Source organism: Capricornis sumatraensis, chromosome 5, assembly GCF_032405125.1.
Source record: "Capricornis sumatraensis isolate serow.1 chromosome 5, serow.2, whole genome shotgun sequence".
Classification (NCBI taxonomy): Eukaryota; Metazoa; Chordata; class Mammalia; order Artiodactyla; family Bovidae; genus Capricornis; species Capricornis sumatraensis.
The window spans coordinates 17,454,146-17,598,324 of record NC_091073.1 but is presented as its reverse complement, the minus strand read 5'-3'; the positions used below and the strand labels follow the sequence as shown (position 1 = coordinate 17,598,324).

Sequence of the window (144,179 nt, the reverse complement as noted above, 5' to 3'; positions counted from 1 at the left end):
CCTCTTAATGGAAATGAGCAACTGTCTCTTAATGAGATTTTTCAGTTCCGACTGAAGTGCAAATAAACATTAAAAGCCACTCAAAACCAACAGAAATGTCAGTAGCCTTGAAAACATGTTGAATCTATTAAATGATGTGAAAATGATGTGAGCTGTCTTAGTGATATATCCAGCAAGGAAATAATAAAGTTTATCAACAAATTATGAGACATCATTTTCATGTTTATTGCCTTCGTTCAATATAATGACAGTAACACAGAAGTGGTTGTCAAATAATGCAATATAGCTAGGAATTATTTATTAGCATATTATTTTCCATAAATGTAAAAGGATACTTTAATATATAAAACAAATAGCCTATTAAATGGCAAAGTCTTGAGGGTTTTTTTTTAAATCAATTCCGTTAAAACTATACCTTTTAATATGTTTCTAGTCCCCAAAATGTACTTTGATATTTGGTAGAATTGCCCTTAACTCAGTCTTTTTTTAAATAATTCACTTTTAAGAATAACAAAATATGTTTGAAATTATAAATTTGTGACCTAAAAATGAATTAAAAATTTGAATACAAAAATGAAAATTTTATACCATGTTCTTAGGCAATTCTTCCTACCTATTTGATTCCCAGTTTTCTCATCTACCTGTATGAAATAATAATGAATTCTAGTTGCTTAAGGAAGACACTTCTAATTCTAGAGTCTTTGAGTCTATTCTTGTAACAAGCAAAAACACTTTTTGTTGCTTCTTTAATTGCATTTATATGAGATGATGGATGTTCAGTCAACTTATCACAGTAATTATTTCATGATGTATATAGATAAAATCATTATGTTGTACACCTTAAACATATACAGTACTGTATGTCAATTATATATCAATAAAACTGGAAGGGAAAGAACTCTCACAAAGTGAATGAATTAATAATAAAGTTTAAAAGATACATTAATAGTGATGAACTTTATTTTTAATTTTTATCTTATATGGGAAATCCCATGGACCGAGGAACGTGATAGGCTGCAGTCCATGGGGTCGCGAAGAGTCGGACACGACTGAGTAACTTCACTTTCACTTTTCACTTTCATGCATTGGAGAAGGCAATGGCAACCCACTGCAGTGTTCTTGCCTGGAGAATCCCAGGGCCGGGGGAGCCTGGTGGGCTACCATCCATGGGGTCGCACAGAGTCGGACACAACTGGCGCGACTTAGTAGCAGCAGCAGCAACAGCATGTTTATGCTAATCCCAAACTCCTAATATCCCTGTCCCTTTCCCCTGTGGTAACAATAAGTTTGTTTTCTAAATCTGTGAGTCTGTTTCTGTTTTATAAATAAGTTCATTTGTATCATTTTTAAAATTCCACATATAAGTGATTTACTTCACTTAATATGATTATCTCTCGGTCCATGAGTGAATGAACTTTTTGAATCTACATTTTCTAATAATTCTTTACTGAACAGCCTGCCTCCAGTTTCTCTTCAGTTCAAAGTAGGCTTCTCATAATCCTACTGTCAAGCTCAGAATCTTTTCCTACCTTCAAGTGCCTAAGAATCGGATATCTATAATTTTCTATAATCCAACCTATATAACCAATCTTACAATTTATATATTCTGTTACTGAACTGTTTAGTATATTGTCTTCTAAATAAGCAACAAACATTTTCCTTTTGATCACTGTAAATGCCCTTCTTTTCTTCTCTGCCTTTTTTCAAAATGCTACTCAATCTTCTAGACCAACTCATACCCCTCTCCATGGACTGAGCATCCCCGTCCAAAGTGCCTTCTCTCCCAACTTCCTCCCCTAAGCTCTCTCACATGGGCAGGACCATTTCAGTATTTATGATTTAATTCCTAAGGTTGCCTGTTAAATGTTATAGAGAGGTATAAAATCCAGGCACCCAATTAGATTGTGTTTTCCCTGCAATCCAGGACCATGTATAACACACACCTGTATAAAAACCATGATGTGAAGCCTGTCTCCTGTGTTGTAGATATCAAAAATATTTCTTGATTAATATATTTCTGATGTGTTGGGAAGACAGAGGAAATCAATGAAACAATTCCTGATTGAGCAGATTATTCTACTGATCTAGAACCAAAGCCACCCAGCTTGATATCAAGGGCCCTCAGCGTTTCTTCTCAACCTGGGAAGGATCCATGTTTATTTCCAGATGGATCATGGCTGTAATGCATACATGCAAACTAACTTAAACGTTTTATTTCAGGCTTAAAACTAGGTCTGTGTCCCCAGGGAGCTTAGAGTCCTATTATAGAGTTACAGAGACACAAACACATGGGATCATGACCAAAGATTTTACTAACAGTTCAAGTCAATAAGAGAGGAGACACCGTAATTCCCAACATACATAGCCAGGAATATTCATTAACATTAGTTACTATAGAAATGTAAAGAAGGAAAGATGATTTCAGGCTAAAGTGACTAGGTGGAAAGAGGACACTCTTAGGGGGAACAAGTGGGAAGAAGGGGCTTTCCTGATGGCTCAGACGGCAAAGAATCTGCCTGCAATGCAGGAGACCCAGGTTCAATCCCTGGGTCAGGAAGATCCCCTGAAGGAGGAAATGGCAACCCACTCCAGTCTTCTTGCCTGGAGAATTCCATGGACAGAGAAGCCTGGCGGGCTACAGTCCATGGGGTTGCAAAGAGTCGGATATGACTGAATGACTAACGTACAGTGAGAAGAAGACCATGAAAACAGAAAATCCAGGGAGAAGAAAGGCAGTGCACTGATATATTGGTGCTCAAGGGAATATAGTTTGAATGTCTAGATGTCGTACCTGGGCCATCAAAGAGCCATTTACTAGGACAGGAAAAGGATCAAACCCGTTCTGTTGACGGAAATCTTAAGATCATACATCTCACTGTCAGTTTATTTACAAGATAACAATGCAGTTATACATGGAATCTAGAAAAATGGTATTGATGAACCTATTTGCAGGGCTGGAATAGAGATGCAGATCTAGAGAATGGATTTGGGGACACAGCGTGGAAGGAAAGGGAGGGAGGAATGGAGACAGTGACACTGCCGTGTACACACTACCTTGTGTAAAGCAGACAGCTACTGGGAATCTACGGCACTGTACAGGGAGCTCAGCTCTGTGCTCTGTGATGACCTAGAGGGTCCGGATGGGGTGGGAGGGAGCGAGGCTCAAGAGCAAGGGATATGTGTATACTTACAGCTGATTCAGCTATAACTGATGTATACAATTATAGCTGTATAGTTATTATACCCAGAGAAGGCAATGGCACCCCACTCCAGTACTCTTGCCTGGAAAACCCCATGGATGGAGGAGCCTGGAAGGCTGCAGTCCATGGGGTCGCTGAGGGTCAGACACGACTGAGCGACTTCCCTTTCACTTTTCACTTTCATGCATTGGAGAAGGAAATGGCAACCCACTCCAGTGTTCTTGCCTGGAGAATCCCAGGGACGGGGAGCCTGGTGGGCTGCTGACTGTGGGGTCGCACAGAGTCGGACACGACTGAAGTGACTTAGCAGCAGCAGCAGCAGTAGCAGCAGCAGTTATTATACCACAGAAACCAACATTACATTGTAAAACAATTATCCTCCAATTAAAAAGAAAAAAGATAACAGTAAGACGAAGTACAGGGCAGTAATCAGCATGATATTCTCAAATGAGAAATTAATATTTGAATAGCTGAAGAGCGAGCCTGTAGTATGTTGACCAATGAGTGAAAATAGAGGGTTCTTATGCAAGCGTCATAGTGCTCAGGCATGAAGATTCTGGAGCCAAGCTGCCTACACTTCCATGCCAGCTTTGCCACTTAATAGCCACAGGAAGTTACATAACTTTTCTCTGCTTTGGTTTTCTGATCTTTGAAATGGGGATAATGCTATAGCATCTTTCTTATAGGAATGCTATGAAAATTAAAATTAGCTAATATATGTAAAACATTCATAACAGTTCTTGGCACATAATAAAATTTACATAGATATTAGCTATTTTATCTATAATGGTTTTTAAGTAATAGATACTGAATCCTTCTATTAAGTTCTGATACAAATGAGTTGATAAAAATAGAAATAGCGTTCTTCGGATATGAGGTCATACAGTATGAGCATGCAGTATCACTGACAGTAACAAATTTGCCCCAATAAACCCTATTGCCTGATTATGACGCTGGGATGAGATTTTGGCGGTCAAAGTATGGTCTGTTGACCTGAAATTGCTGAGTGAGGCTAAAATCTCGGGTTCAGGTAGAGATCAAACCCAGACCTTGACCTCTTTAGGAACGCTGCCCAACAAAAGCCTGGGTGGATGGTGTTGCCATGTGCTAGCTAATGAGATCCATTAGCTTTTGTGGGTCCCTCCCAGACTATGGAGAAGAGACGGGGCTCACTGCGCGTATAAAAAAGCACACAGCACTGTGCCTGAAGCACACTCTCAATAATTGTTCGTCGAATGGATGAAAAGAGACTTAAACCATAAAAACAACAATTAGGCTTCAGTTGTTCCCCAGGCAGCCTCTTTCCCCTTCTAAATATCATATTTCATCTTGTGAAACCAGAATTCCCAATGATAACAAAAGCAAGCACAAAACACATTTTTTTAAAAGGTTTTGAAAACAGTTCTCTGGCCTATTGGAAAGTAGAAAATATTTTCTTATATTTTTCTTGGAAAGTCTGACAATAATAGTTTTTTTGCGACTGAAAATATATCCTGCATTCTGTATAGAGTCAGCTATGAGTCTTATTTTTACCTGGTCCAGATAGTTACAAACAGGATTATACTAATTTGGGAGAAATTATTTTAGGGATAAAACTTTTACCCTAGGAATAAAACTAGGGACTAAACTTGAAGAAACAATTTCTTAACCAAAGATAATCTACTGGTTACAATATTGACATGGTCTTTCAAACTGTTATTCCCATTGGCTGAAAATATTTATTTCATGTATTAGAGGGAAAACTGGTTTCATATACTTCTCTCTCTGAGTCCTTTTAAATTGAACACTGAAAAATGAAGTTGCTTAGCTGTGTCTGATTCTTTGAGACCTGTGGACTGTAGCTCACCAGGCTCCTCTGTCCATGGGATTCTCCAGGCAAGAGTACTGGAGTGGGTTGCCATTTCCTTCTCCAGGGGATCTTCCGAACGCAGGGATCAAATCCAGGTCTCCTGTGTTGCCAGCAGATTCTTTACCATCTGAGCCACCAGGAAGCCCTAAAAAAACAATCTTTTGTATTTTGCACTCATGATATGACTGATCAACGATATCAAGAATCCAAATTCCTTTATCATGGTGAATATTTAACTCCCTGAGAAGGTATATTTGTCTATGGCTGTGTGTGTGTGTGTGTGTGTGTACTCAGTCATGTCCAACTCTTTGCAACCCAATGGACTGTAGCCTGCCCCACTCCTCTGTCCATGGAATTTTCCAGGCAATAATATTGGAGTGGGTTCCCATGGCCCACTTCAGTGGATCTTCCCAATACAAGGATTGAGCCTGCTTCTCTGGCATTTCCTGCACTGGCAGGCAGATTCTTTACCATTGCACCACCTGGGAAGCTTTAAATTGAGCAATAAGTAGGCAAATAAGAAAACTCTATAGAATTTATTATGCAGCAGATATTTTTCTAAGGATTTTACATTAACCAACCCATTTTCCCTCACAACAACTCATCATTAACTCCTTTGCATAAATGCAGTCCTTTTATCCTCACAGCATCTGTGGTATTATTATCCAACTCCTTTTATAGATAGAAAACTGGGCCACAAAGCAGTCCAGTAAGTTGCCCCTATCATGGAACAGAGCTGGAGTTTGATTCAAGGCACTCTATACTCCTGAGCCTTCACTCTGGAGAAAACATTCCTTCTTTGAGAAAGAATAGATTACCATTGCTCATCTACAAGGAAGAGGGACACTGCCACTGGCCTCACCACACAGAGCCTAAGTGACCAGCTGTGGGCCACTGGATTTCTTCAAGCAATATTATCAGAAGTTCCTACCTACTTGCAGAGACATTAGAAGCTTGAGATATTAAGCCAACTCAGACTTTCAACTGAATGACACTTAATCATTCTCTAGACATTGAGGCAATCCACTTATTTATTCAACAAGCAATCAACAAGTATTTGTTAAGCACCACATTCTGCCATGAAGGTCAGGAAGCAACAGTTAGAACTGGACATGGAACAACAGATTGGTTCCAAATAGGAAAAGGAGTATGTCAAGGCTGTATATGGTCACCCTGCTTATTTAACTTATATGCAGAGTACATCAGGAGAAACACTGGGCTGGATGAAGCATACGCTGGAATCAAGGTTGCTGGGAGAAATATCAATAACCTTAGATATGCAGATGACACCACCCTTATGGCAGAAAGTGAAGAAGAACTAAAGAGCCTCTTGATGAAAGTGAAAGAGGAGAGTGAAAAAGTTGGCTTAAAGCTCAACATTCAGAAAACAAAGATCATGGCATCTGGTCACATCGCTTCATGGCAAATAGATGGGGAAACAGTGGAAACAGGGACAGACTTTATTTTTGGGGCTCCAAAATCACTGCAGCCATGAAAGTAAAAAACACTTGCTCCTTGGAAGAAAAGTTATGACCAACCTACACAGCATATTAAAAAGCAGGGATGTTACTTTGCCAACAAAGGCGTGTCTAGTCAAGGCCATGGTTTTTCCAGTGGTCATGTACGGATGTGAGAGTTGGACTATAAAGAAAGCTGAGTGCCGAAGAATTGATGCTTTTGAACTGTGGTGTTGGAGAAGACTCTTGAGAGTCCCTTGGACTGCAAAGACATCCAACCAGTCTATCCTAAAGGAAATCAGTCCTGAATATTCATTGGAAGGACTGATGCTGAAGCTGAAACTCCAATACTTTGGCCACCTGATGTGAAGAACTGATTCATTTGTAAAGACCCTGATGCTGGGAAAGATTGAAGGCAGGAGGAGAAGGGGACAACAGAGGATGAGATGGCTGGATGGCATTACTGACTCAATGGGCATGAGTTTGAGTAAACTCTGGGAGTTTGTGATGGACAGGGAGGCCTGGCATGCTGCAGGTCCATGGGGTCACAAAGAGTCAGACACAACTGAGCGACTGAACTGAGCTGAACGGAACATGATATCATGCGCTGGGAATACTGTAATATATCACAATAATCCCTATGCTCAAGGACATTATAGTCTATTTGTGAACATAGAAATTAGGCTTGTAAAGATTGATGTGTTTTAATATTTTTATTGTCCATACTATCCTGAGAGTTAGATTCAAGATTTCCAGGGCAGGACAAACTATTTATACATATTTATAGTAAAAACTGGGCTTCCCTAGTGGCTCAGTGGCAAAGAATCTGCCTGCCATTGCAGGAGATACAGGCTGAAGATCCCTTGGAGATGGAAATGACAACCCACTCCAGTATTGTTGCCTGGGAAATCCCCATGGACCAAGGGGCCTGGTGGGCTACAGACCATGGGTTGCAAAGAGTCAGACACAACTTATCAACTAAAAACAGTAACAACTGTATCAGCTCCCCTGGCCACAACCTTTCTCCCCTCTAAGGTGATTCAGTGAGAGCCAGATGTCACTTCATACTAATTGGGATCTGTGCTATAGATGAAGAACCCAAGGAATCTTGAGAGTTTATGAAGAAGAGGAACAGCTGTTCCCCCCGATCCTCCCTTTGTGAGACAGTGAGAAAAAATTTTTCTCCCTAATGTACACAAACTCTCCTTCAGGGAAGAATAGGAAGGATCCTGGGTTCTTACCCTTTGGAAGGTAAATAAATACCTCTGGGGGAGATATGACAAGTTTTGTCCCAGCAAAGCCCACTAACAATTTCTGGGAAATAAAAATAGGATCTGAATAATAAAGTCTGACCTTTTTTTTTTTTTTTTCCCTTTCCTTTGTGCTTCATCCAGTTTTACTTACTCACGTGGGGCTGGGTGCAGAGGTCTCCCACCTGAGACTGTACACAGCTCCGCATTCCCGGTGGCAGCAGCAGGCTGTGTGCACAGACTGTGCACTCGGCACTGCTATCTGGAGCCACAGCCAACCTGCCAGAACCCCATACCCTCCCCTCTGCTGTGAACCCGATAAAGTAGCCCCACTCCTGACCTGTCCCGGAGAGCATGTGCTCTAGAGTCAGAGCTTGCCCATCTCCATTCTTCGGTCAAACAACAAAGCTTTCCTTTGCTTCTGAATAGAATTCAGTCCCATTCTATTGACTCTAATGATACCAGGCAGTAGGTCCCATTGTTGGGGAAGTTTCCCTGGAGTGGGCTCAGTGTAAGCATCTTATTCCAGAACAGCTCCTGGAATGTCTCCTGACCCAGCTTTGATCAGATGCCTTTTTCACAATCAACTTCTGTAAATATGGAGTTGAAATATTCTAAGCATCCAAGGCTCAATCAAGTGCCTATTTATGGGGTAGAGGAAGAGGGGTGTGGTGATAATTATTCCATTTTAAGTCATATAGAGGCTTCCCTAGTGGCTCAGACAGTAAAGAATCTGCCTATTATGAAGGAGACCCAGGTTCTAACTCTGGGTTGGGAAGATGCCTTGGAGAAGGGAATGGTTACCCACTCCAGTATTCTTGCCTGGAGAATTCTATGGACAGAGGACCCTGGCAGGTTATAGTCCATGGGGTCAGAAAGAGTTGGACATAGTTGAGCAGCTAACACTTTCACTTTTAAAGCCACATAGACTGGGGAAGATAACACAAAATGGGTAGAGATGTTCCCCCAAAGGAAAGGATGGTAGAAACAAAAGGCATATGTCCACCATAGCAGGAAAGGATGGGTCAGAGCACTGGTGGCAAAGCTTTTACTAGCTAGGAGGACAAATACGTCCTCTATTACAAGAGGAAACCATGTGAGTCATAGACAGATCATGTTTTGGTTGTTAAAGTGGGCCAGGTAGCAAAAATTTTAGGCTTTGTGCATTACATGTGGTCTCTTTCATATATTTTTCTTGGCTTTTTAAACAAATATTTAGACATGAAAAAATTGTTCTTAACACTTTGAACGGGCTGTAGTTTTCTGATTTCCATGCGGGCATGGAAAACATGGAGAGTAACATTCATCTATGGTAGTGAGCTCATTCAATAAGTAAAATAAAAATAAAGAGGCAATGAAAGCTTGGAGTATTTATGAGCAAATGATTGAAATCTAGCCCTCTAGATGCTGAAGTCACAAGTAACTCATTATTTATAGATAAATTCGATGAACACCTATCTGTCTTAGGAAACCTTCAGAAGAAGTGATTTGAAAAAAGTACCAGTTTGTTTGAATGTAATGAAGTAAAGAAATGTCCAGTTAGCCAGTGTGTAGGGCTGAGTTCCTGAAGACATAAGAAGAGTTTGGAAAAGAAGTGCTATTGTCAAAGGAGGTGAGTTCTATAAAGGTGAGCACATAAATTGAGGGTGTTGCCTCAAAGGATGACAAAGAACAATACAGATCTGAAGAACTGCTATTTTAATTTTGATTATTCCATGAGACTGAGCCTCACAGAATTCAGACTTGGAGACAGGGGAAGGAGATACAACATTGGGGAGATCCCATTTCTACTCTTCTTGAACCACAGAGATGGTGATGGCTAGAGTGGCCTAGTTGCCCTTACCTACCCAAGAGAAGAGGGTTGTGGGTATTTTGGCAGGTAAGACTCCCCATATATGGGTGCTTTGCATCAGGTCATTGCTGCATCTCTCTATACAGAGGTAAAAAGGGAGCTGCTGAAATTGGATATATGCTCCATCATTGTTGAGGACTGTGAAAGATGCAAAGGAAGCTTTAAAATTATAGCAGCCTGTACGTTCACAACAAAAAGTAGAAAGCACTCTGAAGTAGCATTTAACCAAGCACCAGACAGCATCAATCTAAATCAGAAGCAAGGATAAGAAAATGGATGTCCAAATGTAGATAATTATCATACAAAATCATTGAATAAAGAAAATATCCTTTTTCAACAACACAAGAGACCACTTTACACATGGACATCACCAAATGGTCAATACAGAAATAAAATAGATTACATTCTTTATAGCCAAAGAGAGAAGTTGTACACAGTCAGCAAAAACAAGACTTGGAGCTGACTGTAGCTCAGGTCATCAGCTTCTCATAGAAAAATTCAGGCTTGAACTAAAGAAAGCAGGTAAAACAACTAGGCCAGCCAGGTAAAATTTAAATCAAATCCCCTATTAATATGCAGTGGAGGTAATGAATAGATTCAAGGGATTCAGTTCAGTTCAGTTCAGTTCAGTCACTTAGTCTTGTCCAACTTTTTGTGACCCCATGAAATGCAGCATACCTGCCTCCCTGTCCATTACCAACTCCCAGAGTTCACTCAAATTCATGTCCATCGAGTCGGTGATGCCATCCAGCCATCTCATCCTCTGTTGTCCCCTTCTCCTCCTGCCCCCAATCCCTCCCAGCATCAGAGTCTTTTCCAATGAGTCAACTCTTCGCATGAGGTGGCCAAAGTATTAGAGTTTCAGCTTTAGCACCATTCCTTCCAAAGAACACCCAGGACTGATCTCCTTTAGAATGGACTGGTTGGATCTCCTTGCAGTCCAAGGGACTCTCAAGAGTCTTCTTCAACACCACAGTTCAAAAGCATCAGTTCTTTGATGCTCAGCCTTCTTCACAGTCCAACTCTCACATCCATACATGACCACAGGAAAAACCATAGCCTTGACTAGATGGACCTTTGTTGGCAAAATAATGTCTCTGCTTTTGAATATGCTATCTAGGTTGGTCATAACTTTCCTTCCAAGGAGTAAGCGTCTTTTAATTCCATGGCTGCAGTCACCATCTGCAGTGAGTTTGGAGCCCAAAAAAATTAAGTCTGACTCTGTTTTCACTGTTTCCCCAACTAATTCCCATGAAGTGATGGGACCGGATGCCATGATCTTTGTTTTCTGAATGTTGAGCTTTAAGCCAACTTTTTCACTCTCCTCTTTCACTTTCATCAAGAGGCTTTTTAGCTCTTCTTCACTTTCTACCATAAGGGTGGTGTCATCTACATATGTGAGGTTATTGATATTTCTCCCAGAAATCTTGATTCCAGCTTGTGCTTCTTCCAGCTCAGCGTTTCTCATGATGTACTCTGCATATAAGTTAAATAAGCAGGGTGACAGTATACAGCCTTGAAGTACTCCTTTCCCTAATTGGAACCAGTCTGTTGTTCCATGTCCAGTTCTAACTGTTGCTTCCTGACCTGCATATAGGTTTCTCAAGAGGCAGGTCAGGTGGTCTGGTATTCCCATCTCTTTCAGAATTTTCCACAGTTTATTGTGACACATTAGAACTTGTAAACAGCGTGCCTGAAGAACTATGGATGGGGGTCCATACTCTTATACAGGAGACAGTGAACAAAACCATCCCAAAGAAAAAGAAAAGCAAGAAGGCAAAGTGGTTATTTGAGGAGGGCTTACAAATAGCTAAAGAAAGAACAGAAGCAAAAAGCAAGGGAGAAAGGGAAAAGTATACCCAACTAAATGCAGATATCCAAAAAACAGCACAGAGAGCTAAGGCCTTCTTCAATGAACAGAACTAAAAGAAAAGAACAGCAGGGGAAAGACTAGTGATCTCTTCAGGAAACTTGGAGATATCAAGGGAACATTGTGCCCGAAGATGGGCTCGATAAAGGGCAGAAACAGTAGAGATCTAGTAGATGCTGAAGAGATCGAGATGGAAAGAATACATGGAAGAACTGTCCAAAAAAGATTTTAACGAACTGGATTTCAACAACGGTGTGGTCAGCCACCCAGAGCCAGACATTCTGGAGAGCACGGTCAAGGAAGCACCGCTGTTAATAAAGCTAGTGTATGCGACAGAATTCCAGTAGAACTATTCAAAACACTCAAGGATGATCCCGCCAAGGTGTTGCATTCAAAATGTCAGCCAATCTGGAAGACCCAGCAGTGGCCACAGGACTGGAAAACGTCAATCCTCATCTCAGTTCCCAAGAGGGGTAGTACTAAAGAATGTGATAACCATCAGAAAATCGCACTCATCTGCCATGCTCGTAAGGTCATGCTTAAAATCTGGCATGCTAGGCTTCAGCATTATGGGAACCAAGAACTTCCAGATGTCCAGGCTGGGTTTAGAAAAGGAATAGAAGCCAGAAATCAAACTGCCAACCTTCACTGGATCATAGAGAAAGCTAAGGAATTCCAGAAAAACATCTATTTCTATTTCATCGACTATGTCAAAGCCTTTGACTGTGTGGATCATAATAAATTATGGAAAGCTCTTAAAGAGATACAAACACCATACCATCTTACCTGTCTCTTGAGAAACCTGTATTGTCAAGAAGCAACAATTAGAACCCTGTATGGAACAACTGACTGGTTCAAGATTGAGAAAGGAGTATGACAGGGCTGTCTGGTGTCACTGTGTTTGCTTAATCTATACGCTGAGCAAATCATGAGAAATGCCATGGATGGATGAGTTACAAGCTGGAATCAAGACAGGCAGGAGAAACATCAACAGCCTCAGATATGGAGATGGTACCATTCTAATAGCAGAAAGCAAAGAGTAACTACTCTTGATGAGGGTGAAGGAGGAGAGTGAAAAGGCTGGCTCAAAACTCAAATTTTTAAAAACTAAGATCACTGTATCTGGCCCTATTACTTCATGGCAAATAGAAAGGGAAAGGGCGGAAGTAGTGACAGATTTCCTGTCCTTCGGCTCTAAAATCTTTGAGGATGGTGACTGCAGCCATGAAATCAGAAGATGGTTGTTTTTTGGCAGGAAAGCTATGACAAACCTAAACAGGAGAGGTTGAAAAGAAGACACATTACTCTGCCAACAAAGGTCCGTACAGTCAAGGCTGTGGTCTTCCCTGTGGTCACAACAGGTTGTGAGAGCTGGATTGTAAAGAAGGCGGAGCACAAAGAATTGATGCCTATGAACTGTGGTGGTGGAGAAGACTCCCGAAAATTACTTGGACAGTAAGGAGTTCAAACCAGTCAATCTTAAGGGAAATCAATCCTGAATACTTGTCAGAAGGACTGATGCTGAAGCTGAAACTCCAGTATTTTGGTCATCTGATGCAAACAGCTGACATTGGAAAAGTCCCTGATGCTGGGAAATATTGAGGGAGGAGAAGAGGGTATCAGAGGATGAGATGGCTGCGAAAGTGATGGACATGAACTTGGGCAAACTTTGGGAGATGGTGACGGACAGGGAGGCCTGGCATGCTGAAGTCCATGGGGTCAGAAAGAGTTGGACACAACCGGGTGACTGAACAAGAACAACAATGTAGATAAAGGTTATAAAAGGTGCTGCCTAGAAGGAAATGGAGCCTTTGAAGAAATTTAGGATCCAGCCAGGAGAAAAAGGTACAAGCAGACAGCAGAAAAGAAGAAAAGTGTAAGTAAAAGTCTGAGGACCAGAATATACATGGAGTACAGGCAGGTGTATGTGTGTGTGAGTATCTTGTTTATAAACCCATATGTGTTGGAGTTGATAGACGGAGAGAAAGGCCATAAAACAAAGGTGATAAATTGTATGGTGAGGTAAAATGAAATAAAGATGGGTCTACATTATCAAAGATCTTGAAAAGTATAAGACATGATCTGAAAAATAATAGGGAGCCATAATCAATTTGACCAAGGAACTGAATGATCAAAGTAGCATTTTATAAAAATTAGTGCTGCCTTTGCATACAGGATAATCTGGAGAGGAGACAGGCAGTTTTACAGCTATGTAAAAGTGCTTTTGAAAGTCAAAACATTTTTAGATCTTTGTAGAGCTAAATTGAAGAACTCCCAACAAAACATTTTCTTTCTTTCCTCTCAAAGGAATGCTGACATGGCAAGAAAAATAGTTTTACCACATGCTTGTACTTTCTTTTTATAAAGAGTATTAAAGAATTGCTATACTCTTTTAATCTGAGGAGCTCAGCCTACAGAAACTTTAACTTCTATCTAGAAATTTTATTGTGGGAAGCTTTCCTCTCAACATGCATACTAGATATCTTTTCTTGATGCCTTAATAATTCATCTCCAGTTTGGTGATTTTTATCTTAACATGGAGAAATTGATGAGGGCTCCCTGCCTAAGAATTCAAATAACTAAAAGTTGAAAACTAAAATCTTTAAGATTAGAGGAACTATGGTTATTTAATGAAGACTAGAGAATAGCTTAAAACTTTCCCCTCAGTGGACATAGTTTTATCTTATTACATAGCTTTTAATCTCTTACTAATGATAATGTAAGAATAAACAAATTTGTTCTGAAATATGGTTTCAAGGGGAGCCCAGAAAGAATTTTTTATACAGTGGAGCAGATATTAAGGAATGTCACAGACTTTCCTAGAAGAGTTTTGCTAAGGTTGTGGAGGTCCAATTTGAGTTTAGGCAAGATCCAAACATGTTAAAGGCAGAGTTGACAGAGGTCTAGGGAAATTAGGATCAAAGAAATATTAAAATAAAATACCTTTTGACTTTTACATTTAAAAGACAAACAAATTTCAGGGAATGAATGGCAGTCTAACAAGGTGGACATTACAAAAACATGTTCTGCAGGGTTAATCCAGGTGTAATAAACCAGTTAAGGAGTATGGAACCTCAATAAAGAAAGAAGCAATTATGAAATTTTGAGCATAGGATGTTTTCTTTCACTCAAATTTGTTTTCTAACTCAGTTCCCACCCATATTAAAAATTTTATTAGAAATATATTTTTATTCCTAAATAAATTAGAAATATATTTTTAAAAGATAATTGTTAAAAAAAAATACTACAAGTGCTTTGACTTTAACTTTTGTTAAGCACTGGGCTCCATGCTGCACTGCTCTCCTGCTGCTGCTGCTCAGTCGCTTCAGTCGTGTCTGGCTCTGTGCAACCCCATAGATGGGGGCCCACTGTCTCTGGGATTTTCCAGGCAAGAACACTGGAGTGGGTTGCCATTTCCTTCTCCAACGCATGAAAGTGAAGTTGCTCAGTCGTGCCCGACCCTTAGAGACCCCATGGACTGCAGCCTACCATGCAATCCGTCCATGGGATTTTCCAGGCAAGAGTACTGGAGTGGGGTCTCCTCTATTAGAATGGTGAAGGTCCTCCCCAACTCTATGAGTTTCCAGGATTAGCTATAAGAAAAGACAACAATCTGGGTGGTATAAGCAATAAAAATTGATTGTCTCACAGATCTGAAGGCTGGAAGTTCAAAATCAAGGTGTCAGAAAAGTTGGTTCTTTCTGAGGAATGTGAGGGGAAGTCTGTTCCATGCCTTGGTCCTAGCTTCTTGTAGTTTCTTGGCTTATAGATGGCATGATCGCCATATCTTCAGATTACCTTCCTTCTGTCTCCATGTTCACATTTCTGCTTTGTATAAGGATACAGTCATATTGGATTAGAACCCACCCTAATTACTTTATATTAGACTGAGCAACTGAACTGAACTGAACTGAACCTGATCATCAACAAAGACCTTATTTCCAAGTAAGGGGGCATTCACAGATGCTAGGGTTAGAACATCAACATCTTTTATGGGCTCACTATTCAATCCGTAACACCCACCAGCACTGACCTCACCATTCACCCTAATGCAACTTTGGCACCAAGAGAGTGCCAATGCTTCTGAGATGGAGCAAATCTAAGTGTAGGAGAAGTGTAAGGTGGAACAGAAAACAGAGGAGTTGCTGGCAACAAACTCAAATTTTTTAAAGCATTAGGTGGATTAAAACCATTCGGTGTCTATCTAGGGAGTATCAAAGCTTACCAGTTTGAAAAGTCTGTAGCCAATTTTACCTAAAATCTACCAGCCATAAAAGACATGGAACGCTAATCTGGTACTTTTCTCAAAATGTTCCTATTTTCCTAACAGGGCCTAGATGTGACTTTTTACATCCTGTTTTTAAATCATGATATGAAGAAATAGGTCTTGAGTCACCATAACAGTTTGTTCACCTTAGAAAAGAGGGTGATTGCGTTAAAAGAAAAGCTTCCTAAAGTTTTACTTTTCTCCCTCATCCCCAAAAGAGAAAGAAAATCACTATGTTCATCAAAACGTGCTACTGGGAAGATACTGTAATGAAGCCTAAGTTTCAGGAGACAATGAATGACAAGGAAAACATCTGACTTCCTGGAAAGTTTCCTATAACCTCATACATTTACATAAAAAAATCTCCAGAACTTAACCACTTTTCTTTTTCTTTTCCTTGAGTTCTTTCCTTTTCTTTTGCTAGAAAAGAAAGCACTGGGAGTTGACACTCACATTGTAAACAGCAGAGCCAAGGTTTCTGTAAAGCAAGACTGCAGTTTCTCACAGCTAAAAGGGGCAGAGGCCAGCAGCAGAATCTAGCTCTTCTAATCCTCTGTGTTACCTCCCTGCATAGTGCCATAAGCCATAGAGGGCAAAACCATTTGCCCTTACAAAGTAATTCTCTGACTATAGCGCCTGCGTGAGTGCTAAGTTGCTTCTGTCATGTACGACTCTGTGTGACCCCTTGGACTGTAGCCCACAAGGCTCCTCTGTCCATGGGATTCTCTAGGCAAGAATACTGGAGTAGGTTGCCATGCCGTCCCGCAGGGGATCTTCCTGACTCAGGGATCAAACCCACGTCTCTTATGCCTCTAGAATTGGCAGGTGGGTTCTTTACCACTAGCACCACCTGGGAAGCCCCCTAACTATAGTAAGCCCTCCTTGTCTGTACCAGTTAGGAATACTTTCAATTGCAAATAACAACAAAAGAGACTAACCAAATCTTAAGCAGATGGGGTTTGGAGGCAGGAGTGGGTTTTGTTTTTCCATAATCCACACCCTGAAATTGAGTCCAGGACCTGAGTGTTGATTCAATCTTGTCAAGAGGAACTGGGCTCTTTCTGCTCTTCCTCTCTACGATTCTCAGCAAGTCTTATTTTTATCACATCACGGTTTCAAAATGACACTCACAGCACTAGGCATTTGTCTTTTAGGTTAAAAGAAGCAATTACAGGGTCCAGCAAGCTACCTTTCACCTCTGTTGTTTTTATTAGGGAGTAAAGGCTTTCCCATAAGCCTCCAACTTTTCCCTTTTCAGTCAGGTCTCAGTCACCTTAGTTATAAACAAGGGGGGGAAATACAGAATATGGCAAAGGGACACAAGACCATCATGATTTGCTTAGATTCGGGCTAAAAATATCCTGACACTGAAGCCAATCGTGGTCCTATAAGCAAGAAGGAACAGAGAAAATGCCTCTGGGTCTGTCAGAACAAACAAGGGCATTTGGTAAGACTCTGGGGAATCTTTAAATGATAATCCATCATTGGAAACTGAAAGAACAAAAAAAAAAAAATGAGAAAAACAATTAGCTACACGACTAAGTCAAAAAAAAAAAGGACTGTTTCTCACTTTCAGTTCAGTTCAGTTCAGTTGCTCAGTCGCGTCCGACTCTTTGTGACCCCATGAATCGCAGCACGCCAGGCCTCCCTGTCCATTACCAACTCCCGGAGTTCGCTCAGACTCACGTCCGTCGAGTCAGTGATGCCATCCAGCCATCTCATCCTCTGTCGTTTAAATACCAGTGAATAAAACAGAGGTCCTTGTGATAACAACAAAAGTTGACTAAATTAATAATCCACATTCAATAGCATTGACAGGGACACAAATAAGTATTTGCTGATCCTTAGTGGACATTTGCAGTTTCCCTGGTAGCTCAGACAGTAAAGACTCTGCCTGCAATGCAGGAGACCGGGGTTTGACCCCTGGGTCAGGAAGATCCCCTGGAGTAGGAAACAACAACCCACTCCAGCATTCTTGCCTGGAGAATCCCATGGAAAGAGGAGCCTGGCGGACTGTAGTCCATGGGGTTGTAAAGAGTCAGGCACAGCTGAGTGACTTTCACTTCACTTCACTTCAATGGACATTTGCCATTTTAGACATTGGACATATTTAAATGCTAAATGGAATCATTTCAACAACTGGCCTTATGAACAATTATACAATATCAAAAATGGAACTTTGAAAACTCTAATGTGCTTGCAAATCACATGGGAATATTATTAAAATATAAATTCTAATTCAGTAGGCCTGGAAGGGGCCAGAGACTGAATTTCTAACAATTCCCACATGATGCTAATGGTTCTGGCCCATGGGCCATACTTCGGTAAGGATCTAGAAAACAACGCATATCTTTTAAATTATTTCAGCATGATATGAATTTTACTTTTGGTGGCTGTTGTTGTGCAGTCGCTCAATTGTGTCAGTTGAGATTTTTGCAAATAACCATTCTTGCTTTGGGTGAGAAAGTTTTTGCAAGGAAAACATTTTCTGGAATGTTGTTAAAAACCTTTTTGAATAATTACACACATCACTTTTGCTTCTTGCACATTGCTTCAGTCTCAAACAAGTACAAGTCTCAAATGCTTTTTCCTCTTATCATTGAGAAAAAACATTTTCTTTGACCACATGGCATGCAGAATCTTAGTTCCTGAGCCAGGGAGTGAATTCACGCCCCCTGGCAGGCTAGAGTCCCTGGGGTTGCAAAGAGTCAAACACAACAACAACATAGCACACACACAAAGAGCTAATGCCCATGAAGAAACACAGAACCTTGAATGTACCTAAATGAATTTGACTTCTTGGTCATGATCACACATTAAAAGAACCTTCACAAAATGTGCAACAACTTCTCCCTAATTTCATATGTTATCTGGAAGGTCTGCTGAAGTAATAGACCCAGAAGCATCAAATAATTGGCCGACATCTGAAGGGCTTTTGGCTAAAATCTTAAAGTCAGACTCATCAAAATGCTCACAAGACAGAGAGGGTATCTGAGTCCATTTCTAAGGCTTCTCTATCCTAAAAGGTTATATAGAAGAACTATACAAAAAAGATCTTCACGACCCAGATAATCATGATAGTGTGATCACTCACCTAGAGCCAGACATCCTGGAGTGTGAAGTCAAGTGGGCCTTCCGAAGTATCACTATGAACAAAGCTAGTGGAGGTGATGGAATTCCAGTTGAGCTATTTCAAATCCTAAAAGATGATGCTGTGAAAGTGCTACACTCAATATGTCAGCAAATTTGGAAAACTTGGCAGTGGCCACAGGACTGGAAAAGGTCTGTTTTCATTCAAATCCCAAAGAAAGGCAATGCCAAAGAATGCTCAAACTACCACACAATTGCACTCATCTCACATGCTAGCAAAGTAATACTCAAAATTCTCCAAGCCAGGCATCAGCAATACATGAACCATGAACTTCCAGATGTTCAAGCTGGTTTTAGAAAAGGCAGAGGAACCAGAGATCAAATTGCCAACATCCGTTGGATCATCGAAAAAGCAAGAGACTTCCAAAAAATATCTACTTCTACTTTATTGACTATGCCAAAGCCTTTGACTGTGTGTACCACAAGAAACTATGGAAAATTCTGAAAGAGATAGGAATACCAGACCACCTGAACTGCCTCTTGAGAAATCTGTATGCAGGTTAAGAAGCAACAGTTAGAACTGGACATGGAACAACAGACTGGTTCCAAATAGGAAAAGGAGTACGTCAAGGCTGTATATTGTCACTCTGATTATTCAGCTTATATGCAGAGTACATCATGTAAAATGCCATGTTGGATGAAGCACAAGCTGGACTCAAGACTGCCAGGAGAAATATCAATAATCTCAGATATGCAGATGACACCACCCTTATGGCAGAAAGCGAAGAAGAATTAAAGAGCCTCTTGATGAAAGTGAAAGAGGAAAGTGAAAAAGTTGGCTTAAAACTCAACATTCAGAAAACTAAGATCATGTCATCTGGTCCCATCACTTCATGGCAAATAGATGGGGAAACAATGGAAACAGTGACAGACTTTATTTTCAGTTCAGTTCAGTTCAGTCATTCAGCTGTGTCCGACTCTTTATGACCCCATCAATGGCAGCATGCCAGGCCTCCCTGTCCATCACCATCTCCCGGAGTTCACTCAAACTCATGTCATGGAGTTGGTGATGCCATCCAGCCATCTCATCCTCTGTAGTCCCCTTCTCCTCCTGCCCATAATCCCTCCCAGCATCAGGGTCTTTTCAAATGAGTCAACTCATCACATCAGCTGGCCAAAATATTGGAGTTTCAGCTTTAACATCAGTCCTTCCAAATAACACCCAGGACTGATCTCCTTTAGAATGGACTGGTTGGATCTCCTTGCAGTCCAAGGGACTCTCAAGAGTCTTCTCCAACACCACAGTTCAAAAGCATCAATTCGTCAGCACTCAGCTTTCTTCACAGTCCAACTCTCACATCCATACATGACCACTGGAAAGACGGACCTTTGTTGGCAAAGTAACGTCTCTGCTTTTCAATATGCTTTCTAGGTTGGTCATAACTTTCCTTCCAAGGAGTAAGTGTCTTTTAATTTCATGGCTGCAGTCACCATCTGCAGTGATTTTGGAGCCCCCCAAAATAAAGTCTGACACTGTTTCCACTGTTTCCCCATCTATTTCCCATGAAGTGATGGGACCAGATGCCATGATCTTAGTTTTCTGAATGTTGAGCTTTAAGCCAACTTTTTCCACTCTCCATTTTCACTTTCAACAAGAGGCTTTTTAGTTCTTCTTCACTTTCTGCCTTAAGGATGGTGTCATCTGCATATGTGAGGTTATTGATATTTCTCCCTGCAATCTTGATTCCAGCTTGTGCTTCTTCCAGCCCAGCATTTCTCATGATGTACTGTGCATACAAGTTAAATAAGCAGGGTGACAATATACATCCTTGACTCACTCCTTTTCCTACTTGGAACCAGTCTGTTGTTCATGTCCCGTTCTAACTGTTGCTTCCTGACCTGCATACAGGTTTCTCAAGAGGTAGGTCACGTGGTCTGGTATTCCCATCTCTTTCAGAATTTTCCACAGTTTATCGTGATCCACACAGTCAAAGGCTTTGGCATAGTCAATAAAGCAGAAATAGATGTTTTTCTGGAACCCTCTTGCTTTTTCCATGATCCAGTGGATGTTGGCAATTTGATCTCTGGTTCCTCTGCCTTTTCTAAAACCAGCTTGAACATCTGGAAGTTCATGGTTCACATATTGCTGAAGCCTGGCTTGGAGAATTTTGAGCATTACTTTACTAGCATGTGAGACGAGTGCAATTGTGCGGTAGTTTGAGCATTCTTTGGCATTGCCTTTCTTTGGAATTGGAATGAAAACAGACCTTTTCCACTCCTGCGGCCACTGCCGAGTTTTCCAAATTTGCTGGCATATTGAGTGCACCATTTTCACAGCATCATCTTTTAGGATTTGAAATAGCTCAACTGGAATTCCATCACCGCCACTAGCTTTGTTTGTAGTGATGCTTTCTAAGGCCCACTTGACTTCACATTCCAGGATGTGTGGCTCTAGGTGAGTGATCACATCATCGTGATTATCTGGGTCATGAAGATCTTTTTTGTACAGTTCTTCTGTGTATTCTTGCCACCTCTTCTTAATATCTTCTGCTTCTGTTAGGTCCATACCATTTCTGTCCTTTATTGATCCCATCTTTGCATGAAATGTTCCCTTGGTATCTCTAATTTTCCTGAAGAGATCTCTAGTCTTTCCCATTTTGTTATTTTCCTCTATTTCTTTGCATTGATCACTGAGGAAGGCTTTCTTATCTCTCCTTGCAATTCTTTGGAACTCTGCATTCAGACGCTTATATCTTTCCTTTTCTCCTTTGCTTTTCGCTTCTCTTCTTTTCACAGCTATTTCTAAGGCCTCCCCGAGACAGCCATTTTGCTTTTTTGCATTTCTTTTCCATGGAAAGCATCTTGATCCCTGTCTCCTGTACAATGTCACAAACCTCCATCCATAGTTCATCAGGCACTCTGTCAGATCTAGTCCCTTAAATCTATTTCTCACTTCCACTGTATAATCATAAGGAATTTGATTTAGGTCATACATGAATGGTCTAGTGGTTTTCCCTACTTTCTTCAATTTAAGTCTGAATTTGGCAGTAAGGAGTTCATGATCTGAGTCACAGTCATCTCCCGGTCTTGTTTTTGCTGACTGTATAGAGCTTCTCCATCTTTGGCTGCAGAGAATATAATCAATCTGATTTTGATGTTAACCATCTGGAGATGTCCATATGTAGACTTTATTTTGGGGGGCTCCAAAACCACTGTATATGGTAACCTCAGCCATAGAATTAAAAGATGCTTGCTCTTTAGAAGCAAAGTTATGACCAACCCAGACTGCATATTAAAAAGCAGAGATATTACTTTACCAACAAAGGTCCATCTAGTCAAAGCTATAGTTTTTCCAGTAGTCATGTATGGATGTGAGAGTTGGACTATAAAGACAGCTGAGCAAGTGAAGAATTGATGCTTTTGAATTATGATGCTGGAGAAGATTCTTGAGAGGCCCTTGGACTGCAAAGAGACCCAACCAGTCCATCCTAAAGGAAATCAGTCCTGAATATTCACTGGAAGGACTGATGCTTAAGCTGAAACTCCAATACTTTGGCCAGCTGATGCGAAGAACGAACTCATTGGAAAAGACCCTGATGCTGGGCAAGACTGAAGGCAGGAGGAGAAGGGGATGACAGAGGATGAGATGGTTGGATGGCATCACCAACTTGATAGACATAAGTTTGAATAAACTCTGGGAGTTGGTGATGGACATGGAGGCCTGGCATGCTACAGTCCATGGGGTCACAGAGTCGGACATGACTGAGCAACTGAACTGAACTGAATCCTAAAAGGCATTTGGGTTCATAATAAAAATGCTTTGGGAACTTCTTGCCAGTCCAGTGGGTAAGCGAGGAAGAACTTCTCTGGCAAATCTTTAAAACATATTATGAGTGTATCAACAGTCATTTCCTTAGAACAGTACCCCCTTTAAGTGATTTAAGCAAAACAGGTTTTGTTTTGTTTTGAAGTGAAGTGAAGTTGCTCAGTCATGTCCGACTCTTTGCGACCTCATGGACTGTAGCCTACCAGGCTCCTCCATCCATGGGATTTTCCAGGCAAGAATACTGGAGTGGGGTTCCATTTCTTTCTCCAGGAGTTCTTCCTGACCCAACGATTGAACCCGGGTCTCCCGCATTGTAGGCAGATGCTTTACCATCTGAGCCACCAGGGAAGCTCTCTTGTTTTGTTTTAATAGAGCATTAAAAAGCTTATAAATTAATTAAGAGAGAAACAGTCTCAGTTTGAGCATCCAAGAGAAATTTCCAAAGCTTCACCTCACAATCGAGCCAGCTGGAAGCCTTAGGCAGGGCCAGGATAGGAAGTCTGATCCTGGCTCCTATCTACACACTCAATCCCTGCTACAGTTGCATCATAAATACTTTTATTGCCATCTCCTTCAGTTCTGAATTCAAGTGCTTCATGACTGCGTCTTTTAGACACAACCTGAATCATCCCCAGAACTCTAGCTGCATCAGAATCTGCAAAGTGTTAGTTTTACCTTTCCAGCCTCTGAAGTTTAGGAAGGAAGTTGAAAAGATTACTGAATAGTTAAAACCATACTATCAATCATAATAAGCAAAACAAACTGGGCAAATTTCAAACTCAAATCAACTTATAAATCCTAACTTCCTGAAATGTCATCCAAAGGATACCATAAATCACTCATCAGCCTGGGACCTATTCCCCTACACATGCTTATTTTTTCACCATCAATTTTCATCCCTGGACCAGACCAAACTCCTAAGTCTCCTCACATCCACAAGGCCTCGAGCATGCATGCTAAGTCACTTCAGTCATGTCCAACTCTGTGCTACACCATGGACTGCGGCCCACCAGACTCCTCTGTCCGTGGGATTCTCCAGGCAAGAATACTGGAGTGGATTGCCATGCCCTCCTCCAGGGAATCTTCCCAACCCAGGGATCAAACCTGCGTCTCCTGAGTTTCCTGCATTACTGGTGAATTCTTTATCACTGGGGCACTGCAGAAGCCCCCCATAAAGCGTCATCTATCCCCAACTTGACTGCTGCTTGATCTGACTTCTGGTTGAGAGCAGGCCAGAATGGCTGACTGGCTCGCGCCATTGCAAAGGTTATTAAAACCTTGAAGACTCATCATTTAACCCTGGTTATCTCAGCCTCGCTGCAAATCCTCAAGAGAAAAAGCCAGACTCTGATATGACCTCCATCACTCCTATCACGGCAGAAACCCCAACAGCTATCTGGTGGGAAGACGGGAAAGTTAACACTCTGGCAAACCAGAGATGAGAAATAGGAGGCAGGCTGTTCACCCTTCTCTTCTCCTTTTCTGAGATGCTGTGAATTCATGATGGAGATCACTCTCTGGAGGTGTTCTGCATACCTGAGCAACCATTTGAATATTCTCTAACTAAATCTCCCTGACATTATTTTTTAATTTATTTTTAGCCTTCCTTTTTGTCTCACTCTTCCTTCTCTGGCATTGCATTCCAAAGGAAAGCAAAAGCTCATAAGATTAACCTCAGACCCTTTCTCAGGAACCCAAGCTAAGATAACACCTCAGTATATATCAGTTCCTCAGTGTAGAAAGACATTTTCTTTCTGCCAACAACGTTCAACTTTTCAAAACCTGGCTCAAAATATTCTCCTTTAAGGAAACCCATGTTTCACTAATCATTTTGCTACTTCTTACCCAACCTCATTTATTCTTAATTTTTTCCTAAATATTTTCTGATTATATACATTTGTGTGTTTCTTCACTTCTTTTGTGCACGCCATCACCGGCAAAGCCCACTGCGGTCCCAGGAAAAAAATAAGATGGCATCTAGGTGCTAAAATAAGGTCTAACCTTCTCTCTTGCGCTTCATCTAGTTTCACGTGCAGAGGTCTCAAACTTGGCGCTTTGGACCCAGAGATCCTGGTGAGAAGCGGCCTTTGGGACGTCTCAGCACCTGCGTGGCTGAGGCACAGACCGCTGAGCAAGACACTGATAGTCAAGGTGGCGGCGGCGGGCCTGCGCAGAGAAGCGCTCCAGCCACTGTCATGCGGAGTCTGAGCCGCACACCTGTGCCGGCTGCGGGAGCACTCCGTCCCCTCCCCCGCCGGCAGGATCCCAGTAAACAGCCCCGCCCACTGCGGTCTGTCCAGGGGGGCGTGTGTCCTAGAGGCAAGCTGCCACCTCTCCGTTCCTTGATCAGAGTACAGCTTTCATCTGTTCCTCATACAAACTGGGTCTTGTTCTTTTGGCCCCAGTGACACAGAGCAGGAGGACTTCTGCTGGAGACTGACTTGGGAGGATCCATAACAATATTAGGTCTGATTCTCTCCCTTCCTCAAGCTGTTAAAAGCCTGGACTGTCACTTTTTAAAAATACATTTTCTCAGGGCTTCCCTGGTGGCGGGAGACCCGGGTTCAATCCCTGGGTTGGGAAGATACCCTGGAAAAGGAAATGGCAACCCAGCCACACTTAATACATTGGCTTTGCAACAAACTGTGCCCAGTGTAAGCGTGGTGGAGGAGAGGTGTCTGGCCACCCTCTGACCCTTCCCTGCCTGCATCAGCATTTCTTCCAGGCCCACTTTGTCTCCCTGAGGCAGCCCCAGGCTTTCTAGGCCCAATCTACTGCCCCTCCCTCCTGGGTCTGAGAATTATAAAGAAAAAAGACTTCGTCTTACCCTCAAGATATCTACATTTCGAATGGGGCCAGGTTGATAGCAAAAACAATCAGTGTTCAGTGGTGGAAACTCCTTATCTGTTTGATTGATTTGTTTTGTTTGTTTGAACAAAGGCTGTTTGTTTCATAGCAGAAACTAAGAACCAGGAATCTTGCAAACTGACTGCTGGGCCTTAGAAACAAAAACTACAGCTCACTGTTAATAAAAATACTGAAGTCTTTAATAAAAGTAAAAAGTTTTAAAAGATTAGCACACAGAAATAAGATTGTGTGTGTGTGCTAAGTCGCTTCAGTCACGTTTGACTCTGCGACCCTATGGACTGCAGCCTGCCAGGCTCCTCTGTCCATGGGATTCTCCAGGCAAGAATACTGGAGTGGGTTGCCATGCCCTCCTTCAGGGGATCTTCCCAACCTAGGAACCAAACCAGAATCTCTTATGTCTCCTGCATTAGCAGGGTGGTTCTTTACCCCTACCACCACCTGGGAAGCCCAGGAAATAAGATTACTTGTATGTAAAAGATGCTGAGAAAGAAGTTTGGATTTAGTTTATATTTTTCTCTTCACTATTTCTCCAGCTCGTATAAAATATGAAAAAGCTTTTCTAGTGGCTAGAAAAATTTGTCCCAAAATTTGGCTCACCATCAAAGATGATACCATTGATACACATGGTTCTTAAGATCAGCCCTGCAAAAAAGTCAAATAACTCATTGTTAATTTTCAGGATTTATTTTCTTCACTTTTTATAATATTAGTTTATTTAGTATAAGTATTTTTTATTGTGTTTTCCCTTGCTATTAATTCAAATTAGAATGATAATGTATGTTTAATGTTTAATTTTTGAAATCTAGTTCATGTTATATGTTCATACATTTTATAGGGGAAATCTACCAAATATTTAGTTTCAATGATTCTTGAAAATTTTGCTGAATTCTGAACATTGTTTTTGAATACACAAGATATTCATACCAGGATATCAATACATTATGACATAAATATGAAAATACCAGTGTGTCATTCTATTCCGATAGTGTCACTAAGATATTCTGTGGTTCCTGTTAATAATGGCACTTAAGTACCAGCTCTAGTCAACTGTGCAAGTGAACGTTTAGTGATTTTTTTCCTGATATTCACCTTCCCAATGCCTCGCTCTCTGAATAACTCATTATTTCTTCTTCCCAGGGATGTCTTCTGACCCTGCGACTGCAGAAAGGGGGAAACAGCCACTTCTTGAGCCTCAGCTGTGTTCCTAGCAGTGTGTTCCATGCTTTACATAATCATCTCACTTAACCATCGTGATGACCCCGTGTGGTCCTTGTCCCAACCCCCATTTTTTAGCTGAGGAAATGGGTGCTGAGCAGGGTTGCCAGCACATGAACTGTAACACTGCTGGAGTCTTCTGGCTCCTCTGTGCCTAGCAAGCCCAGTGTCCTCTTCCTTCTGCTTCACCACATCAGGACTTTGGATTTCCTCACCGTGTACTAACTCTGCAGAAATTGCTTTCTTGCACCCCTGTACAAGATACTTCATTTTTAAGAAATTGAAGTATCTTTCTCATAATAAATAGTATTTTATCTTCACCTAAGTTGGAGGTGGGAAATAGATGACCTTTATGACCCTCTCGTGCCCTGAGAGGGTCTATGAAATATAAAGGCAAATGCCTAAAATAGCAAAAGGAATGTGGTGAAACAATCCAGAAAACATCCTCAGAAGAACTTCATGAGGAAAACAGAAGACATCGTGAACATACTGTGTTTCTCTTAAAGCAAAAATACAAATTGAGCATCTTACTTGCTCTTTGACATTGAAACACATAGACATTTTCTGAGTATTTATTCTCTTTAGGTGACTAGGAATAATGATATCTTTCATTTGTGAAGCAGTGACTGTTTGCTAAGCACTTCACATTTGTCAGCAGTTTATTGAATACTGTGAACTCAGCAGGGTTCAAACTTCATAGGGTTTTATTTTTCTTCAGTCACTGCTTTAAAACATGCTCCATTGAATCCCCCCTTCCCAAGACTTAATGGCATCTCCAGCAGAGGCCACATTCCTGATCTTTTCAGCTTCTAAAAGACATACCCCAGCACTTTCCACTTCCATTTTCATCCAATTTAAATGTCCATCTCCTCTCTAGATCCTGGGACAACGCTGAAGATTGAATGTGGGCAAGTAGAGGGGGCATCTCTTCCTGATGCCCACCCCCCTGTTCCTCAACGCCGCCCCCCCCCCCCCCGCTCCCCTCATCTTCTGAGTCCTTTGCTGTGTTGCAGGCTGGGAGGCAGCATTCTCAAAGGGAGCAGAAACTTTTTTGTTTTTAATACTTACTGGGTGCCATTGTGAGTTCTGTCCTCCCCCGGGGCAGCCAACCAAATGCTGCACCCCTTGAGGGACACCTGATGACTCTTAGGAAGACCCTCTGGCAGGCTCATCACTGAGAGGTCACCTCTCATGGGAAAACCAGCTCCAGGAGACCTTTTCCAATCTCCCTCAACTCCTATATAATCCACCCTACAAACTTTTACTGCTGGGGTCTCTTCTCCTAGTCACGCTTCGCGGTGTGGTTCCATCACAGTAACTCACGCTTTCCATGGTATCCACTCCTGCCAGATAATGAAAATGCGCCCTATGCCCCTCCTGCCCATTTTCTTTAGCCCGCATTTTCCCCATAAACCTCTTTCCCCTTGCTCAAATAGGCACAAAGTGCAGTTTAGCAAATCCATTCATTGCGTAAGTAGGTATCCAACTGAAAAATGAGATTCCAGGCTCAACTTCTTGTGGGCAACCCCCTCCCCAGTCTCTACAAATCATTCTATCGAGGCACCCCCATTGGCTTATTTTAGAAGGACCACCCTCCAAGGAAGGAAGGAAAAGACATGGAACTCTTTCTAAAGCTGAAGATTAACAATTCAATAGTTCTCTCAGGATTAGTGAGTTGAGAGTGATAATGAGGGCAGCAGAATGAATTTGCCTTAAATAATCCCAATCATCTCTTTGTCCTCTATCATCTATTTGTCCCCAACTTTGGAGCCAAGTTGCCAGTTAGAGATAATAAGTCCCTCTTAGTATCTTATCATACATACAGCGTTATGTGTGAACTCCACACACTTCTGAAAGGTAGCTATTGTTATGCCTCAGGAGAGTGAAGCCCAACAAGTAATCAGTGTTGTAAAGGCAAGGAAATTTCCATCACCTCCCACCGTGCCTGGCACACGTGTCTGCGCTCCGTTGCTTCAGTGGCATCTGACTCTTTGTGACCCTATGGACTGATGCCCGCCAGGTTCCTCTGTCCAGGGGCTTCTCCAGGCAAGAAGTGGGTAGCCATGCCCTCCTCCAGGGCATCTTCCCCACCCCAAGGACTGAGCCTGCATCTTCTGCACTGCCAGCAGATTCTTTACTACTGAGCCACCACCACTGGGGAAGCCCATTTGGCACAAAATAGGGCTCAGTGAATACTTACTGAATAAATAATGTGAAAAGCAAGGTCACACTTAGGAAGTAGAGTAATAGCATTTAAAGTCAGTTCTTTATGACCATCAATACCTCCCGAAATAAAGTGTCATCCTCCCACCAACCCTGATTATAACCACAACTCAGTGTCATAACAGCTCCTTCAGTCTGACTCAGATGTATCTTTCAGTGAATTACCTCATTTCTCTCCCCATATTGGAATCTAGCCCCAGGAGGGTTCCGTGCACATACATGTGAAACCAATTAGCAGGTCCTAAGCACAGAATGAACTTATCCTGCCTGGGCTTGGCTTTCTATATTTTGCAGTTGCATATGGTTGGTGAAATCACTCCATGGCAGGATCTTTAACTCTCACACAGATCATTCTCTCCTGAGCTTTTCTATTTTAAGTTGCTTAATAAGCAATGAGGATCTGTGTGACATTCATCATCTCTTAATTGCTGTAGGTTCTCAACTTTAGTGCTAGAAATGCTGATGAGTTACTTACTAGGATCTTCAGACTCAAAAAGTATAGTATGAGTGAATGAGTGGATGGGTGGGAGGGGGGGGGGTGGATGCATGGATTGGGTAAATGCCAAAATTTCAGGTAGTTGACGCCATGCAGTTTTATCTTGGTCAATCAGAATTCCATAGACCAAAAAGCAGATGAATTTTTGAAACTTAGAGAACTCTGCAAGCAGATTTTAAACAAGAAGCCATACCCTATACAAATATAGGGAATATATTAAAAACTCACTTTAAAATATTTATCTTAAAATGGACACTTGCCTCTTACAGACACTTCACAGAGGAAAAATTTTTAAATATTTGACTATAGAGCTGAACCAAATGGAGACACTGAGGATTTAGGAAGACTCTGGGGAAGAGTACCTCTGAGAGAAGATAAATGTTTTTTCAACACTTTGCCTGCACTGGTTGAATTTCAAGTAACCTTTGTGTTCCTTGCCAGAACTGCAGCAGAGAGCTAGTGTGGGAGTGCAGTCTGTACCTTTTATGAAATGGAAAAGACTGGTGGTTTTTCTCCTCTGATGTTGCCTCTAAAGTCCACAGCCTGAGGCTAAGAGAAGCAAAACAAATGAAAGAACAAGGAATATATTTGCATTTGGCTTTGAATAGCATGACTACAGTGGCCCAGAGATAAGTACTGGTCTCTGCTGCTGCTGCTGCTAAGTCTCTAGTAATTATTTCAAAACTACCCAAGGGGTTGAGAAGTGCAGGAAAACAGTCTGTAGCCTAGGTCTGGAAGGCTTGAGGAGCAGGGAGGGGGTGGTGGCCACCCAGCACCACACAGGGTCCCCTTCTGGGGCGGGAGAGAGGCCTTGGTGTCTATTCTTGGCGCTGAGCTAACTCTCTCATAAGTGTCTGGCAACCACCCAGAAAGAACAGTGTGTTCCTGCTGAGTGTATACAGGGCTTCACAAACATGTTTGTGTGTGCAGCCCAGTAGGCACAGCCTGGCTTAGTCACTCCTTGTCAACCACTGCCTCTCTGGACTGTCAAGAGGAAGGCTTCGGCTCAGACCTGCTGTGCAAGTCCTGATGTTTCTGACATGCCCAAATATTCAGTGCAGAGATTAATTTTTAGGGAAACTAAATGTGCCTTGTAGCCCATGGTCCAATAAATATTCTGTTGCCGGGAGCAAATATAGACTGACTTTCAGCTAACCTCCCATTAAGGTCACAAAGGCCTCCTTTACATATGTGCACCTGTTTTTCCAGGGTTAGATCTTCTGGCTTGGCATGGTTACTCACCCTGTGGGAGCTAAGATAAGGCCAATTAAGCGCCAGCCCTGGGCACTGCCAGCTTGAAGGGACTGACTCACTCCTTGCTCCTCAGATGGCCTTTTCAGGGGAGTGAAATCTGAGCAGAAGGAGAAATGAGTCAGCCTGACTTAACAGACACTTGAGGGGGTGTTTGAGGTTTCCAGTAAAAAGAAAAGGGGTGATCAGAATGGCTTTGAGCTCCTGGGCCGTGTGGGCAGGTAACCCAGGTCCATATGTTTCGGACTCTAACAGCAAACAGCAGCCTAAATATTGTGGAATATCTTAGGGACGAAGTATTGCAGATTTTAAGACTTCATCATTATAGGCCTCTCTTTGTAGATAAGACAGGTCCATAAAAAAGGGCCATGATAGAACTTTCTGGAATCAAACTGTTAGAATTTGTCCATTTTTGAATATATTCAGCACTTTCTGTAACCACTCCTAACACACCTTTCCTCGAATGATCTTGCACTGTAGTTTACTGAACACACAGGCACAGTCTTACCATACTCTCCTCTCCGGTCCCCCTGCCCCCATCAATAACTTTCTCCTAAGTGTGATAACTCTGTTGAACTTCTCTATCCTGCTGTTTCACTAACCCCTCAAACTCAACTTGTCCAAAAGTATTCTTGTTATAAGAAACAGTAGAATATTATGGTTTAGAAGCAAAACAAAACACCTGGGTACTGGTATGGGACCGACCAAGCCTGAATCCTGCCTGTACCTCTTAATTAGCTATGTTATCTTGGGTAATTGCATAACATCTCTGTGCTACAGTTTCATTGTCTAAAACAAATATAACGGTACTTTCATCACAGGACTGTAGGACTGTAGTGAGAATTAAATGAGTTCAGTATCAGTTCAGTCGCTCGGTTGTGTCTGATGCTTTGCGAGCCCGTGGACTGCAGCATGCCAGACTTCTCTGTCCATCACCTCCTGGAGTTTGCACAAACTCATGTCCGTTGGGTCAGTGATGCCATCCAACCATCCTCTGTCGTCCCCTTCTCCTCCTGCCCTCAATCTTTCCCAGCATCAGGGTCTTTTCAAATGAGTCAGTTCTTCGTATCAGGTGGCCAAAGTTTCAGCTTCAGTATCAGTCTTTTCAATGAATATTCAGAACTAATTTCCTGTAGGATGGACTGGTTGGATCTCCTTGCTGTCCAAGGGACTCTCAAGAGTCTTCTCCAACACCACAGCTCAAAAGCATCAATTCTTCAGTACACAGCTTTCTTTATAGTCCAACTCTCACATCTATACATGACTATTGGAAAAACCATAGCTTTGACTAGATGGACATTTGTTGGCAAAGTAATGTCTCTGCTTTTTAATATGCTGTCTAGGTTGGTCATAACTTTTCTTCCAAGGAGCAAGTGTCTTTTAATTTCATGACTGCAGTCACCATCTGCAGGGATTTTGGAGCCCAAAATCATTGTGTTTAAATGAGTCAAATACAAGTAAAATGATTAGCACCATTGTATTTGCAATAATAGATGTGCCATAAGTAACAGTCAAGAGAAAAATGAGGTAACACATTTAATGGTGAATCCTATATTTAAATGGTCAAGCTATTAATAACAAAAAATAAAAAAGTGAAATTACAGAACCCAAAGTTGAGCAGCAGTTTTGACAGTTAGTAACCAGGTAAACTGGGTTAAGTCACATAATCTTTCTGATCTCCAATTTCTCACAAAAAATAGGGATGGTATTAGTAGCTGACAAGTGTTGGCTGCTGCCTATGTGTCAGGCATTACTGAAGCACTTTAGAAGCATTATAAATAACTGAACAAAGATTTCATAATCATTTCAGGATAATCACTGATAATAGAGGATATAATATTCTTCCATTCATTCATTTGATAGTTGTGTAACTCCTACTGAATGCTACCAGTTGAGACTCAAAAGGAACAAATCGCAAAATATTTGAACAGGCAGCCCACCAAAGAAGATAAACAAACACCCAGTAGGCACAAGAGAAGCTGTTTAACATGATTAGCTCTCAGAGAAATGCAAATTAAAAACTACAAATACATATCTGTGCACACCCATTGAAACAGCTAAAATTCAAAAGGCTGACACCACTAAATGTTGCTAAGAATATGCAGCAAATAGAACTCACATGCATTGCTGATGGGAGTGAAAAAATGTCCATAACTTTGGCAAATCGTTTGGCACTTTCTTATAAAGTTAAACATATGCCCACTAACTGACCTTTCGATTCCACTCCTAGATATTTACCCAAGGGAAATGGAAACATGTCTACAAAAAGACTTCAGCAAGAATGTTTACAGCAAGTTTGTCCATTGTGTTGGCCAAGGTTCCCCAGAGACACAGAACCACTAGGCTGTGTATATGTATTCAGAGAGAGAAAGATTTATCTGTTTGAAAGAATTGGCTTATGTGATTGTAGGAATTCTCATCTGAAATCTCAGGGCAAGCTGGAGCCCTATATAAGAGTTAATGTTTAATTCTGAATCTGAAGGCAGTCTGGAAGCAGAAATCCTTCCTCTGAGGACCTCAGTCTTTTTCTTACAAGGTCTTTACCTGACTGTATGAGGCCCACCAGTATTATGGAGGATAATCTGCCTTCATAATATGGAGTATAATGAGTATGAGTACACTCTAAGCCTGTTGATCACTTCTAAAAAAATACCTTCACAGTTGCATCTAGATTGCTGTTTGACCAAACATCTGGGCATCATAGTCTAACCAAGTTGACACATGAAATTAACCATCATCCATTATTACCTCAGACTGGAAATAACCCAAATCTCTGTCAACAGGAGAATGGATAAACATATTGTGGAGTGTGTGTGTGTGTGTGTGTGTGTGTGTCTTAAGTCGCTTCAGTTGTGTCCAACTCTGTGCGACCCCATAGACTGTAGCCCGCCAGGCTCCTCTGTCCATGGGATTCTCCAGGCAAGAACACTGGAGTGGGTTGCCATGCCCTGCTCCAGGGGATCTTCCCGACCCAGGGATTGAACCTGGGTCTCCTCTGTCTCCTGCACTGGCAGGCGGGTTCTTTACCTCTAGTACCACCTGGGAAGCCCAAACATATTGTGGTATTTTCATACAATGGAATTACTACTCAGCAATAAAGAGGTACCAACTACTGATATGTGGGAAAATCTGGATGAATCTCCAAAATACTATGTTGAGAGAAAGAAGTTAGACATCAAGGAGTACATACCATATAATTCTATTTCTATGAAATTCAAGAACAGGTAAATCTAACATCTGGTAATAGAAATAACATGATGTTGCCTATGGGATGTGAGGATTTCTTAGAAAGAGGCAGAAAGGAACATTCTGAGGTAATATGTGTTCTTTATCTTTATTAGAGTATTGATTACACAGCTATATATATGTTTGTAAAAATTCATCTAATTATATAAAGGTTGTGCATATTGACATATGTAAATTTTACCTTAATCTTTTGAAAAACAGAAGTTCTTTCCTTTAAGAAGGTTATAGCGTAGTTGGGGAGACAGTAGGTAGACTGATGATACAGATATGATGAGTGAGGTCCTTAACCTCCCTCATATGTATAATTAACCTAATTAGCTTATTAAGATTTTTTAGAGTTGGTGGGGAGTGGGCACTAGTATTTCTTAAAATGACCCCATGAGGTCTGGGACTTTGACTATTATTATTTACTTCTGAATCCCCAGCACCTGCTACAGGGACCAGCTCAACAAACACTTGAAAAAAATCCTATACTTACACACACACACACACATACACACACACACACAGAAAGCAAACAAAAAATGAAAACAAAAAATCTGTGCCAGTAATTATCACCTTCTTTCTATCTCTTCCAGCTTTTTATTTACATAATATATGACTGTGAGTCTGTGAGAATCTTGAAAATAGAACACAGAGATGACAAAAGTTTAATCTTGCCTATCAACTGTGAGCACTGGCGGTGGCGGTCTACACACCGTGTTGAGGAGGGTTCAGTGGCTGAGTCTGTGTTCAACAGGAGTGAGTATCTCAAGTGGTTAGAACTGCCCACTGCAGATAGCGAAAGGGACATGCCACCCTTTTGCCATCTCAAGAGAGCTCAAATTTAAGCACCAGGTAGAGTGAAAAAGTTGGTTTAAAACTCAACATTCAGAAAACCAGTAAAAACTTTGGTTTTTCCAGTAGTCATCCATGGCTGTGAGAGTTGGACTATAAGGAAAGCTGAGCACCGAAGAATTGATGCTTTTGAACTGTGGTGTTGGAGAAGACTCTTGAGAATCCCTTGGACTGCAAGGAGATCCAACCAGTCCATTCTGAAGGAGATCAGTCCTGGGATTTCTTTGGAAGGAATGATGCTAAAGCTGAAACTCCAGTACTTTGGCCACCTGATGCAAAGAACTGACTCATTTGAAAAGACCCTGATGATGGGAAAGATTGAAGGTGGGAGGAGAAGGAGACAACAGAGGATGAGATGGTTGGATGGCATCACCAACTCAATGGACATGAGTTTGAGTAAACTCCAGGAGCTGGTGTTGGACAGGGAAGCCTGGTGCACTGCAGTCCACGGGGTCACAAAAGAGTCGGACATGACTGAGCAACTGAACTGAACTGAATAGCTAAGTAAGAAAGGTAAACTACACATATAGAGGCAGAACATGTTCAATGAATTAGTCAGCCCTGTCCCAAAGCAGAAAAGAAAATGTAAGGACTATTGAAGACCACCTCAAATATCAACACATTGTGAGAGGACCTATAGATTTATTTGGATGTGTCCTATGTTTAGAAACAGCAGATTTCCTCCTGTGTACTGCAACACATACTGATGACATATTCTTGACTAGATGTATCCATGCATTCTACTCACCTGTTTGCCAGACATGTGTCTGTGTCTAAACGTTTCTAACATGCGTGGGGTCTACAAGTCACTTTGTTGTTGTTGTTTACTTGCTAAGTCGTGTCTGACTCTTTGGATCCCATGGACTGTAGCCTGCCAGGCTCCTCTACCTGTGGGATTTCCCAGGCAAGAATACTGGAGTGGGTTGCCATATCCTTCTCCACGGGATCTTCCTGACCCAGGGATCGAACATGGGCATCCTGCATTGGCACGTGGATTCTTTACCACTAAGCCACCAGGGAAGTCCCACAAGTCACTTATAAACTTACAGAGTTCAGCTGGAAAAGACAAGCAGGATAGGACTGTAATAACAACAATCACCACTTCATAAATGTTAACTATGTGCCTGGCATTGTATTAAACATGCTCATTTCTATTTACTTTCCCATCAGCTCTACAATGAGGCAATTACTGCCCCTAGTTGCAAAGAGAGAAACTGTCTCAAAGGGATTGAGTGGCAGAGAGGAACTCTAATCCAGTGTGGCTGAGTTGCTTTGTTCATCCATGTGGCCAGCTAGCTGCTAGATGATCTTGGGAAGCAAGCAACTCTTCTTGCTCTCTCTGAAAAGAAATACCTCGACTTCACTGAAGAGTTGTCTGATGGTGCAGCAATATGTGGGTTTCCTGGGTGGTGCGAGTGGTAAAGAACTTGCCTGCAAATGCAGGAGATGTAAGAGATGTGGGTTTGATCTCCTGCCAATGCAGGAGACATAAGAGATTGGCAGAACTTGCATGCCAATGCAGGGGACAAAGAGGTTGGGAAGATCCCCTGGAGGAGGGCATGGAAACCCACTCCAGTATTCTTGCCTGGAGAATCCCATGGACAGAGTCTGGCGGGCTATGGTCCATAGGGTTGCAAAGAGTCAGACACGACTGAAGCAACTTAGCAAGCACACACACAGCAGTGTGTGGGATGCTAAGAACCAAGACAGGGTGACCAGGCCCCTTCTCTGGCACTGCCAAGGCAGACAGACCTGAATCATGCAGGTCTCATCTTGGAAACTTTTCTCATTACCTCTTTGGTAGTTTTTGCTTCAAGCTTGACCCTTATCTCTAACCTGTAATCTATTGCTAAGAAGAAAACAAATTCCTCCATAACTGTGGCTTTCAGACTCGGAACAAGGAATCGAAGAATTAGACAGGGAGAAAGAAGCATAAAATGTCCCAGTTTATGCATGACTTATGTGTCACCTTCATGCATCCCGAAGCAAAGTTGCAGGAGATACTGGTCTCATCAATGACTGACAGTCACTAGGAATTCACCAGCATTGCCTCTGCATAGCCCACACTGAAATCCTGGCCAAGCAGAGGCAACAAGGACACTAAAAAATGAAGATGAGAGACAAGAAGGGAAGGGAAGAGGAGAGAGAGAGGGCAAGAGGGAAGCAGGATAGAAAACAGGAATCAGATGAGTGCAATTACTAATGAAATTGTCCATTTCCATGCCGCACGGAGGGAAACTCAACTGCCCCACTGCAGTTTTATTTTTCCTCCGGATTACGTAAAGCAGGATAGACCTCTTCCTTATTCCCAGATCAAGGGGCAGAGCAGGTTTCTTTGAAACCGTAACCAGGAGATTAATGAAACTTGCTGTGGATCTTTCTGTCTTCTTTGAGCTTTCCAGTTTGGTTTTTTTCAGAGATGCGTCTTTTTTTTTTTAACTTTTTAAATGGAAGTATAGTGGATTTACAACGTTATGTTAGTTTCTGGTGTACAACAAAGTGATTCAGTTTTCAGATTTTTTTTTTCCATTACAGTTTATCACAAGATATTGAATGTAGTTTCCTGTGCTATACAGTAGGACTTTGTCATTTATATGTTCTATGTGTGTCTGCTAATTCCAGACTCCTGCTTTATCCCTCCCCCTCCTTCCACTTTGGTAATAAGCTTGTTTTCTACAACTGTAAGTCTATTTCTATTTCGTAAATATGTTCATTTGTAACATTTTTTTTTAAGATTCCACATATAAGTGGCATCATATAATATTCGTCTTTTTCTGTCTGACTGACTTCACTTAGTAGTGGTAATTTCTAGGTCCATCCATTGTTGCTGACAATGGCATTGTTTCATTCTCTTTACGGCTGAGCACTCTCCCACTGGGTATGTATACCACATCTTCTTTATCCATTCATCTGCTGACGAACATATAGGCTGCTTCCATGTCCTGGCTATTGTATACAGTGCTGCTGTGAACACTGGGGCTGCATGTATCCTTTTGAAATAAGAGTTTTCTCTGGATATATGTTTAGGAGTGGGATTGCTAGATCATATGATAACTCTATCTTTCCTTGTTTAAGGAACATGCATACTGTTCTCCGTAGTGGCTGCACCAGTTTACATTCCAACCAACAGTATAGGAAGGTTCCCTTCTCTACACACCCTCTCCAGCATTTATTATTTGTAGACTGCTGGGAGCCAGCGTGGGGAATCCCGCCCGTGGCAAAGGGCATGAGGAAAGGGGCCTGACAAAACACAAAGGCGAGATCAGGCCTTGAGGAAAACCCCCTGGGCTTTCTCAAGCATCTACCCCCAAAACCAGAGTCTGCCTGCCTTACTGCGTTATGCTTTCTACCTATTCTTCTGACATTATAGGGGGGGGCTATCCCTGATCACCTTTCTCTGGAAAAAGTTAACTTAGAGCTCCAGTTAACAGTCTCCTGCATATAAAAGGAGTGTTTCAGCTCAAACCCCTCTGATGGCTCTCTAACTTGCCTTACCCGAACTTTTACGACTACGCATGTGATTGTTTACAACCCCCAACTGTGAGAGGCACGGGAAGCCTAAAACATAAAGCCTTTCAAAGAGTTAAAAGAGTTATTAGAGTAGTGCTGATGTAAGATTTCACCTTTGAGCCAATGCTTGTTGCTAAGTTCCCATATCTCTTATCCACTGTGCACCTGGGAGTACATTTGTTAACATAGTTAGAATGTAAGAAAAAACAAATGTAGCCTTGAAACTGACCAATCAGATCTTTGAGCTAATTGGTTCTTTCTCTGTTGTAACTTACTGCACCTTTGCTTCCGTGAAAATGTAACTTTGTTTGATACTTTCTGAGGCTGAAATAGATTAGAAATATAGAGAAAAAACACTTCAAGGGAAAATAAGTTTTCTGGTTGAGCAGCGTTTATCAAAAGAGGGTCTTAAAATGTTCACAGGCCTCCAAGGCCAGAAGATAATGTACACAACATCATTTGTGGGAAAGGTATAAAAGTCCTTTTGAAAATAAAGTTATGGGGCCTCGCTCACTGAAGCAGCTTGGTCTCCCCGTGTCAATCATTCTCTCTCTCCCTCTCCCTCTCTTTTTCAGGCTGATCCCTTGGAGCATAGAGGCTCCCTGCATTCACTTATCTGCCCGGGTTTCTAAGACCTGAACGGGAAGACGTTCTGCGTCTTCACTCCCTCGGGAGACCGGAAGGATACCTGTGGCCTCCGTGAAAAGGGCAAACTTCTTGTCTCAAAGTTTTATTGGCTTTTTATGTAAACCAAGGAATATCAGCCTCTTTCTCTCCTCTATTTTCTTATCTACAGCATTCTTTCCTAATTTCTCTTTTCTAATTAAATAGTTCTTTCTTAGGACACCGACTCCGTCTCCCCATCGAATTCCCTGGATCCACCAGGGTTGGACACTGGCAGTAAACTTTTTGATGATAGCCATTCTGACTGGTGTGAAGTGATACCTCATTATAGTTTTTATTTGCATTTAATAATTAGTGATGTTGAGCATCTTTTTATGTGCCTGTTGGTCATCTGTATATCTTCCTTGGAGAAATGTCTGTTTAGGTCTTTTGCCCATTTTTTGATTAGGAGTTTTGAAAAAATAAAAATATGTACATATATATATATATATATATAGAGAGAGAGAGAGAGAGAGAGAGAGCTGTTTACACTATCTGTATATTTTGGAAACTAAGCCCTTGTAGGTTGCATCATTTGTAAATATTTTCTCCCAGTTCATAGGTTGTCTTTTTGTTTTATTTATGTTTTCCTTTCCTGTGCAAAAGCTTATAAGTTTGATTAGGTCCCATTTGCTTATTTTTGCTTGTATTTCTTTTGCTTTGTGAGACTGATCTAAGAAAACATTGCTGCAATTATGTCAGGAAAACATTGCTGCAAAATTTGTTTTGCCTAACGTTCTCTTCTAGGATTTTTATGATGTCATATCTCATCTGTAAGTCTTCAAGTCATCTTGAGTTTATTTTTAGAATTGAGACCTGATGGTAGTTCCAAAGCCCTGGTTCACAGTAGGGAGAACACTCTCCCACACAGCCTCTTTCAGGTCAAACTGCCAAGAGCAGAGAACCATTAATGAAGTCGGCTTGGAACAGTTTGCTTCAGAGACTTGGTACCACAAGAAAAAAACTGTTGCAGTTTCGGAAAAAAAAAAAAAAAAAAGCCTATGGTCCACCACACATGTCTTAGAAGCTCTACATGTTCTCAGGTATATTCTACATAATGCCTCCCACCCAGTAGACTCATGCATCATCTGAGCATTGATTGATCTGGTGTTCAACTGAACACCAGACACTTAAGATGCTTTACATGTATCATTTCATTTAGTTCCCAAATCAGGTAGTTAATCACTAGTTAATCAAATAAAGAAATTGACTCATGGGTTAAGAAACTAGCCCAAGTTCACACAGATATTAAGTAGCACAGTCAAGATTAAAACTCAACTACTGGATTCCAAAATTCAGATTTTTCCTCCCATGTCACCCTGTTTTGCTAATGCATGGGAACAAAGCTTTGCAGTTTCTTTGTATGTATCTTTATCGTAGAAGCAGCCAAAGTTACTTAGAAACAATTCAGTGCTACCTGAGCTCTCCCTGATGGATCACCTTAAGAAGAGGCCTTTTGTTGTTCCTTTGACTTCAGCAGTACTGGGAGTGCTGGGGTTCCTGAAGGGCTGTAATTATGTCAGTGCTTTTGTAAACAATTTATCAGTTGAACACTGCTGTGGCAAGAATTATAAGCAGTGCTCAAACTCCAAATTTTGTGTCTCTTCCTTTATCCTCTTTAGCACTGGAAGAAAGGTTTCCCTTTTTAAAAAAGGTTTCCCAATTTAAAAAATTATTTAGCTTTTTGATATTTAAAAAAATGCAAGGCTATCATTCCTTTCTGCTCCAGTAAAGTATTCCATTTGATTGGAGTGTTTTACATGGGAAGAAAAGAGTCTATTAATCTCATGCTTTTTTTTTTTTTTTTTCACATCTAAATCTTCAGAATTGTAAATTTTTTTGGCATGGAAGAAGAGTTGAAGGTAATGGTAAAGGCAGTTATATTTATTAAGCATCATGAAGATGCTCTGAAAATCATAAAATATATGTTATGTAGTTGTATCATAATTATTATTACTATTAAAGCTATAGGGGTGGAAAAGAATAATTATGATAATAGTAATATTCCATTGATTTCCCACTGTGCTTCCACATGGTTAAAGATATCTCATAACTTGATCCCACCCAGCCCTGCCAACCTCATTCCCCACTCTCTACAACAAATGTCTATCTTTCACTTGCACCAGGCTTGTCTAATTGATAATAAATGCTCACTGTATGTTACAGTTCTACCCCTTCACTGAGGCTACTCACCTTAAGCTCCACCCCTTCCACTGCCCTATTCATACTCAGCTTATTACCCAACCCTCCCTTTCTTCAGGTCACAGCTCAAGACCACTGGCCTGACCACTGGTCCCCAGTGACCCCTCTCTTCCCTCAACACTGACAGCACTTATCATCTGGACCACCACCTGAGATCTCACTAACTTATCATGGTCTTATGCATGGTTTATGCATTTGCCAAAATCCCCACAAGAAATGAACTCACACTCAAGGGGGACTGAAGAGAATTTCATCAAGGAGAATAGTAGCTTAGGAGAAGGGCTCATCATAGGAACTGTGGCCTGGAGGAAGGAATTCATCCACCATCAAGAGAAGGCCCAGCAGGGAAGGAGCCAGGAGTGTGCCCTTCTCCATCTCCTCCTGGTCTTCAGTCTCCTGACGGTTTTCCCATTGAGTGAAACCACCAAGAAGACGGGGAGAGGAGACTGGCCGATGCAGCCCGTGAAAGTCACCCTGCTGGACCCTGAACAGGCCAAAGAGAGAATCTGTGTTCAGAAAGGCAGCTGAGTTTATTTGCCTTGCTTCCTAAATTAAAGTGATTATAATCTCCATTAATTTCCACCTCTTCTCAGTCAGAGACTTCCAGGTTCCCTGAAATCTGATATGGGGCAGTGAGTAAACATCTTCCCTTGTGACTCTGGGCAATGACTGGGCACTTGGAGCTTAAGAAGGCCTCTGGTGCCTAACTTCTACTTCAAAGCCACCCAAAACACTACATGATGGCAGTTCTGCTTTGTCAAATCTTCTGCGCTTGATTAAGCACTAAGAGCGAAGCCACTTGTGTCTTTAAGAAGCACAAGGTAGCATCATTATTTTATTTCCTTGGCTGGATTAGCATATATTTGCATAGCTGTTATACAATATCATTGAGGCATACCTCTATCTGAGAAAACCTATTACTAAATAAGAAATTTCAGCACACCTAATCAACTTAGTGCCTCTAAAATTAAAAAAGAAAGAAAGAAAGAAAAAGAAAAAAAAAATAATCAACTGCTTCTTGGAGGTTGTATATTTCACACACTGCTTCTCATTGGTGACAAGTGTAACCAAACATAAAGTGAAGTCGCTCAGTCGTGTTTGACTCTCTGTGACCCCCTGGACTATATATATAGCCCACCAGGCTTCTCCATCCATGGGATTCTCCAGGTAGGAATACTGGAGTGGGGTTGCCATGTCCTTCTCCAGGGGATCTTCCCGACCCAGGAATTGAACCTGGGTTTCCCGCATTGCGGGCAGACGCTTTACCCTCTGAGCCACCAGGGAGGCCCAAATATAGGAGGAAGGCAGTTTGCCACTGAAACACAGGTTTTGAAAATCATTTCTAATCACCCATTTTATGGCAGGTTAACAGAAAAACAGCTCCATTAGATAGCATCTAACTTTAAAAAACCCACTGTATACCTTTTATTCTTACTATTTGGTAAAAACACAAATAAACCAAAAAAAAAACAACTTTGAGCTACTGAAAGTGAACCTGGTAGGAATTTGGTATCAACACTCCCTTCTTCTGTCCATGTTTTGCGCCATACATGTATTAGTACGGAATAAACCCTTGAAAGTGAAAGAATAATTAAATTAAATCCTCCAACCCTTCCTGTGCATTCACTCTGATGTGCAGTAACCCTCACTGCTGGGAACCTGAATTGCCAATCTATATTCCTCCTGTTACCAAGATAACTTCCTCCTCTTCCCTCAGTGAAGATGGAAACAGCTGACTGACACTCTTCATCCACATGGTAAAGTGATTCCACAGCCTTCAGGAAATGGTAAAAAGGAGTCATTGCATCCTTGATAAACCCACTTTAAAAAAGGGCAAAATTTCACAAATTAATCATTTTGCCTGTTTGCTAATCCTCCACATCGGTGTCATTTCCATCTCTGGCCCCCAACTCAAAAAACCCCAAGAAGGTCAGGGACCTGGTTTGTCTGCTCGTCCGTCGATTCCCAGCTGCCAGCAAAGTGCCTGGTACATAGAATGAAGCTCAACAAGTAGTTCCAAAAGTGAACAGAAATCTAGCACAGGTCACCTTCGGCTGCAGCTTCACTCGATGAAAATGTTACTCAGTGGTAGGTAGCTCTCCCTAAATAACAATGAATATGACAGTGACAAGGACAACAATAATATTAAAGTCCTTACTGAATGTCATACCCTGCTCTGTGTTCTTTAATGGATTAAAGATGTAACCCTCTGATAGGTTAGACACACCATTCCCATATGTGGCACCTTGGCATAGTGACTGTTTTAAACTGAAGGAGTTCAAGGAAATGGCAAAAATAGGCAGATCACGCTGACCATCCCTGCCCCTTCCTCCCTGAAATAGGTCATAAAACCCTCCTTCAGGAGGTGTTCTCCCTAGATCTGGAGGAAAGGAGCACCCTTATCTTCTAAGCAGAGGGACAAAAGACTCGTAACGATGCACTACTGCTCAGCCAAAAAAGGGGAATGAAACTGGGTCGTTGGCAGAGACATGGATGGACCTAGAGACTGCCATACAGAGGGAAGCAAGTCAGAAAGACACAACCAGATATCGTACATTAATGTGTATAGAAAATTGGAACAGATGATCTTATTTGTAAAGCAAAAAGAGACACACAGATATAGAGACCAAATACATGGATACCAAGGGGGAAAAGCGGTGGTGGGAGAAATTGGGAGATTGGGATTAACACATATATACTATTGATGGTATGTATGAAATAGGTAACTACGGAGAACCATAGCTCAGAGAGCTCTGCTTAATGCACTGTGGTGACCTGAATGGGGAGCAAGTCCAAAAGGGAGGGGACATGTGTATACGTACAGCTGATTCGCTTTGCTGTACAGCAGAAACTAACACAACATAGTAAAGCAAAAATTAATTAAAAAAGAAGAATCCTAATGAACAGCGAGGATTCCCAGGCTTCCCCTAGTTTACCACACTGACCTCATATTCCTTAATCTATCATATGTCTACACAACTACCCACTTATCATCAAGCCTAGCATGAAAACCCTCAAGGTTGTTTCTTCAGGGTCTTCATTTCCTCATAAAGGCTTCCATGTCACGTGAAACATATTAAGTAAACGTATGTGCTTTCCTCCTGTTAATCTGTCTTTGTCAGTTTAATTTTCAGACCCAGTCAGGGGCCCTAAGAGGGTCAAGTGAAACTTTTCCTTCCCTGCACTTCAAAGTGATCATATAAAAGTTTTATGAGGCAGGTACCACTACCATTTGCATCTTTACAAATGAGGAAACTGAGGCATGGAGCAAGCATGTCATTTCCCCCAGATAACAGGTCAAATTAGGTTGAGAGTCAGGATGAACACTTAGACAGAAGGCACCAGAGCCAAAACTTCTAACACTTCACTATAGTGGCTCTCTTCATACCCCAAAGGAAGACAATGAATTCCTTCCATCTACTAGATCTGGTGTCTGCATTTCAAAAAAATAGATCATTGGATTTTTCTAAAAAGTTTTGAAAGTGTGTAGTTCAAAACAATCAGCTGAGTAACAAAAATGTAAGGCTCAGCTGTTTTTTTTTTTTTTCCAACATTGATAAGCCACAGCAAACGGTTTGTTACTTTTTTCATCCTTACAGTCAGCTTTTGACTGCCGTATTTTTTATTGGAAACCACTGGGTTCGGGATGGAAGGACAAAGTGATAGTGTAACGCCAGGTGAGTTAAAAACAGAACCTGTGTGTCTAGCTTCTAAGAAGGGAGAAAACAGAAAGGGTGGTCTTTCCCTCATCTCAAAGATTTTTCACGTGCGACTATTGACTATCTATCTTCTTCCTCACCGAGTGACTACTTACAGCAAGTTAACAAAGCTATCCTGAGGATATAATTTCCTCTGTTGCTCCTGCTCATGGCTGCTTGAATGAGAACGAAAGGAAATTAGAAACCCAAGAGGACAGAGGGTGACAGACAGAAGACTATGATTCAGCACAATTTCTTTATTATCATTAGAACACTTTTTTTGTTCTCAAAGCAATCACCTGTTTTTTATTTGTGTTTACCCTTTACTTCCTTTTGACAATATTATTTATTTACAGGCATATCTTCTCATTCTCCCTTATTTTTTCTCAATGTGGAAGAAACGTGAATCATGTCGAGTTCTTTAGTCTAACCACTGAGAAGCCAGTTAGGAAAACATCTCATCAACAGAAAACTCACAACGATGAAAGGAAAGGGAAGAGCTTTATTTAAGTCCTCTAAATGAAGGTTCAAAGATGAGGAGAAACGACTTTAAATCTACAAATAAACCATCCAAAACGAGTTGTTCTGTATCATACACTAGGTTAACACAGAACGCCTAAGCACAGCGGGCAGCCTGAGAAACGTTATTTCCCCATGCAAGGAACATCCTCTCTCCTTTCGTCCTCAGCCTCAGCATTACCACTGAAGTCAGGATCGCAAATATTTCTCCAGAATACTCCTGAAGCTAGCGGGGGGTGGGTAGGTGGGGGGCAACAGCTCCACCTGGCATGGAGCTCCACCTGGCTCCACTTGCTGCAAGTAAACTGTTTTTTTTAAAGATCATGTTTTATATGACTAGTTCACACATATACAGTATTCTATTCCATAATACAGATCTCATTTCCGTACAAAATATTCCTCCCAAAATATCTGAGTGGAACTGATACTTTAGAAAGGTTATTGCATCTACATTATTTTTCCTACACAGCACCAGGAGAATGCAAATCCCAAGATGCGAAGCACAGTCTAGATGGCAGGCGAGTGGAATATTTGACTTCATTTCTACTCAAAACTCAAGCCTGTAAACTTCAACAAGATGGAGAAACATACACATGTACATATACCCCAGTCCTGGGAAAAAATCCTGCTCACAACTGGCAAATAGATTTATCTGTGCTTAATTACTTCTGATGTAAGCTGTAAAACGTAACGCTGAAAGTCTCTGAGCATATCTAAAAGTGACTACTAGCAAGAACAAATACGTGAGGTGAAAAGCGGCCTCATAAACCATGAATTCCAAAGGTTAACCATCTACATTTCTCTTTCTGCAAACCGTTAACAAACCTGATTAACACACTAGCCTTTCCAAGTTTCTCAAACTGCTACTATTTTCAAAGTGTCTCTACGTGCTTTCTGCACCCAGCCATCACCAGCAAAATTCTCATCTTCTAGCTAAAATGCTTTGAAATATCAGTCTCTTACATGAAAAGACTGAAGTAACCAAACTAAGTCCTTTCATACATTTCCGTGCACACATTTTCTAAAACTTCTTTGTGACATACATGGGAGCCATCGAGTGTGCAATATTTTCCCCAGGGAACCTGGGACAGTACAATGCAGCAAATGATACGAAAATAAAAATATCTAGACGTGCCAGGAAACTGAAAGTGAGTCCTTTTTCATGCACACTCCCAGCAGCCTGAGATCCCCTCCACTTCACACTATCCCGTCACTCTCTATCATCAGGCTTCAAAGAAAACCACACTTCATATCAGAAGCATGACTTTGAAAGGCAAGCACTGAGAATGAATCTGCCTCTGTGCTCCTGCCCCTGACACCTGCCCCTGCAGTTTCCAGCTTAAATGTCTGGATCCTCTGCTAAAGTATGACGTCCTGGGGGGCTGGAGTCCTTGCTTCGGATCCAGCTTTGCATCTCCGGTCTTGGGCTCAGTGAGAGTGCATTAATATGAATATTTCGACTTTCAAGTGGATAAGTCTTTGTTTTTCACTTCTAATTTGCTTCCAAGATCCCCTTGTTTTGACTATGTTCACGTTTTCTTCACTGAAAGTAAGTTGAGGAGCTCGGTATGGGGAAAGGGGTTGGCAAAACTAGCAACAGTAATTTCTGCTAAGCGGGAGAGGGTGGAGGACACAAAGATTAAGAGGCCTATCACAGAGCCTTGCATGTTGGCAACTGAAGGGTAATGTAAACTTATTACTAATAAGGGAGAGAAAATGAGATTGGTTGTAAGAAAACCTGGGTCCCCTCTCAAATGAGATAATATATGAAAATTTTTACAAAATTATAGCAGGTACCAAGTAAGTGCACTATACACAGTATTATTGTTACATCAGTACCTTCTGAATATGCTTTTATTTTTGAGAATACCTTCACTTTACTTCTTGTTTATTTCCCCTCACCATGATACCCTAGGATTAATGACACAGTGTTTGCAAAGTGTTTTTACATCCCTGAGGTGTTATAATCAACGCAAGTACCATTTTATTTACGCAAACTGTGTCTCCCCAGCGAGTCCACTTAAAGATCTAGGATTGGGAACTTCTGCCTCATAAGGCTTAATAAATGACTCCCTCCGGCTCTAAAAGCAAGTACTTTTTCAATGACAATGGGAGGGAAAGCAAAGGAATTACTCTGTGACATCTGCTGTGTAACGTTCTTCGAATGGCGCATCTTGATAAATGCATGAGAGTCCTTGGAGAGTTACTGCACACGGTGAAGAGAGAGTGGTAAAAATCCCAGTGTCTCTGAAAAAGAAGGCAAGACATGTTAAAGTCAGAAAAGCCTTCCCGTTTACATCAATAGAAATCAACAGTGATGTGTTTAGTCCCTACTTTACACCTAATGGCAGCTTTCCACAGTCTCTGATGGTGAGGCAAAATTAAACATGAATAATAATGCTAAGACAGCTTAAGCAACCTTTCAAAGCTAAGGCAGCTAATAAGTAGCAGAATAACATTGCATCTAAGCCATTGGCCTTTAAGCCGAGTGAGCTCTGCACTCTGCCCAACACCTCTCCCATGTTGGGGACAGCTGTGGTGGCTAAAACCAAGAAAAGAAGGCTAGTGAAATAGCTGGTTCACAAAGGCAGCAAAGTCCATGTGTGGCATGAGGACTCAGCTTTGCAAAGCTTTCTGCATGAGTCATCACAGAGTTTTTTTTTTTTTTTTTTTAAATCTAACGTTATGCATATTTTTGCCACAGTTTTATCCATCTGTCTCTTTATTGATGGCTGCGCTGGGTCTTCTTTGTGGCGTGTGGGCTTTCTCTAGTTGTGGTTCAATCGCTTTGGCTTGAGGGCTCTGGAGCTGGGCTCAGTAGTTGTGGGGCACAGGCTTAGTGGTCCTGCAGCATGTAGGATCCCAGGGATCCATCCCAGACCAGGGATGGAACCCACGTCTCTCGCATTGGCAAATGGACTTTTAACTACTGGACTATCAGGGAAGTCCCACAGTTTTTAATACTGTTACCTGCTTACTAAAGACTTTAGGATATTTAGAAGTGAATGAAAATAATCTATACAAAGCAATTTATTAAAGTCACTTTTATAAGCTATACAAAACAGTTTAATCTGCTGGTAAAAATGCTATATGAGCAATACCAAATGTTGTTGTTGTTGTTATTAAATTCATCTAAATTGATGGGGAAGAAAGCAAAACTGTCAACTTTATATAATTATTCAACTTGCCCCTTGGTGGAGAAATTCCCAAGATGCTCCCAAGTGTTACATACCTATTTATTTATCTATTCTCACACCTGCATTTTATAACCCTTTGTCTCATATTGGAGTGGCATTCTCAAATTCTTAAAGCAGTCTCAAAACCCATTTTTTTAAAATTAGAATTTCCTGTACTTCCATTGTGTTCTGGAAGTCCTGGGGAGTGAAAACCCAGAGGAAGTGAACGGATGCTTTACCTCCAAGTCATCATCAGGGATAGCTCTTTTCCACTTCACGTTCCACTTGATGTGTTCATAGGCGTTAACAACAACTTCAATTGCTTTGGGATATGAATGGCAGGCCTGTATCACCTACAGAGACACCATAGAGTTTTATTTGTTCAGTGCACATATATGATTCATCCATTCCACTCTCAGAGACATCAAGACTTCATGGACCTATAAGCCTCCTTTTAGCCCTGAAATGCTCTGACAAAGTCTCAAGCTTTTAAGTATTCGGACACACTGCCAGCTCCAGTGGTAGATGGGAGGATTAAAATAACATAAGACTAATTTCCTTCATCATTCTGGAGAAAGTAAAAAAGAGGTTTCTAACAAAGAAGATGGAAGTCTGATGAAATGCATGCCCTGCCCGTAACTGAAGCAATTTTGAGAGAGGCTGATCTTAAAATACACTTCCAGCGGTCTGGGAAACGCTTCTAGTTCTATAGAAAGTTCTATTAGCAAAAAGCTGGATATTCATAAACCAAGAACTTAAGCCTACTGGTGACTATGAGGTAACGCAAACTGTAGAGCAGCGTGAATGTTGATCAAAGGCATCTTCCCAGCACAACGCCTAAAGAGGACCTGTGTCATACACCAAACTACACTCACTGCTATTTTCACCTTAATCAGCAATAAAAGAAAGACTGCATGAAGATTCGCTCTTTCATGAGCATGCTCTGTTCAACAGTTCCTTGGGCAACCACCTCCACCACCACCAACAAAACAGAAAGCTGAGTCCAGGGAGCCAGCATCTCCATCAGGAGACAGAAGATTTAGCTTTAGGTTTTAGACTAAACGGAATATTTAACTAACTTCTGATGGCTCCATGAAATCTGGACACATCTGACCAATCAATCACGCAGCCTTTATTAAGTGACAATGGAGGGATATAGGAGACATATCCCAAAAGTAAAATATACTGGTTTCTGGTGAGAGGCTTACTGTAAGAATGAGAAGCAAAAACACATAAATGGAACAAGTGAAGATCAGTGAAGATGTATGGTTGGTTCACATATGTGTTAAGTTTGAAAAACAGGGATTATAGAAATTCCAAGAAGCAGAGCTATGTGATTGGGGCTAACCGGGAAAGATTTCTTGGAGGAGATGAGTGCAACTGTAGACCCTAAATGGTAGAAAGGGGTGTGTATGTGTGTGTATGCAGTCATGCCCACCTGCATGCCTTCAGAGTCCTGTCTACATGTGTAGCGTCAGCAAACATAACAGTTGTCTTGAAACAGACTCACTTCACAGGGTATAAAGAAAACACCACTTTATTATTTCCGCTTGTCCTGCTCACACTAACTTACTGCCTAGAACCCTTCTCCATTTCTGACATGACACCTTGGGTGGGACTCACACCTGTTTCTACTTAACTTTTTCTAGACAGGAGAAAAATGTCATTTCAGTAATAAAAATGTTGATTTTACTTTAATAACTGAAATTCTAAATTTTATTCAGAAGTTTCTCCTCTCCCATAGCCTAGGCTCATTTCAAGCTGCAGTTGGAAAGAAGGTACCTGTGGATGTGGGATGATAGGAAATACATACTTGATCTTTGTTCTGGTTCCTAACACACAGAGCTCCTTAAATGGAGCTCCTTTACATCATTCAATTATCTTAATGAAGTAACTCTCAATGGGGCTCCTAGAGAGAATTTAAGAATTCTTAAATTTTTAAAGAGATGGGAATACCAGACCACCTGACCTGCCTCCTGAGAAATCTGTATGCAGGTCAGGAAGCAACAGTTAGAACTGGACATGGAACAACAGACTGGGTCCAAATCGGGAAAGGAGTGCATCAAGGCTGTATATTGTCACCCTGCTTATTTAACTTATATGCAGAGTACATCACAAGAAACGCTGGGCTGGAGGAAGCACAGGCTGGAATCAACATTGCTGGGAGAAATATCAATATTCTCAGATATGCAGATGACACCACCCTTATGGCAGAAAGTGAAGAGGAACTAAAAAGCCTCTTGATGAAAGTGAAAGAGAAGAGTGAAAAAGTTGGCTTAAAGCTCAACATTCAGAAAACTAAGATCATGGCATCTGGTCCCATCACTTCATGGGGAAACAATGGAAACAACAATAGGCTTTATTTTGGGGGGCTCCAAAATTACCGCAGATGGTGACTGCAGTCATGAAATTAAAAGACACTTACTTTTTGGAAGAAAAGTTATGACCAACCTGGAGAGCATATTAAAAAGCATAGACGTTACTTTGCCAACAAAGGTCCGTCTAGTCAAGGCTATGATTTTTCCAGAAGTCATGTATGGATGTGAGAGTTGGAATATAAAGAAAGCTGAGTGCGGAAGAATTGATGCTTTTGAACTGTGGTGCTGGAGAAGACTCTTGAGAGTCCCTTGGACTGCAAGGAGATCCAACCAGTCCATCCTAAAGGAAATCAGTCCTGAATAGTCATTGGAAGGACTGATGCTGAAGCTGAAACTCCAATACTTTGACCACCTGATGCAAAGAACTGACTCATTTGAAAAGACCCTATGATGGAAAAGATTGAAGGTGGGAGGAGAAGGGGACAACAGAGGATGAGATAGTTGGATGGCATCACCAACTCAATGGACATGAGTTTGAGTAAATGCTGGGAGTTGGTGATGCACAGGGAGGTTATCATACTGCAGTCCATGGGGTCACCAAGAGTAGGACATGACTGAGCGACTGAACTGAACTGAACTGAGAGAGCTTTGAGATGTAGACTGGTTACTGGAAAGACCAATCCTTGATTACAGGCTTGGAACTTTTAAGCACCTTGCTTTCTACCACCAGGGAAAGACAGAGGGGCTGGAGACTGAGTTCAACCACCAGTGGCCAATGATTTCATCAGTCATGCCTAATGAAACTTCCTAAAAGATAGTGTTTCGGGCAGCTTCTAGGTGGGTGAGCACATCAACGTACTTGGAGGGCGATGTGCTCCAAAAGGGCATGAAAGCTCTGTGTACCTCCCCATGCCTTGCCTGATGTATCATCTCTAATCGTCTATTCCTGAGTTTTACCCTTTATGATAAACCAGTATGCCTACCATTAGAAAGTGGGCATGGCTCTGCACTTAATTAACTTTTTGAAGGAAAATTTCTTCCTAATTTCCTGGTCCTTCTGAACCTCCAGCTATTGTTATTGGGCAAAAGTCACAAAACTGGTTTTTCCCACCTTTACAAGTCCTTCTTAGGTGGTATGGCATTGCATTTTTCAGTGTGAGGTGGTAAGTACCCAATATCTTGGGACTTCAAAAAAAAACTAAGATGGAAGGATGATCATTTTAATACCAAGATCAGCCCTGATTTATCTGGAAGGAATGATGCTAAAGCTGAAACTCCAGTACTTTGGCCACCTCATGCAAAGAGTTGACTCATTGGAAAAGACTCTGATGCTGGGAGGGATTGGGGGCAGGAGGAGAAGGGGACAACAGAGGATGAGATGGCTGGATGGCATCACTGACTCGATGGACGTGAGTCTGAGTGAACTCTGGGAGTTGGTGATGGACATGGAGGCCTGGTGTGCTGCGACTCACAAAGAGTCGGACACGACTGAGCGACTGAACTGAACTGAACTAAACTGTGTGTGTGTGTGTGTGTGTGTGTACCAAAGTCACCTGACTAAAGGGCCCATTTCAGGAAGATAAAGTTAAGAGCAGGTAAGATAGAACCAGCTGACAGTATAACTAGAAGGTCAGCTTGAAGAGCATGGGACTGACCTAACAGGCATTAGGAAGCTACATATTTACATCTAGCTATGTCATCTAGAAACTTACATATTCTTAGAAAAGGAAATGGCAACCCCCTCCAGTATTCTTGCCTGGAGAATCCCATGGACAAAGGAGCCAGGCAGGCTATAGTCTTTGGGGTTGCAAAAGGGCCACACACGACTTAGTGGCTAAAACAAGCAACAACTTAAAACATACTCTTAATAAGAAAGGGTTATACTCAATCAATTCATCCCATGGGGAAGCCTTTATTGAGCACTGGGTTAAGCACTGTGACAGTAATTCTGAGTTCATATCCTGCTTTTGTCATCAAGGAGCTTACAGCCTAGTTGAAGAGAAAAAGACATTGATATTTCAAAGAGTTCAAGAGCAATGCATGTCAGTAAATAATAAAAGACTAACTTATTAATTAAAAGATCATCAGTGTCTCTTGAGCACCATGACCACAAAGGGAAAAACAAGGCTATCAAGGATGGGAGTGCACCAAATGGCTTGTCAGCCAGCTTCCCTGTTAGTCATGAGAAGGAAGGGTAACTGAGGCTGCGAGAAAGAATAAGTAGGGTTTAATGAATAATCAGATACAGAGAGTATAGAATGCAGCTTTGAAGCCTGAGACCAAGCACAAATAGGGCACCACCCATGGAAATGAGAAAACGGGAAGGGCATTCTCATCTTAGGATGGTCAGACAATGAACAGAAGGCATTTCCTATGTTATGTCCTAAGGTTGGTTTACAATGTGCATGAATAGATACCCTAATGAGAAGGTCAAGATGGAGGGGGAGATTGTGAATCACCAAACAATGTGCTGGTCAGGCTCTGCTGCTGCTGCTAAGTCACTTCAGTCTTGTCCGACTCTGTGCGACCCCATAGACAGCAGCCCACCAGGCTCCCCTGTCCCTGGGATTCTCCAGGCAAGAACACTGGAGTGGGGTGCCATTTCCTTCTCCAATGCATGCAAGTGAAAAGTGAAAGTGAAGTCACTCAGTCGTATCCAACTCTTAGCGACCCCATGGACTGTAGCCCACCAGGGTCTTCCACCCATGGGGTTTTCCAGGCAAGAGTTCTGGAGTGGGGTGCCATTGCATTCTCCCAGTTACACTCTAAATGAATATAAGCAGAAAAGGTAGAGGACTGTGGTCTGAAGCTTGATGAATCCTAATAGGCAGGAGAGAGGATGTAGGAAAAAAAATTACAGCTACCATTTTTGAGAACTTACATGTGCCATGGCCTGTGTTAAACATATGCTGAACTTTCCAACAACCCTGTGAGGTTAGTCTTATAATTATCTCTGCATGACAGACTTAAAATCAAAGGCAGAAAGAATATAAATTCAAGAGTATTTAGCTAGTAAATGACAGAGATAGGATTCAAACTTAGGTCTGTGTGACTCCAGAAGTCAACACTAAGTTCAATGAAAGTGGTGAGAGTGGCCATCCATGTCTTGTTCCTAACCTCAGAGGAAATGCTTTCAGCTTTTCACCATTGAATATGATGTTAGCTGTGGGTCTGTCATATGTGGCCTTTATTATATTGTGGCATATTCCCTCTAGGCCTTCTTTCTGGAGCGCTTTTCTCATAAATTAATATTGAAATTTTATCAAAAGCTTTTTCTGCTTCACATGGTATGGTCTTAGGGAGCATGGCCTCACCTGAGGACTATGTCAGTCCCAACAAATAGACTAACCAGAAGGGGTCTACCAAGTAGAGGTTTAAGTCAATTATGTGCCAGAAAATGTTCAACAGGCATTTTGTAAAAAAAAAAAAAGAAAAAGTTGTACACGTATCTATATGTATATAAGTTTATGTTTTGCTAATATAAAGAATGTGAAGCCCACAATTTACAAATAATAAAATATCCAATATGATTTATTTTCTATTCCAAAAGGCCGACTGGTGCTCTCTAAATGCTTTAACTTTTTTTATATCAATTTTGTTTAGACGTAAGTTGTGTTCAGAGCTAGTCTGTGTCTGTAACTGGAGAGTGCCTGTAGTTCCTATGTGTATATCGGTTGATATTTTTATTACATTAAGTAGCAATTGCTTCACAAATGGGAAACAATGAAGACACATTGGAAAGTCACTCATTCAATGACATAAGGACTTTTATGTGGAAGCATTGAATAGTTTTTTGAATACTGGAAGCAGATTTTCTCAATTTTTTGCACTATTCACAATGTAAGAGCTATAGACACCACACACTGCAAATTTTTAAGTTTAATCTACATTAGTAACATTCTCTCCATTAATTTTGGAAATTTAGACATCAACAAAGAAATAAGTCAAGGTCTGAATGGTAACATTTGCTGGTTTCTGTGGTGTAAACACTTGCATCATGGCCTATGTAAAGTGACCAACATGAGTTCTCTAAATATATGGTAGGGAAGAGGTGTACAGTAGCACATTATATGTTTTCATCAAACAGCTCCAATATTTGCAAATAATATCAAGAGCATAGATATGCCGAGTAAAATAATAAGGAGGTATTAATAATACATTTTGAGTTTTTGTTTTTAATATGCTTTATTTGTTGTAGGTTGGTATGACTTGATTTTTAATAATGTTTGCATTTAACAATCAGCTCGCAAAACTCCTGGTAATTTAATAATCAATTTTTGCAAGCTACAGCAAGCCAGTTCTAGCACACCATTCCTTTCAACTGTCCCTGTATTTAAGAACTGCAGTGCAGACTAAATGTGCATACCGAAGCTCCAAACCAGCTAAGGAATCATCCTGCCCAGTGGTGAGGTCCAAATGTGCACAACATAAATACTAGTTTAATGAGAAGATCCATTCACATACATATTCTGGGTACAGTGCACAAAGTTGAGCTGATGACAATATTTCAGCTAGGTCTACATAAATAAAGAATAATCCTCTAGCATCAACCCCTAAGGGTTGGAGTCAGACTTCCATTGCTATGAGACCTCTGAAGAGTTAGCATTTCTGAGTCTATGGAAAGTGTAACTAGAAGGATTTCTCTATGGGTACATGGCTGTCAAGGTGAGGAGGTAATTCTTCCAGGACCTTGGTCTTGGGTAATTTAATTGAAGCAGATGTGGCCGCTCTTTCCTGTAGTTGGGATGAGAATGGCAGATATGCAGCTCTGTGGAAAAGAGACAGACAAACCCGGGGCTGACTGACTGCTCTGAACACTAGTTTATAAGCTACCATAACAGTATCAGAGACTGTGAGGGTTGCAAAGGACCCTTTAGTTCAGTCGCTCAGTCGTGTCCGACTCTGCGACCCCATGAATCGCAGCACGCCAGGCCTCCCTGTCCATCACCAACTCCCGGAGTTCACTCAGACTCACGTCCATTGAGTCCGTGATGTCATCCAGCCATCTCATCCTCAATCGTCCCCTTCTCCTCCTGCCCCCAATCCCTCCCAGCAGCAGAGTCTTTTCCAATGAGTCAACTCTTCGCATGAGGTGGCCAAAGTACTGGAGTTTTAGCTTTAGCATCATTCCTTCCAAAGAAATCCCAGGGCTGATCTCCTTCAGAATGGATTGGTTGGGTCTCCTTGCAGTCCAAGGGACTCTCAAGAGTCTTCTCCAACACCACAGTTCAAAAGCATCAATTCTTCGGCACTCAGCCTTCTTCACAGACCAACTCTCACATCCATACATGACCACTGGAAAAACCATAGCCTTGACTAGACGGACCTTTGTTGGAAAAGTAATGTCTCTACTTTTCAATATGCTATCTAGGTTGGTCATAACTTTTCTTCCAAAGAGTAAGCGTCTTTTAATTTCATGGCTGCAGTCACCATCTGCAGTGATTTTGGAGCCCCCCAAAATAAAGTCTGACACTGTTTCCACTGTTTTCCCATCTATTTCCCATGAAGTGATAGGACCAGATGCCATGATCTTAGTTTTCTGAATGTTGAGCTTTAAGCCAACTTTTTCACTCTCCTCTTTCACTTTCATCAAGAGGCTTTTTAGTTCCTCTTCACTTTCTGCCATAAGGGTGGTGTCATCTGCATATCTGAGGTTATTGATATTTCTCCTGGCAATCTTGATTCCAGCTTGTGCTTCTTCCAGTCCAGCATTTCTCATGATGTACACTGCCCATAAGTTAAATAAGCAGGGTGACAATATACAGCCTTGACGTACTCCATTTCCTATTTGGAACCAGCCTGTTGTTCCATGTCCAGTTCTAACTGTTGCTTCCTGACCTGCATACAGATTTCTCAAGAGGCAGGTCAGGTGGTCTGGTATTCCCATCTCTCTCAGAATTTTCCACAGTTTGTTGTGATCCACACAGTCAAAGGCTTTGGCATAGTCAATAAAGCAGAAATAGATGTTTTTCTGGAACTCTCTTGCTTTATCCATGGTCCAGCGGATGTTGGCAACTTGGTCTCTGGTTCCTCTGCCTTTTCTAAAATCAGCTTGAACATCAGGAAGTTCACGGTTCATGTATTGCTGAAGCCTGGCTTGGAGAATTTTGAGCATTACTTTACTAGCATGTGAGATGAGTGCAATTGTGTGGTAGTTTGAGCATTCTTTGGCATTGCCTTTCTTTGGGATTGGAATGAAAACTGACCTTTTCCACTCCTGTGGCCACTGCTGAGTTTTCCAAATTTGCTGGCATATTGAGTGCACCATTTTCACAGCATCATCTTTTAGGATTTGAAATAGCTCAACTGGAATTCCATCACCGCCACTAGCTTTGTTTGTAGTTATGATTTCTAAGGCCCGCTTGACTTCACATTCCAGGATGTCTGGCTCTAGGTGAGTGATCACACCATCGTGATTATCTTGGTCGTGAAGATCCTTTTTGTACAGTTCTTCTGTGTATTTTTGCCACCTCTTCTTAATATCTTCTGCTTCTGTTAGGTCCATACCATTTCTGTCCTTTATCGAGCTCATCTTTGCATGAAATGTTCCCTTGGTATCTCTAATTTTCTGGAAGAGATCTCTAGTCTTTCCCATTCTGTTGTTTTCCTCTATTTCTTTGCATTGATCACTGAAGAAGGCTTTCTTATCTCTTCTTGCTATTCTTTGGAACTCTGCATTCAGACGCTTATATCTTTCCTTTTCTCCTTTGTTTTTTGCCGCTCTTCTTTTCACAGCTATTTCTAAGGCCTCCCCAGACAGCCATTTTGCTTTTTTGCATTTCTTTTCCATGGGGATGGTCTTGATCCCTGTCTCCTGTACAATGTCATGAACCTCATTCCATAGTTCATCAGGCACTCTACCTATCAGATCTAGTCCCTTAAATCTATTTCTCACTTCCACTGTATAATCATAAGGGATTTGATTTAGGACCCTAGGGATTATCTAATACCTTTAACTTGAAGATAAGGAAACTGAAACCCCAAGAGGCACACAAAGAGAAAGCATGGTTTTAGGCCTTTTCAAATGTAGTCTGATAACCTTATTTTAATCCTTAAGTAATGACCAGTGAAATGAATGGTTTAAGGACACAAATCTTATTGCACAGACATCTGGAATAAGAAACATTCTTTATTATAATCATTACAGTAATTATAGGCTGGATTTTGTTGAAATTTCAAAATAGCTCCCTTTTTAATGCAAAGATGTTAATAATAATAATGAAAATAGCATCCATCAAGACCTCTATATACATCCTTCTCTAAAGACTCCCAGATACATGCTTTCTGGAGGAATATACCATGGTGAAAAGTACGCAGGTAATCAGATGAGTAATCCAAAATGAAGATTTAAATGTAAGAGTTACCAGGACGTAGACGCCAGGTGAAATCAATCCAAGGCCTGAGTCAAAAGTATACTTGTACAGGAATTCCGAAAACAAAGAGCATGGGGAAGTCAGGCAGCCTGTAGTTGAGGTGCCCATTCAGAACACTGACTTCTGCGCTGCATGAATTCCCAGGCTACACTCACTCTTCATGGAAACCACACTGGTTAGGCTTAAAGACACAATGCCCACATGCCCAGTACAGGCAATCCGGCTTTAGGAATTCCTTACCTCCCACTTCCTGCCAACACATTGAACACAGAGGAGATGTGGCCAAAAGTTAACTCTCCTCTTGTACACACACTTTATTTTTCACCTAGGGTTTCCTGATTTAGCAAATAATAATAATAATGTAGGGTGTTTTTAGGATAAATATGGCCTCAGTAATGCATGGGACATATTCATACTAAAAGTTACTTTTTACTGATGAATTTCAAATTTAATTGAGCATCCTATATTTTGTCTGGCAACCCTGTTCCCGGCCTCTATTCAGAAACAGTTCAAACTGAGTTATGTATGCTGTGCTAAGTCACTTCAGTCATGTCCGACTCTTCGTGATCCTGTGGACTGTACCCTGCCAGGCTCCCTGTCCACTGGACTCTCCAGGCAAGAGTACTGGAGTGGATTGCTGTGCCCACCTCCAGGGGATCTTCCCGACCCAGGGATTCCAGGCCTTTGATGTCTCCTGCACTGGCAGGTGGGTTCCCTAACACCAGCGCCACTTGTATACAGGAATACAATTCATTCATAGTTCAGGAGCCTAACTTCATACATTTGGTGCTTCAGTTTGCACCTGGCATACTCCCATATATCACACGGAGATAACTTACCTTTCATTAGGATAAAAAATTTCAAGTAGTCCTTCAACATCCATCTTGAGACACACAAAGTCTAAAGCCTGCCTGCCGCGTTGGGTTTTGCTTACACTGACTAGTAAGTTTTCTGCTGGCAGAAGATGGTGCTCACAGCAGGAAAGGCTCCTTTTAGCCTGACAGCCTCCCAACTCTGTGAGTGGACACGTCTAGCTTCTTCCAGAACTAAGACAGCTGGACATGCCTTCTTTAAGCCTCAGTAACCATTTCACCAGGCAACAACAGAAAAGAGATGCTTGAGAAAGCAAACTCTAAATCATCTCTCTGCAGTGACTCCCAGGAACCTTGATCACCAAATGAGGAGGGATTGGTGCGGACCCAGGAGGCAGAAGCTTCCGCTTTCTCTTTGCAAACCCGGGAGACTTCACCTTTTGCACATCTCCGGGGTCTCTATTCTCCCTTCTTAGAAGAAGAGTTGGACAAAAGGTGGCAACTGGAGAGACCTTAAGACCCTTCCCCTCATCATCTGACCCCTAAAAGCATAAATCAGAAAACAGATTCAAGGTAAATCTCCCTGCCACCCTTCCAATACAAGTGCCACCTATAAGCCACTTCAGCAGAGAAATTCTAAAGCTATGTCTGCCCTTTTATATTGATATCTTTGTGTGCAGAAAGGTACCTGATGATCAAGGAGACTGCTTATACTCTGGGCTTCATATGCAGAATGGTTCAATGGCAGAAATCTTCTTTACCTCCCCCAAACTTTTACATACCTTTTCCTTCCCCAGAAAATGTCTTTCTTGCCCTGCAAGAAAACCCAGTCTTGGCTCCCTAGGGTATCACTTGCTTCTGAATTATGCTGAAGGAAAAAAAAAATCAAATGTCCTTCTGTACCCTGGAAAGCAATTGCAGACCCTATAATTCTTTTTTTTTTCCCTTTATGTAATTTATACATAAATTACATACTGGTGGCTTTCAGTGAAATACACCCTCCACAAATTTGTTTTGTATTTGGAAGACAGCATCTTCAGCTCTGACCTTGTTCCTTGTAAATAAGGAAACTGAATTCCTCATCCACAAGAGAACAAATCACTTTATCTTCTGGATAAATGAGTCAGTCATACTTGTCGTAAAGATGACTTTCTCTTTGGAAAGTCGGGCTGTGGAGTAGTTGTTCTAAATCACTTTGAAGCATCTGCATATTAAATTGAATAGTTTTTCTTTAGTTTTCCTTTGGAAAGGGGCCAGTTCTCTTATTCAGTCTATTGGGTAGCAACAAAAACATTTAAAATACCAGCCATCTACCAGTAGCCAACTAAATCCTTAAATCTCTTTAGCATATGGCCAAATTAGAGGAACTCAGAGCAGCAAAACAGAACTGAATAAGATGGCAACCACAGACAGTGTTCCCTGGAACATGTAATTTTATATTATTCTACAGGTGAGTGAAGCTGCTAAAGCAAGGCTGGTAGGAAAGACTCCTACAATGGACCAAGAGTACATTTTGGGAGGAAAAGGAAAGGAAGAAATTTTGTTGAGCACCTACCAGGCTCAATGGTTTACATGCCTTACTCACTGTTCAGACATTCCTGGAAAGCTAGTATTTTTAATCTTTGTTTTCTCTTGGTTCTGAAAGATTAAGGGACTTCAAAATCACGCGGCCAAATGAGAACTTATACCCACAGTTAGTTACTAAGCCCCTCTTCCTACTTCCCTTGCTGTTATCTCTCAGAAAACTGCCTTTGTGAACAGGACTTAAGATCTTCTTCACATCTGGAAGATTTCTTGTGGGAGAACGGAAATTCCATTTAAAGACCTGTCCCCTCTAGTCTGGCACTTTGTAAAAAAGCATTAACTTCAGTTTCAATACAGTTTGTCATTATAATTGTCTTACCAGCCTCAAGAAGTTACATGTCGAGGAGAGGGATGTTCTACTGTCCAGAGCCATAGGCAGATTCGTATAGCTACCAATCCTTTCTGCACCACAAGCCGAGGGCGGAATCCCAGAAGGCAACATCTCAATTTTAGGACTTTCAGTATAGTCACATTCCCTTCCTCCACGGGTAACCTTCTGATAGGACTTCTTTCTAAAATCGAACTGCTGGTGATCTCCAATCCCAGAAGGAAGTGCTTTCCTTCTCTTACACCAGAGGTCTAGCCAAGAAAGTCTGGCAGTAACTGAAAGAAATCTTTAGGAATCTGGCAGAATGTCTTTTTGTTTTTGAAGCAGCAATTGTTTGAGGTTGGAAATTTTAAAGACCTTACCTAATTGGTGAAGACCACTTTGACTCTAAAATTGAAGAGGAAGACACGATGACCCCTTGGGTACATCTTTGGAAGGGGAGGCAGGTGTGTTTCTAGCTTGACCACTGCTGTTCTCCAGATCAGCAGCCCCGCAGGAAACCTTTCAGAAGCCACTTCCCTCCATCTGTGAGCCAGGAGGAAGCAGTCCTTTGGGACCAGGTTCTCCCTCCACCATCTGGAGTCGCCTGTGGCTCCGCCCCACCAGCACCACGCTCCTGGGGGGATGGGAAGCAGCAACTCAACCCCTAATGAGATTCTTACCCGGAAATGAGACAAGGATCTTTTACTTACTTTTGATGCTTTTGAACATTGGTGCTGGAGAAGACTCTTGAGAGTCCCTTGGACAGTTAGGAGATCAAACCCGTCAGTCCTAAAGGAAATCAGTCCTGAATATTCATTGGAAGGACTGATGTTGAAGCTGAACCTTCAATACTTTGGCCACCTGACGTGAAGAGCCGACTCATTGGAAAAGACTCTGATACTGGGCAAGATTGAAGGCAAGAAGAGAAGGGGGGACAAAGGATGAGATGGTTGGATGGCATCACCAACTCAGTGGACATTATTTTGAGCAAACTCGGGGAGATGGTGAAGGTCAGGGAAGCATGGCATGCTGCAGTCTATTGGGTCACAGCAAGTCAGACATGACTTAGCAACTGAACAACTTACTTTTGCGGAGATCTGTTTTATCCACAGTCTCCCAGCAGGGGATTTCAGAATAAAACTCAACATTTAGTCTCTAGGCATTCTCAAACCTTGTCTCTCCTGGGAAACCGCTGTGGGCAAACCAGGTGTGGGGTAACTGATTTTACTGCTCAACAGATAAGTAATGGTAACAGCAGATACAGTTACTATTTATTTAATGGTTGCCTGGCAACCCACTCCAGTATTCTTAACTGGAGAGTCTTATGGACAGAGGAGCCTGATGGGCTACAATCCACGGGGTTGCAAGAGTCGGACATGACTGAAGCAACTTAGCACACACATATGACCAGAAATGATAAACACTTTTAAAATATTACTGTGTTTCATTCTTAAAACAACCTTAGGAGAAGGATATAATTATTCATGGATAAAGTGGCAAGGTATGTATCTCTGGCACCTCCATGCCCTCGGTCTCTCTCCATCCTCTTCCCTGGAAGGAAGATGGCCTTAGAGCATAAATATACACAAAATTATGCTTTATGAAATGAGTCATATTAGAAAGAAACTGATTTTTTTTTTTTTGGTCTTCTAGAAGTCCCACTATGAAGAGTGAGATGTGGGTGGAGATTAAAAAATGGAGGTAGTCCAAGGGAAAGATATTTATAGATGCAGAATGAAGGTTGGCGTGAGGAATTGGGGGCGGGACCTTGCAAGAACCGAAATTGACTCTAGAAAAAAATACAAATATGTTTGGCACCATCTTCTGGGCTCTGAGCATATTTGTGATGTATTATGAGTATGGTTCATTACTTGCTAGTGAAGGAATCAGTCTGCATATTACTGCCAAGGCATAGAGCATATCCATTTCACAGGGGAGGAAACTGAGGCTCCAGAAGTAAGATATTCATTCAAAATCACACTCTTAGGTGAGTGGCAGTCACAAATTTATCTGACGCCCCTCCCCCCCAAATTCTATGCTTCTTTATTCCTGATATGCATAGCATGGCAAAGTCTAGAATGAATTTCACTAGTCATGAGTGACAAAGCAGAGGTAAAAATTTTAAATAGGAACCCTTTCATAAGTGGAGAAGGCAATGGCAACCCATTCCAGTACTCTTGCCTGGAAAATCCCATGGACAGAGGAGCCTGGTAGGCTGCAGTCCGTGGGGTCGCTAGGAGTCAGACATGACTTCACTTTCACGTTTCACTTTCATGCACTGGAGAAGGAAATGGCAACCCACTCCAGTGTTCTTGCCTGGAGAATCCCAGGGATGGGGGAGCCTGGTGGGCTGCCGTCTATGGGGTTGCGCAGAGTCGGACACGACTGACGTGACGCAGCAGCAGCAGCACAGCGGCTTTCATATGTAGTTTAAAATGCTGAGTTAGGGTTAGATTGTTAATACCTACTGTTTTAGCCAAATCTAGATACCAGTGTGTATGATCCAGAAAATGGGTGCCAGCTAAGAAGTAGATATTCATAGCTAAAAATTATGGATCACTGTACTTTAAATAAAAGTTGTTCAGTTTATCATAGAATATGACCAACTGACTTTATTTCTAAGGTGCTTGCATCAAAAGTTATCATAAAAAAAGTATTTTTTTCATTCCAAAGCCCATTGGTCAATGAGGAAATTGCAAGGAAGGTGAGAATTAACAACTGAGGCCAACCAGGTGCCTTCAACAGTAGATGTTATGAATATTTTTCCAGGCCATTTAGGCAGCAGTCTTTCCTCAAATTTTATAAAGAAAATATAAGGGTTAAGCATTGTTCTAATTCTTGATATTTTCAGACATACCTTGACCAAGATCCAGAGGCAAAAATAAGTAATAGCTAAAAACTTGGGAGAAATACAAACCTTGATGTGGGAAAAGGGAAGCCTTAGGTACAAACTGATTATTCAGTCACTAAGTCGTGTCTCTTTGCAACCCCATGGACTGTAGCACACCAGGCTTCCCTGTCCTTCACTATCTCTCAGAGTGTGCCCAAGTTCATGTCCATCGAGTCGGCAATGCCATCCAACCATCTCATCCTCTGTTGCCCCCTTCTCCTCCTGCCCTCAATCTTCCCCAGCATCAGGCACTTTTCCAATAAGTCAGCTCTTTTGTATCAGGTGGCCAAAGTATTGGAGCTTCAGCTTCAGCATCAGTTCTTCCAGTGAATATATTCAAGGTTGATTTCACAAAGATGTAAAAATTTACTAGGATACATATGAGTTATTCTAGGTCAGGAATAAGAAGTAAAGGATTAGTTTATATGATTTACCAAAAAAAAAAAAAAAAGGAAGGGATGCTTGGAGTAGGGGTAGGGGTCCAAAATCCACGAGATGCCCAAGGAAGGGAATGCTGTAGAATCTGCCTTATGGAGATTTTCAAACACAGTAAGAGCACTAGTTCTCCCTAAGGTCTTGAGAATTAAATATAATGACCTCTTTAGGTCTCTTCTTGTGTTGTGATCCTTCAGGTTTTATTACACTTCCTGGGTAATATCAGAAAACACAGTGGAAACTGCTAAATCTAAGGGCTTAGGCTCAGGACTCAGACAGACCTCATTCTGAATCAAACACATGACTATTAACCTTTAATAGGCTTGAGCCAACCAGCAACCCTACTATATTTCCCAAGTCCATTTGCTCCCCATGATAAACATCTCACACCTTCACCTTTGCCTTAAGCCTTCAGACCTCATCTCCATCCACTTCTCATTCTTCATTGAGAAAACAGAAGCAATTTTAATAGAACTTGTACAAACTCTTATTAACATATCTACCAACATCCCCACATCTGGGTACACAGGCACTGCTTTCCCTTCTACTATGATGGATGAACTGCGCTAAGAACACCACCTCCATTTGGGCCCTAGACCCCATCTTCTGTCTCCACATCAAGACGGTGCTCAAGTAATTGCCTGCAAGGCGTTTTTCTCCCTTTCCTAGGACACTCCCATCCGTCAACAAACACATCAGCCTTCATTGGCTTCCAGCTACGCTTCCATTTTAAGAAAATGCCTCCAATTCTCCACTGGTTTCACTTCCATTTTTCCCTTTTTCCTTTGAATCCACTTCGATTAACCTTTTCTCACCAATGTCCCACCAAAATAACTCTTGTTGAGGTCCCCAGTAAAACTAGACTAGTTGTCTAGCCCAGTGGCAACCTAGCCCTCATCTTATTTGAAATGCCACCTATATTCAACCAGTACATGCTTGCTAAGTCGCTTCTGTCATGTCCAACTCTTTATGACCCCATGGACTGCTGCCCGCCAGGCTCCTCTGTCCACTGGATCCTTCAGGCAAGAATACTGGAGTGGGTTCCCACGCCCTCTTCCAGGGGATCTTCCTGACCCAGCGATGGAGCCCAGGTCTCTGATGCCTCATGCGTTGCCAGGTGGGTTCTTTACCACTAGCACCACCTGGAAAGCCCATGAGCACAGCCTACAAGGCCATATAAATGGTCTGCAAACCACCTTCTCATATGCCCCTCCGACCTCTCCTTCCTCTTTCTCACCCCACTTCAGGCACTCTGGCTTCCTTAAACATGTTTAGCCCTCTCTTACCTCAGAATCTTCGCGCCTGCTTTCTTATGCCTAGAATGCTCCCCTCCCACCTCCGCCCACCCCCAGGTATCCACATGGCTTGCTTCTTCACATTCCCATTTTCTCTAATCAGCCTCTGTAAAATAGCACATACGTAAACCGAAGCAACCCCACAGTCTCTTATTTTATTTACCTTGCTTTACTGTCTCCACAGCACCTAACGTAGCAGAGTGTAGTTATTTCATCTGCTGTTTTGTTTTTCCCTACCTCCCACTAGACAGCAACTTCCATGAAGGCCCTTGTTTAATTCACGGCTCTGTCTCCATCTCCTGGAACAGTTCCTGGCACATAATAGGTACTCAGGGAATCTTGTTAAATAAATGGATATATCTGATTCACTCTGCTATACAGCAGAAACCAACACATTAGAAACCAACTATACTCCAGTAAAAAATAATTTTTTAAAGGGAAATATACAGTTCAGTAAACAAATAAATGAGCTTGACCACTTACTCTGCGTGACTTTAGAAAAGTATCTGAATTCCATCACCTTTTAAATGAGGATAATATCAATGCCTACCTCAGAGGTTATTATAAAAATAAAAGTAAATAATCTGTATAAAGCCTATCTAGAACTCAACAAAGGATATTATTGTAACATTATTTATTATCTTATTTCTAATCACCATAATCTTTTGGAAGGTGAAAGTCAAAGTCGCTTAGTCGTGTTCAACTCTTTGTGACCCCCATGGACTCTACAGTCCATAGAATTCTCCAGGCCAGAATACTGGAGTGGGTAGCTTTTCCCTTCTCCAGCGGATCTTCCCGACCCAAGGATTGAACCCAGGTCTCCCGCATTGCAGGCAGATTGTTTTACCAGCTGAGCCACAACCTCTTGGAATTCTCTATAAAAGTTTGATAAAGTTCCAGGACATTATGGGAATTACATACAATTTTAAAGAAAAAAAAAGTCCTCCATTGAAACACCGACAACCAAAAGAATATTCCTTCCTGAGATCTCAGGAATCATCAGACTCATCACATCTGCACTGGGATGTCTGTGGGTCGACTGTATGGAATGTGCTGAGTGCACCTCCCCTAAATATCTTTAGTGGAACTTCTCTTCCAACTAACCTTCCCACTGCAGGACTTCAGACATTTTACCGAGGTAGGAGGTAGAAGCTGGCTGTGAATTTGGTAAAACTCCTGTCAGCTAGCTTTCTGTGACCCTGCATTCGTGAGCACATAAAACTCCTCTGCAGCCTGTTAATTCTTTTAGATGAGTGGGGTCCTAGGTACGTTATCATTCGATTTATTTTAGGTGAAGGGCATTTTGGTTTCCAAATTAAGTACCATCATCAACTTACTGCTAAACTCTCTCCCATGCGCTATAGAACCCTTCACTCCTCTATTTTGTCATTTACCATGAAATATTAAAGTTACCTCTTTATGTGTTTGTCTCTCCAGCTAGATCCTAAGCTAACTAAGAGTAGTGACCATGTATTAGTCTTGCCAATATTGTTAATATTTGGTCCCTACTAGCCCATTAGACGGAGAAGGCAATGGCACCCCACTCCAGCACTCTTGCCTGGAAAATCCCATGGACAGAGGAGCCTGGTGGGCTACTGTCCATGGGGTCGCCAAGAGGTGGACATGACTGCGCGACTTCGCTTTCACTTTTCACTTTCCTGCATTGGAGAAGGAAATGGCAACCCACTCCAGTGTTCTTGCCTGGAGAATCCCAGGGATGGGGGAGCCTGGTGGGCTGCTGTCTATGGGGTTGCACATGACTGAAACGACTTAGCAGCAGCAGCAGCCCATTAGAAATTATCAATAAATACTATTAAAATAAAGATTGTAGTATATTATAAAATTAAACACTAGCACCAAGTGAACTAAGGTAGAATACCTACAGTGCCACTGTGTGAGATCAGACAAATTGCTTAACTATTCTGTGCCTGAGTTTCCTCCTTTATAGAATAGGTATAATAATATAATCTACCTTATCAGATTATTACAGAATTAAATGAATTAAATTAAGAAACGTAAGATGATTTATGTGTGCTTAATAAATATAATTTTTCTATAATAAATATTAACTATTAATTCTTAATAAATGTTCGTTTTCATTAAACTAGAAAACTGAGCCGCCCTTCCATATATTCAAACCAGTTCTAAAGCAGGCTCTGTCGTCTATAGAGCAGACATCTGCGGAAGAGACGCTTGTGCACATGTGACGCCATTTGCCGCTTCTGCAGACGATCAGTATCCTTCTGATCTTGCCCATTCAGTCCCCCAGGAAGCCACTACCAGTTCACTGGTGTTCACACAAGCCATGGAGAATTACCTGCTGTTCTTGCTCTTTTTCTGCTCTCAGCCCAGATTTCAAACAAACGTGGACTAGGCTGAGATAGCTAGGGGTATATAACAAATGGAAGGTCAGATTGAAGGTCAAAGGCAGTTAGCCAGGCCTCCAACAGGCTTGAGTGACTTGGCGATTTCAGACTGAGCCACCCTCTGAGTCCCCATTACCCTGCTGCCCATCGGCCCAGCTCCCCACGCGGCAGCCTCACCTTATGGAACTGTGGAGGGTATATGCGAGCAGCCCCGTGGTTCAGCAGCAGCTGGTAGCAGATCTCAGGCTGGGCGGCGGGCCGCACGGAGGTGACCTTCAGCACGTACTGGATGGCCGCGCAGCCGTTGATGTCCATGAGGTTGGCCTCTGCACCAGCCTCCAGCATCATGTGCATGAGCACGTGGTCGCAGTTCCAGGCCGCCTTGTGGAGCGGAGATTTAAAGTCGTCATCCCGGGCGTTGACCTCCGCCTTGTAGTCCAGCAGCATGCGGCAGATGAGGTGATGATCCCGGCTGTACTCCTGCTCTTTGAAGCGGAGGGCCCAGTAGGTTGCGATGGCCAGCGGGGTCTCCATGTGGGCATTCACACTGTCCACGATGGCCCCGTGCTCCACGTAGAAGGCCACCAGCTCGGGGAGGCCGAAGTGGGCAGCCGTGTGCAAGGGCGTCTCCTCATCCTGGTTGTTGGTCTTCATGTTCACGTTCGCCCCTAGAAAGGGAGGTTGAAGAAGACAATTATTTAAACATATTTTACCATTACTCACAAGGCTCATTAAACAGGCCTTTTCTCGCTGCTTCCCACTACCCATTTTTCCAAGTTCCATTTCTGGACCCCATGGGAGCCACTGCTTTGAAACGACAGTGCCACCTTCTGGGCAAGCAGTAAATATATGGGGTGATGGGAGGGGGCCTGAGAAGGAAGGATTAGGACTGTGCGCTGCAGCATTGTCGGTTGAGTTCTGGTTCCTACTCCTAGGTGGATTGGCAAATACAAAGTGATTCTGATAACCAAATAGCTTTTATCTATAAAATAGCAAGTACTAAAAAATAAATAAATAAAGGTTATCTCACAATCTTTGAGGCTTATAGGTTATATGTGTGGCTTTAAAAGTCATCAATTTCTTGATGAGATTTCTTAAACATCATGTCTTTTTTTTTTTTTTCTTCCCAAGCAGCTAAACCTGAAAACTTGGTACAAGGGAACTTTAGTGGTATAGAAATTCAGTCTTCTGACTGAACACTGACAACATCAAGCTGCTGAATTCTATGAGGCTCCTTTGGAACACAACTGGAGCAAGAATAAATACTCTAATGACCAAACTAGACGAAAGGCCACATTTTGAAAGGAAAATAATGGAAGCTGGGAAAATAAAACACGCATCGAAAAAAAAAGAAAGACTGTTAACGTGCAATTTATCGTCAACAATGGCTATTTAGAAATACAAATTATGAGTGCTTGGAAATCTCCTTAGAAATTACTTAATCCAACCACTTATTTAACAGACCAGGAAAATGAGTAAATTTTATTTTTTTCTGATTGGAAAGTTAAGTACTAGAATGATCAATCTGAGAAACTGAAATTTTCCTTCTCATCCTAGTTTAATTGGGGTAAGCTAAATGACCCGGGTGTCTACTCTATAATCAGTTTTATTGGAAATGTTTATAGTCACTTCAAGGATAAATCTGGGAAGACTTGTATCATTATTATTATTAAGGTAGCAACTAATATTTATTAAGCACTTGCCATGTACAACATTCTGGGCTAAATGCTTTTCACAGTCCTCATGGAATCTCCCTAGCAACTCTTCGCAGGAGGTGCATTTTTATCCCAGTTTTACAGATGAAGAAAGTTGTACTTAGGCTAATACCTATACCAGGCTAAGAAGCAATAGAACAGAAGTTTGAAAGCAGACAGCCTGGCTTCATAATCTCTCACCACTGTGCCATTCTACCTCATTAATTTCTTTACAATTTCTTGTTTGCTTTGCTGTCCTTGGATATTTGGAAACTTGAAAGCAACAGAGAAGTCATGTTGCATTTTGTTAATTTAAAAAATCTGTTCTCCGTGTGTTGCTCCTTTATGCCGTTTTTCACGGCACCCTCTGACCATATGGAACACATTTAAGAAAGGGGATACTCCTACCAGCTTGCCTGCTGTCTAACACAAAATCCAACCCCTAGTGAGGTTTCTGAAAGCACATCGTTCTGTAAAGTCTGAGACTGTCTCTGCTCCTAACTTCAGACAGCAGAATTATAAGCAAAGATGGTCACTCATGAAGATCTGCCATCCGTGTTCATCAGGATTCCACCCTGGAGCAGCTCTGGGTCAGAGCTTTCTGGTCAGCCTTTCTGTGCCCTAGAGTGAAATGAAATGAATGTCTTCCCAGAAGCCAGTGCAGGGTCACTTCAGACACTGGAGAATTTCCAGTAAGAAAGGGAATCAGAGGGTCAGGGTGAAATTTACAGGCCAACTTGGAACAAACCACGTCCTTTATTTTTTAATGTATTTGGACATTTACAATGGATCCTTGACCTCTTGCTACAACTAGATACACTGCCTGGTTTGTTTTCCTGAATCGGAGAGCTTTGTTTTTATATTTGAATTGTGTCTTTGAGTGAACTTTTTCAGGAACTACACATAAAGTAGAATGATTTGACTACTTCTTATTTAAAATTTTGTGATTTATTCAAGAAATTACAGACCATAAACATAAATTTTGGGAATGTAAAAATATATACATCTTTAATGTGAAAATGTGTATTGGCTTCCTAGAGCTGCCAATCAAATGCCACAAACTAGGTGGCTACAAACAACAGAAATTTGTACACGAGTCTAGAGATCAGAAGTGAAATTGAAGTGTTGATAAAGGTGGCTATTTCTGAGAGAGTTTAAAGGGGGACTCTGTCTCGTGCCTCGCTCTGAGCTTCCGGTGATGGCTAGCAATCCTTGGTGTGCCTTGGCTTGTGGATGTACCCTCCAGGGGCTGCCGCCATATTCACGTGGTCCTCTCTGTGTCTTCACAAGGCTGTCTTCTTACAGAGACATCAGTCGTACTGCAACAAGGGCCCAGGCTGCTCCACTCATCTTAATGAATTACATCGGCAACAACCCCGTATCCAAACAAGGTCACACACTGACCTGCCAGAGATGAGGACTTCAGCATATCTTCTTTTTAGGGGGCCAAACAGGGGACGCAATTCCACCCATAATATATAACACGCCCTGAGTGTTTGTGTGTGCGCCCAGTCCCTCAGTCAGTCCTGTCTGACTCTTCGTGACTCTGTGGCTCGTGGACTGTAGCCCACCAGGCTCCTCTATCCATGGGACTTTCCAGGCAAGAATACTGGAATGGGTTGCCATTTCCTTCTCCAGGGGATCTTCCGGACCCAGGGATCAAACCCATGTCCTTACGTCTCCAGCACTGGCAGGCAGATTCTTTAGCACGGCCCCACCTGGGAAGCCCACAGCATAATATAATATAAACTGTGTATTGTGTCTGTGTGCGTGCTCAGTTGCTCAGTCATGTCTGACTCTGTAACCCGCGAGGCTTCTCTGTCCATGGGATTCTCCAGGCAAGAATATTAGAGTGGGTTGCCATGCCCTCCTCCATGGCATCCCCCCAATATCATTAGATGTTTTAAAATAGGTATTGTACCAGTCTGCACTCCCATAAGCCATGTGTGAGGGTTCTCACCAACATTTGGGGTTTTCAATCTGTTTAATTTTAGCCAGTAGGAAATGGCAGCCCACTCCAGTGTTCTTGCCTGGAGAATCCCAGGGACGGGGGAGCCTGGTGGGCTGTTGTCTCTGGGGTCGCACAGAGTCGGACATGACTGAAGTGACGCAGCAGCAGCAGCAGCAGCAGCAGCATGGGAGTACATAGTGATACCTCATTGTGTTTGAATGTTATGTTTCCCTAATTAACAATTAGTCTAGATATATTTCAATATGTTTAAACAAACACTGCTTTTTATTTACTATTATAAAGCATTTCCATATTGTTATCATTTAAAATATTATTTTAAAATAATGACATAATATTCCACAGAGTCAGTTTACCCTACTGTTACATGTAAAGACTTTTTTCCAAAGTTTTGATCTTATGACTAATACTACAATTGATAAATTTATATGTAAATTTTAAGATTATTTCCTTAGCATCAGTTCAGTTCAGTTCAGTCGCTCAGTCGTGTCCGACTCTACAACCCCATGAATCGCAGCACACCAGGCCTCCCTGTCCGTCACCAACTCCCGGAGTTCACTCAGGCTCACGTCCATCGAGTCCGTGATGCCATCCAGCCATCTCATCCTCTGTCGTCCCCTTCTCCTCCTGCCCCCAATCCCTCCCAGCATCAGAGTCTTTTCCAATGAGTCAATTCTTTGCATGAGGTGGCCAAAGTACTGGAGTTTCAGCTTTAGCATCATTCCTTCCAAAGAAATCCTAGGGCTGATCTCCTTTAGAATGGACTGGTTGGATCTCCTTGCAGTCCAAGGGACTCTCAAGAGTCTTCTCCAACACCACAGTTCAAAAGCATCAATTCTTCGGCACTCAGCCTTCTTCACAGTCCAACTCTCACATCCATACATAAATTCCCCCCAGATGGAATCATTAAGCTGAAACATCTGAGCTATTTAAAGAGTGACTTGATCGACAGGAGCTTGAATAAGCTCCGGGAGTTGGTGATAGACAGGGAAGCCTGGAGTGCTGCAGTCCATGGGGTCACATGACTGAGTGACTGATCTGAACTGAACTATCTCTCATTGGTGAATGAGTGCTGTTTTACTCACCTAGTATGTAGATACATAGTTAAAATTTTTTTGCAATTTTGGAAGTAAAAAATGGTATCAAAAAATCCCTTTGTATTTTTTTTTGAGCATTTGTTTTTGATTTTGGTATTAGAATGCCGTATTCCTCTCAGAGGTTTCAACGTTAGCCAGATTAATTACAATTTAATTTGTATATATTTTACATTTAACATTTAATTCACGTGGAAGTTATTGTGGTGTGCTTACCAACTTAGGAAGAATTGATATTCTTACAATATAGAGTCTTTTCATGTAGGAACACAGTCTGTTTCTTGAAAAGTTTTCTTTATATTTCTGTAAACTATAGCCCCACAAAATTTGTAGCAATTTTCATTTTAGGGAAGAACAGTAAGTTATTTCTGGGGTAAAGTAACTTCTAATGAGAGAAAGACCTTCATGACCTTTCTAATTTATGCAAGATAGACTCCAGAACTAGTCTGAAACGGTAGCAAATGAGACAGAAAATTTTTAATTTGCATTGCTTTATAAAGAACCAGGACTTTTAGACTTCATCGGTAGGCAAAGAAGAAGAGATTTGTGTGCACTGAGAATAAGATGCAGAGGGGACATAGGGTAAGGGCGGCACAGAGAGGACACTGGCCACAGGAATGGCACTCTGATGCCCCTGAAGCCAGGAAAGCAGGGACACGGTCCCCAGGAGGGACACAGTGTCCGTGAAAATTAAAGTTTTCCTGTTCTCCCATACTGCATGATAGGCTCCTTCATCACCCTTCAACAGACGGAATCAATTATATGAATCCTAGTTATGAGACCTCACATTTCCTTTTTTCCAAGTAAAATTAAACTACCTCCCAGGACCCATTTGTTGACTTGGCTGATCACCCGTGGTCCATCATCGTATGGCTCCCTCTGCTGGGCTCTGCTGCTTTCTACAGGCCATGAGTTGGCCCTCAGAAGCACGCTTTCCAAAGAACCCACCTTCCCGGCCAAGTTCTACCACCTCCGAAACTCCGTGGGGCCAGGCCTCGGTTCCCGCAGAAACCGTCACCGCTTCATCTTCCCAGACTCCGCGAAGCCACGTCTTTACTCCAGCCCTAAGCCAGCGCCCGCCTCCCTCCTTGTCCTGATCGACTTGATTTCTTGCTGAGTTTTGTTTTTACAGACTTTTGTATGTAAGTGGAGAGATGGAAGATGAGGCCAGACCAGTGCTTCGCAACCCTCTGAGACGTGCCTTTTCTATTCCACAATGAAATTCATAAATAATATACATCATCCACTTTCATGCGTAATCTTTTAAAAATAAACCTAGTACCTAGCTAACATGTAAAGGCAAAATAAAAGTAGCTTCTGATAATCATAAATATAGTTACGATTGTTAAAAATAATATACATTACAATGATGTGGTATAAATTTTAATAAGTTATTGACTATCCTAGATGATTTCATGAAACGTTTATTTGTTTGAATCCATATGTACACTCCCAGCAACTCTATCGTTGAATTGACACAGGGGTTTGTACCGTAACTCAAATACCACGCCTGTCATTGCCATAATGAATGGTGTTTCAAACGAGAAAAGAAATCTTGGTTTAGTTTTGCCTTGATTTGCTGCATAGCTCTATTCCTGGAAATTTCCATGTTTATTTACAATTCAAAAGTATTTTATGTTTACATATGTACAATGGAGTTAGGTTAGAAATCTGCTGTGTTACAACATCTAAATATCTATTTTTACATCAGTGCTAAATCTAAGCTTTTTAAAAAAAAATTATGAAAGAACTTAAAAATACAGAAAATCTCAGAAAATATAATACATATCTATATACCTCTATCCATATTTGACAGATACTAATCTTTGCTATATTTGCTTTGGTTTTCTTTTTTCTAAGGAAGGATTTTACAGAAAAAAAAGAGACAAACCTAGCCCTTTTCTCCTTTCTTCCCTCCCCTTCTTTCACCTCAGAAGTAACTACTATTCTAAAGCTGACTTTTGTCATCCTTTGTAAATTTTTGTTCTTTTATTATTCGCGCGCAGGTGTGTGTATGTGTGTGTGTGTGCACGCGCACGTGCTCAGTCATATCTGACTCTTTGCAACCCCATGGACTGCAGCCCACCAGGCTCCTCTATCCATGGGACTTCCCAGCAAGAATACTGGAGTGGGTTGCCATTTCCTTTTCTAGGGAATCTTCCTGGATCAGAGATCGAACCCTTGTCTCCTGCTTTGGCAGGTGAATTCTTTACCACTGAGCCGCCTGGAAAGCCCATTACTCACATACGTATCCATAAACAACATAAAACTCTTTTATTGTGTTTTCCTAAAAACCATGTAAGTGGTACTCACTTTTGCAACCTCTCTTGTCAGCCATGTTATGTTTTTGAGCAGAGAACTGATTTTTGTTTTTTTCATTTCAACTGCTGAACAGATTTATATTGCGTAATTAAACTACAGTTTAGCCATTTCGCTACTAAAGACACTTGTTTTAGCATTTTATAATAACAAATATCTTTTAAATCATGCAGGAGTTTCTTTATAGAGAGAAACTGAATTAGTAGTAATAGCATATGAACATTTTCAACCATATTCTACTCATCAGTGTTATATCAATTTATATGTCCATCAGTAGAGTTTAAAGGTTCAACATCATTTCCAACACTTGATACCATCACACTGTTTACTGTCTGCCAATTAGACAGTATGAAATGGTATTTTGATTTAATTTGCATTCCCCTTGTTAGCGGTAGTGTTTTCTCATATGTCTACAGGCAACAAGATTTTCACTTATATGAATTGCCTATTCATAGTCTCTGCCCATTTTTCATCAAGTTGCTTATGTTTTTCTTGTTTACTTTTTAGGATATAAACAAGACACTGTGGAGAATATGATTAAAACTTTACTGAAGGCAAAGGACTTAGATGTAAAGTGCCGCTATGTTCACTAATAGATTCAATAGTGTAAAAGATGGCAATTCTCCCTGAATTAACCTATAATTTCAGTGTAATTCAAATATTTTTTACATAATTTTTCAAAAAGTAATGAACAAATCAATTTTGTAAAAAAAAAAAAAAAGAAGAAGAGGGAAAGAAGAGATGATGAAAGGGGTGTATTTATCCTACCAGCTATTCAAGCAAACTATAATTAACACCACTTTAGTTCCAGTTGCTCAGTTGTGTCCGATTCTTTGTAACCCCATGAACCACAGCATGCCAGGCCTCCCTGTCCGTCACCAACTCCCGAAGTCCTCCCAAACCCATGTCCATTGAGTCGGTGATGCCATCCAGCCATCTCATCCTCTGTTGTCCCCTTCTTCTGCCCTCAATCTTTCCCAGCATCAGGGTCTTTTCAAATGAGTCAGCTCTTCGCATCAGGTGGCCAAAGTATTGGAGTTTCAGCGTCAACATCAGTCCTTCCAATGAACACCCAGGACTGATCTCCTTTGGGATGGACTGGTTGGATCTCCTTGCAGTCCATGGGACTCTCAAGAGTCTTCTCCAACACCACACTTCAAAAGCATCAATTCTTCGGCGCTCAGCTTTCTTTATAGTCCAACTTTCACATCCATACGTGACCACTGGAAAAACCATAGCCTTGACTAGATGGACCTTTGTTGGCAAAGTAATATCTCTGCTTTTTAATATGCTGTCTAGGTTGGTCACAACTTTCCTTCCAAGGCATAAGCGTCTTTTAATTTCATGGCTGCAATCTCTGTCTGCAGTGATTTTGGAGCCCAGAAAAATAAAGTCAGCCACTGTTTCCACTGTTTCCCCATCTATTTGCCATGAAGTGATGGGACCGGATGCCATGATCTTCGTTTTCTGCATGTTGAGCTTTAAGCCAACTTTTTCACTCTCCTTTTTCATTTCATCAACAGGCTCTTTAGTTCTTCTTCACTTTCTGCCATAAGGGTGGTGTCATCTGCATATCTGAGGTTATTGAGATTTCTCCTGGAAATCTTGATTCCAGCTGTGCTTCCTCCAGCGCAGCGTTTCTCATGATGTACTCTGCATATAAGTTAAATAAGCAGGGTGACAATATACAGCCTTGACGTACTCCTTTTCCTATTTGGAACCAGTCTGTTGTTCCATGTCCAGTTCTAATTGTTGCTTCCTGACCTGCATACAGATTTCTCAGGAGGCAGGTCAGGTGCTCTGGTATTCCCATCTCTTTCAGAATTCTCCACAGTTTATTGTGATCCACACAGTCAAAGGCTTTGGCATAGTCAATAAAGCAGAAATAGATGTTTTTCTGGAACTCTCTTGCTTTTCAATGATCCAGTGGATGTTGGCAATTTGATCTCTGGTTCCTCTGCCTTTTCTAAAACCAGCTTGAACATCTGGAAGTTCACGGTTCATATATTGCTGAAGCCTGGCTTGGAGAATTTTAAGCATCACTTTACTAGCGTGTGAGATGAGAGCAATTGTGTGGTAGTTTGAGCATTCTATGGCATTGCCTTTCTTTGGGATTGGAATGAAAACTGACCTTTTCCACTCCTGTGGCCACTGCTGAGTTTTTCAAATGTGCTGGCATATTGAGTGCAGCACTTTCACAGCATCATCTTTCAGGATTTGAAATAGCTCAACTGAAATTCCATCACCTCCAGTAGCTTTTTTCATAGTGATGCTTCCTAAGGCCCACTTGACTTCACATTCTAGGATGTCTGGCTCTAGGTGAGTGATCACACCATTGTTATTATGTGGGTCATGAAGATCTTTTTTGTACAGTTCTGTGTATTCCTGCCACCTCTTCTTAATATCTTCTGCTTCTGTTAGGTCCCTACCATTTATGGGAATGTAAATTGGTGCAGACACTATGGAAAACAGTTTGGAGGTTCCTCACAAAAGCAAAAATAGAGCTACCATACGATCCAGTAATTCCACTCCTGAGTATATATCCAAAGAAAATGAAAACACTAATTTGAAAAGATACATGCATTCTAATGTTCATAGCATTGGAGAAGGAAATGGCAACCCACTCCAGTGTTCTTGCCTGGAGAATCCTAGGAACGGGGGAGTCTGGTGGGCTGCCGTCTCTGGGGTCACAGAGTCAGACATGACTGAAGTGACTTAGCAATGTTCATAGCAGCACTGTTTACAGTAGCCAATTCATGGAAGCAACCTAAGTGTCCAACAACAAAAGAATGAATAAAGAACATGTAGTGACTGTGTGTGTGTGTATATATATATATATAATATGTTATCACTTATGTGTGGAAGCTAATAAACAAGTCAATAAATAAAACAGAAACAGACTCACAGATTCAGAGAACAAACTAGTGGTTACCAGTGGGAAGAGAGAAGAGGGTAGAGGCAAGGGAGTAGAGGGTAGGAAATTAAGAGGTACAAACTATGATGTGATGTATAAAATAAATAAGCTACAAAGATATATCGCACAGCACAGGGATTATGGACAATATTCTTAACAACTATAGAGTGTAACCGTTAAAAACTGTGAATCACTATGTTGTACACCTGAAATTTATCCAAAATTGAAAATCGACTAAACTTCAATTTTTAAAATAGAGTATGAGAAAGAACGTACAGCCTAGAAACAAACCTGCTTCCAGAAAGCATCTGGAATGACAGATGGGGCAGTGCAGTCAGTGGAGCAATAATGTAATATCTAATAAAGGATTGGGATCAAAGACCAACAATGCTGCGGAAGCACAAATTAGATCTTGTGTCTCTGTGTGTGTATGTTTGTGTGCATGTGTGTTAAATTTCAGGTAAATAAAACTCAAGCAAAAAGCTAAATAATAAACTTATAAAACAAAAGCGCAGGAGTTGGTACTGGAGGGGAGTGGACAGTCATCCACATTCAGCTGTTGTATCTACAGAATACTCTCTTAGCTTATTAACTCTTGATGGAGACAGTGTTATCCAAGCCTTCTATTAGATGCAAACCTTTTATTACAGTTAAAACAATAGAGTGCAATCTTCTTGAATCTTACTCTTCTCTGACTTTCCCTCCACCAGTTTATCTTGTTTTCTCTCCTAGAAACCTGAATTTGTACAGTGTTGACTATCTTCACTTTGTTCAGACCTTCAGCCGGCTGCAAGAGGTAGACGCAAGGTGAACACTGCTAGTTCTGTGTTTTGTTTCGGCTCTCTCTGTGCATAACTTCCTTAAGCACCCTACATTGGAGAGCCAACCACCCTCTGTCAAGGGAACACTCTCGAATTCTGAATTATCCCTCGACTTAGGGCTGCACTCTATTATTTGATAAAATACTGTGGCATAAATGTCACTGGGAAGTGGTTAGTCTCATTTCTACATTTAAATTTTCTCTTTTCCTTATCTTCCGTCCAGCCTCTTTCATTTTCCTTTAGGTCAGGAAAGCAAAAATGAGAAATCCTACCGTGCTATCAGAATTCTCTGGGGTTTTGACTTCCCCTTAAGCTACTACACCTTTGGTCCCAACAGTGAACACTTCATCCATATTCCTTGAGATGCCTTCTTTGCTAACAAGGATCAAGTATTCATCTCAAGATTCATCCATTCATTCACGCAGCCTGTTCTGTGTCAGGAACAGAGAGAGACTAGTATGAAAAAGGCTCGAGACCTACTACCAGGGAATTTCCATACTAGTTGAGAAAGAAAAAAGCAGCCCAGCAGTAAGTAAATGACAAGACAATTTCAGATAGTGAGAAACACAATAACGAAAATAAACCAGGCTGTGATGATACATGTAATATAACCACGAGGCCTGGCTACTGGCTTCCTTCCTTCTTTCCTACATTTATTTATTGGCTTACAATATTATTTAGGTTCAGGTGTGCAACACACTGATTCAATAGTTCCATAGATTATACACCATACAAAGTTACTATGAAATATTGACTTACTCCTTGCGCTATACATTACATCTCTGGGACATTTATTTTGCAACTGCTTGTTTGTGTTAATACCTCTCAATCCCTTTCACTTACTTTGTCCCTTCTCCTCTCCTCTCCCTTTTTAACCACTAGCTTATTCTCTGTATCTGTGAGCCTATTTCTACTTTGTTATATTTGTTTTTTAGATTCCACATGTAAGTGAAAAGTACAGTATTTGTCTTTTTCTGTCTGACTTATTTTACTAAGCATCTCCCTCATACATACACACACATACACACACACACAACAATACTACTCTGCCATAAAAAAGAATGAAATTTCTATTTGTGACAATATGGAGGGTATTATGCTCAATAAAACAAGCAATTTACTTTTTATTTATTCACTGTTTGTGTACTTGTATTACTTTCATTGTTGAAAGCTGATGTTTTATTGAAGATATATCTAGGCTCGGGTTTTATTTTTCATTTATTTTTACCAGGAAAAAAATTTATCTATTTCATCTTCACATAAATAACTGGTTTTTATACAGGAAATTTTTTCTTCTATCCTGTTTTAAAGTTTTGGTCATATTCAAAAAGGGAACATTTTTTTTATATATTGAAAGCTATAGATATTTTTTGCTCAAAATGTTCATCACCCACTAACAAGTTATGGTCAATGATTTTTTTAAAAAAAATCCCTTCATGGTTTTTGAAACGCCTATCCTAAATGCATGAGTGAAAAAGTGGTAAGTTACTCATGGCATTCTTCTTAATATCACCTTTAAATATTACACTTTTCTTAGAAAAACTGTGGTAAAACAAAGTGAACAGTAATTAGTCTCATTGGTTATAGAGGCCTGCAGTATATATAAGAACAGATGGAAATGTGTTCTTTCCTTTTTTTGGAGAAAACATTCTTATGGGTTATAGCAGTAAGGATTTGAGAAGGAATTTTCTTCAGTTTATTAACTGCAGGTAGAAATTTAGAATCCTAAGTAGCTAATAGTTTTGTCTGAGACACTTTCTTCCTCATTAGCTTGAAATTCACCTGCTTCAGTTTAAAACCATGCTAGGGTTTTGGATAGGCTTTTATGCAGAAAAAGACAGCAAATTTGCTCAGTGTTCTTTTATGAAAATATTAATAATGTCTGCTATTTTTCAAGCACTCACTAGGATTTTTACATATATTGTCTTGCTTATGATTAATAGTTAGCATTTTTTAGAAACACCTATTATTCAAAGATTAGATTTTTTCATATTCAGGGCTTTTCACTTTTTGCAAGTTCTGCAATTGTTTCTCAAGCTGGCTTCTTTGTCAAGGATGCAATTTTGTGCAGCGTCAAGTTTGTTATTAACTGTCACCAAAGCACATTTTCAGCAGCCTGCTTTGTTCTAGTTTCAATTTTGCCCTTTCAATCTACAGTCTAAGGCAAATACATTTTCCTGTATCTTTCATAGTCTTATCTTAAATGAAATCTTAAATGAAACAGCATTTCCCCTAAAGCCCCATTTCTATATACTTACATCCTCCAAGGTCTGGAGTTGAGAACTGCCTTCTCCTAGATTAACAATGGTGCTTCTGAACCATCATTCTCTCAGCGTTGTGTACAACCCCTCATCAGTTAAGGTTTATGTCACCCAATGAGGTTACTCTTTATACTCTCACCTACCATTTCACAAGCTCCCAGTCACTCTCCCATTTTCACCAGACATAGGTATCAGGCTCAGTCTTTATTTTATCTGGCCTGACATCACTCTACAGTATCTTTTCAGATGACTGTTCCAACATGATGGCACTCACAATTCCTATATCTTCTGGAGCAAATTGTGTTAATATCACCATTACCAAATATCTTATTGGTCCTGCCTCCCGAGGCTTCCCTGTTGAAGGTTCATATACCTCCACCCTGTTGAACTCAGTTTGAAATACTGGTTCTTGCTGCCCAGTTACATTTCTATCCTTCCCTTAGTGAAGTTACTCAACTCTTTCTTGATTGCCAATGTATTCTAAATTTTCCTTAGGCTAGGATTTAATCAGGACAGACTAAATTATAGTGTTGTAACAACACTCCTGGTAGCTAGAGAGCTTCCCTGGAAGCTCAGCTGGTAAAGAACCCGGGTCTTGCGCCTGCATTGCGGAAGACCTGGGTTTGATCCCTAGATCGGGAAGATTCCGCTGGAGAAGGGAATGAGTACCTACTCCAGTATTCTGGCTTGCAGAATTCCATGGACAGAGGAGCCTGGCCAGCTAAAGTTCATGGGATCGCTAAGAGTTGGACGCGATTGAGAGACTCTCACTTTCTTTCACTTTCACTTTCTTAATAATGCTCAAACTTCAGTGGCTGAATATGATAAAAGTCTGTTTATCACTCTCACATTGTCCACTGTAGTTACAGAATATCAGGACTCCAAGCTACCTTGGTCTTCTGGCTTCCCCATCTCTATCTGAGGTTTCCTCCAGTACCGCAACAACATGGGGGAGAAAAGGACTTTAAAAATCCTATGTGGGTCTTACATTGCCTAAACCTGGAAGTGACTCACGTCTTCTATTCACACGACACTAGTCAAAGGCTCATATGATCCTGCTGAACTGTGAGAGGACTAGACCTGCAAGTGTGGCCCTCCATGAGCCGGGAAGGAAAGAGGTGTAGACGAGCACTAGTTACTTCTCAGTTCAGTTCAGTTCAGTTCAGTCGCTCAGTCGTGTCCGACTCTTTGCGACCCCATGAATCGCAGCACGCCAGGCCTCCCTGTCCATCACCAACTCCCGGGGTTCACTTAGACTCACGTCCATCGAGTCAGTGATGCCATCCAGCCATCTCATCCTCTGTTGTCCCCTTCTCCTCCTGCCCCCAATCCCTCCCAGCATCAGAGTCTTTTCCAATAAGTCAACTCCTCGCATGAGGTGGCCAAAGTACTGGAGTTTCAGCTTCAGCATCACTCCTTCCAAAGAAATCCCAGGGCTGATCTCCTTCAGAATGGACTGGTTGGGTCTCCTTGCAGTCCAAGGGACTCTCAAGAGGCTTCTCCAACACCACAGTTCAAAAGCATCAATTCTTCGGTGCTCAGCCTTCTTCACAGTCCAACTCTCACATCCATACATGACCACAGGAAAAACCATAGTTACTTCTACCCTCGCTGAATTGAGTTTCTGGGAGTTACAGTAAGACAAACAGTGGTTCTGGCTGATCTGATACCTACCTTTATCTCCTCTCTGTTTCATGTTAGGAAAGAGAGGTCTCTACTTCAAGACAAGTACCTCCATCTTTGCAACTGGTCATCTTCCCAGAAGTCAAATGTTGCTCCACAGATGATATCTCTTTACTCTATATCCAACATCTCTCTATCAGTTTTTTGCCCCAATCCTTTTCTTTCCTTTTCTCCAATTTCCTTTGATCTCTTTTTAGTTGAGCTTCTTGAAAGTGTGGTCTCTGCTTCCTTACCACCCACGACTCCCTTGGTCCATCACAACTTGCCTTCTGTCCCCACCTCTACACTGGAACTGCTCTGACAAACGCGGCCAGCGGCTTCCGATCGACCATTCCCACGTGCCGTTTTGAGTCTTCATCTTACTGCACTTCTTTGCTGCATCCAGTAGAACTGACCATTTACTTCTACAATTCTACTTTTTCAACTTCCCTGGGATGCTTTCTCCTCCCTTTCTGGCTCTTCCTTCATTATTTTTCTATGATTTCTCTTCTTCTCAACCCCTAAATCATGTTGTTTCACCTGGGTATCGTTTGGTTTCTTACTGTAGGTAACTTCCTTGAATAGTCATAACTACTCTTTTCACTTTACCTATGAACAGATGACTCTCAAAATTATATGAACTATAACGTGTCTGATAAGGGACTTGTATCTGGAATATATAGCTATTATATCCAAATAATAAAAAGAGAGATAAGCCAATTTTAAAATGAGCATAGTATATAAGTAGTTATCTCTACAAAGTTATATAAGTGGTCAAGAATCACATGAAAAGATGCTCGGTGTCATTAGTCATCAGGGAAATGTAAATCAAAACTACAGCTTGATGCCGCTTTATGGCCACCAGAATGGCTATCATCAAAAAGACAGTATAATGGGAAGGGGCAATACTGGAGTAGGGGATTAAGAGGCACAAACTATCAGGTATAAAATAAGGTACAAGGATATCATGTACAACATGGGGAGTATAGTCCATATTTTTTTAAATGTTTTTTTGTTGTGGTAAGAGTCACATGATATAAAGCATACTATTTTAACCATGTTTACCTGGAGAAGGAAATGGCAACCCACTCCAGCGTTCTTGCCTGGAGAATCCCAGGGACGGGGGAGCGTGGTGGGCTGCCATCTATGGGGTCGCACAGTCAGACACGACTGAAGCGACTCAGCAGCAGCAGCAGCAACTGTACGTTTCAGTGGCACTCTGCACTCTCACATTATTGTGCAGCTTTCGCCATCATCAGCCTCCTGAATTTTTCACCTTCCCGAACCAAAACTCTGTCCGCATTAAACACTAAGTCCCCATTCTTCCTCCCCAGCCCACCACCTCCTCCCGACCCCGGGCATCTACCAATGTACCTTCTGACTCTATGAATTTGAGTATTTCGTGTGAGTGGAATCAAACAGCATTTGTCTGCACCAACTGTATATTGGAATGAATTTTAAAGATTAACTTATGTCCTATAAAGATTGTCCCTTCCTTTTTTTTTCTCCTGTGCTACATAGTAGGTTCTCATTAGTTATCTATTTTATACATAGTAGTGAGAGAGACAATTCCTAGGTAGGTTGATAAGAAGTCTGGGGTCCCCAAGAGGGAGAGAGCAGTCTGGGGCTCTTGAGGAGGAGATAGGGGTCTGGAGTTCTCAAGGAGGAGAAAAGGACAATCATTTTCTTTTCTTTAAGCCCAGAGCTGATACAAAACACTCATTTTAAACTCTATACTAAGGATTATATAACAAAAATGTATCACAACAAAACAATTCATCTTAAACTCTGTACTAAGAATTATATAACAACAGTGTATCCTGCTTGAGGACATGTTACTCCTTCTTGAGAACCTTCTGACTAATCCTGGCATCTTATAAGGTATATTATGGGAGTGGGTCTGGTAAGATCTTTCTGTTAGTACTAATCCCCTTCTTTTAAGACTTGTGGGATGTGGGAGTGGGTCTGGTGAGACCTTTCTATTGTTAGTTCTAAGCACAAGCTGGAATCAAGATTGCCAGGATAAATATCAATAACCTCAGATATGCAGATGACACCACCTTTATGGCAGAAAGTGAAGAGGAACTAAAAAGCCTCTTGATGAAAGTGAAAGTGAAGAGTGAAAAAGTTGGCTTAAAACTCAACATTCAGAAAACGAAGATCATGGCATCTGGTCCCATCACTTCATGGGAAATAGATGGGGAAACAGTGGCAGACTTTATTTTTTGGGGCTCCAAACTCACTGCAGATGGTGACTGCAGCCATGAAATTAAAAGACGCTTACTCCTTGGAAGGAAAGTTATGACCAACCTAGATAGCATATTGAAAAGCAGAGACATTACTGTGCCAACAAAGGTCCGTCTAGCCAAGACTATGGTTTTTCCAGTGGTCATGTATGGATGTGAGAGTTGGAGTGTGAAGAAAGTTGAGCACCAATGAATTGATGCTTTTGAACTGTGGTGTTGGAGAAGACTCTTGAGAGTCCCATGGACTGCAAGGAGATCCAAACAGTCCATTCTGAAGGAGATCAACCCTGGGATTTCTTTGGAGGGAATGATGCTGAAGCTGAAACTCCAGTACTTTGGCCACCTCATGCGAAGAGTTGACTCATTGGAAAAGACTCTGATGCTGGGAGGGATTGGGGGCAGGAGGAGAAGGGTACGACAGAGGATGAGATGGCTGGATGGCATCACCACTCGACGTGAGTCTGAGTGAACTCTGGGAGTTGGCGATGGACAGGGAGGCCTGGCATGCTGCAATTCATGGGGTCGCAAAGAGTCGGACACGACTGAGTGACTGAACTGAACTGAACTGAATCTTGTTAATTTAAGATGTATGTTGAGGGGATGGGTCTGGTGAAAGTATGTAAGGCCTTGATAAGACTAGAGAGTGGGGGCACTCTCTGTTCCCCTTCTGATATCTGTGTCCGAAGCTTTCTCTGTCCCCTTTAACACTTCAACAAAACTTGGCTACACAAAAGCTCTTGGGTGATCAAGGCTGGTCCCTGGTCCCTGGTCCCGAAGCTAAATCTTCTTCTTTGGAGATCATGCATCTGACATGGTTCACCATAAGCTATCAGTAGCATGTCTCTGTCAAACCCAATCTCCCAGTTTATCCCTGCCTCTCCCCTCTTTGGTGTCCACCTGTTTGTCCCTATGTCTGTGTCTCTATTTCAGCTTTACAAATAGGTTCATTGGTACCATTTTTTAGATTCCACATATATGCATCAATGTACGATATTTGTTTTTCTCTTTCCAACTTAACTTCACTCCGTATGGACACTCTCTAGGTCCATCCACATGGGTGGACCATCCATTTGCCATTCTGCAAATGGCACAGTTTTGTCCCTTTTTGGCTGAGTAATATTCCATTGTATGTACGCACCACACCTTTTTTGTCAACTCATCTGTTGATGGACCTTTAGGTTGCCTCTATATACTGCCTATTGTAAATAGTGCGGAAATGAACAATGGAGCACATGTATCTTTTCAAAGTATGGTATTCTTCAGACATGTGCCGAGGAGTGGGGTTGCTGGGTCATATCATAGTTCTATTTTCAGCTGTCTAAGGAAACTTCATACTATTATCCATAGTGGCTATATCAATTTTCATTCCCACTAACACTGTAGGAGGGTTCCCTTTTCTCCACACTTTCTCCAGTATTTACTGTTCGTAGATTTTTTTGACGGCCATTCTGACTGGTGTAAGGTGGTACCTCATTGTAGTTTTGATTTACATTTCTTTAATAATTAGTGATGCTAAACATCTTCTCATGTGCCTCTTGGCCACTTGTATGTCTTCTTTGGAGAAATATCTATTTAGGTCTTCTGCTTATCTTCAGATTGTGGCTTTTTTTTTTTTTTTTTGGTATTGAGCTTCATGAACTGTTTGGATATTTTGGAGCTTAATCCCTTGTCAGTTGCTTCATTTGCAAATATTTTCTCCCATTCTGAGGGTGGTCTTTTTGTTTTGTTTATGGTTTCCTTTGCTGTGCAAAAGCTTTTAAGTTTAATTAGATCCCATTTGTTTATTTTTTTTAAATTTTCATTATTCTAGGAGGTGAGCCAAAAAAGATCTTGCTGTGATTTATGTTAAAGAGTGTTCTGCCTATGTTTTCCTTGAAGAGTTTTGTAGTGTCTGGCCTTACACTGAGGTCTTTAAGCCATTTAAAATTTATTTTTGTGTATGGTGTTAAGGGAGTGTTCTAATTTCATTCTTTCACAGTTAGCTGTCCAATTTTCTCAGCACCACTTATTGATAATTTTATAATATTTTATAACAATAAATGGAGTATAACCTTTATAAACTGTGAATCACTATACTGTATGCCTGTAACATATAATATTGTATATCAATTATACTTCAGTGAAACAAGCAAAAAGATAGTACCAATTGTTGTCAGGAAATAGGAAAATGAGACTTCTCACACATTAATGGTAGGAAATGTGAAATGGTGCAGCCACTTTGGAAGACAGGATGGCAATACCTCAAAAAGTTAACACACAGAGTTACCTTCAGTTCAGTTCAGTCGCTCAGTCGTGTCTGACTCTTTGCGACCCCATGAATCGCAGCACGCCAGGCCTCCCTGTCTATCACCAACTCCCAGAGTTCACTCAGACTCACATCCATCGAGTCCGTGATGCCAACCAGACATCTCATCCTCTGTCGTCCCCTTCTCCTCCTGCCCCCAATCCCTCCCAGCATCACAGTCTTTTCCAATGAGTCAACACTTCTCATGAGGTGGACAAAGTACTGGAGTTTCAGCTTTAGCGTCATTCCTTCCAAAGAAAATCCAGAGCTGATCTCCTTCAGAATGGACTGGTTGGATCTCCTTGCAGTCCACGGGACTCTCAAGAGTCTTCTCCAACACCACAGTTCAAAAGCATCAGTTCTTCGGTGCTCAGCCTTCTTCACAGTCCAACTCTCACATCCATACATAACCAGTGGAAAAACCATAGCCTTGACTAGACGGACCTTTGTTGGCAAAGTAATGTCTCTGCTTTTCAATATGCTATCTAGGTTGGTCATAACTTTCCTTCCAAGGAGTAAGCGTCTTTTAATTTCATGGCTGCAGTCATCATCTGCAGTGATTTTGGAGTCAAAAAAATAAAGTCTGACACTGTTTCCACTGTTTCCCCATCTATTTCCCATGAAGTGATGGGACCAGATGCCACGATCTTGGTTTTCTGAATGTTGAGCTTAAGTTACCTTATGACCCTGCAATTCCATTCCTGGACATTTATTCAATAGAAATGAAAATATATGTCTACACAAATATTTACATAGAACTATTCATAGCAGCATTATTCATAACAGCCAAAACATAAAACCATTCACACATGCAGCAACTGGTAAATGTATGAACAAAATGTGGCCTATCAATACAATGGAATATCATTCAGCAATAAAAAGGAACCAAGCACTAACACATTGTTTCATTTCATCATTTCAACACTGAAAACGCTATGCTAAGTGAAAGAAGCCAGATACAGAAGACCACACGCTGCATGACTCCATGTATATGAAAAGTCTAGAATAAGCAGGTTCATAGAAATGGAAAGTAAATTACTGCTTGCCTACGACTGAGGTGGTGGGGAGTGGCGGTTGAAGGAAAAGGGGGGATAAGTGCTAAGGATACAGTTCTCTTGTTGGGTGATAAAATGTTCTAAAATTGATTGTGGTGGTGGTTGCATAATTTTGTGAAAATACTAAAAGTCACTGAATTACACACTTTAAAATGGATGAACTGTATATAAGTGAATTATATCACAATAAAGCTGCTAAAAAATAAATGACCAGTCTTAGGACTTCCCTGGTTGCCCAGCAGCTAAGACTCTGGGCTCCCAATGCAGCTGGCCTGTGTTTGATTCCTGGTCAAGAAACTGGATCCCACATGCCGTGACTAAGAGTTTGCATGGCTAACCTAAGACCTGGGGCAGCCAAATAAATAAATAAATACTATATATATATATATATATATATATATATATATATATATATATAAAACCAGTCTTGAGCTAACCCCTGAGTTTCAGATCCGACTGCATTCTGAACAAAAACAGCTGGAGGTTCATTGAACACTAAGACTTAACATGTCCCAAACTCATTTCCCTCTTATCCTGTTATTCATATAAGTTATATTTCAATAAACAGCAATGCTTTGGCCCCGGTGAATCGAACTGAAAGTCAGAAATTCACACTCCATTCCTCGTCCTTTCTCCTCCCCCTGACTGTTCATTCCAATCCTGTGACCACTGTCTGGTTTGTATATCTGCATTTGCCCACTTGGCAGCCATGTGCTCAGACCCACCCTCAATTCTGAGAGTAAGGTATTTAAAATGCATATCTGACCGTATCGCTCTGTCTCATAAAAGCCTGTAATGGCTTTCCATTTTCTGTACGATACAGTCTAAGCTTGTCATCATACGAGATAAAGCCATCCACAGTCCAGCTTCTACCTCTCCTGGCTTCTTTCCTGCTGCCTTTTGTCTCATGCTTTGCTTTAATTACTGAGCATCCTGCAGTTCTGTGCAAACACCTACGTGCCTTACTCATGCTGTTTCCTTGACCTGAAATGACTTGAATTTCTTCTTTGACTGATTAACTTTACTCCGCCTTAAAGGTTCAGCACTATGTCTTCTTAAAAAACCTTCCCTTACTCCTGGCTGTGCTGGTTGTCCCTCCGCTATAAAAAATTTATCTAGAGCGCTAAGGAACAGCAAGTCTGGGTTCTTCACTTTAAGACCCTTGAGAGCAGGTGCTCTTTTTATTTGCCTTTGTGTTCCTACTGCTTGATACATTCATTAATTCAACAAATATTCATTGAGACTCTACTGTGGACCAGCTTCTGTTCAAGGCTCTGGGAAGACCATAGTAAATAAGACAGGTAATGTCCCTAACGTCATGGAATTCACATGTAAGTGAAGCAGACAGACAAAAAGTAACATATATACATACATACATATACATACATACACATACATGTACACACATACATATACATACATATACATACATACATATACATACATTCATATATATATATGTTACTTGATAAAATTATAGGTAATGATATATTATGAAGAAAAATAAAGCTGGGTAAAGTGATGGAGAATGATGAGGGAAGAAAATGAAGTTTTTCACTTAATGGCTCTGGTAGTACCTGACTTTTGCGTAGCAAGAAAGTAAACCACCTGAAGATCATGAAGAAAAGCTTTCCTGGCAAAGGGAAGGCAACAAGAGAAAAGGCTCCGATGTAGGTAAAAACAACTGTGATGTGTTCAGAAGACGCAAGGACGAGCATCAGAAGAGGTGTATTGGGATTGACATACATACACCGCTATGTACTTCCCAGGGGGCACAAGTGGTAAAGAACCCACCTGCCAGTGCAGGAGACATAAGAGATGTGGGTTTGATCCCTCGGTCAGGAAGATCCCCTGGAGGAGGTATGGCAACCCATCCCAGTATTCTTGCCTGGAGAATCCTATGAACAGAACAGCCTGGCGGGCTACAGTCTATAGGGTCACAAAGAGTCGGACACAACTGAAGTGACTTAGCACGCACACATGGACAAAACAGATAACTGATGAGAACCCTCTGTATAGCACAGGGAACTTTACACAGTGCTCAGCGGTGACCTAAAGGGGAAGGAAATCCAAAAAAGAAGAGAGATATGTCAAGGTATAGCTGATTCACTTTGCCATCCAGCGGAAACTAGAACAGCATTGAAAAGCAACTAGGCTCCAATAGAAATTAACTTAAAAAATAACACAGTGGACAAATCAGAGACTTAGAAAAGGAGGTGAGTAACAGAGGGAGCAATAGGAACTGGCGTTGGTGAGGCAAGCGGGGATCAGATGAGGTCAGGCACAGAAGGCCGCAGGGAAGACTTGATATGCTAAATATGGGAGGAAGCACCGGAGACTGAAAAGACCTGATTCATCTTTTGTAAAGATTACTCAGACTGCCTGTGTGGAGGGTAGACTGTGAAAAAGGAAAGTGCAAAAGCAAGGAAGCTATTTGAAGTCTGCTATTGTAGCCAACAAGGAATGGCATGGCCTTGGTTAAGGTGGTCCCCGTGTAGGTGGTTTGAAGTGGTCAGACCAGAGCCACATCAACAGGTCTTGTAGGGTATGAGGTGTGAGGGAAAGTCAGGAAACACAGATCCCTCCTAACGCTTTTGGCTTGAGCAACCGACAGAACACGACTGCCATTCATAAAAATGGCGAGCATTAAGACGGGCTAAGACCCAGGTGCAGTCTGGACATGGTCAGCTTGAGGCACTTATCCAACATCCAGTGGAGGCGGGTTAGACATAGTGGGATAGGCGACCTGATTTTCAGAGGAGAGAGCCAGGCTGGCAGATAGCAGGCTGGGAGGGAGCACCACCGGATGATATTCGAAGTCATGACACTAATAAGATCACCAGGGTGAGTTTAGATGAGAAAAGTGTTTCCTGCTGAACCCTGCCCCCCACATCCACCTTTTAAACATGAAAAAGAGAAAACCAGGAAAACAGGACTGAAGAAAGGCCAGTGAGGGAGCAGAAAAACAGCCTGGCTTTATAAACAGCCATTAAACCAAGTCATTTAAGGCACACTCTGTTCTCATAAGAAGTTGCTTCTTTTTTAACAGCTACCTGTTTTTGTTTAAAAAAAAAAAAAAAAACCGAAAACAGGAAGCAAATATCACGAACTATTTCCTTCTGTCTCCTGAAGCAAATCTTTTTCATATCAAAGCTTATCCGTTGACGCATCCGATTATTGCTTCTCATCCCTTGGGATGTAGAGTTCTCATAGAGCCTATGCTTATTTATTCTTCAGTTTATTTTTAATTTACTCAGCCTTAAGGAAAAGATATCTTTCTAGATGTGAGCAATCCACATGCAGGCACTGAGCTCAGTCACCTTAAACATATTTTAATTTTTTATCCTTTTTATTAAAAAAAAAAACTGATTAAAATTTAGTAAAGTAACCATAGATAAGATTGAATAACTCACACTTTGGAAAAGGTACTATTATCATACTACTTTGCTCTAATCTTGTGCTCATGATGTCAGGCCATATCTTATGACTGGATGGTGTTTCCACTAAAAAATAACTGCATGCTGCTACTGTCATTCAACTGTTCAGTTCAGTTCAGTCGCTCAGCTGTGTCCGACTCTTTGCGACCACATGGCCTGCAGCATGACAGTCCTCCCTTTCCATTAACAACTCCCAGAGTTTACCCAAACTCCTGTCCATTGAGTTGGTGATGCCATCCAACCATCTCATCCTCTGTCATCCCCTTCTCCTCCTGTCTTCAATCTTTCCCAGCATCAGGGTCTTTTCAAATGAGTCAGTTCTTCACATCAGGTGGCCAAAGTATTGGAGTTTCAGCTTCAGCATCAGTCCTTCCAATGAGTACTCAGGACTGATCTCCTTTAGGGTGGACTGGTTGGATCTCCTTGCAGTCCAAGGGACTCTCAAGAGTCTTCTCCAACACCACAGTTCAAAAGCATCAATTCTTCAGCGCTCAGCTTTCTCTATGGTCCAACTCTCACATCCATACATGACTACTGGAAAAACCATAGCCTTGACTAGATGGACCTTTGTTGGCAAAGTAATGTCTCTGCTTTTGAATATGCTATCTAGGTTGGTCAAAACTTTTCTTCCAAGGAGTAAGCGTCTTTTTATTTCATGGCTGCACTCACCATCTGTAGTGATTTTGGAGCCCCTCAAAATAAAGCCAGCCACTGTTTCCAATGTTTCTGCATCTATTTGACATGAAGTGATGGGATCAGATGCCATGATCCTTGTTTTCTGAATGTTGAGCTTTAGGCCAACTTCTTCACTCTCTTCTTTCACTTTGATCAAGAGGCTCTTTAGTTCTTCTTCACTTTCTGCCATAAGGGTGGTGTCATCTGCATATCTGAGGTTTTTGATATTTCTCCTGCAATTTTGATTCCAGCTTGTGCTTCCTCCAGCCCAGCGTTTCTCATGATGTACTCTGCATACAAGTGAAATAAGCAGGGTGACAATATACAGCCTTGATGTAATCCTTTTCCTATTTGGAACAAGTCTGTTGTTCCATGTCCAGTTCTAAGTGTTGCTTCCTTACCTGCATACAGATTTCTCAAGAGGAAGGTGAGGTAGTCTGGTATTCCCATCTCTTTCAGAATTTTCCACAGTTTATTGCGACCCACACAGTCAAAGGCTTTGGCATAGTCAATAAAGCAAAAATAGATGTTTTTCTGAAACTCTTTTGCTTTTTCCATGATCCAACGGATGTTGGCAATTTGATCTCTGGTTTCTTTGCCTTTTCTAAAACCAGCTTGAACATCTGAAAGTTCATGGTTCACATGCTGCTAAAGCCTGGCTTGGATAATCTTGTGGATTACTTTAATAGCGTGTATTTCATGCAAAGATGGGCACAATAAATGATAAAAATGGTATGGACCTAACAGAAGCAGAAGAATTAAGAAGAGGTGGCAAGAATACACAGAAGAACTATGCAAAAAACATCTTCATGACCCAGATAATCATGATGGTGTGATCACTCACCTAGAGCCAGACATCCTGGAATGTGAAGTCAAGTGGGGCTTAGGAAGCATCACTATGAACAAAGCTAGTGGAGGTGATGGAATTCCAGTTGAGCTATTTCAAATCCTAAAAGATGATGCTGTGAAAGTGCTGCACTCAATATGCCAGCAAATTTGGAAAACTCAGCAGTGGCCACAGGACTGGAAAGGTCAGTTTTCATTCCAATTCCAAAGAAAGGCAATGCCAGAGAATGCTCAAACTACTGCACAATTGCACTCATCTCACACACTAGCAAAGTAATGCTCAAAATTCTCCAAGCCAGACTTCAACAGTACGTGAACCGTGAATGTCTGGATGTTCAAGGTGGATTTAGAAAAGTCAGAGGAATCAGAGATCAAATTGCCAACATCTGCTGGATCATCAAAAAAGCAAGAGAGTTCCAGAAAAACATCTACTTCTACTTTATTGACTATGCCAAGCCTTTGAGTGTGTGGATCACAACAATCTGTGGAAAATTCTGAAACAGATGGGAATACCAGACTACCTGACCTGCCTCTTGAGAAATCTATATGCAGGTAAGGAAGCAACAATTAGAACTGGACATGGGACAACAGACTGGTTCCAAATAGGAAAAGGAGTATGTCAAGGCTGTATATTGTCACCCTGCTTATTTAACTTATATGCAGAGTACATCATGAGAAAAGCTGGGCTAGAGGAAGCACAAGCTGGAATCAAGACTGATGGGAGAAATATCAATAACCTCAGATATGCAGATGACACCACCCTTATGGCAGAAAGCAAAGAATCACTGAAGAGCCTCTTGATGAAAGTGAAAGAGGAGAATGAAAAAGTTCTCTTAAAACTCAGCATTCATAAAACTAAGATTATGGCATCTGGTCCCATTGCTTCATGGGGATTAGATGGGGAAACAGTGGAAACAGTGACAGATTTTATTTGGGGGTGCTCCAAAATCACTGAAGATGGTGACTGCAGCCATGAAACTAAAAGGTGCTTGCTCCTTGGAAGAAAGTTATGACCAACCTAGACAGCATATTAGAAAGCAGAGATAGTACTTTGCCAACAAAAGTCTGTCTAGTCAAAGTTATGGTTTTTCCATTAGACATGTATGGATGTGAGAGCTGAACTATAAAGAAAGCTGAGTACAGAAGAATTGTTGCTTTTGAACTGTGTTGGAGAAGACTCTTCAGAGTCCCTTAGACAGCAGGGAGATCCAACCAGTCCATCCTAAAGGAAACGAGCCCTGAATATTCATTGGAAGGACTGATGCTGGAGCTGAAACTCCAATACTTTGGCCGCCTGATGCAAAGAACTGACTCATTTGAAAAGACCCTGATGCTGGGAAAGATTGAAGGTAGGAGGAGAAGGGGATGACAGCGGGTGAGAAAGTTGGATGGCATCACCTACTCAATGGACATGAGTTTGAGTAAACTCTGGGAGTTGGTGATGGACAGAGATGCCTGGCATGCTGCAGTCCATGGGGTCACAAAGCGTTGGGCACGACTGAGTGACTGAACTGAACTGGGGATGATGGGTGAGGGAATTATTACCCCCAGTTCCCTTTGCATTTATCCGTTTATCGCTGCTCAGGCTTCTTCCTTTGGGCTTCCCTGGTGGTGCAGAGGTTAAGCGTCTGCCTGCAATGTGGGAGACCTGGGTTCGATCCCTGGGTCAGGAAGATCCCCTGGAGAAGGAAATGGCAACCCACTCCAGTATTCTTGCCTGGAGAATCCCATGGACGGAGGAGCCTGGCGGGCTGCAGTCCACAGGTCGCAAAGAATCAGACACGACTGAGCGACTTCACTTTCACTTTCAGGCTTCTTAGAGGCCACTTCCCTTTCAAACTTTAAATGGAGCTAAAGCAGAGGGCTTCAATCTTTCTGTCTATTTCTTGTGGGAAAGCAGTTGCAGAATTATCTTTTCCTGAGTTGTCAGGGTAACGTTCCTACCCTGTGGGCCAGTGTGTTTTTCATAGCCTCCCAGTTGGACTTCTTGTTACTGTCTTCACACTTGAGAGCTCTGTAAGACAGGTAGTGACTAATCAACTGAAAATACAAGATATTCCCTAATTCCTGACATGTTGCATGCTGTGAGTTTGTATTCTCAGTGGATACAGACTGATGAAGAAATTAAGGGGGGGAAGGAATCCATGAAGCCAAATACTGAACATTAGAGTCAACTTCTCTCCCTAACCTTTAAGGGGGGTGGTACCTATCCTATTCTGTTTAAGAGATAGTATGTGACAGCTCATCAGAAATGTATATGCCAATCCATCCCCTCTGATGATGCAATTAGTAGAAATTTCATTCATTTTTTAGCTTATAGTTTGCTGATATACTTAGTTTATATAGCTGTGGCTAAAAGTTTTTTTGTTTTTGTTTTTTTTACCTTTAAACATATTGTTGTAGATAGTTAACATAAGCAGAGATTAGGTATATTTGCTCAAAAGAGCCCTGCTGTGTCCAAGAAGGCATAATGTTGGTGAGACCGTAGTTCCAGTCATCAATCAGGACACACAGGGTGAGGAAAAAGAAACAAAGCTAGGAGGGTTGGGAGGCCTGGATTAAAGATGGGCAAGGAGCCGGAGTGGCTACATCGCTGAAGAACTGGGAAGGTGTGACTGAGGGAGTGACGGCTGAAAAGCCAGGGGGTGAAAGTAACAGAGCAAAATGTGAAGAGCCAGGACGCCACACTAGGGATGGGTGGTTGGACCGGAGTGAGACGGAGGCCTTTAGCACTGAGGAGGTCCAGGAGCCGAGGCTGAACTTGGATTGGCAATCTATGTCAGAACTGAAATCCATCCCTGGTGATGGAGCTCGGGAAATGGCAAAACTGAGACAAATGATCAGCTCCTCAGTAGGAAATGACTAGCATTACAGTTACTGGAGAAGGAAATGGCAAACCCACTCCAGTGCTCTTGCCTGGAGAATCCCAGAGACGGGGGAGCCTGGTGGGCTGCTGTCTATGGGGTCACACAGAGTTGGACACGACTGAAGCGACTTAGCAGCAGCAGCAGTACAGTTGATGGCAATGCTTAATGGGTAGTAGGTGAATGTATCAGTTCCTTATTGCTGCAGTACCAAATTTTTACCACAAATTTAATAGCCCAGAACAACACAAATGTATTTTCTCATGGCTCCGTAAGTCAGAAGTCTAACACAGGTCTTAGTGGGTATGACAGTTAATTTTATGTGACAGCTTAATTGGGCCACAGTGCTCAGACATTTGATCAAAGACTATTCCAGAAGGTTTCTGTGAAGGTGTTTTTTCAGATGAGATTAACATTTAAGTCAGTAGAGGTGGATTTGATCCCTGGATGGGGAAGATCCCCTGGAGGAAGAAATGGTAACCCACGCCAGTATTCTTGCCTGGAAAATTCCATGGACAGAGAAGCCTGGAGGGCTACAGTCCATGGGGTCACAGAGAGTTGGACATGATTGGGTGGCTAAGCACACAGGAGACTCAGAGTAGACTCTGAGTAAAGTAGGTTACTCTCCACAATGTGGGTGGGTCTCATCCAGTCAGTTGAAGGTTTACAAGAAAGGACTACGGGCCCTTGAAGAAGGAGGAATTCTGCTCCAGACTGCCTTGATCTCAAACTTCAATTTTCCTTGTACTTCTGTGATCTCATCAGTCAATTCCTTAAAACAAATCTCTCCTAACCCCTCCCACCTAACATTGGTTCCGCTTCTTTGGAAAACTCTAATATAAGTCTGCCAAGATCAGGAGTCAGTGTGATAGTCTTCAGGAAAATCTGTCTTCTTGAACTTTCCAACTTTTAGAGAACATCCACATTCCTTGAGTCATAACTTCTCCCTCCATCTTCAAAGCCAGCAATGATGTATGTAATCTTTTTCACATAAAATCTTTCTAAACTTCCTATCATAGTTCGGTTTCCTCTGACCACAGTCAGAAAAGAAATTCCAATTCTAAGGAGATGAGCCAACTCAGACAGTCCAGTATCATTTCCCCATTGCAAGGTTTTTAGTTCAGTCACATCTGCAAAATCCCTCTTGCCGTGTAAGTTTACATATTCATATATTCCAGGGATTAGCCTGTGGACAACTGCGGAGGGTCATTATCTGCCTACTATAGTGAGATAGGATTTGCCCTCAGAAGGGAAGCTGGAGGGGAGATTGATGTACACAGGGCTAAGTCAGTGCCTGATGTACCAAATATGAGTTCCCCTGCTAGCTATAAACCTCAATCTCACTCTTCTAAGCCAGTATTTCCCAAAACTTGTTCTGGGGCATTTTTATTAAAAATGAAAGCTCTTAGTTCAATAAATCAGTAATTTTGTTCCCCTTGGTATAGTCACAATTTATATAAGCACATGAAGCATTCTGAAAAGTCCTATGGTAAGGAAAACTGTCTAATTTAACATATATCTTTCCAAACTTATTGGACCCAGAATCACCTTGAATTATTATCAATCTCCCCATTTAGTAAATGAGGGCTGAGATTCGAAGAGGTTAAATCTGGCCCTTTCTCAGGCAGCGAGTGAACGGGAAGAAGGTCAGAATTTGAATGCAGTCAGTCTTACTCTGGGAGATGATGAAGGACAGGGAAGCCTGGTGGGCTGCAGTCTAGGGGGTTGCAAAGAGTCAGACACAACTTAGCGACTGAACAACAACCAATCTTACTCCAGAGCTACATTCTTATGCACTATATTTGAGTTCATCTTTATATATCAAGTTGTATTTGAATTCCCTGGCTTGCATACCACCCCTGGTCTAATGGGCTGTGGCAGGGAAGGATCCAGTGTGACTGAACTTAACAACTTAAGCCTTCCCTTCACCAGGGGCTGTGAACAAGGCAGTTCCAGCAGGAGCTGAGGAAGCAGCTGGTTTACTGACTGACACGTCCAGCCCACAGTGGAGACAGATACGACAGGGCAGCAGGGCTGTCCCCAGATCAGGTTCTGTTCTTGGCAGGATTCTGAGTAGCAAAGGAGAGGCAGCCCCACCGAGAGGAAAAAGCAGGTGCTCTGCATCGAGGTCATCCTGCATTCAAAACCTGGTCTTAGCATTAAGCAACTCGTCTAAAGCACAGTGTTGTTCAATCTGTAAATGAAAAGAATAGTATTACTCTCATAAGATAGTTGTGAGGGTTAATTGAGAATATGGATAAGATGCCAGGCATGCAAGAGAAACACCATACCCAGTTATTATTAAGTCCATGCCGACCTTTCCCTGGGGCTCTTATTCAATCTGTTCCTCCTGCCCCAACCCAGGTTAATTCAACTCTGTTTGCAAGAAGTGCATTTACTTTCTGCCTTTCCCACTTGGTTCTTTGCTTGGCATGGCCCTCTTAATTGAAGAGAGTTTCAGAGGGCTTCTGGTACTTCTAAGGCACAGGGAAACAAAGGAGAAGGATGCTCTAGGGGCCTCGCCACAAGTATTCAGCCATCGGTGGTTCTCAGTGGGGGTCGGCAATACCTCTTGTGATTGCCAGGAGATGTTTCATCTCAGAAAAGAGGGGGTCCACTCTTGCTCCCTTTCCATTAGCTTTCTAATTAGTAGCAACGTCTTCAGGAAGCTAGCTTATGCTTGATTCTTAGCCTCCAATTCTGCTGCTTTTGCTGTTTTCTCTCTTTGGAGGTTTTCTTGGTTAGCTTTAATGGAAAATTGAGATGGAAGCACCAGGGTCTTGTTTGATTTAACCGTTTCACCTCCAGATCTGGCCCCAGGAGTCTCCTATTAAAACTGTTTAGATTATCCTGCATAAATTATTACTTACGGAAATTACAAAGAAAATACTTACATTCTTGTTTATAAAGCTGATATCTTTTGCTAAATGGTGTTTAAACTGTTCGGAAGATAATAAGATCCAGGCTCCTCTAAGTAAGAAACAAATTAGACAAGGGCTGATAGGAAAAAAAATAAATAAATAAAGCAGGGAACGCCCAAGGAAATGTCATTCTTCAATTTCTGGTTTCTGATGCTTCTAGTTACAGAACAAAGATAAAATATCCAGACTGAAAACTTACACCTCAGGTCACATATGGCTTTTCACTCCCCCCCCCCGCCCCCCCCCGCCCCACATACAGCCTTTGATGGGAGAATTTAAAGTAGAGAGAGCCAGTTGAAGAAGGAAAACTCTAACACTAATGGGAGAGAGGGCCAAAATTAACACTTTCCCTCTGAAGAAACATTTGAGAATAGTCTGGGGCAATTACCCAAATTTAAGAAAATAGACACAGGATAGTCATATAGTTGAGACCAAAACAATTAGTATTTGAATTAAAATCAAGTGCTAACAGCTAAGTTCAGTGACAGGGATATCTAACTTGGGCCCAGTTGTTTCCGTTTATTTTAAACCTTGCTGTATTAGAAGCAGAAATTAGAAACTGATCAAAGCGTTGTTTTAATTAAAAGACTTTAATTTTAAGGAAAACAAATTAATGGATTTTTAATATATCTTTGTCCATCGCTTTATCACTTTACCTTTCCTGGAGCCAAGCCGGAAAACCCACATGAAGGCATGACACTGAGAAGAAAAAAATCAGCTTCTGTGTTGAGGATCTGCTTTGCAATTCTAAACCTTCTTTTTTTAATTTACTTTTTAGCATATATATGTACATGTACCTTCCATGGACTTGCAAATGGCAAAGTGGGATGACCGATTACTTTGAGGAGGCGGGGCGGGGGGCGTGTTTTGGAAGAAACGTTCTTCACCACTTTTAATTAAACATGTTTAATATACCCAACTACCTTCTAATTTTTTTTTTCCAAAAAGAGCCTTTAAAATAATCTTATGATGGTGAAGGGTTTTTTTAGCTAATGGAATTCTAATACAGCATTTAAAGTTCTCTTTTATATAGGCAGTGTTACCTTAACACAAACTTTTCTCCTGACTTTTTAAATAGCCAAAAGCCCCAGAACAATCAGCAGTACACAGTTTTCAGCAAGGCACTGCAGGACCACTATGGAGCCAAATCAGATAGAGTTAGGCCTGGTTATATTCTCCTGATTGTGTTAACTGGGGCCTTATTTAACTGCTCCGAGTTTCCAGTTCCTCATCTATAAAATGAAAATAATATGAATAATAAGAACAATCTCACATGGTGGTTGAGAGGATTAAATGAGACATTTTATTTTAAAGTATCTGACATTCCACATCACAGACACTTAATATATGTTTTTTTCTTTCCATTTTCCCCCTCATACGCATACATACCAGCAACATCAATTTCCTTTTTATGTAAAGCCGATGCTGTTAACTTTATTAGGCTAGATTTTCCATTAAGCATTTATCCTTATTCATTAGCTAGGAGGACTGACGCACGAAGATATTAAATTATTTACTCCAGTTTAATGAATGAAATTGAAAACCTTTTTCCCCTGCTTAACATGAATGTGCCCTTTTCAGTATGCAGAGCTTTGTTGCATTTATTCAGAACCTATCGCTAAGTGCTTAGTTTGGAACACAGGATTAATGAGCCCAGAGACAGGGTGTTGGTCACCATGGCAACCATAGGAGCTTTGCCTGGTTCCAAGCTGAAAGAAGGCATGCGGGATGCTTAACTCTGGCCTGCAGTATATAGCTGGGTGTTTTTTCATGTATCTGACTCCCCATTGCTGCTTCCAATTATTCCCTAATACTTTTGGAAAAAAAAACAAAAACAAAAATAAAAAGGAACACCACTGCGTCTTTGGGGCTCTGCTTTTTCATCGATACCACCTACCTTCCTTTCTGAACACATTTATCTCCCCATCGATCTCTGAAGATTTCAGCACCTAACGCACATGACCCCTCCACACAAATTCTCGGTTGCCTTAATAATCATTCAGATGACCATTTAATGCCCTGTCTCTCCGCTTCTGGATCTCATTGTCTCCTGTGACTTTCTCCTCCTTTCTGATGTGGTGACTCCAATCCAGTCATACCTGGATTGAGTCATGACCTGAAAATTTTCAGTCTCCACGATTCCTAGTTGGCTCAGTGGTACAGAATCTGCCTTCCGATGCAGGAGATGCAGGAGACTCAGAAGACAAGTGTTCGCTCCCTGGGTCGGGAAGCTCCCATGGCAACCCACTACGTGGGAAATGGCAAGCCACTACGGTATTCTTGTCTGAAAAATTCCACGGACCAGAGGAACCTGGTGGGTTAGTCCATGGGGTTGCAAAGAGTCGAACACGACTGAGTATGCACACACAAAAAGTCACACATTCCCCAATCCCGTTCTCTGATCGTAACTGCCTATCTTTGCATCTTAGTTTCGCTGCAACCCCGCTCCGCGGTCTCTCTGTCCATTAGACATTCCTTACACGCCTCCCCTCCCCTTCCTATCCAGCTGAGTTCCATTCCCCATCATTTCAATCACTCTTTTGCCAAAACCTTACACTACCTCCTACTCTTCATAGCGTCTGCCTGGTGTTATGAATGAACTTAATCCTGAGTGAACCCAGTTATCTACACTCTCAGCACCTGCACCCAAGCAGCCCAGAGCTATGTGGCAAAAATCACACCGTACAGATGCAGGGCCTCCTGTACAAGACTGGTATCACCTTAAGGTCAAACATAAGCACTCAGCTGGGTCCTCGGGCCTGCCCAGCAAGTCAGTATTTCTCTACTCAGTTTATTCCACCACTCTTCATAATAATTACTTCAAATCTTTTTAAGTCCTCAGTCTTTCAACCCTTTCCCCTCTCTCTTCACTCATATTTCCTCACCTCTTTTTTACATAAAGATACCTTTCAGAGAAAACTTCCAAGAAGCCTGACTACCCCATGTCAATTTCTATTCGCTCTCTTTTCTTGCCTCCAACTACAACAGAAGAGGTGTTCTTCCCTTTAGAATCATATGCCTCTGCCTGGTTCTCAATCTCATTCCCATACTTACTGGATTCTCACACCATAAAATATCCCTCCTCTCTGCTTTGCCCTCAGGGTCTGATTCACTAGTGAATTCTGCCATCAGTTTTTTAAATGCTCCGTTTTCTATCATCTAGAAGAAGAAATTTCTCGGCACCATCTTCTTCTTTATCTGCTGTCTTGCCTCCTCCTCACAAACTCTCTTTAAAAGTTTTGTTCGCACTCACACTCCTTTTTATTATCAATCCCCTCCATTCTAACTTCTGCATCCATATGTCACTCAACTGCTTGCTACAGTCTCCAAGTCGTTGCATGTCACTGATTCCAAAGGAACTTTTAAACTCTCCACTTACTAGACTTCTCAGTGGTACTTGACAATTCTGACTTTTCCCTTCACTTCAACTTGTTCTCTCCATTCGGGAAAACAAGCAGAGAGTGCAACAGACCATAAACTCAGAGTCATTTTGACAGTAATGGTCATGGAATTGCTCTGGTTCAATCCCACTGTCCTCCCTTCCGAGTTCCAGTATTTGTTCTTTATCGATCATTCAATGGAAGGACTGATGTTCATTGGAAGGACTGATGTTGAAGCTGAAACTCCAATACTTTGGCCACCTGATGCAAAGAGCTGACTCATTTGAAAAGACCCTGATGCTGGGAAAGATTGAGGGCAGGAGGAGAAGGGGGCGACAGAGGATGAGATGGTTGGATGGCATCACCGACTCAATGGACATGGGTTTGGGTGGACTCCGGGAGTTGGTGATGGACAGGGAGGCCTGGCGTGCTGTGGTTCATGGGGTCACAAAGAGTCAGACACGACTGAGCAACTGAACTGAACTGATCATTCAATAAACATTCAACAAACAATATGTATTTTGCATAGGCTGTGCTGAACAAAACTGTTCATATGAATCTCAGAGTTTAGTAAGGGGTGTAACACTAATAATAGGACTAGGCAAGTAAAACATAGGTGCCACAAAGGAAAACCACAGTGTACTATGAGAATACAGAATAACATAGGGGCCTTAGTTTAAGGGAATCCAAGAAGAATGATCTTTAGAACTGATGTCTGAACTAAAGCCTTAAGTGGCATAGAAGTTAGCTCAGCCAGCCAAACCATTCTAGAATATATGTACACTACATTTGCAATTTGTATTCCAAGCTCTTTTCCCCACCTGGACACATGGAAGACTGGCAATCAGGCCTTAGTCCTCCAGGAAGAAGCTAGAAATTTCTATGGAGAATCTGACCAGCTTAAGAAAAAAGATCTAAAGATACTATGTCACTGATTTGTCAAATTAAAGTTCCCATTAGATCACCAATAGTGAAGCCAATAGGCAGCTAACCCCAATCATACATACAGATTCCAAATCAGTGTTTAGTTATTCAACTGTAAATAGTAAATTTAACAGACAGCCAAAGTCTATAAAATATCTAAGGAAATCATTTGATGGTAGACAGAGACAATATGAAATTAAGAAAAATAAACTGGAGTAAGTCTCCCAGAAAGTAGAGAATTATTATAAAGAAATGTAAAACAGGAGAAACAATACAACAATTAGAAGAATGTCCAGAAGGTACAATATCCAAATAATAGCCATTCAGGGAAGAGAGCATACAGGAAACAGAAGGAAAGATCCAGGTATGAAATAATTGTGGAAGATTTCTCAGAACTGAGAGACAAGCACATTTCGAGGTTGAAAGAATCTAGACAACGGGTGGAAATCACCCAACAAAGCACATCATCATGAAACTTCAGAAAATGAATAAACCAAAAGAAAATCCTAAGGATCTCAGAAAAGGAAGATCAGTTTAATTCAGTCGCTCAGTCGTGTCTGACTCTTTGCAGTCCCGTGGACTGCAGCACGCCAGGCTTACCTGTCCATCACCAACTCTCAGCCTTGTTCAAATTCATGTACATCAAATCGGCGATGCCATCCTACCATCTCATTCTCTGTCATCCCTTGCTCCTCCTGCCTTCAATCTTTCCCAGCATCAGAGTCTTTTCCAATGAGTCAGCTGTTCGCATGAGGTGGCCAAAGTATTGGAGTTTCAGCTTCAGCATCACTCCTTCCAATGAACACCCAGGACTGATCTCCTTTAGGATGGACTGGTTGGATCTCCTTGCAGTCCAAGGGACTCTCAAGAGTCTTCTCCAACACCACAGTTCAAAAGCATCAATTCTTTGGCACTCAGACTTCTTCACAGTCCAACCCTCACATCCATATATGACCACTGGAAAAACCATAGCCTTGACTAGACGGACCTTAGTCAGCAAAGTAATGTCTCTGCTTTGTAATATGCTGTCTAGGTTGGTCATAGCTTTTCTTCCAAGAAGCAAACGTCTTTTAATTTCATGGCTGCAGTCACCATCTGCAGTGATACTGGAGCCCCCCCCCCCAAAATAAAGTCTGTCACTGTTTCCACTGTTTCCCCATCTATTTGCCATGAAGTGATGGGAACAGATGCCATGACCTTAGTTTTCTGAATGTTGAGCTTTAAGCCAACTTTTTCACTCTCCTCTTTCACTTTTATCAAGAGGCTCTTCAGTGCTTCTTCACTTTCTGCCATAAGGGTGGTGTCATCTGTGTATCTGAGGATATTGTTATTTCTCCCAGCAATCTTGATTCCAGCTTGTGCTTCATCTAGCCCAGCGTTTCTCATGATGTACTCTGATATAAGCAGGGTGACAATATAGAGCCTTGATGTACTCCTTTTCCTATTTGGAACCAGTCTGTTGTTCCAAGTCCAGTTCTAAATGTTGCTTCTTGACCTGCATAAAGATTTCTCAAGAGGCAGGTCAGGTAGTCTGGTATTCCCATCTGTTTCAGAATTTTCCACAGTTTGTTGGAAGGCTTTGGCATAGTCAATAAAGTAAAAATAGATGTTTTTCTGAAACTCTGTTGCTTTTTCAATGATCCAGCGGATGTTGGCAATTTGATCTCTGGTTCCTTTGACTTTTCTAAATCCAGCTTGAACATCTGGAAGTTCGTGGTTCACTTACTGTTGAAGCCTGGCTTGGAGAATTTTGAGGATTACTTTGCTAGTGTGTGAGATGAGTGTAATTGTATGGTAGTTTGAATATTCTTTGGTATTGCCCTTCTTTGGGATTGGTATGAAAACTGACCTTTTCCATTCCTGTGGCCACTGCTGAATTTTCCAAATTTACTGGCATACTGACTACAGCACTCTCACAGCATCATCTTTTAGGATTTGAAATAGCTCAACTGGAATTCCACCATCTCCACTATCTTTGTTGGGAATGATGGTTCCTAAGGTCCTTATTGCCAAATTCAGAGTTAAATTGAAGAAAGTAGGGAAAACCACTAGACCATTCAGGTATGACCTAAATCAAATCCCTTATGATTATACAGTGAAAGTGAGAAATAGATTTAAGGGACTAGATCTGCTTGACAGAGTGCCTGATGAACTATAGATGGAGGTTTGTAACATTGTACAGGAGACAGGGATCAAGACCATCCCCAAGAAAAAATGCAAAAAAGCAAAATGGCTGTCTGAGGAGGCCTTACAAGTAGCTGCGACAAGAAGAGAAGCAGAAAGCAAAGAAGAAAAGGAAAGATATAAGCATCTGAATGCAGAGTTCCAAAGAATAGCAAGGAGAGGTAAGAAGGCCTTCCTCAGTGATCAATGCAAAGAAATAGAAGAAAACAACAGAATGGGAAAGACGAGATCTCTTCAAGAAAATTAGAGATACCAAGGGCACATTTCATCCAAAGATGGGCTCAATAAAGGACAGAAATGGTATGGACCTAACAGAAGCAGAAGATATTAAGAAGAGGTGGCAAGAATACACAGAAGAACTATATACAAAAAAGATCTTGACAACCCAGATAATCATGATGGTGTGATGACTCACCTAGAGCCAGACATCCTGGAATGCGAAGTCAAGTAGGGTTTAGGAAGCATCACTACAAGCAAAGCTAGTGAAGGTGATGGAATTCCAGTTGAGCTATTTCAAATCCTAAAAGTTGATGCTGTGAAAGTGCTGCGCTCAATATGCCAGCAAATTTGGAAAACTCAGCAGTGGCCACAGGACTGGAAAAGGTCTGTTTTCATTCCAATCCCAAGAAAGGCAATGCCAAAGAATGCTCAAACTACCACAAAATTGCACTCATCTCACATGCTAGTTAAGTAATGCTCAAAATTCTCCAAGCCAGGCTTCAGCAATACATGAACCGTGAACTTCCTGATGTTCAAGCTGGTTTTAGAAAAGGCAGAGGAACCAGAGATCAAATTGCCAACATCTGCTGGATCATCGAAAAAGCAAAAGAATTTCAGAAAAACATCTATTTCTCCTTTACTGACTATGAAGCCTTTGAGTGTGTGGATCACAATAAACTGTGGAAAATTCTGAAAGAGATGGGAATACCAGACCACCTGACCTGCCTCTTGAGAAATCTGTATGCAGGTCAGAAAGCAACAGTTAGAACTGGACATGGAACAACAGACTTGTTCCAAATAGGAAAAGAAGGATGTCAAGGCTGTATATTGTCACCCTGCTTATTTAACTTATATGCAGAGTACATCATGAGAAACGCTGGACTGGGTGAGGCACAAGCTGGAATTAAGATTGCCAGGAGAAACATCAATAACCTAAGATATGCAGATGACACCACCCTTATGGCAGAAAGTGAAGAGGAGCTAAGGAGCCACTTGATGAAAGTGAATGAAGGAAGTGAAGAAGTTGGCTTAAAGCTCAACATTCAGAAAACTAAGATCATGGCATCTGGTCCCATCACTTCATGGCAAATAGATGGGGAAACAGTGGAAACAGTGTCAGACTTTATTTTTGGGGGCGCCAAAATCACTGCAGATGGCGACTGCTGCCATGAAATTAAAAGACACTTACTCCTTGGAAGAAAAATTACAACCAACCTAGACAGCATATTAAAAAGCAGAGACATTATTTTGCCAACAAAGGTCCATCTAGTCAAAGCTATGGTTTTTCCAGTAGTCATGTGTGGATTTGAGAGTTGGAGTATAAAGTTGATTTCTAAAGAATTGATGCTTTTGAACTGTGGTGTTGGAGAAGACTCTTGAGAGTCCCTTGGATGACAAGGAGATCCACCCAGTCCATCCTAAAGGAGATCAGTCCTGAGTGTTCCTTGGAAAGATTGATGTTTAAGCTGAAACTCCAGTACTCTGGCCACTTGATGTGAAGAGCTGACTCATTGGAAAAGACCCTGATGCTGGGAAAGATCGAAGGCAGGAGGAGAATTTAATGACAGAGGATGAGATGGTTGGATGGCATCACCGACTCAATGGGCATAAGTTTGGGTAAACTCTGGGAGTTGGTGACCGACAGGGAGGCCTGGCATGCAGCGGCCCATAGCGTCACAAAGAGTCAGACACTACTGAGCGACTGAATTGAACTGAACTGCAGTGAAGGCCCACTTGACTTCTCACTCTAGGATGTCTGGCTCTAGTCCAGTGATCACACCATCATGGCTATCTGGGTCATGAAGATCTTTTTTTGTATAGATCTGTGTGTATGTGTATTCTTGCCACCTCCTTTTAATATCTTCTGCTTCTGTAAGTCCATACTGCTTCTGTCCTTTATTGAGCCCATCTTTGCATGAAATGTTCCCTTGGTATCTCTAATTTTCTTGAAGAGCTCTCTAGTCTTTCCCATTCTATCGTTTTCCTCTACTTCTTTGCAATGATCACTGAGGAAGGCTATTTTATCTCTCCTTGCTGTTCTTTGGAACTCTGCATTCAGGTGCTCATATCTTTCCTTTCTCCTCTGCCTTTAGCTTCTCTTCTTTTCTCAGCTATTTATTTGTAAGGCCTCCTCAGACAACCATTTTGCCTTTTTGCATTTCTTTTTCTTGGGGATGTTCTCCTGTACAATGTTACGAACCTCTGTCCATAGTTCTTCAGGCAGTCTGTCTATCAGATCTAATCCCTTCAGTCTATTTCTCACTTCCACTGTATAATCATAAGGGCTTTGATTTAGCTCATACCTGAATGGTGTGGTGGTTTCCCCTACTTTCTTCAATTTAAGTCTGAATTTTGCAAAGAAACTATGAGGAAATAAAATGGCAATGCAGAAATGCCTTCATCATTCTAAAGGAAAATGATTATCAGTTTAGAATTCTGTGCCAAGTCAGGGTGGAATAAATGCATGAGCAGTTTCCTGCACCTTTTCTCAGAAACGTACCAACAGAGGTACTCAACCCAAACAGGCAACAAACCATGACCTAGAAAGACCCAAAATCCAGGAAAGAGGAGATCCAACACAGCGAGAGGCAAAGGCACTCTCCAGGACACTGAAGACTGGAGATCCAGGATGGCAGTCATTGGAGCAGAACTGCTGTCTCCAGAAGGAATTTTTTTCACAAAAAAATAAAACTGATGAAATGCCCGTTGAATTGAAATATTTTCAGAAAAGATTAAAGCTATTGGCAAAAGGCTTTGGGGTTAAAATAGTGATGATTCATAGGGAAAAAAAAAGGAGCAAATGCAGAAAATAATACACAAATCCAGGGCAAAATGCTGTAAAAAGAAGAAATGGCTATCCTAGTTTACGACAAGCCTCATAGTTATAATGCAATTATATTACGAGAATGGAGACTAAGAAATGTATGTGTATGGGGAGGGCAGTGAGGAAAAGGAGCCAGATCCTCAACTTCCATCATGATAAATCAATAGACTATCAGAAAACTGCTTGCATTTCCACCTACTCTTTTCAATTTTATGCATAAATAAATGGTATTTATTTAGCAATATGGAGATAAATATCAAACTAATCAGCTAAAAGAAGTGAAAGTGATTGCCTCTGAGGAGAGAGTAATCAAGAAATATATTTTTCATAATAAATGTAGTATCCTCTTAATGTCTTTTAATCAGTTTTTATGTTTGTTCCACCTTTTGTTGAATATATTTCCTAGGCCCCTTAAATTTCTTGTGATTTTATAAATACATCTTTTCTTATAATTTCTCACTGCTTGATTCTGGTGTACAGAAATGTGATTGATTTTTGTAAACTGATCTCAAATGTAGTACCTTTTCTGAACTCAATTATGAATTCTAACCGTTTGATCTTAAATTTTCTTTCTTTTTTTTAAATCGAGACAAACATATTGTATGAAATAATGGCTGTTTTACTTCCTTGCTTTCCAATCTTCTTACATCTTATTTTCCTTTCTCTTTGTGTCAGCTAGGACCTCCAGGACAGAGAGAGCAGTAAACTTATTCCACTTCTGATTCTAAAGTGGAGGCTTCTAAAATTTGCTTCTAAATAGACCACGAGCTTTAAAAAGCCCTGCTTAATCAATGCCTTCCCAAATGTGCCATGATTTTACATGGGACATTCTTTATTGGGCTGGAATGCCTGCTGTTTGACTGGGTGTGAGAGACAGTCTGCAAACAAATTTCCGGTTCACTCATTCGGAGCAGAAGGACTGAAGACAATGCTTCCAGAAAGACAGCAACCAGAAGATGTGGCTTTTTAAAGCCATTCTCTGCTAGCTGAGGAAAAAACTTTCTGGGTAGACAGAGGTCAAGAATCTGATTGCCCACTATTTACTTTTACTATTGAAAGTGAGAGGGAAAAGTGTTAGTCACTCAGTCATGTCCAACTCTTTGAGACCCCATGGACTGTAGCTCGCCAGGCTTCTCTGTCCATGGGATTCTCTAGGCAAGAATACTGGAACGTGTTGTCATTCCCTTCTACAGAAAATCTTCCAGACCCAGGGATCGAACCCAGGACTCCCACATTGCTGGCAGATTCTTTACCATCTAAGCTACCAGGGAAGCCCTGTTCCTACTACCTTCTATATTTGGCAAGGGGTTTTGGCATATTTTTTACAATGATGAATCAATTTTTATAGTGATATGAAGGTTCCTTTAAAATTAAACTTAATAATAGTGTCAATTTAAAGAACATATTAAATTCATGTTGTGCAGGTGGCACTACCCAAGCAGCAGATGGGACAAAAATCCCCAAGGTTGTTTGCAAGTGACTAGGGGGGGTCAGATTTCTGCTGCTACAATGTATAAGCCGAGAGATGGAAAGACAGAGGTGATGGACTAATGAGCGAGGTGTGTGTCAAGCAGGCATATCTATTTCTTGACTAAAGTGAAGTCCAGTGACATCTTGTTGTTCTGTGTTCACATCGCTGAATAGGGAGTTTCCTAACGTGCGGGTAACTCGTGTCACTGCCACCCCAAGTAGCAGGGGACAGTCTTTGAAAAGGCATAGTCTCCTTTACATTGCCCTCATGCTACATTCTGCTAGGAAACATTTGAATTTTTATGGCTTTCCTGCAGTAACAAATTTTCCTCCAACTGTCAGGATTTGCTTCATGCAGAGAAAAGCAAGTAGCTTTCATTTTCCTCTTACGAAAGGGAATAGGTAGAAACAATATGCTTCTTTTCAGCCAGCTAAACCTGACCTGACTCTCTTTATTCGTAGGGAAAGGCAGGATTCACAGAAAGGACATTTTCACCGAGGTAAATAAGCCCTCTCAACTGATGAACACTATTATACTAATACCAAAGGAAACAAAGGCCAGAAGATGGGGGGCATTAAGTAGGAAGGCAAACAGAAAAATAGCAGAAAAAATCCAGCTTGAGAACAAAGCCAGCTCTGCAACATTGAAAAAATCGGGGAAAATCCTTCAAGAGAAAATTGCATGCAATTTTTTGGCCTCAATTAGCCTTTTCCACAAAGAGCACTTCTCCACAAAGAGCCCATTAAATAGCAAATGAAATTACATGGGTTTTCAGTTGCCATGGCATTGGTTTTCCTCTAATGGACTTCTCTGGTCCCAAGTTTAATGTTAGCCTGACTTATTTTCCTGTCTGTGTGCTGTCTCAATTCCCTCTGTCCAGCTACAAAGTGATGTATGTAACTTTTCAAAGTGCCTACACCACATAGTCTGGGAGAGAGAAAATTCATCTCTCGTCTATGTCTCTAGAGACGGGAAGGCTAAAACTGACCAATAGCAGCAGTTCATTAGCCGTGAACATAGCAGTTTATACTTACTAGATGGGCGTGGCTTCCCTCCGTGCACTCAGGGCTCCTGGAGTCCTTCCCAGATGAGTCAGAGACCATTTATTGAGTACTTCCCATGTGCCAAGCACTGTCCAAGAGACTGAAGACATGAAAATGCAGAAGAAAGGCTGCAAGATGCTAAAGGTTTTCTAGAATTTCCAGACTAGACCATCTACCTCCAAGCATTTTTCTTCTCCTTTTCTCTGTTTCTCTATTCATAAAATGGGTGAAATGTTCCTCAGTTACCTGACTTACAGTTTTATTTTGTTCTGATATATTTTCCAGGTACCAACTTTAAAACATATTTATCATGGGAATTTGAATCTGACATACAAAACAATTTTTTTGAAGTCGCTTAGCTACAGCTAAACATTAGTCACACTACCAAATTTGACTCATAATTTGGATATTATTTTCTGATATGCATAATCATATCTAATTTTTAGAAAAATAAATTTATCCAGTTCATACTGTCTTATGAACTTATTTTTAAAAATCTTTCTATGTTAATAAACATTCTTTTACAACATCATTTTTTAATGTCTTTATGATATGGAAGTAACACAGCTTAACAAGGAGACCAAACCAGTCAATCCTGAATGAAATCAGTCCTGAATATTCATTGGAAGGACTGATGCTGAAGCTGAAACTCCAATACTTTGGCCACCTGCTGCAAAGAACTGACTCATTGAAATAGAACCTGATGCTGGGAAAGATGGAGGCAGGAGGAGAAGGGGACGACAGAGGATGAAATGATTGGATGGCATCACTGACTCCATGGACATGAGTTTGAGCAAGCTCCAGGAGTTGGTGATGGAGAGGGAAGCCTGGCGTGCTACAGTCCATGGGGTCACAAAGAGTCGGACATGACTGAGTGACTGAACTGAACTGAATTTTTTCTATTACATATGCAAGTATTTTTAAGTTTTTCAGTAATATAAATGACTACCTGAGGGCAAAAAACAATTAGGTAACTTTTTTGAGACACTATTAGTCCTGGGTGTTCATTGGAAGGACTGATGCTAAAGCTGAAACTCCAATACTTTGACCACCTCATGCGAAGAGTTGACTCATTGGAAAAGACTCTGATGCTGGGAGGGATTGGGGGCAGGAGGAGAAGGGGATGGCAGAGGATGAGATGGCTGGATGGCATCACTGACTGGATGGACATGAGTTTGAGTGAACTCTGGGAGCTGGTGGTGGACAGGGAGGCCTGGAATGCTGCGATTCATGGCGTCACAAAGAGTCAGACATGACTGAGTGACTGAACTGAACTGAAGTATCTTAAAAAGAAGGCAATATATGTCTTTTAAAATTGTGGCATATTTTAAACATATTTCTAACCAATCATGGCTTTCATTGAAAAAATATAAAATAATATACACTGTAACATACTATTTTGAAGATTCATAGAATTAGGAGAAAAGCTCAATTTCTAGTGTACTACAGATCATGTGACCGAGCACAATTCTGTTACATGGTGTCTTTTCTCATCAGTTATCTCTTTGACTCAATGTATAATTTTGTTTGCAGATGTACCCAGAGTCTGAATCTGAGGCCCTACATTAATGAGAACAATGAGTCAAAAGGTGCTGAATTAGTCCCTAATCCTAGAGGCAGAATTTCTCAGTTAGAAAAGCTGTGAGTTTTTTATATTCCCCTCAATCATACACGTTTTCACTCCACTTAGCCTGTGTAAGCAGAGAAGGCAATGGCACCCCACTCCAGAACCCTTGACTGGAAAACCCCATGGACGGAGGAATTTGGTAGGCTGCGGTCCATGGGGTCGCTGAGGGTCGGACATGGCTGAGCGACTTCACTTTCATTTTTCACTTTCATGCATTGGAAAAAGAAATGGCAGCCCACTCCAGTGTTCTTGCCTGGAGAATCTCAGGGACCGAGGAGCCTGGTGGGCTGCCGTCCCTGGGGTCGCACAGAGTCGGACACGACTGACGCGACTTAGCAGCAGCAGCAGCCTGTGTAAGAGCACTGCCCCACGTGCTTGTCAGCACATGTATTATCATCTTTGGTATCTTTGTTAACATAATAAATGAAACAAAAGCATCCAATTCTTATTTAAGTTGACATTTTACTGATTATCAATACAGATGATCATTGCCTCACCTTTATTTATTGTTCACATGCCTGTCTTTTTCTGAAATGCCTGTTCCTGTTCTTGGTCCCTTCGGTTTTCCTTTTTTCTCTTAGTTGCTATCCTCCTAATTTTAATTTTTACAGTTTCTTTATATATTAAGGGTATGAGTCCTTTGTCACATTGTCCCAAATGTTTTCCTCGGTTGTAGGACTGCCTTTTAATCTTATAATCTATTTGCCACACAGATGCTGAACATTTTGTTTTTCCTAATGTATCTTTCTTGTTGCGGCTCAGCCTTTGATGCAGTGGTGGTAAAGAGTGAGCTATCTTTGATGGACTTCCTTCTGCTCTGTCTCCAAGATTGTTATCAATCTAATTCTTTGTCTCAGCCTAGAGGAAACCAGGCTCAATCTCCCCCTACCTCTCTAGTTGGGTCTTCTTCTGTCCACAAGGATAAAGGACATGTGGGATAACTGTCTCGATATCTCAGAGGAGAGACAGTGTTGACAGCTTGCTATTAGTCTGTAGTTGATGAAAACACAGCAATATAAAAGGTCAATAATTAAACAAATATATATATAACATATATAAATATATTTCTTAATGTTTTTCCAAAATTTGTGAAAACAGCTGAAAAGTTTAAATTAATTAAAATATAGATAAAAATAAAAACTAAATCTAAAAATAAATGTATAAGTAACTATGAAATCTGGTTTAAAAAAAAAAAAGGTAAAAAAAAAAAAAAAGAAAAAAGAAAACTGGTGATGGCCCCATGCTCCAACAGATGCCTGTCCTTCTCTGAGTATCACTGCACTAGGCCCTTCCTCCCCAGGCAGGCAAGAAGAAGAATATGCCAGGCTGATGTTTTCTTCCTTTCAATCCTCACAGGTTGAGAAGATCATAACATCTTCAAGCATGTTCTCCCATTCTTTCCCCATGGTCTTTCCCCTCTCGATACATTTCCAATCTTTCTTCTCTCACTTTGGCTGATGACTTTGCATCAGAAAGGGACCCCCTCATCTCACGACAACCAAATGTGCAAGTGCCCTGGCATTAAAGCCATATCTTACTTTGGCTTGCCCGCTGAAAATGAGCATGTGTCTTGCGGTCTCTGGATCCCACCGCTCCTCAGTTTCTCTAAGATTTAGACCTTGCAGTTATCCTGTCTCGCGCATTCGCGCGTCTTCAGCTGCTGGTTCCTATAAACCATCTCCAGCACATAAACATTTCCTTTTACCTTCAACTGCAGATAACGGTCTAGCATGATACACCCTAATCCCCTTCAGCAATCATGCTGCTCCTAGGCTCACATTTGCGGCCAAAATTAAGAATTGTCAGCATATGCCGTCTCTAGTTTCTAACCTCTCATTCATACCTTCTGATCTGGTTTCTGCACCTACCATTTCACCAAAACTATTTTTGTCACTAATAACTCTCTCAGTCCAATGAACACCTAATTAAGCCTCTCAGTAGCTATCAGTACAGCAGACCATTCTTCCATTCCCGAACCTGCCTGTTTCTTAGTTTCTTTGATGCCAAAAATGCTTTTGAGTTTTCTCCAATTTTATTTGCGAATCCATTTCACTCTTTATTTTCAAGTGTGGAATATGTTTTAATACACTCTCAGAAATAAAAAATAGAGAGAGAGGAAAGTGGTTATCACAAGGAAAAGAAATCAAAGGTAGAATCATTTCACTCTCTTTTATTGCCTCCTCTTCATCCTGCTAACATCTAAACATAAGAATTTGTCAGAGCTTGGTCCTAAGTTCTCTTTCATCTTTCTACCCCATTTTTCCAGGTGAGTTCATTGATTTTCTTGGTTTCAAATACAATCTATAGGCTAATGGTTCCTAAACCTAATGCTTTAGTCCAGAGTTCTTTTCTGAAATCTATACTTTTATATCAAGTACATCCTTGACTTATTTGCTTTGTGTCTCAAAGAGGTCTGAAACCTTTCATGTTTAAAACTAACCTAGAAGGACTCAGTCTATGTGCTTTTTAGACTAGATATAAAGCAACCAAGCCAGAGGAGGATTAGCAAAAAAATAGATATATGGATCAATGGACCATACGTATTTGGCCAATTGACCTCTAAGAAAAATATCAAAACAATTCAGTGGTGAAAGAATAGTCTTTTCCACAAATGATGTTGAAACAACCGACCATCCATACACACACACACACATACACACACAATGAGCTTTAACTTATACTTCCCACCATATGCAAAAAAATTACTCAAAATTGATCAAAGACATAAAAGCAAACCCTAAAATTATAAAACTTCTAGAAGAAAATACAGCAGAAAATCTGTTACTTGGGTTAATCAAACATTTCTTAGCTAAAACACAGAAAGCACAAACCATAAGATGTAAATACTGAATTTATCAAAATTTTAAAAGTTCTGCTCTTTTAAAAACACCATTAGAAAATGAAAACCCAAGGAGTGAATTAAAATATTTGCAAAACACTTATTTATAAAGAGCTAGTATCCAAAATATATAAAGAACTCCGACACATTATGGTAGATGGTATGGAGATTCCTTAAAAAATTAGGAATAAAACTACCATATGACCCAGCAATCCCACTCCTAGGCATATACCCTGAAGAACCAAAATTGAAAAAGACACATGTACCCTAGTGTTCATTGCAGCACTATTTACAATAGCTAGAACATGGAAGCAACCTAGATGTCCATAGACAGATGAATGGATAAAGAAGTTGTGGTACATATACACAATGGAATATTACTCAGCCATAAAAAGGAATGCATTTGAGTCAGTTCTAATGAGGTGGATGAACCCAGAGCCTATTATACAGAGTGAAGTAAGTGAGAAAGAGAAAGATAACTTTCGTATTCTAACACATATATACAGAATCTAGAAAAATGGTACTGAAGAATTTATTTACAGGGCAGCAACGGAGAAACAGACATAGAGAATAGACTTATGCACGTGGGGAGAGGGGAGGAGAGGGTGAGATGTATGGAGAGAGTAACATGGAAACTTACATTACCATATGTAAAATAGATAGATAGCCAATGGGAATTTGCTGTATGGGTCAGGAAACTCAAACAGCGGCTCTGTATCAACCTGGAGGGGTGTGATGGGGAGGTAGATGGGAGGGAGGTTCAAAAGGGAGGGGATATGTGTATACCTATGGCTGATTTATGTTGAGGTTTGACAGAAAACAACAAAATTCTGTAAAGCAATTATCGTTCAATTAAAAAAACAAATTAATTAAAAAAAAACTGACAACAACAAAAAGAACTTCCACAGATCAATAATAAGAAAACGGCCCATTAAGAAAAAAAACAGAACTGAGCAGATATTTCACCAAAGTGAATACTTAGCTAGCAGATAAATATACAAAAACATATGCAATGTGTTTGGTCAGTGTGTGTGTGTGTGTGTGTGTGTGTGTGTGTGTGTGTGTGTGTGCTGTGTCTGAGTTTTTGTGGCCCCATGGACTGTAGCCTGCCAGGCTTCTCTGTCCATGGGATTTCCCAAGCAAGAATACTAGAGTGGGTTGCCATTTCCTCCTCCAGGGGATCTTCCTGACCCCAGGATCAAACACACGTCTCTTGTGTCTCCTGCTACTGCGCCACCTGGGAAGCCCCTTTGGTCATTAAGGGAATTCAAATTAAAATCATGAGGTGCTATTGTATACTTATTAGAATGGCTACAACAGTTTTAAAAAATCTGACATGATGAAGTTCTGACAAGGATGGAGAGTAAGAGGAACTCTTATACACTACTGGTAGGAATGTAAAATGATACAAGCACCTTGGAAAACAGTTTAGTAGTTTCTTATAAACTTACCATAACAACCATCACCCCACTCCTGGTGTTTACCTAAGTGAAATGAAACATGTCCGTACAAGAATGTGGATGCAAATGTTTATAGCAGTTTTTGTTTTTCTAAATTACCAAAAACTAGAAGCAATCCCAATGCCCCTCTTCTGAAGAGTGAATAAACTGTGTTACATCCATACACGGAATACTATTCAGCAATAAAAAGGTCTGATTTGCTAGTGAGTGCAATCACATTGATGGATCTCAAGTGCATATGCTAAACTGGAAAAATCAGACTCAAAATGTTATATATTGTATAATTTAATTAATATGATATTCTGAAAGGATGAGGTTAAAGGGACAGAAAACAGATCAATAGTTGCCAGAAGTGGGGGTAGAGTGAGGAAATTAACTACCAAGGGCATCAGGGGATTTTCTGAGATAACTGTGGTGAATGGCTTCACGACTATCTATTTCTCAAAAACAGTGAATTTACAGCTTATAAATTATTACTTCCGTAAACTTGACTTTTAAAAAAATGATGTAACGGGACTTCCCTGGTGGTTTAGTGGTTAAGAATTTGCCGGCCAATGCAGGGGACACGGGTTCAATCACTGGTCTAAGAAGATGCCACATGCCTCTGGGCAACTAAGCCACAAATCGCAACTACTGAACCCGAGGCTTGCAGCTCGTGAAGCCTGTGGCCTGAGAGCCCACACTCCCGCACCAAGAGAAGCTAATGCGAGGCTCAGGCACCACAACCAGAGAAGAGCCGGCGTGCAGCCATGAAGACCCAGAGCTGCCAAACATAAATAAATAAATCAATCCTATAAAATCTGTTTTGTTTTTTTTAAAAAAAAGATACAACAATCTTCCCATAGGATACATTTCTTCCTCAAGTTTCCCCATCTTAAAAATAGCATCACTATCCACCCATTTTCTAAAGCCAGAAACCTGGCAATGATTCTTGAAGTTTCTTTTTCTGTCACCACCCCCTGACCAGCAACCTAAATCTAGTCCATGTCCAAATCCCATCCATTCTGCTTCTAAAACATATTGCAGATCCATTTTCTGATCTTTCTATGTCCCTCAGTGCAAATCATCATCCCCTCTCACCTACAGTATTGCAAGAGCCTACTTGCTAGTCTTCTTGCTTCCATTCTTGGCCTTTTCTAACCCAACTTTGGAGTAAGTCCAGATGACTTTAAATGTCAGTTAATCTACGTCATTGCCTTGCTTTAACCTTTGCAGTGGCTCCATTTCTGAACCCATACACGGCCCCCAGCAGGTCATATATAATCTAATATATCCCACGTTACACTGTAGCTTTCCCTCTGTCCTCATGCCTCTCCCGCCCCACACATTCACGATACTCTGGCCATGCTGGCCTTCTTCAACTTGTGGAATATTCCAAGGTTTTTGCTCCCCTAACAACTCTGCACTTGCTATTTCCTACACCTAAGACTTTTCTTCTTTGTTCTTGTTTTTAAAGGTCAATTCCTTCTCATTATAAAGTTTCAGCTTACATATTGTACCTTTAGAGAAATCTTTATACATTTTATACTAGCTTATTCCTGACATTCTCTTTCATACCACCTTGTTTTGCCCTTTCCCAATTTATAATTATGTACTTATGAATTTATTTTCTCAATATTCACTTCCCGTCCTAGAACATAAGCTCCAAGAGAGCAGAAACTGTTTTCTCTTTTTACTTACTTATTAGCACATTACCTGACATCACAGGAGCTAATAAATATTTGTTATTAGTAATAAGTGTGTAGATTAACAAGACTCCTACAGTTAAAACAGTAGTAAGATTTCAATATGATCATCACTGAAAGACCTGGGCAAACACAACCATCCATCTCTCGATGTATTTTTAGGGCCCCCAAATGAGGCTTTATGCATAGAGATATGTACTATTAATGACATTGCCTGATGTGAGTAAGGATCACCAATTTCCAAAACCATAACCACGCAAGCAGATGACAAGGTCAGCCACCCAGATAGGCTTACCTCTCCAAACCAGTTGCTTGGCACAGAGGATGGAGCTTGGAGTTGTGCAGAAGTGCAAAGCTGTGTGTCCGCTTAAGGAGTAGCAGTTGAGCTTTGCTCCGCGATCACAGAGGATCTTAACACAATCCAAGTTGGCCATTTCACAAGCCACGTGAAGAGGGGTTTTCCCGTTGGGTCTACAGTTGATCGTGGCATTGTGGTCCAGGAGCACCAGAAGACATTCCACGTGACCAAACAGGACAGAGAGATGCAGGCCCGTGGCCCAGGAAGACTTTAATTTGTAACTAGGCAACCAATAACCTGGAAAAGAAAGGGAAAGAAAGCTTAGCCTCGGATTAGCCTAGGATATCTCCCTGCTTAGTGGGGGCTTTTACACATTGATAAAACTGGGGGAATGATTTGGAACTTATAACTAGCAGCTGTTGGATCCGCTAATGTTTAGCTTAGGAGCCTCTTTGGGTTATTTAAACAGGACTGGGGCTCTCGAGTTCTCACTGTCTTTACTATTCCCTATCATCTTGTTCCTTTGTTTACTTTCCCTTCCCGCCTGTCCAAAGTGTTTCTGTTTGAGCCTTCATTTACGTGATCGCATTTTATCTTACATGAGATGTTTATTAAAGAATTTTTTTTTAACTCCCAATCATTATCTTGAGCGATTTCAAAGCTGTTACAAGCTTGTAATTTACATTCCATCACAGTGCTTTTTCCCTCTAGTTGTTGCTGCTGTCAAGCTAAGGTGTGAATGTATTTGATGTCTTTAGAATATTTGTCACACCAAGATTTTATCTGCCTATCAGTTTATACAACACCTCTTTCCGAAGAAGAATTAAAGAATTTACAGCAGCTTACAAATTTTACACGATACAAGATTTTTAAAAAGTGATCTACAAAATAAGAGCGATGGGAAAAATAAGGTAGGAAAGTAAAAAGAGGTCCTGGGTCAGATAGGTGCCCAGAATAAATATGAACTGTGTTAACTGTGTTCCGTATGCTAGAACCACACTGTAAAATTTTCCTCTGAACTTCCCAGCAGCCAAAATAAACAAGAAAACATGATGTGTTGCACAATTAACGATGCCTGCAAGCACAAGCGTATACACACATTAGTTGGTCAGGAGAACCACAGTTGTTTCTAGAACTGAGATCTTAAATTTTTCCCATTAGTTATTGGAAATCTCCCACCCCACCCCACCCCACCCCAACTCCTCTCTCTCTCTCTCTCTCACTTCTTCTTTCTCTTTCTTTTTCCTTTTTCCCCCTTACCTCTGACTTCTAAACACTGAGCTAGTCCTTTATTCCAAGTGTCCAAAAATTGCCCTCTTGACAAGCTGTAACAAAAATAACTTTGTGTGTCTATGTTTTATTGAATTTATTTATTTAAATTGGAGGATAATACTTTACAATATTGTGATGGTGTTGGCCATAGATCAACACACACTGGCCATGGGCACACAGAGTGTTCTCTCCGTCCTAAACACACCCTCACCACCTCCCTCCCCACCCCATCCCTCCAGATTGTCACAGAGCGCTGGCTTCCCACATCACAATCCCTCTGGCCATCTATTTCACACAGGGGAATGCACTTGTCTCAGTCCTGTTCTCTTAAATCATCCCACCCTCTCCTTCCCCTACTGAGTCCAAAAGTCTGTTCTTTATGTCTGTGTCTCCTTGGCTGCCCTGTACACAGGATCATTGGTACCAGCTTTCTAGATTTCATATATGTGAGTTAATGTACAATATTTGTCTTTCTCCTTCTGACTTACTTCTTTCTGTGTAATAGGCTCTAGGCTCATCAGAGATAACTTTATAACATTTTTTTTTTCAATGTCAATACCCAGAGCCATGGCATCATGCTCCCTATGAGTGGGGAATGAAAAACAGGTACGGAAAGATGAAACATTTCATGGCAAGTTGAAGACGTAGACATAACCTGACAGCTCAGAAGAAACTCTAGGGCTGAAACAACAAAATACATTTTAACTTCGGTAAATCAGAAGTTTGTTTTTAAGTGGCAAAAATATTCCACTATACAAGTACAAGGTAGGAAGATTATGATTTAATGGTAATTTATTTGCAGAAAAACCTAGGGATGTGAGTTGACAATAATCTCAAAATGAGCCAACAGTGAGAGAAAGCTGCCCAAAAGCGGGTACAATCTTTAACTACATTAATAAAAGTGTAGCACCCAGAACAAAAGAAGTAAAAGTTGTATTCTTCACTGATAGATGAGGTCAGAATAAATCTAAAATATTGTGAGTACTTCTGGGCAACAAAAATGAACATTTGCAAGGCACTCAGAAGATGATGACCACATTCAAGGTGAGCCTGGTGAGCAGGTATTAAAATTCTCTCATATAAGGGGAAAGTGCTACCTATGTGCCACTCCTGGGTATTTATCCTGGAAGTACATTCATTCATGTGTGAAATGCCATATAAGGGCCACTGTATCACACAACTCTCAGCAACACTACTTGCATTGAACTCGTTATGGAGAGTATGAAGTTCCTGGCAGTTATGAATCTTAGCAACCTGACCCAGGACAACAGGCAGTGCACTACAGTATTGTTCTTAATGGTTAGTGATAGGAAACTGCCTCAATCTTCATCAATAGGAGACTGTTCAAATAAAGCATGTACATCCACACAGTGGAACACTGTACAGCTATCATAAAGAAGGGGGCAGTCCTGTGTATACTGATATGGAAAAATCTCAAGATACATTATCAAGTGAGATAAGCAGGGAGCTGAAGAGTGTGCATAAATGCTAATATGTAAGAAAATATTTATAAACACCCAACACAAGGAACTGGTTGCACTGGTGGCCTCCAAGAACTGGAGGCTGGGGGACAATAACATAGATTTACTTGTCCTTGAATGCTCCCTTTAAGCTTTTAAACTTAGCCCCTTGTGTGTATACTACTATTTATAAAAATAAAAAAAAATAAACTAGGTGCCCTGTCCAGGGGGGACAATAATTTAAAGAGGTCATGCACAATGCTGATGAATCCTGAGGGAATGAATACTCTCAGCTTGAAGTTTTTTCTTTTCTACAGCCTTCCCTCCAACCTAGACACACATACACACACTCCCTCTCACACACATTTTAATCTCTTCATCTCATTCGAAATTCTAGGATCATTTCACTTTCTCTTTCTCCAACTCTTCCCTTATCCAAAGTTGTTCTTTAAAAAGAAATCCAAAGTTAATTTACATGAAGGACTAATAGACTGAGGATTGTTTAAAGTATGAGCTTCTTAGGATTATCTGAACGTATGTAGGAATCTGTATTCATACAAAAGAATTAAGTTCTAAGATACGAATTCCAGATTTCAGACGCTGAAAAGGGAAGGTATTTGGTGATATGGAATTTCCTTGGCAGAGGCAAATAGTGTCACAGACAGTCTGGGCTGGGAAGGATCAACCCTGTGCCTATGTTTGTGTGTGTGTGGAAACAGACATGTACATATAGATATGCAGATATGTATATACAATATATTTGCATGTATCCATATATACATTTCCATTTAATTGTGTATGCTGAATCCATAATCCAAACATAGTTATTAAGCTATAATGGTATGCAACCTGCTTTTGATAAGGAATGAATCACTTAACACCAATATCTAGTCATCTTTTTTTATGATGTTTTTTGCTGATGACATGATTTAATTTTTCCCATTTTTTAAAAGTTATTTATTTTTAATTGGAGGATAATTGCTTTACAATATTGTGTTGGTTTCTGCCATACATCTACATGAATCAGCCATAGGTATACATATGTCCCCTCCCTCGTGAACATCCCTCCCACTTCCCACCCCCATCCCACCCCTCTGGGTTGTCATAGAGCGCTGGCTTTGGGTTCCCTGTGTCATACAGCAAATTCCCTTTGGAGATGGTGAAGGACAGGGAAGCCTGGCATGCTGCATGCAGTCCACCGGGTCACAAAGAGTCAGACACAATTGCGCGACCGAACAAGTCTATTTTACATATGGTAATATATATGTTTCAATGTTACTCTCTCAATTCGCCTAGTCATCTTAATATTCAAATTTCCTCTACAAGCAATTTGTGAAGGACAGCTTCTTCTAACTCTCTTGCAAAGAAGCTGGTTCCAGATCTGAAAACCAGAGTTTGTTTTGCCTGCCGATTAGCAGCAAAGATTAGGCAGCTCTATGCAGCAACTGATTGGAAACTCATGTCTGTATCTGCAATAGGAAGAAAAATGATCTCCAAAAGGAAGCAGCAGAGAGCTGATTAAGAAAACACCATTTTGATGTAAAATCAAAGAAACACAGAATGCTAGCGCTGGAGGGAAGGTTATCCAGTCCAAGCCTTTCATTTTCCAGATGAGAAAACTGCCACTTTTTCAGCCTGCTAGAGCTGTAAGACGCCTGCTTCAGTCCAAGCTAACGGACTCAGGGTATCTGCAATGCAAGGTTTCCATCTGTCTTTGTCTTTGTGGAATCAGACTAGGTGTAGTGCCAACCCAGCCTCACAAATCATGAGTAAAGAAAGAAGATTCTGAATTCATCTGTAGTATGTCACACTTTGATATGGAAATACATTTGCTTGTTGATTTTTTTTTCTTCCCCCTAAATTCCCAATAGCACCTAGAGAATCTATCCAGCCTGTTTATTACATGAATCAGTCGTCCTTGGCCTCTCAGTTACATCTGTGTCTCCCATAATCATACTCATTAACCAGTAAACTGGGCTCAGAGAGGGCCAGGTCTTAGAATTCAGCTGACTCCTTGAATCGAAATGCACCTACAACTCACCTCTCTTAGAAAGGAACCTGGGCGTTAAGAATGTTCCTGTAGGTGGGTGACAGCAAGATGCCTGAGCTGGTGCCCCAAGGGAGCTGAGTGGAGAGATTAGGAAGAAGACAGATTGTCAGATACAGACCAGGGTCCCTTGCAGTGTATCTTGAAGCTGCACTGCAGAACTTTGGTGGGGGGAGGGGGTAGTGGGGCAGAATTTCTGGATAATTCAAGCCCTTACAAAGCAGGAAAGCCCACTACAGAGAAAGCAGCAGCCCACAGCTTACATTAAAGGGGGCAGTACCTTCCTTACCTCTGGCCCTATCAAGGGCCACCCATATACAATCACCACCTTCAATGAGGCTGCAGCCACAGGTCCCTGTAGCAACAAACAGGAGTATCCTTTCCCCTATACCCACCCTCACTGAGGACCAAACATGAGATGATGCCATCATCAGAAACCGCAGTGACACAGCACTTATTAACACCCTTGTGTCAATGCTGTCAAGAGATCACAATCTCTCCTCCAAAATGTAACCCCCAATGGTCACAGCATGACGGAAATACAGTTAACTAACTGTGCAGTCTCATTCACACTCTCTCTTCTTTCCACGGCAGAATTGTCCTAGGGCTTCAGCACTCAGAATGTGATTCGCTCTCAGCACTTGTCTTTCGAAGGGCCCCCTCTGCTCATCTCTGCCGAGGCCAGGCTGCCCTCTGACTGTATGCTCAGACTGCGCACAGGATGAGGTGTGTGTGGGGGGTGGAGGAGGGCAGGGAGGAAAACCCAGGAACAAAGCCCTTGATAGGGCTAGAGGTAAGGAAGGTACTGCCCCCCTTAATGTATGTAAGCCACTTGGTTCTGCAGGCTATGTGCAGTGATGCCCTCTGCTTTGCTCTGCCTGAGCAAGGAGCTTAACTGAGAAGAAAAAAGATGAAAATGCAGATTCTTTCTCCAAGGCAAAAATCCCAGAAAGAACTCTCAAATACAGGCCATGCCCACTTGGATTTACAGCATCTATAGTTACTTTTTTACCTTTCCCAGACCAAGACACATAATCTGCCTATATAATTTCCCCTTCATAACACTGTAGATAATCAGCATGCAGATTAACAGTGCATCTTGACAAAGCTTCCCCTTTAGATGAGGATACATATCTTGCAGAGATTAAGTAGCAGGAAGTACCCATGTTTGTATAATTAATCTCCCCAAATCTCAAACCAGTCAATCCTAAAAGAAATCAACCCTGAATATTCATTGGAAGGACTAATGCTGAAGCTCCAATACTTGGGGCACCGGATGCGAACAGCTGACTCACTAGAAAAGACCGTGGTGCTGGGAAAGATTGAGGGCAGGAGAAGGGGGCGAGAGAGGATGAGATGGTTGGATGGTATCACTGACTCCATGGACATGAGTTTGAACAAACTCCAGGGGACGGTGAAAGACAGGGAAGCCTGGTGTGCTACAGTCGATGGGGTTGCTACGAGTCGGACATGACTTAGCAGCTGAACAGCAACAACAAATCTCTAAGTTGCCATCAATGATCTGAAAGCTACATTCAGTCCACCTCCACACCGATGTCACTTTTAGGCAAAAGTTCTAAAGGAATGGAGTTAAGCTGCTACAAAAATATGCAGACCATTCTTGCGTGTGTGTGTGTGTGTGTGTGTGTGTGTGTGTGTGTGTTTAATTTAAATCAGAAACCAAAGTCATTCAGTGGACAACCTGCTGGCTCAGGAAAGAGGGTAAGGAGCAAAATATTTGGGCCATCTTTTGAAAGAGGGGTTGGTTCTGCTCCAGTGTTTGGGAGGATGTACACATTTCTGGTAAACCTTCAGCTAAGCCCTAGATCTGCCACAGTTTTCAGCTATAATGTTATCTGAGTCCAAAGAACCCCACACATGAGAAGCCTCTGTTATTACAGCCAAAGGTTACACACACTGCTCATGGCTGGATTAGCAGACATTTGCTCTGCTCTGTCCACGTATTTACACAGTCCTGAAGGATTATAGACTGGAGCACAATTCTTGGCTATTTTTTAGTAGCTAATATTTTCAGGATAAATCTCAGAGTTCCCCCAGGAGAGGGGGGAGAAAAAAAAGTAAGCTTGCAATGTAAAATTTAAAAGAAAAATGTTTGAACATCTAGGAAAGGAAAAGAATCCTAGGATGACAATAAGAAAGCAGGAGAGTGAGTTTCTGGCAGACAGGAAAATTAGGTGATAAGAAGATTATTCATTAACAGAGTGAAAATAAGAGCTTTCAAGATATTTGGAAGGCTCTTGCGACTTAGTAGATAGATTACCTGCCAGAAAGTTTTTCAGTGAAATCAGTCATTGGCTATTTTAATTAAAAATATGACTAGCAACCAAAGAACCTGCGGCTGTGGGCCATAAATGAAGTACTTAAAGTACATCATACTGATTAATAAAAGGATTCTGATTAGCCTTGCTGACTAGGGAATTTCATACCAAAGAGATAAGTATGATATTCTTCTTGTAACATTAATGAGCCAAGGCTCATACACCTGAAGGAGAATCAAAACATGCGGTGAGAAAAATCTCTGGAAACAGCTTTATGGATATTCACGTTTCCAGTATGGAGATCACCTACTGAGAAGAACTCTGAGTTTTCTTAGAGGCCTGTTTTCACTATGAATGTTGTGTGCTTTGCTCATAATAAAGTATATCATTGACATCTCCTAACTATTCAATTGTTTACTGTATTTGGGAGTTAAGAGTTGTTCATTATTTAACTTTACTTCACATCATTCCTATTTTAAAGTGGTCAGCTGGTAGATGTCATTTAGCTTACCTGTTTTCATTTTAAGACCCATATATCTGTCATTCTCCAGGAGATAATGGAAATGCCAACCAGAATGTTTGCTTTACAAAGTGTTAGACACATATTTTTAATTGATAAAACATAATTTTTTCTGAAGACTTGACTATGAAGTTTAAAATACTTGAAAAAATAGAACGAGATGTCTCCAAGAATCATTATTGGGCTTCCCTGGTGGCTCAGTGCTAAAGACTTTGCTTGCTAATGCAGAAGACATAGGTTCCATCCCCGGTCTGGGAAGATCCCACATGCTGCAGAAGTAAGCCCATGCACCAGAGTTACTGAGTCTGTGCTCTAGAGGCCCCGAGCCACAACTACCGAGCCCACATGCCACAAGTACTGAAGCCCACAAGCCCTCAAGCCCATGCTCCACAACAAGAGAAGGCCCTGCAATGAGGAGCCCGCACACTGCAACCAGGGAGTAGCCCCTGCTTGCTGCAGCTAGACAAAAGCCTGCGCAGCAATGAACACCAGCACAGCCATAAATAAATAAATACAGCCTTTTTTGAAAGAATCATTATTAGGGGCTGGGGCTAGGCAGCACCTGCCATCTGGACCTAGAAGCTAGCTTTCTAAATCTGTTCTCAGTCTCACAGGTGAGAGAAGCTACTCCGAGACAGGGCAGCAGAAGTGAATTTCCAGACACTTTTTTCCACTTTCCTCACCAGGTCCATACTTCACACTCACTTGCTGCTAAGTTGCTTCAGTCGTGTCCGACTCTGTGCAACCCCAGAGGCGGCAGCCCACCAGGCTCCCCTGTCCCCGGGATTCTCCAGGCAAGAACACTGGAGTGGGTTGCCATTTCCTTCTCCAATGCATGAAAGCGAAAAGAGAAAGTGAAGTCACTCAGTCATGTCCAACCCTCAGCGACCGCATGGACTGCAGCCCACCAGGCTCCTCCATCCATGGGGTTTTCCAGGCAAGAGTACTGGAGTGGGTTGCCATTGCCTTCTCCGTTACACTCGCTTAGGAGGTCAATTTTTGATTACTGGTATACCATTTAGACTGTGGATCTGGAGTTGCAATGTTAAGATTCCAAGTTGATTTCTTCACTAACAGATTTGAGTTGCCTTTACAAAAAAATGTAAACTGACTTTCATACTGGCTTAAACATACCATAATTCAGGTGAAAATGTGGTCACTTTTAAAAATTGTATGTAAAGTGCTACAATATGTCCTAAAAGAAACAAAAATTATTTGGGATTAATTGTACCACTGTTGATCTTCCCCAGGACAATCAAACGTTGAGTATACACAAACCAAATTTAAAGGAAGCATATTATGTTCTAGATTTTATACACTGTCATGACTATTAAGCCAAAAATAACTAAAAGCTGTGGAGAAGGAAATGGTAACCCACTCCAGTATTCTTGCCTGGAGAATCCCAAGGACAGGGGAGCCTGGCAGGCTACAGTCCATGGGGTCACAAAGAATCGGACACGACTGAGCGACTGAACAACTAAAACCTAAAGACTGCCACACTTTAAAAGTAAGCTGGTAACATTCTATTTCTTCATCTGGATGCTGGCTGCTGACGTTTGTTCATTTTGTGGAAATTAACCAAGTGCACAGTTATGATTTGCGCACTTTTCCATTGTAGAACTTTTCAAAAGGGCTTTAAAAATTAAAAAACTAATTCATAACAATTCAACAGCATTCAACATCCAAGAAGACTGCTGTGATTTAAGAAAGTCTCACAAAGTTTAATGCAGTCACATACCACTCAAGGCCACACAGAAAAGGGTCTCATTCATCAGAATTATTCAGAAAGGAACTAATTCTAACTAACTAAATAACAAACGACCAGTATAGCCTGCTCAGCACTAGACTAGTCCTTGGGAATTCCTCTGTGACTCAGAAATTGATATAGCCACTTAGGTCTACTTTGCTTGGCTAGCAACTAGGATTCTATGCTTCACTTCCATTCGTGACTAAAAGCAAAGGTTTGATAATTAGGCTGGAAGCCAAGTGAAAATATCTGAAGAAACTTTGAAGAAAATGGGATTAAGATTGAAGAGACAGAGTCTTATAGCCATCTTCATATTAAACAGAGAGTAAGTGTATTTCTTTCTACAGGTGCATGTGGACATGCGCACATGTGCACAAACATTCATGATTTTCTGCATAAACTCTGAGGATATGACCACAAATTCTATCATTTCTTGCATTCACCTGGCATGCATAGCAATGGAACAGCTCTGTTTTTTTCCCCCAAAACCAGAGAGCATAATTTGCTTTCTGTCTAATTGAAAGCCCCATCTTCGCAGGCCTATGAAAACACCCATTAGATTGAATGAAAATTTAGCTCTGTGAAAACCACAGAGAGTCGGCTCATATTGACAGAAAGATTTTAAAGTGCATTTTTTTCTCATTCAAGGATGATGACACCATTGGAAGCAAGAGAAACAGCATCCTTCTCTGTAAACTGCCACTAAAACTCCCCTTCTCATCACCTCAGAACCTTTGCAGAATCTATGCAATTTGGCATGCTCAGGAGAGAAGGAAAGGCAGTCTTCACAACTCAGGGTCACACAAATTACCTGCTGACTTGGATGTAAGTTATTTTACTCTAGGCTTAAATATAAGTTTTTAAAAAATACCTTAAAATGTATTTGTATTCAGAAAGTCTTTCACTAAACAAATACATAAGATAAAAGTAATCTAATCATATAGTATACACTTTTTCTTCTTGACAGAGCTTCTATCAACCATTTTTGATAACACAGACCCCTTCGTTATTTTCCAGTCAAAATAGCAATGCCAATTTATAATAAAATCCTCAAGTAAAAATTATAAACACTAACTTGCTTCAGCTATTCCATGCTTCCTTCAGAACTGACAAGTGTTTTAATATAGAAATATATACCATTAGTACTCATTTCCAAAAATTGATCATGCTGATGATTTATATACAAATGGAAAGTATTTTAAACATAAAAAATGAATTGCTATCTCTCTCTCAATGCTGCACACAAGACCTTATCCTCTATTTTGTTTAAACAGAAGTGATGTTGAACATGGTGTTTGTTTGCAGTCTGCTCACCAGATGGCCTCGCTACTCAAATTCCCCCATTAACTAGCTGATTTGGGAAATCAGAGTCTGCTCACTTCTAATTTATTTCTGAGTTATTAAGCATGGGTTCCAGAAAATCCCTTGATAAAAGAAATTTGGTTCTAATTTTTCTTGTCCTTAGTTCTTCATAAGGTAGGTACTCTGTAATAAGTAAATCTACAATTTTAAGCTATCACTATAGTCACAGAAAAAAGGTTAACTTTGGCTTTTCTGGTTTTACCTTTTCTACTTGAACTGAAAGCTCATTAAAAGGCCGACAAGGACCATAAAGGTGTATCAACGTGTAGCCTTACCCATTTATTAACCCTCCAAATGGGGCAAAGATCCTTTTTCCTTCAAGTGCACATAGAGATGATATATCTTTAAGGGCCCTGTTAACACAAAGTTAGTAAGCTTGTTCCCAAGCCAGTCATAGTGACTGGATTAGATTTCAGCAATCTATTTAGCCATAATCTAGAGAAGCTTCATGCACTTATAGGAAGAAGGAAAGCTAGAAATAGAAGAAAACTGCATTACTAAATATTTTTATCCAAGATTTCAAATTCCAGGCACAGGGATATAGAAAGAAGAGAGAAGGAAAGTAAAGAAAACAATATATTCATATATATATATATATCTATATATATATAGATAGATATCAGCTCATGATTTGGTCTAGTTTAAAGAGAAAGAAATTATTACATTAGAAATATTTTTTAAACATATATTTAAAGAAACAATAAGAGCTACCAGTTTACCTTGGGTGGCTAATGGTGCACATTAAAACAAAAAATCCATTTTCTATTGATTTTACAATTACACTTATAATTTTTTTTACCTTGTTTATAAGATGCCAAAACCATATTCTCATCTTCAACTTCAAAAACTGTGTCCACATCTATCTGTCTTTGGATTAAAATGGCCTTCAATTTCCCGAAGTCATTTGACTTTAGAGCCTCAAGGAAATTTCTCTTCACTAACTTGGCAGCTGCAGATTTCGTGATAGGGGCAGCCGTGCCGTCCATCCTTCCTGTCTCTCTGGAAGCTTTGTTGTGCTTTTTATCAGGCAGGCAGCGCCAACCAAACAGGCACATGCTAGAGAGCCCACAAACTCTCAGCTAATTTTATCCCAAAGTTATGCTGATCCGTTCTATTTATATAGGGATCATTTCAAACTTCAAAATATCCTTCTTGGCTGCCGCTGCACTCTCTGGCCTTTTAAACTGGTTCTATACTAATTCATTGAATAACAAGTGTCAATATGAAGGAAAATCCTGGCAATATATTTCAGAGACTGAAATGTCATCATTATTTCTTGTACAATCAGAGTAATAGTGTAAGATTTAAAAGCTCTTAATGCTTTTTCCCCCCTTTGTAAAAACATCTGGTGCCCAACTGGAGATTCAGTGATTAACCAATAGCCGCAAATGAAAATTTATTACAGTTGCTGATACATGTGCTTCTGAAAACCTATAATAATTTTGCAACATGAGCCTACAAAATCAAGAATGGTCATACACATTTGAAAGCAAACAGAAGGTTATCAAGTGCCATAGACTTTAAAAAAATTCCAACATCATGCAAGAAAGCCGGGTAGGGTCATGGTGGTGGGGTTCTATTTTAGGTAGAAAGAGACTAGAGAGACAAAGCCACTAAATGCAACGAGTAAGTAACCTTTATTTAATCTTGTATTTTTAAAAAGTCAGAAAAGATTTTCTTGGTGTGGTTGTGGGACTATATGGACTAGATGTTACTTGATAATAGAGTTCTTGCTAATTTTTTAAGGTGTGGTAGAAGTATTGTGGTTATGTAGCAGAATATTCTTATTCTTAAGGGGTAAACTGTCATGGTGTCTAAAGGTTCTTATCAAATAATTCAGAAGTATAAAATTAAATACATATATATGTGTATATATACACATATACATACGTGCATAGATGCATGAGTGAGCAAGTGAATGTGTGTGTAAATAGAGACAGAAAAAGCAAAAGTGGCAAAAAATTAAGAGTTTGCAAATCTAACGAGGGACTTAAGATGACCATGAGTTTTTTTTACTATTATATAATAAAATTATATATTTCAGATACTGTTATATTATTTCAACTTTTCTGAGTTTGAAAATTTTCCAAACATAAAGTAAGAGAGAAAAACACTCAATTTTAAAATGTATGCATCACCACAAATTAGAAAAATTATGATAGTCTTAATCGGAACACAAAGAAATCACATTTTATATATTGTCTGTGGGAGTCAGAACTGGTGTAAACTTTCTGTAGTATAATTAGTAACATAAATTTTAAAAATTTTTAAAAAGTAATAGTATTCACTTCTTAGAATTTATGTATAAGTATATAAATGTGGATGCAAATCATAATATTTTTACTTATTTCACTGATGTACAACATAAATGTAAGTAAGTAGAAAGTGACAAGTCATAAGTGTGTTGAAGTTTTCAAAGTGAACACACCCCTGTAACCAACCCTCAGGTTCAATCACAAAATAGTTCAGGTACACTTGAAACCCCCTTTATGTCACCTTCCACTCACCTGACCCCCTAGAACAAACATTATGTTGACTTCTAGTACTGTAGATCAGCTTTGCTTTTTTAACATTTAAAATTTCTGTTTATATTCTTAATTTTAAATCTTCAGGAGATAAAATTTCAAGCTTTACATAGTGTAAAGTATTTGTCCTGAGAAAGCAGATGGACAAATTAATAAAAATGTATATAATGATTGTATTGTTAATAATAGTAAAAAATACAGAAGCAATATAAGTGACCAACAGTAAAAACTCTGATAAACAAATTATGGCATATCCATATAATGGAATATTTTTAGGTCATTATGACTAGATAGATAAACATTTATTTTAAAATATCTATGAGATAACAATTTATAAAATAATAAATGTAGTATAAATATCTTTAAATATATATATATTTATATAGTGTATTAATATATATTTGTCCATACTTATATAATTTATATATATGTATATTAGGTATAAAAATGCATACACGGGAAGAAAAATCTGTATGCATGCATCATTTTGCAAATATCATTGGCTTTTATCTCCTAGTGCTGAAATTACACCTGTTTCTTCTTTATCTCTCTATTTTCTGAAGTCATCTACAATGAGCATAACTTGCATTTGTGATAAAATATATTTCTGTACTGAACATATTAATAACAATAACTTGGTAATTCAGAGTAACCACAGAATTATAGATTCCATAAAGTAGGGAACAAAATTGTTCTTCTGCCCTGAGTGCCCACCATGGATGAATAAATGAATAAAGAGTTATTCGCTGATTGTTTACAATGTCCTTAGCACTATGGTTGGTTGCGAACAAGAAACTATACCTTTTATGTCCTCAGAGGTGACTCCAGTAGAATTACCGTAATTCTTGATTGATATTTGTTGCTGTTGTTCAGTCGCCCAGGCATGTCCAATTCTGCAACCCCATGGGCCACAGCACGCCAGGGTGCTCTGTCCTTAACTGTCTCCTGGAGCTTGCTCAAACCTATGTGCATTTAGTCTGTGATGCCATCCAATCATCTTGTCTCCTATCATCCTCTTCTCCTCCTACCTTCAGTCTTTCCCAGCATCAGGGTCTTTTCAAATGAGTCAGTTTTTCACATCAAGTGGTCAAAGTATTGGAGTTTCAGCTTCAGCATCAGTCCTTCCAATGTATATTCAGGACTGATTTCCTTTAGGAGGGACTGGTTGGATCTCCTTGTAGTCCAAGGGACTCTCAAGAGTCTTCTACAACACCACAGCTCAAAAGCATCAGTTCTTCAGCACTCAGCTTTCTTTGTAGTCCAGTTCTCACATCCATACATGACTACTAGAAAAATCATAGGTCTGACTATATGGACCTTTGTTGGCAAAGTAATGTCTCTGCTTTTTAATATGCCATCTAGGTTTGTCACAGCTTTTCTTCCAAGAAACAAGCATCTTTTAATTTCATGGCTGTAGTCACCATCTGAAGCAATTTTAGAACCCAAGAAAATAAAGTCTTTCACTGTTTCCAACTTCTGTTTCATCTAGCCCAGCAATTTGGATGATGTACTCTGCCTCTCAGTTCAATAAGCAGGGTGATAACACACAGCCTTGATGTACTCCTTTCTCAATTTCAAACCAGTCTGTTGTTCCACGTCCAGTTCTAACTGTTGCTTCCTGACTTGCATACAGATTTATTAGGAGGTAGGTCAGGTGGTCTGGTATTCCCATCTCTTTAAGAATTTTCCATAGTATGTTGTAATCCACACAGTCAAAGGCTATGGCATAGTCAATGAAGCAGGTGTTTTTCTAGAATTCTCTTGCTTTTTCTAGATCCAATAGATGCTAGCAATTTGATCTCTGGTTCCTCTGCCTTTTCTAAATCCAGCTTGAACATCAGGAAGTTCACGGTTCACATACTGTTGATGCCTCTCTGGGGAATTTTGAGCATTACTTTGCTAGTGTGTGAGATGAATGCAATTGTGTGGTAGTTTGAACATTCTTTGTCATTGCCTTTCTTTGGGATTGGAATGAAACTGACCTTTTCCAGTCCTGTGGCCTCTGCTGAGTTTTCCAAATTTGCTGACATATTGAGTCAGCACCTTAACAGCATCATCTTTTAGGATTTGAAATAGCTCAACTGGAATTCCATCACCCCCACTAGTTTTGTTCATAGCGATGCTTCCTAAGCCCCATTTGACTTCACATTCCAAGATGTCTGGCTCTGGTCCAGTGATCACAACATCGTGGTTATCTGGGTCATTTAAGATCTCTTTTGTGTAGTTCTGTGTATTCTTTCAACTTCTTAATATCTTCTGCTTCTAAGGTCCATATCATTTCTGTCCTTTATTGAGCCCATCTTCCCTTGTTATCTCTAATTTTCTTGAAGAGATCTCTCAGTTCAGTTCAGATGCTCAGTCGTGTCCGACTCTTTGTGATCCCATGAATCGCAGCATGCCAGGCCTCCCTGTACATCACCATCTTCCCGGAGTTCACTCAGACTCGTGTCCATCGAGTCAGTGATGCCATCCAGCCATCTCATCCTCTGTCGTCCCCTTCTCCTCCTGCCCCCAATCCCTCCCAGCATCAGAGTCTTTTCCAGTGAGTCAACTCTTTGCATGAGGTGGCCAAAGTACTGGAGTTTCAGCTTTAGCATCATTCCTTCTAAAGAAATCCCAGGGCTGATCTCCTTCAGAATGGACTGGTTGGATCTCCTTGCAGTCCAAGGGACTCTCAAGAGTCTTCTCCAACACCACAGTTCAAAAGCATCAATTCTTCGGCGCTCAGCCTTCTTCACAGTCCAGCTCTCACATCCATACATGACTACTGGAAAAACTATAGCCTTGACTAGACAGACCTTAGTCGGCAAAGTAATGTCTCTGCTTTTGAATATGCTATCTAGGTTGGTCATAACTTTTCTTCCAAAGAGTAAGCGTCTTTTAATTTCATGGCTGCAATTGCCATCTGCAGTGATTTTGGAGCCCCCAAAAATAAAGTCTGACACTGTTTCCACTGTTTCCCCATCTATTTCCCATGGAGTGATGGGACTGGATGCCATGATCTTAGTTTTCTGAATGTTGAGCTTTAAGCCAACTTTTTCACTCTCCACTTTCACTTTCATCAAGAGGCTTTTTAGTTCCTCTTCACTTTCTGCCATAAGGGTGGTGTCATCTGCATATCTGAGGTTATTGATATTTCTCCTGGCAATCTTGATTCCAGCTTGTGTTTCTTCCAGTCCAGCGTTTCTCATGATGTACACTGCCCATAAGTTAAATAAGCAGGGTGACAATATACAGCCTTGATGTACTCCTTTTCCTATTTGGAACCAGTCTGTTGTTCCATGTCCAGTTCTAACTGTTGCTTCCTGGCCTGCATACAGATTTCTCAAGAGGCAGGTTAGGTGGTCTGGTATGCCCATCTCTTTCAGAATTTTCCACAGTTTATTGTGATCCACACAGTTAAAGGCTTTGGCATAGTCAACAAAGCAGAAATAGATGTTTTTCTGGAACTCTCTCGCTTTTTCCATGATCCAGCAGATGTTGGCAATTTGATCTCTGGTTCCTCTGCCTTTTCGAAAACCAGCTTGAACATCTGGAAGTTCATGGTTCATGTATTGCTGAAGCCTGGCTTGGAGAATTTTGAGCATTACTTTACTAGCGTGTGAGATGAGTGTAATTGTGCGGTAGTTTGAGCATTCTTTGGCATTGCCTTTCTTTGGAATTGGAATGAAAACAGAGCTTTTCCTGTCCTGTGGCCACTGCTGAGTTTTCCAAATTTGCTGGCATATTGAGTGCAGCACTTTCACAGCATCATCTTTCAGGATTTGAAATAGCTCTACCGGAATTCCATCACCTCCACTAGCTTTGTTCATAGTGATGCTTTCTAAGGCCCACTTGACTTCACATTCCACGATATCTGGCTCTAGATGAGTGATCACACCATCGTGATTATCCAGGTTGTAAAGATCCTTTTTGTACAGTTCTTCTGTGTATTCTTGCCATCTCTTCTTAATATCTTCTGCTTCTGTTAGGTCCAGACCATTTCTGTCCTTTATCGAGCCCATCTTTGCATGAAATATTCCCTTGGTATCTCTAATTTTCTTGAAGAGATCTCTAGTCTTTCCCATTCTGTTCTTTTCCTCTATTTCTTTGCATTGATCGCTAAAGAACGCTTTCTTATGTCTTCTTGCTATTCTTTGGAGCTCTGCATTCAGATGCTTTTATCTTTCCTTTCTCCTTGGCTTTTCACTTCTCTTCTTTTCACAGCTATTTGTAGGGCTTCCCCAGACAGCCATTTTGCTTTTTTGCATTTCTTTTCCGTGGGGATGGTCTTGATCCCTGTCTCCTGTACCATGTCATGAACCTCTCATTCCATAGTTCATCAAGCACTCTATCTATCAGATCTAGGCCCTTAAATCTATTTCTCACTTCCACTGTATAATCATAAGGGATTTGATTTAGGTCATACCTGAATGGTCTAGCGGTTTTCCCTGCTTTTTTCAATTTCAGTCTGAATTTGGTAATAAGGAGTTCATGATCTGAGCCACAGTCAGCTCCTGGTCTTGTTTTTGTTGACTGTATAGAGCTTCTCCAAATTTTGCTGCAGAGAATATAATCAATCTGATTTCGGTGTTGACCGTCTGGTGATGTCCATGTGTAGAGTCTTCTCTTGTGTTGTTGGAAGAGGGTGTTTGCTATGACTAGTGCCTTCTCTTGGCAAAACTCTATTAGTCTTTGCCCTGCTTCGTACCATATTCCAAGGCCAAATTTGCCTGTTACTCCAGGTGTTTCTTGACTTCCTACTTTTGCATTCCAGTCCCCTATGATGAAAAGGACATCTTTTTTGGGTCATACAGGTCTTCATAGAACTGTTCAACTTCAGCTTCTTCAGCATTAGTGGTTGGGGCATCGACTTGGATTAATGTGATATTGAATGGCTTGCCTTGGAAATAAACAGAGATCATTCTGTTGTTTTTGAGATTGCACCCAAGTACTGTATTTTTGGACTCTTTTGTTGACTTTGAGGGCTACTCCAATTCTTCAAAGGGATTCTTGCCCACAGTAGTAGATATAATGGTCATCTGATTGATACGCTTTATCCGTTTTTAACAAACTAAGAGAGGAAAAAAAAAAAAGCATGCCTAGTAGACAAAACAGAGACATAGAGTTTTACATATCTTCCAGTAAGGAGGATAATTATTCCCTGGTGGCTCAGACAGTAAAGAATACGTCTGCAATGTTGGAGACCTGGGTTCGATCCCTGGGTTGGCAAGATCCCCTGGAGGAGGGCATAGCAACCCACTCCAGTATTCTTGCCTGGAGAATCTCCAGACAGAGGAGCCTGGCGGGTTATAGACCATGTGGTCGCAAAGAATCTGACACAACCGAGTGACTAAGCACAGCACAGCACATATATATATGTATGGCTGAGTCCCTTTGCTGTCCATCTGAGACTACCACAGCATTGTTAACTGGGTATCCTTCAGCGTAAAATAAAAAGTTTTTTTAAAAAAGATAATAAAAATTCAGACTACCTAAAATTAAGACTGATTTTCACAATCAGAAGAGGCAGGAGCTTCTTTATAATTCATCTTGAGAAATAAAAGCAAAAATAATAGGAAACCTTTTTTCCTTCTAATGTTTAACATTTATATTGACAATTCACAGAACCATAAAATTCAATGTTCACTATTTCTAAGATAATTTTTCTAATTCAATTTCATAAACACCTGAAGCAATATCTTTTACCTTTTGAAAGAGTTCTGTCAAACTAATATAAAAAGAATCATATTTATAAACATGTTAAAGAGCTTTAGAAGTTTTGCCAAGTGCATTTCTTCATCCTTTGATAGTGCAATGACATTTAAAGTCAATGCCTGGAGTTCCCTCTAAAATACCAATCAAATCCTCATGCTTTCAAACTTTTTTTATTCAGTTGTCAACAGGAATAACAGATGGTTTTGTCCATGATTTGGACAGTTTTCCAATGCTTTTACCAACCTCATGAAATCTTAGCTGATATGCAAAATTTGCAGTTTCACTTTGTGACAGACATCAGATAATCCAAGTGAGATCAAGTCTCAACAGTCAAGGATATATTCTCATATTTGAGTTTGCTTCCTTGTGACCCAAGGGACTAAGATAATGGATGATCATTTAATAAGCTCCATAATTCTTAATAAAGATTTAAATATAACCTTAAGATTACAAATTTTACTGTTTTTTGCTTTCAAGGATGTAAAAGTAAATTGAGAGGGAGGGAGGCAAGTATCACTGAATATTGAGAAGAAAATGCATCTCTCATCCTGCTTCACAAAGCAATTCATCCATCACTGGAAAGTTAAGGGTTTCCTTGGTTGCTCAGTGGTAAAGAAACTGCCTGCGAACAACAGGAGACTTGGGTTCGGTCCTTGGTCCGGGAAGATCCGAATGCCATGGAGCAACTAAGCCCAAGCACCAGAGCTACTGAACCTGTGCTCTAAGCTGGTGAACCACAACCACTGAGCCTGTGGGCCACAACTGCTGCAGCCCGCACACCCTAGAGCCCACGTGCCCCAAGAGAAGCCGCTGCCGCAAGAAGCCGGTGCACTGCGACTCGGGAGCAGCCCCTGCTCACCCCTGCTCACCCCTGCTCGCCACAACTAGAGAGAAGTCTGCACAGTGACAAAGACCCAGCAAGGCCAAAAGTAAATACATAAATACTTCTTAAACTTTGCTGGGAAAAAAAAAAAGTTAAAGTCAGAGGCTGCTTTGTTATCTTGAGTCCAAAACTGCCTCTACATAATTTCTTCCCATTAGGTCTCACTATGAACATGCAACCATACATTTGTTCCTGACTCCTTCTAATATTTGAAAATAGCATTTTCTCTCATTAATCACCTTTTCCTCAAGAAGTGTCAACTGTTCCTTATTTGGGGGTGATTTTCAGAATTCTCTGGCCCTGCCTGTTTTCTTTTGGATCCTCGCTAGTTGATTGATAAATGCCCCTCTTAAATTTTGGTGCCTAACATGGAACGTAATGTTCCTAGAGGGAGCTGAAAATGAGGGATTCTGATGGATGACACCAGGGACACTCCGCTTTTGTGGACATTGTACTTGGATTCTTAGAGGGCACTTTGCAAGCCTGGTTTGTGTTACAGTTCTAATTCCTTCAACAAATACCTACTCAGAACCTACCAGTGAACAAAATAAAATCCACACCCATGTGGAATTAGGCTGATGGATTCAACTAGTAGTGGAAGTTCCCAGATCTTTCCAATCTCCTGTATACTAGAAAATGTCACAAAGTTGTAATTCACTGAATTTCATACAGAAATAGTATAGTTTGTTTAAACCCGACTAATTGATCTGGTCCCCCTTATAGGTTTCCAACTAACTTAGTGGCAAAGGGAAGGACAACTTAATTTTAGTCCAAACTGATATGCTTGGTCTGATCCAAATATTTAGCAGTTTCTTTAGGTAAATCCTCAGTCTCTGTGGATAGAGTACTCTGTCTTTGACAATTCTGAATTTCCCTCTAAAATGGTTATTTTTAATATGATTTTCCCTCTGAAAATATGAGATATTATAGGAGCAATACTAATTCAAAATGCTAATTCAACATACTAATATTTAGCACCCAGTATCAATTAGAAGAGTCTTTGGCCATAAACAACCAGTATGATTAGACTGGTGTGTATCAGGTGGATATCAGTTAGGAGTAGGAATAGAGCTTATATGACCTCATAAGAGGAGAGGGGTGTCCTCAGATGAACTCACTCTCCTCTAGAGACCCCCATCTCAATCTCCACAGCAGAGTGACTGCTCTAAATTGGTCTTGTCTGGGTGTATCAGGTTTCTGGCTTCTACCACTGGAGCACATGATCCTGGTCATTTACCTTCAATCTTTGACCTGAGGCAACCCAGCCCTGGGCTTCCCTGGGGGCTCAGAGGGTAAAGCATCTGCCTGTAATGCGGGAGACTCAGGTTCAATGCCTTGGTCGGGAAGATCCCCTGGAGAAGGCAATGGCAACCTATTCCGGTACTCTTCCGTGGAGAATCCCATGGACAGAGGAGCCTGGTAGGCTACAGTCCATGGGGTCACAAAGAGTCAGACACGGCTGAGAGACTTCACTTTTACTTTCACTTTCAACACAGCCCCGGGGCCTACGGGCTCTACAGTAGAGTTAATGGCAACTCCAAGAGGACTTACACCAAGGGGCGTCTTCCAGGTGCTGCTGCCAGCGCCCCCCATCCCAGGGGCGAGCCACTACTGACCCACACCTCCACAGGAGACCCTCCAACACTACAAGGGAGGTCTGGTTCTTCTGTGAGGTCACTGCTCCTTTTCTCTGGGTCTTGGTGCATGCAAGATTTTGTTTGTGCTCTCCAGAGTGGAGTCTTTGTTCCCACCAGTCCTGTAATTAAATCCCGCTGGCCTTCAAGGTCAGATTCCCTGGGGATTCCCAGGCCCTTTGCCAGATCCCTAGGCTGGGAAGCCTGAAATAGGGTTTAGAACTGTCACAACAGTGGGAGAACTTCTTTATGGGTCAGTTTGTGGGTCACCCACCCAGTGGGTAAGGGGATTTGATTTGATTGTGATTGTGCCCCTCCTATGCAGACTGCATCTTGTTGCATGCAGCTTTTTCTTTGTCTTTGTATAAGAGGTCTCTTTTTTTGTGGGTTCCAGCATCCTCCGGTCTATGTTTGAGATTTTGAGATTTTGGAAGACATAAGCACACATCCTTCTACTCTGCCATCTTCCATTTGCCTCCAACCTTGACGTCTTCAAACAGCACAACCTCTGGCCACGTTCGTCCAATGTATGCTTGAAACTTTGTGTCCTCTCTCCAAGCACACTGCCACCTCTCACATTTCATACAGAGATCAAGAAGAACCGGCAGCTTTCTATGGCCACCTTTTGGGGGCCAGAATGGACATGGACCTAAGTCCATGAGAGCTGGGCTTCTCCAAGGGGTCTATGCTCTCCCTGAGGCGGGGCCACTGAGCTCAGTGTCCTCAGATCTCTTCAGGCAGATCTTTCCAAGCCTCCTCCCCTCTCCATGGCTCCACTAACATTCAACCCTGAAAGAAGTATGTGAATAGGGATGAGGAGGTGGCACCTAACCCCCTAGTCCACCCACATCTCCTCTCCAAATCCTTCAAGACTTCTAGCCTTCCTGACTAAAAGGGTCCAGTTTGGGACTTCTTACTTCCTCTTTATCTCCCTAGGTCAGCAAGCTTGCTGACTCTCCTCCTTAGGTGGAAGAGTTGTCATCTTTGCCTTGTGGAAGAAATTTTGGATCCTGAATCCTTTGAATATGGTCCTTGATAGACTAAAGAAGGAGATACAGTCATTTGGGGGGGGGGGATCTTCATTTTCTTAAAGTCTGATTTTCATAACCATTGCTTTTCTAAAAATCAGGTTTGAGATTTAGACCTGATCAAAGGCCAATATGTCCTAGGTATTCTCACACTTTCTTTCCTTGGGTTGACAGACGTTATGACTTGGCCCTGAAGGTTACAAAGTACACCACTTAAGAATGAAAATTAAAAGCATTGATTTAATATTTGGAAACAAATATATAATTCTGACCTAAAGAAAGGACTATACTTTTCCCCACAGAAACTATTTCGGTCGCATCTTGTAGCTATAAAAATAAATAGATGTAAACTCTGCAGAAAATTTTCATGAAGAAGTGTACAAAATTTCGAAAGTCATCTGGAATATTGTGCTAAAAAAATCAATTATTGACCAATTTATCTGAGCAGCAGAAGATAAAACTAAGCAATTACTATTTGTACTCACAAAACAAATAGCAGCTTAATTAAAATGCCCATCAAGGTCATTAATGTGACCAAAGCTAATAAAACACATTTCTGAAATTTCCACATCATCCAGACCACTTCTTCAAACCACCATCTTTCTAGGCCTCAGGAGGCCAAATTACACAGACACCATATTTCACCCTGTCTATTCAGGCCTGTCAGAAATGCCTTTATCCTCAGCTCTTAAAAATAAAAACTCTCCATCCCATAGGAAGAGTTTTCCATTAGTGTTTCACAACATGCTCAGGACAGTGTCCTCTGTTCTTGGAGCAAAATGAAGAACCTTCTAACAAGGTGATGACATCGTGGCAAGTGACTTGGAAGATGCTCTTGTACTCTCCGGGGACCTAGGGTGAGACAGCAGGCACAGAAGCCCAGCTGCTTGTTTTCTACACGTCTGTGTACAGCACAGCCTGACCACTTGGAGTACCTTCTCTGAAACACAAATAGCTCCTTGGTCCCCGAAGGCATTAAAACATGAATTTAATGCTACCAAGCCAGCGAAAAGCAACCATAGAAAGGAAATCAGAGGCTGAGACTTCTAAAATATACCTATAGAAGCCAAAGTTTCTGTGAAAATAGAACCTTTTGGGTCTCCCTGACTTTTCTAGGCAGATAAGTTAGGATGTCCTTGCCGTCAGCTCACAAAAACTGTTGATAAGGTGGTTTGACATGCTTTTCCTCTTAGCTGCTGCCCTTAAGACTACCATGTAGTATCTTACTAATTACGTGTCATCTCGTTTTGTTTGCACCATTTTCTCTGGTAGCTTGGATGGTAAAGACCCCACCTGCAATGCAGGAGACCCAGGTTCGATCCCTGGATCAGGAAGATGCCCTGGAGAAGGAAATGGCTACCCACGCCAGTACTCTTGTCTGGAGAATCCCATGGACAGAGAAGCCTGATAGGCTATACGGCCCATGAGGTTACAAAGTGTTTTGTTTGCTATCGTGTCATATACGTTAGTGTTAATGTCTCGTATAAAGATTCCTTTGGCTACAGGTAACGCCAACAACTGAAACTGACAGATAAAAACCAGATGGACTGGTTTGCAGAATGGACAATTCCAGCTGGAGCACGGGTTTCAGGAGAGCTCTGATCCAGGGATTCATAAACTCAACAGGGCACGTTCTGATACCGTTGGTAGTGTGATTATACTTAGCATTAGTATTTCTTACTTAAAGATTAGGAAAACTAAGAACTCAAGGACTGTGAGTGAACCATACAAGGCCAAATGACAAGTAAGTGACAAACCCAAGATTCAAACCTATATCTTGAGACTCCAAACCAAATGCTGTTGGATCAAAGGCTTTTTATACTGTTTTGTTTACGCTGATAAAAGGCATTGTATTATGATCATCAAATAACCTATCAGAAAAAAAACCCTTAATTTATCCCTTCATTCAAATAAATATTTATTAGGAACTTACTATGGGCCAGACTGGAGAAGGGAATGGCACCCCACTCCAGTATTCTTGCCTGGAGAATTCCATGGACAGAGGAGCCTGGCAGACTACAGTCCATGGGATCGCATTGAGTAACATATGACTCAGCAACTCACACACACACACACAGGCCAGGAACTATATTAGTCATCTTGTGCTGCTAACAAATAGGCCAAAAATGCATCACCTTAAGGCAATAATGATCACATATTATCTCTCATGGTTTCTGTGGGTCAGGAATTCCGATAAGACACTACAGGGGAGGGAAAGGTTGTCTCTGCTCCATGATATTTGAGGCCTCTGCCAAAAGACTCAAAGGCTAAATGTTAGAAGGCTTCCTTTTAAAATGGTTCGGTCACTTGGCTCGCAAACTGGTGCTGGCAACTTGGTTTCTGGGCTGCTTGAACATCCTCATGACATGGCAGCTGGCTTTCCCCAGAATGAAAAACCCATGAGAAAAAGCTGGAAGCTGCAATGCCTTTCATTACCTGACTTAGGAGCTCATTTACCACTACTTTCACCCCATTCTTGGCCAGTGAGCGTCCCCGATTCAATGTGAAATGAGGGTAAAAGAAGGCACAGGGAACTTCCATGGTGGGCTAGTGCTTAGAATTCCAGCTACCACTGAGGTGGCCCAGGTTCAATCCCTGGTCAGGGAAGATCTCACAAGCTGCATGGCGCACCAGAAAAATGTTAAAAGGAAGAAAAAGAAAGACATGAATATCAGAAAAAGAGAGTCCTGGTGGGTTCACCTTAGCGACTGCTGGTGCTCTTCTTGAGCACTGTAAATACATGAAGACAATCCCTACCTTT

The 144,179-nt window shown here is 41.2% G+C and overlaps 1 protein-coding gene across 1 annotated transcript; it reads right to left on the bottom strand.

The window, feature by feature from the left end:
• Positions 1–47,447: 47,447 nt before the first annotated feature.
• Positions 47,448–130,637, bottom strand: ASB4 (ankyrin repeat and SOCS box containing 4). The gene is made up of 5 exons (XM_068973454.1): positions 130,451–130,637; positions 118,962–119,261; positions 68,126–68,616; positions 48,805–48,918; positions 47,448–47,636 (listed from the first exon to the last, which is right to left on the bottom strand). The coding sequence occupies exons 1-5, from the start codon at positions 130,635–130,637 to the stop codon at positions 47,448–47,450; spliced, it is 1,281 nt and encodes a 426-aa protein (XP_068829555.1).
• Between the last annotated feature and the right edge of the window lie 13,542 nt (positions 130,638–144,179).

Excerpts from the sequence above, each read along its gene's own strand:
- ASB4 (XM_068973454.1), bottom strand. The coding sequence starts at position 130,637 with ATGGACGGCACGGCTGCCCCTATCACGAAATCTGCAGCTGCCAAGTTA. Across the intron at positions 119,262-130,450 it reads TTTGGCATCTTATAAACAAG|GTTATTGGTTGCCTAGTTAC; the intron begins GTAAAAAAAATT and ends TTTCTTTTCCAG. Across the intron at positions 47,637-48,804 it reads TCCCTGATGATGACTTGGAG|AGACACTGGGATTTTTACCA; the intron begins GTAAAGCATCCG and ends CTTCTTTTTCAG.